Source organism: Crinia signifera, chromosome 1 (genome assembly GCF_055691185.1).
Source record: "Crinia signifera chromosome 1, ASM5569118v1, whole genome shotgun sequence".
Lineage (NCBI taxonomy): Eukaryota > Metazoa > Chordata > Amphibia > Anura > Myobatrachidae > Crinia > Crinia signifera.
Window position 1 is genome coordinate 415354259 of NC_139217.1, and position 144179 is coordinate 415498437.

General features: G+C 42.7%; 1 protein-coding gene and 1 long non-coding RNA gene across 3 annotated transcripts; one reads left to right on the forward strand and one right to left on the reverse strand.

Moving 5' to 3' along the window:
• The first annotated feature begins 46651 nt into the window (after positions 1–46651).
• On the forward strand, positions 46652–91460 carry TMEM161B (transmembrane protein 161B). Of its 2 annotated transcripts, none has more exons than XM_083151820.1 (13): positions 46652–47039; positions 52924–52997; positions 60501–60604; positions 64152–64238; positions 66451–66548; positions 66835–66991; positions 69756–69907; positions 71774–71834; positions 72523–72663; positions 73977–74090; positions 74553–74727; positions 84921–85017; positions 88445–91460. In XM_083151820.1, exons 1-13 carry the CDS (start codon positions 47033–47035, stop codon positions 88711–88713), a joined length of 1536 nt encoding a protein of 511 aa, XP_083007946.1. In that variant the 5' UTR covers positions 46652–47032; the 3' UTR covers positions 88714–91460. The 2 variants fall into 2 exon arrangements, with proteins under 2 accessions (XP_083007946.1, XP_083007947.1); XM_083151821.1 differs by having other exon boundaries at positions 46652–46957.
• Positions 91461–103048: 11588 nt separating this feature from the next.
• LOC146031622 (uncharacterized) lies at positions 103049–111241 on the reverse strand. The gene is made up of 3 exons (XR_014457090.1): positions 111176–111241; positions 105507–105871; positions 103049–105001 (listed from the first exon to the last, which is right to left on the reverse strand). It is a non-coding gene; the product is annotated as an uncharacterized LOC146031622 (long non-coding RNA).
• Positions 111242–144179: the final 32938 nt, after the last annotated feature.

Here is a 144179-nt window from a genome sequence, read left to right on the forward strand (position 1 = left end):
TCTGGACCCAGTGCATATTTTAATGGTAAAGATTTCTTACAATTTCTATCTGTATACTCAGTGCTGTGCACTGCCTACATCTGATTCTTCATCCTGCAATATAGACTTTCTTGCAGTTTATGTCCAGCTCAGACTTTCCTATCCCAAATATATCTAGAACCATTCACAACTAGGACACCTTATTAATTGCTACATGCCCGTGGAAGGCTTTGCTTCTCAATATCTGCTGAATAGAGCCAAGAAAAATAGCAAACAATAAAATGGAAAATTTGAACTGAAATAACTGCATGGCTACAACAGTAAACAATTCTGTCACATTTAAAAAGAAATTGTACTGCGAATCCCGAGTTAAATATTTTCCTACTAAATGTACTATATTTTTAAATTATGCCTGTTTTGAATGATGTCTGTGCAGAAGGATAACAACGCTGAAATTTCCTTTATTTTAAATAAAATCAGAATTTTATAGACATACTATACTGTACCTTAGGAAATGCACGACACAGACTGAAGGATAAAGAGAGGATTGGCTTAAAGTTGTATTGTGTCATATAAGGTCAGTCATGAGCAGTCGTGACCCTGGCCTGTTCTCAGCCCGATCGACTAATATTCGGCAGACGGGATTCAATGTCCCGTCTGCTGAGAACCGAAAAGGTGGTGTGTCCGCGACCAACGGCGTGGATAGTCGAGATACGGCCAAGAGCTCGACAATCCACAGCCGTTCTCGGCAAAATGGACCCGACTGCTTCTAAAGTCAGGTCTGTTCTGCCGAGATGCTTCTTCAATGCTGCTAAAAGACAGCTCTGACTAGGCACCCACTGCTATTTCCCCTGTTGGAAATAGCAGCGGGGATTGAATACCCCCCCTTAGACTTTTTTTCATGATATTGGACCCGACACAATGTTCTCTTCCCACTAGATATTGCCCCCTTGTCATCTTTTTCTGGCTTTGCTTCTTTACAATCCAGATTTTCCCTCCCTCATCATGTTTTTTACCAATAACTGCAGCTCTGTCATTTCTATAACTCTCTCCTACGGCCAACCCCCTGCCTCTCCCGCTCACCGAATCCCTTTTGCTGACACTTTCATATAACAAAAACTCAAAAACTAGTTAATTACATTCTAAGTGCGGCTAAATGCCATATTGCTGCCCAATGGAAATGCCCCCTACCTCCTTCTATAACTGCCACAATCAATGCTATCTGGTCTACTTATAGGGTTGAAAAAAATCAACTCTATTCTTCATGATACTCCCTCCAAATGTTATAATATTGGTCACCATGGATGGACCATTTCCAATCTAAGGCTCTTGTTGACTACCCCATAATATCTCTGGCAGCCATTGACCACTCCACTACCTATCCTCTCTTCCCTTTTTACCCTAACCTAACGTCTCCTTCACCCCTTTCTCTCTCTCTCTAATTTCCCTGTTCTTTCACCATGATTGTAAACTTACCTCCCACCCATCATTAATAATAACCCCCCCCCCCACCAGTGTCATCAATTATATTAACATTACCCCTCACCCCCATAGTAGTAAAAGAGACTCTTTTTTTTATATAACTCAACCACAGGGTACAGCGCCTGTTTTTGCAATACCCCTCCTCCACCCTCTATAACCTATGTCAATTTATTTAATTATTATTTTACTTCCTCCTGAACATCAAATAATTTGAATGGGGCATTACTACCCTACCCCCAGTGAGAGGAGAGTCTTGTCCCTCCATAGGGCAGTACCCCTTCCCTCTCCAAACATGCAGAGCCCAGTAGACTGTGTGTCGGGTGAGACTGATGAACTGCCATACAGTGCTCAGAGAGCAGAAGACAACATTCTCCTCATCCTTTTGTCCCTAGCACATGCATTAAGCTTGGCAGTTACAGCAGTGATGTTGGCAGGCAGCGACTACAATGCTACCTGAGAGGCCGAGGACTCAGAGGATATGTTTCTCACATGTGAAAAATAGATCTATTTAAAAAGAAATGGGATGCAGCCTGGCAGTGTGGTCGCATTGGACAATGACATCAGCTTAACCCCAGCTGGCTGCAGTCGCATTAAATGCGACCATTCTAAGTAAGTGCTTAATCTATGCCGTTCTATAATAAAATTTAAAAATATTAATAAATGATTGATTTGAAATTCGACAATGGGTCTCAAGTTAATTCAGAGAATACCCTTTTACAAGCTGTGAGACTGACGCAAAATTGAATTGGTCCACTTTTAAACTGCAATTTACAGATGGAGCGCCTCTCAGCCAGCACTGGGGCTTGCCAGAATGCCCTCGCTGGCGAGCCGGCACTCCATCTGACTGGAACGTGCGAAGCATCTCTCAAGCACACGCATCCCACTTTCCGGGCGGCGGGGGACGTGATCCCTGCCCTTGTCCACTTCAGGGAGATGGGTAGGCTTAGGGGGATGCGGGGAGGTGGGGGTGATCGTCAGGGACCTACAGGGAGGCGGCGGGGACCTCTGTTGGAAGGGGACGCGTGAGCTTCTTATGCGCACACATCGCCTTCCAGTGGCTGGCGGTTGGCATTCGATAAGAGCGGCTCCATCTTTAAGTGCTCATAGCATTTCATTAGCATTGATCTTAGAAAGTAGAACTGATACAGAACCTGTGGGCCAGGACCCCAAGTGGTGTATTTGAATCTATATTTGGGTTTCCATAACTGTCACATATGCAGATCAGGAATATATTTGGGGGATTAACAGAACAAATGCACATTGACACTTCAGAAAGTAGGAGACAAAGAAAAGAATATATTTGATCTTTATTCTTCGCACATTTCCCACAATATTTATGGAGATGGAGCATGACCAGTTCCTTTGTTAATCAGCCCTGGTCGGACAGAATGGCTGCAGGAAATGGAAATGCTGGTGCCATGTTTTTTGTGTACAGGGCCACAATTGTAGGCTTATACATATCATGAAAATGGTCGCAACACTCAATTTTTGCACCTTCTCAGTGTTACCTCCCTTAATTGGTCGCTGACAGTTGATCAATTTGCAGATAAATCCTCACTGCGAGCGACTTTACATTGGTACCTTGATGTGCGCGCAGTGCAACCACCACCACACAAGCACCAATAATCTCTCAATTTGCTGAATATCGACATTGCGTTCATATCTGAATCAGGCCCTTTATCTGTTTCCTGGGTCCTGTCATTGTCACATATGCAATATACTCTATTCCAGAACATTGGTTCATAGATATACGAAACGTAACTGAACAGAGAAATTGAGCATCACTGAAGTAAACAACAGGGTAATGCAAAAATCAATAAAATGACAACATTTATGACTAATAAAGGTCATTATGCAATTATTTTTTCGCAGCAAACGTTGCCATCTGGATTCTTTATACTGGCCTTGTTGTTTAACATATCCCAACTAACCAATAATGTAGCCAAGGTTTGAAGTTACATATTAGTAGCTTAGGTTTCCTCTTGAGGTAATGGTCTGAAATAAAGGTCATTCAAATGCAAATTACAATAGTTCTCAAGATGAGATGCCGAGCATCAAAGAGCGAGATCAAAGGCTGGGTCCACGGAAAAGGCCTAAGAGATATTTGCAAAACATTTCGTCTACATATGGTATTTGATCAAAACAACGTCAAATAAATAAATAAATTATGGCATGCAGATCAAACAGCTGCATTCTATATGTAAATAATGATTTTGATCGTCCCTCATATACATCACAGGGCACTTCAAACCTAGAAGGATAGCCCTTGTTTATGGAAAATAAAGTCACTCCCCTCTTAATCATTCATGAAGCAACACTAACTGGATTAGTGTGTACAGTACAGCTTCACAATGTATATTACAATCAATCTGCTGTACTTGATCTTCCATACAGAAATGAAAGCTACAGCATAATAATGTAAACATTGCTTCTGATGCCGGTTAATATGTAAATATATTATAATGCATCAGTGTGGTGAATGTACGAGCAATCAGGTTTACAGGCATACATTGGAGTCATGGGAGGATAGCAATGTGACCAATTTAAGAATCCCACCAGGTTTATATGGAGAAAGGCAACTTGGCAAATTTAAATTCTTAATAGGAGTGTTTTTAATCAATATGCCTAATCAACCCAGATGAACATTATGTGGCTGAATTAAAAATACATTTGAATCTATTTAATTAAAAGAGAGAGAGGGAGAAAGGGAAATAGGAAGAGAGGAGAGAACACAACAGTATGAATGCCTGTCATTTCCTGTTTAATAGACAACCATTCTGGGCCTGATTTGCACACAGTGTTCCCGGAGGTTGCTTCTGCACATGGATAACAATCCCTATAAACTTGTACGTTGCAATTGAGTAACACGGATTTAGATATGTAGTGGAAATGTGCCTGCATTCCTGGTCAGTAAATGAGATATGGTCACTCAGCCACATGGAAATGGTCCATCCAGGGATGTATTAAGAGAGAAGGGGGACCATAGACCTGATTCTGGTTGGCTTGGGAAGCTACAACGATTGCAGCTTACCGGGCACCAGAGACACCGCCTGCCACCAGTCTGCCCCCGCCACTGCCAAATCTCCTCGTTTACATGCGAGGGGGATGTATAACAAAGACACATCTCCTTGCATGCTCCTGGCTTAGCAAATAGTAGCCAGTCGGAATTGACGCAAGCACCAGAATGAAGATAGGGCGGGCGGCTCATGTGCTGTGCCGCCCCCAGCATCGCCCCGCTTGCGTACCCATGGAAACATCCAATGTTTTTATGGAGACGCCCATAAAATGCTGGGTGTTTCCATGGGTGACCCCCGTCCTCACTGCCGTACGCCACCTGGTCCGCCATGATCCTTGCAAACGTCTCATGCACATAATATACCATGTGCAGAGCCCCAAACATTGTAATGGGGCCGAATTTGGCCCCATCCAAATTCATTAGAATCACCCCCCATGTGCAGTCTCCCTTAAAAGATACACTAATGGGTACATTTCAAGAGTGTGATGTGAAAGCTTCATTGGTGTGTTGTTGAAGTGGAGGGCCATGGTTTGGGCATGTCCAAAGTATAGCCCTCCAGCTGTTGTGAAGCTACACATCCCAGCATGCCTTGCCATAGTTTTAGCTTTCCCTAATAGCAAACTTATGGCAAGGCATGATGGGAATTGAAGATTCACAACAGCTGGAGGGCCATAGTGTGGACATGCCTGACGTACACATATGATTAATTGCTCACAATAAAGTCCATACTCACAAGGGTGATCTGCAGCTACCAACAGGCCAAGATAGCGTGGCAGATGGTATTGTAGCCATGCTATCCAAGTAGCCATCTCAGTCTTACACATGCAGACACACAATTGTATACCACGAAAGGACATATAGTATAAGGACCTTTCCAGGTGCAGAAATAACATCAAAATACACACATACAGAGGCTGCGGCACTGATTTTAAATTCTGTGTCTATCAAGGATTTCTAACCGTTCTCTGTTCTATAAAAGAGTTTATCAGTATTTCACACACTGGTGTTTTGTGCTTACCATAAAGGCATGTCTTGACTGGCTCAAACAGTCCCTGATAACTATCACTAGGCCCACAAATGCAGCCAATTATTGTCATCCATATGTGCAATATATATAGCAGTTCCACATACTCAGACACTTCTTACTGGTGATCATATATTTTATACAGTATGTATAAATAGTATGATGATAAGTGACTGCAGAATATTTTAGAAAAAAATAGAATTCCTATAATCTGATCTAACCCTGGATGTATTAGTAGATCAGTTATGACCTGTGTTTACAATGACCTGTGTTTACTTTGGGGCATGAAGAAACCACAGAATTGCTTTTCAACCAAATGTACTTAGGGGGTGATTCAATTTTATTCATTCCCCGGCGTATTCGCATCGGGAATCAATGTTTTGCCATTGCGTGTGCATATATTAGCATACGCATGTGCAGGGTTGGTGTGCGGACCCCTTCAGCAACTTGCACAAACGCCGAGGTGTTCGTACAGGGGGATGGGGGGCAGGATGGAGGCGGTCAGAGGGCTGGTGCATGGGGAAGCCTAGCGTTTCCTGGGCATACCCACAAGAATGGTGGGTGCGCTCAGGAAAACACATGACGTCAGTGCCCGCTCCGTTCGTGGAGGCGGACACAGCAAATATTGATCAGTCAATACTCTAACTCTATATTTGCTAACAGGTGAAAAATCATGCGATGGTCGGCGGACGGACGGACGGACTGGCATTCGCTCACCTGGAGGACGGTGTTAGATGAACGAGCTTGTAATCCCAATGGCTCGCTAAACAGCGAACGAGCATGTAATCCCCCATGGCAACGAGCATGTAATCCAACATGGCAACGAGTATGTAATCCCACATGGCATTGAGCATGTAATCCCACATGGCAACGATCATGGAACCCCTGCCAACGAGCATGGAACCCCTGACAACGACCATGTAGATAAGCAGCACTTATGTAGCATAATTTGTGATAGGCATTACGGTGTTTGTGGCATTATGTGATATTTGGCTCAATCGGTGTATCATTATGTGAATGTTGGCTCGATCCACGTGGCATTATGTGAATTTTGGCTCAATCTGTGTGGCATTATGTGAATTTTGGCTCAATTCGTGCGGCATTATGTGAATTTTGGCTCAATCAGTGAGTATCAAGTATAATGAGGTCTAGTATTTTGTTGAATAATGTGTAGAAGTGGTATATGGTGTGGTACACTACACTTAAGGACACACCCCCTATTGAGTGGCCACACCTTATTTTCTAGAGCACACACAACTACATCCTTCACTTTTGACACCACGGTGGGCCGGTGTAGTTTAAATGCCAGGGCCTACTTTTAATCCCATTCCTGCCCTCTCTCTCTGCTCTCCTCCTCTGTCTCTTTGCTCTCTGAGCATGCACACTGACCCCCTCCCCTCCCATATCATGGTGACCCCCCTGTAATTTTCTCCTGGATCCGCCCCTGCTTGGGAAGGTGACAACAATAATAATGTGGGAAGAAATACAGACATCTTATAAGGACCAAGGCTTAATGAGAAGCATAAACCTGAGGCACACTCAGTATAGAAATAAACTAAGAGAGGACACTATACAATAGTGTCACAATTGGGGCGCTTATACACAAATATGAAAAAAAGGGGAAACAAAAAAATGCAATGCAATTAAGAAGTTAGTATTTGTATATTGATATAATAAATAAATTTCAGCTGCAGCTTTCCGAGTGTACAAGTGTATGTACACAACAACTAACCTTCTTCTGGGCACATACAGAATTTGCCCAGCTAGGTAGCTGAAGTATTGCAAAACCCAAAAAAAGATGGGGAAGACTGCGCTATTTTTCTGTTTCTGGCACCATGTAAGAACACACTTTCACACAGAGTTTATTTTTAAATGATGATTTATATATCATCAAATTTTATTAGATGAATTAAATGTTAAAATTTATTTAGGTGGCCACCTATATGCAGAACAATAATATACACAATAAAAAATTATATATACAATGTATCGTGATTTATTCCACTTTAAAATAGAAAGTGTACACCTTAGATGGCAATTTTTCTTTGTGAGTACCAGTAGCGCACGCAGGGGGGTTTCTGAGTACCCAGAAACCTCCCCAGGAGTCTAAGGGCCCTAGGCTGAAAGCTAAGGGTCCCCTCTTTCCATGGGTACAAGAATTTAAAAAATCGGCCCTTGGGAACCAGAGATATCTGACTTCAAAGCAGTAGTCCCCATCCAAGCCTGTTAATTGCTCTTCCCAGTCAGATATTTCAGGTTCAGTCTGACTTGTAGTTTTTCTGAGGGTATATTCCAAAAGCTGGGACTCTCCCCCTTTAATGGACACTAGAAGCTTATCTCTTCTGTTCCCAGAACCAGAGATATCAGCCTTCCAGCAGCTGGTTACTGCTCCAGCTCCACACACCTGGTTTGTAGTTTTATATGCTCGTTGGCAGATTGCTCTGCCTCCTGAACTCTGATCCCCTAGTCCCCAATACCATTTGGTAGGTGTGATTCTCTAGTTTTTAATTCCATTAAAATCTAAGAAATCTATTTCTGGGAACTGGAGATATCTGCAGTCAAGCAAGCTGTCCTCCCACCAGAAAATTATGAATAATAAGCCCACTCCACTATACACCCCTCCTCTGTGTATTAAACATCCACTACTACCCTGGAAGTTATGTATCAGGTCCCCTTCATTCAGCCCAATGCCTCTTCTCCCACCATCTGTGCAGTAAAGGGGTAATTAGTGGAAATTACTGATCCAGGCCCTACATACTGAGCAGTTGACATAATATACCCTACCACCCGTGGGACATCAAAGCTTCCCCCACCTGAAGGATCGGTAGGGGCCACAAGACATCGCTATGCCCAGGGGTCTACACTGCTGTTGACAGCCCTGTATGTATGTATGTACTGTATGTGTATACCCGGTACGGGTGGGCAGGGGGGAGCAGACCTGGAGATGTAATGTACCCGGTCTCTGCTCTTACCCTCCTGAGCTCTTACCTTTAGATGGTTTGTGGCAGCGCCTCTCTCACAGGCGCTGGACTGCTCCGTGAGGATGCACGGGGGGGAGCAGAACTGGTGTAGTAAGTGTCCGGTCTTTGCTCCTGCTCTCCCAGCAGTGCGAGCCGGGAGACCAGGAGCAAAGACTAAATTAACTGATATTAATAAATAGTGGAGATTTAGTTCATGAATTGATCAATGCATTTATATATATATATATATATATATATATATATATATATATATATATATATATATATATATAAAAGGTTAGTAGGTCAGGCACTCCCAATAATAATAGATGCTGCGTCCGGTGCCCTCACAAATAGCATGATACAGGCGGGGAAGGTGCGGCACTCGGCGATGGTACAGGAATAAATCACGGAGCCATATAGGTGGACAACGTTTCAGTTGTATTAAACAACTTTTTTCAAGTCATACATACATACAAAGCAGTGAATAACATACCTTTATAGAAGACATGCATAACCAAAGTGAGCAGTGCAGGACGGCGCCGGGCAGGACACATCGTCAGACCGGGGGCCGCCACTAGTGATGACGTCATTGCGCAACCGCGTCATTCACGTCAGATCAGTGTACCCTGTCACCATGGGAACTGGTCAGGAAACAGAACAAGAGAACGTAAACATTAGCAATGAAGCTATAATGTAACAAGCTGTATATCATCACATAATAAGTAAACAGAGGCAATGGTATAACATGGGGCAAATGCGCATAAAAGATAAGCATAAAGATAATAATAATAACAGCGAGCAGAACGCATTTAATTTAGCGGAAACATGCATATGACAGCATCTCATTAAGCCCTCTCGGAGCAATGACATCTAATTTATGTATCCACTTAGCCTCACATTGGATCAATTTAAGGGCACGATTGCCACCCCTGATAGACAGGGGAATGGTATCAATGATGCGGTATCTTAATGCAGATAAGGGGTGCTTGGCAGTGGCGAAATGACGCGCCACAGGCTGTTCGCTGGTGCCAGTGGTGAGGGCTTTGCGAATGGCAGAACGGTGGGCTGCCATACGATCCTTAAATTTACATTCGGTTTTCCCTACATAGGATAAACCGCAGGGACATAAAATTTGATAAACCACAAAGGTGGTATCACAATTCACATGGTGTTTAATTGAGATACTTTTTCCCGTGTGGGGATGAGGAAAAGATTTGCCTGCCAACATGAATTGGCAGGTTACGCATCCACAACGGGTACAACCCATGGGTGCCGAACTCAGGAAAGATTCTGACTCCTGTGCATGTTTGACTTTGGACAAATCAGTTTTAACCAGCCAATCTTTTAGATTCCTCCCACGGGAGTAACATGGCATGAGCGAGGTGTTAGAAAATGGCAGTTGGGGGTCAGACTGGATAACCGGCCAATGTTTTTTAGAGATGGAATTGATTATGGGAGAGGCGACATTGTATTTGTTAACCCATGGCAGTTTGGATGTTTTAGGTAGTGGATTATCCTTTTTCTTAAGTAAAGTATCTTGATTAAACAACAGAGCTTTCTCTTTAGCCTTAACAAGATCAGGATATCTGTAGCCTCGTGCAGTGAACTTGGTAATAAGGTCATCTATCTGTGTGATAGCAGTTTCGCGGTTGTTATTGATGCGCAAGATGCGAATCATCTGCGAATACGGCAACCCGCGTTTTAAACCAGACGGGTGACAACTGGAGGATAAAAGGGGAAGATTCCTGTCAGTATCCTTCTTGAAAAGAGTGGTGTTAATAGTACTGTTGGTGAACGAAACAGTGACATCGAGAAAGTTCATGATGTCTTGGCTGGCTGAAAAGGTAAATTTAATGGGACAAGAGGAGGTGTTGTGTGCAGCTATCAAAGAGGCAAATGCTTCATGGGATGAGGACCAAATAATAAACACGTCGTCTATATAGCGACCAAGAAATACAATGTTCTCCATGATATTGCTATGATTATAAAAAACATCATCTTCGATAGCATACATAACAATATTGGCATAGCTCGGAGCTGCGCTAGAACCCATCGCACAGCCCCGAGCCTGCCTGTAAAACTGTCCATCATACAAGAAAAAGTTGTTAGTGAGGACCAATTCAAGTAAGTCAATAATCACGTTAATTTGATCAAGAGAAAAGGAACTCCTACGTAACAAAAAACGTTTGGTGGCTTGTAAACCAAAAGCATGGGGAATGGAAGTGTATAAACTTACTACATCAAGTCCAATGAGCCAACAGTTGACAGGAATGTGGTGCAGTTCTTTGAGCTTGGAAAGGAAAGACCCAGTGTCCAGCAAGAAGCTTTTTTCACGTTGGACCAACGGTTGAAGTAGGGAATCCAAAAAAATTGCAGTGGGTTGGAAAAGGGAATCACGGGCGGCGATGATGGGGCGCCCGGGGGGATTGTCCAAACGTTTATGGATCTTTGGGAGGGTGTAAAACAAAGGGACCAAAGGAAAAGGAGGGATGAGAATGTCGCTGGTGGCTTGAGTCATGAGTCCAGACTGTACCGCTTGCTTCAGCGTGATGGCTAAGGACCGTCTGAAAAGAGGAGTTGGGTCTTTTGATAACAAGGTGTAGATCTCTCTATCAGCCAATTGCGATTCAGCTTCTCTGCGGTAGTCGGTGATGTCCTGGAGGACAATGCCTCCTCCTTTGTCCGCACATCGTATAATTAGATTGTGGTTTTCTGACAAAGCTTTAAGAGCATAACGTTCTGCTGGAGTCAGATTGGGATGAATGGGGGGAGGTTTAAGAGTATGTGTAGCAACCTCTTGTTCAACCATTCTTACATAGGTCTTGATGCTTGGATTGTACGACACCGGGTCGAAAGTGGAAGGGGCTTTGAATTGCTGGAGTTGGGAAGGAAGAGGTATATGTGAGGGAGCTTGAGGCTGATCTTGAAGTGCAAAAAATTCTTTGAGTTTCAGATTACGGTGCAGGTTAGTGCGTTCCAAGTTCCACTGGAATTGATCAAAAGCGACTGTAGGCACAAATGAAAGTCCTTTGTTTAGTAAACTGGTCTCACTGGCAGATAATGTGTGTGATGATAGATTGAAAATTAGCGACTTGTCCCCAGAGGGGGTTTCGGAACACGTTGACTGCCTCTTGTTCTGTCGACCGCGACGTGTGCGCCGCCTCTTGCGCGGTTTCTGCGAGAGGTCCCTAAAGGGATGTGAGTTGCAGAGGCTTGTTCTTGATCTGTGTTCGAGCTTGCAGACTCCTGGGAGGATGCAGTGTCGAACTGGTCTTGTTGTCGACGGTTGCGGCGAAAGAAGGGGCGTCTGTCTTTGGGGTTCTGTTGATTAGTAACCCACCTATAGACGGTGTGACGTTCATAGTCGGTCTCGACTTTAAGAAGTTTTTCCCTTTTGAAGGCAATGAGTTGACGTTTATATTGCGTAATCTGCGTTTGCAGTTTTTCAACCCACTTTTCTTCTGTGTCGGCAATTAATGACGGCATATGAGCAGCTTCAAATATAGTGATTTTCTCTTGGAGGGAGGCCAATTCCTTGGCAGAGTGATCAATAACCAACAAGATCAAATCGAACGAACATTTGTTTAGTATGGCCACCCAGCGGCGACAAAACTGGGGGTCATACCTGCCAATAGTCGGGCAGTTGCGTATACGGAATCCCCGAGGGATTTTCCTAGCTTTATAATAGTCGCTGAGCGACAATCGATGTAAGTGAAAGTCCGTCTCTTTTTTCTTAAGTCGGATGAGGTCTCGGAACAACGCCTCCGGGGCACAGGCTTCATTCTCATCATTGATGCCAGAATTACAGACGATAGTGCCGGCCTCTGCTTCTGAATATGTGAAAGTCTCACTAGCTGGAAAGCTAGACATAGCAAATATATCCTCGGGTTCCGCAGCCATGACAAGGTTCCCGTTAAAGTGCTTGAAGTGCTTAAAAGTGCTGAAGTGCTCCCAAGTGCTGATGCAATAATAAAGTGACGGTGCAGGGAACAGAGAATAAATGCACTGTTACCGCAGAAATGCAGGCTTGGTTGAATAAAAAGATGGGTGCCGTGGACAGGATTCCTCACCCGAAGGTGTCTGGTCCAATACAAAAGGTTAGTAGGTCAGGCACTCCCAATAATAATAGATGCTGCGTCCGGTGCCCTCACAAATAGCATGATACAGGCGGGGAAGGTGCGGCACTCGGCGATGGTACAGGAATAAATCACGGAGCCATATAGGTGGACAACGTTTCAGTTGTATTAAACAACTTTTTTCAAGTCATACATACATACAAAGCAGTGAATAACATACCTTTATAGAAGACATGCATAACCAAAGTGAGCAGTGCAGGACGGCGCCGGGCAGGACACATCGTCAGACCGGGGGCCGCCACTAGTGATGACGTCATTGCGCAACCGCGTCATTCACGTCAGATCAGTGTACCCTGTCACCATGGGAACTGGTCAGGAAACAGAACAAGAGAACGTAAACATTAGCAATGAAGCTATAATGTAACAAGCTGTATATCATCACATAATAAGTAAACAGAGGCAATGGTATAACATGGGGCAAATGCGCATAAAAGATAAGCATAAAGATAATAATAATAACAGCGAGCAGAACGCATTTAATTTAGCGGAAACATGCATATGACAGCATCTCATTAAGCCCTCTCGGAGCAATGACATCTAATTTATGTATCCACTTAGCCTCACATTGGATCAATTTAAGGGCACGATTGCCACCCCTGATAGACAGGGGAATGGTATCAATGATGCGGTATCTTAATGCAGATAAGGGGTGCTTGGCAGTGGCGAAATGACGCGCCACAGGCTGTTCGCTGGTGCCAGTGGTGAGGGCTTTGCGAATGGCAGAACGGTGGGCTGCCATACGATCCTTAAATTTACATTCGGTTTTCCCTACATAGGATAAACCGCAGGGACATAAAATTTGATAAACCACAAAGGTGGTATCACAATTCACATGGTGTTTAATTGAGATACTTTTTCCCGTGTGGGGATGAGGAAAAGATTTGCCTGCCAACATGAATTGGCAGGTTACGCATCCACAACGGGTACAACCCATGGGTGCCGAACTCAGGAAAGATTCTGACTCCTGTGCATGTTTGACTTTGGACAAATCAGTTTTAACCAGCCAATCTTTTAGATTCCTCCCACGGGAGTAACATGGCATGAGCGAGGTGTTAGAAAATGGCAGTTGGGGGTCAGACTGGATAACCGGCCAATGTTTTTTAGAGATGGAATTGATTATGGGAGAGGCGACATTGTATTTGTTAACCCATGGCAGTTTGGATGTTTTAGGTAGTGGATTATCCTTTTTCTTAAGTAAAGTATCTTGATTAAACAACAGAGCTTTCTCTTTAGCCTTAACAAGATCAGGATATCTGTAGCCTCGTGCAGTGAACTTGGTAATAAGGTCATCTATCTGTGTGATAGCAGTTTCGCGGTTGTTATTGATGCGCAAGATGCGAATCATCTGCGAATACGGCAACCCGCGTTTTAAACCAGACGGGTGACAACTGGAGGATAAAAGGGGAAGATTCCTGTCAGTATCCTTCTTGAAAAGAGTGGTGTTAATAGTACTGTTGGTGAACGAAACAGTGACATCGAGAAAGTTCATGATGTCTTGGCTGGCTGAAAAGGTAAATTTAATGGGACAAGAGGAGGTGTTGTGTGCAGCTATCAAAGAGGCAAATGCTTCATGGGATGAGGACCAAATAATAAACACGTCGTCTATATAGCGACCAAGAAATACAATGTTCTCCATGATATTGCTATGATTATAAAAAACATCATCTTCGATAGCATACATAACAATATTGGCATAGCTCGGAGCTGCGCTAGAACCCATCACGCTGAAGCAAGCGGTACAGTCTGGACTCATGACTCAAGCCACCAGCGACATTCTCATCCCTCCTTTTCCTTTGGTCCCTTTGTTTTACACCCTCCCAAAGATCCATAAACGTTTGGACAATCCCCCCGGGCGCCCCATCATCGCCGCCCGTGATTCCCTTTTCCAACCCACTGCAATTTTTTTGGATTCCCTACTTCAACCGTTGGTCCAACGTGAAAAAAGCTTCTTGCTGGACACTGGGTCTTTCCTTTCCAAGCTCAAAGAACTGCACCACATTCCTGTCAACTGTTGGCTCATTGGACTTGATGTAGTAAGTTTATACACTTCCATTCCCCATGCTTTTGGTTTACAAGCCACCAAACGTTTTTTGTTACGTAGGAGTTCCTTTTCTCTTGATCAAATTAACGTGATTATTGACTTACTTGAATTGGTCCTCACTAACAACTTTTTCTTGTATGATGGACAGTTTTACAGGCAGGCTCGGGGCTGTGCGATGGGTTCTAGCGCAGCTCCGAGCTATGCCAATATTGTTATGTATGCTATCGAAGATGATGTTTTTTATAATCATAGCAATATCATGGAGAACATTGTATTTCTTGGTCGCTATATAGACGACGTGTTTATTATTTGGTCCTCATCCCATGAAGCATTTGCCTCTTTGATAGCTGCACACAACACCTCCTCTTGTCCCATTAAATTTACCTTTTCAGCCAGCCAAGACATCATGAACTTTCTCGATGTCACTGTTTCGTTCACCAACAGTACTATTAACACCACTCTTTTCAAGAAGGATACTGACAGGAATCTTCCCCTTTTATCCTCCAGTTGTCACCCGTCTGGTTTAAAACGCGGGTTGCCGTATTCGCAGATGATTCGCATCTTGCGCATCAATAACAACCGCGAAACTGCTATCACACAGATAGATGACCTTATTACCAAGTTCACTGCACGAGGCTACAGATATCCTGATCTTGTTAAGGCTAAAGAGAAAGCTCTGTTGTTTAATCAAGATACTTTACTTAAGAAAAAGGATAATCCACTACCTAAAACATCCAAACTGCCATGGGTTAACAAATACAATGTCGCCTCTCCCATAATCAATTCCATCTCTAAAAAACATTGGCCGGTTATCCAGTCTGACCCCCAACTGCCATTTTCTAACACCTCGCTCATACCATGTTACTCCCGTGGGAGGAATCTAAAAGATTGGCTGGTTAAAACTGATTTGTCCAAAGTCAAACATGCACAGGAGTCAGAATCTTTCCTGAGTTCGGCACCCATGGGTTGTACCCGTTGTGGATGCGTAACCTGCCAATTCATGTTGGCAGGCAAATCTTTTCCTCATCCCCACACGGGAAAAAGTATCTCAATTAAACACCATGTGAATTGTGATACCACCTTTGTGGTTTATCAAATTTTATGTCCCTGCGGTTTATCCTATGTAGGGAAAACCGAATGTAAATTTAAGGATCGTATGGCAGCCCACCGTTCTGCCATTCGCAAAGCCCTCACCACTGGCACCAGCGAACAGCCTGTGGCGCGTCATTTCGCCACTGCCAAGCACCCCTTATCTGCATTAAGATACCGCATCATTGATACCATTCCCCTGTCTATCAGGGGTGGCAATCGTGCCCTTAAATTGATCCAATGTGAGGCTAAGTGGATACATAAATTAGATGTCATTGCTCCGAGAGGGCTTAATGAGATGCTGTCATATGCATGTTTCCGCTAAATTAAATGCGTTCTGCTCGCTGTTATTATTATTATCTTTATGCTTATCTTTTATGCGCATTTGCCCCATGTTATACCATTGCCTCTGTTTACTTATTATGTGATGATATACAGCTTGTTACATTATAGCTTCATTGCTAATGTTTACGTTCTCTTGTTCTGTTTCCTGACCAGTTCCCATGGTGACAGGGTACACTGATCTGACGTGAATGACGCGGTTGCGCAATGACGTCATCACTAGTGGCGGCCCCCGGTCTGACGATGTGTCCTGCCCGGCGCCGTCCTGCACTGCTCACTTTGGTTATGCATGTCTTCTATAAAGGTATGTTATTCACTGCTTTGTATGTATGTATGACTTGAAAAAAGTTGTTTAATACAACTGAAACGTTGTCCACCTATATGGCTCCGTGATTTATTCCTGTACCATCGCCGAGTGCCGCACCTTCCCCGCCTGTATATATATATATATATATATAGAGTTTGGAGGGGACGGTGGCACTCAGCAACAAAGAAATACACCAGGCAGGATTAGTGAGCCAACGTTTCGAGGCACAGCGGCCTCTTTATCAAGGTGAAAACAACAACCAAAACAGTGCAAAACGAGTGAAATAAATACCTGTGCAGCCTCTTTCCGTCCTCCCTCGCCTGAACTCCCGGTGGCGCCTTCTGATGACGTCACGCTGGGGGCGCGGCAGTGCAGGACGGACTTGCCGCACCTCACGTGATATAAACATTACAGCATTAAATCTGTGGATACAAAAAATATTCTGTAGTGAACATATAAAGCATAAACCATGCATAAGATATCCTGATAAGGATAATGGTGCGATCCTGTGAAAGTATAAGCATAAAAACGAGTGGAATAAGATGCAATCAATAAAAGACATATAAATGTACAAACATTTAAAAAGATCCCTGCACTGTCTGTGATGTGTCAAGACTGACACTTATGCAAAGTGAACTTACTTTGCCTAATACTCAAAAATGCATTTGCGGTGCAAAAGCGGGACATACAAATGTCAGGTCGACATACTAGAAGTTGACACAGGTGCAGCATGTCTAAGCTTATATAAAAGCAGTATAGTGGGCTAAACGCCCCAGGGGGGTTAGTGCCCCATATAAAAGAATGCAGGGGTCATGTATTAAGCATACAATCTATATGACCTCCAATGATGCCTGAGTGTAAGGGTCAACATGCGCGTGTCGACCTGACAGTCATGTCAACCCACAGCTGCGTGCTGCAAAAAGAGGTAACAAAAGACAAAAAAAATAGAAAAGGGTAGGGTGAGAGAATAGAGAGAGCTAGGAGAGCCTAGAAAAAAAGAAGAAGAAAAGAAAAAAGAAAAGAAAAAAAAAAAGGAAAAAAAAAAAAGAGAGAGAGAAAAGAAAAGAAAAAATTTGTTAAGCAGAATTGAGGGATGTGAGAAAGCATGAGAAGAAAACCAGAGGAGGAGGAGACCAAAATACAATGCTGTTATAACATCTAACAAGGGCTTATCTGCGCAACAAACACTTCATTACAAGAAGCATGATAACCCTAGATTTTCATTTAACCCTTTAGGGGCTAGTGTGTCCAAGCGAAAGATCCATCGACATTCTAGCTGTCGTAATTTGAGTGATCTGTCACCGCCGCGTTTGAGGGGAGGGACATGATCAATGATGCGGTGTCTCAGGGAAGCCAGATTGTGGCCTGCTTCGGCAAAGTGTCTGGCCACTGGTTGCTCGCTAGAGCCTGACACTAATGCCGCTTTGATCGCTGAGCGATGGGCTGCTGCTCGCTCTTTAAATGTGCGGTCGGTTTTGCCCACATAGTGGCGACCGCACGGGCAGCTGATTAGATATATCACATAGCGTGTTACACAGCCTAAGCGATGGAAAATTTTAAATTTCTTCCCTGAGTATGGGTGGTAGAATGAGTCTCCAGGGGTCATGTAGCTGCAGGTTGTACACCCACAGCATCTGTAGCACCCAGGTTTGGGTTTACCCAAAAACGTGGTCGTCTTGGGAATTGGAGAAGTTACGTCATTCTTAACTAATAGATCTCTAAGATTCCTACCCCTAGTGTATGAACACATGATGTTTTTGTTTTTTAATGAGGGCAGGGATGGATCTGTGGACACCATGGGCCAGTATGTGTTTGTGATCTTTTTAATCTCTGAACTGATGGGGTGAAAGGAGTTAACCCAGATCAACTTATCCTGAATTTTGAGCTTTTGGTCCTTGGCTATGAAGGCTTGATCTCTGGGCATGGCCAGGATTTTTTGTTTGGAATGTTCCAATTCTGTCCGGTCGTAACCCCTAGAACTGTATTTGGAGATCATGATGGTCAGCGCCTGGTCAAGGCCCTCTGGCTCACTACAGATGCGGCGGGCCCGCAGCATCTGAGAATGGGGGAGGCCTTTTTTAAGAGGGATAGGGTGGAAGCTGGTGGCTAACAGGGTATTATTCCTGTCAGTCGGTTTAGAATAAAGAGCTGTAACTAGATGATGGTCAACAATTTTAATGTCTACATCTAGATATTGAACCGATGTAGTGCTCATGTGGAACGTAAATTTAACCGGCGAGGGGCTTGCATTGTGTGCTTGTATGTGTGCACTTAGTGACCTTTGGTCAGATGACCAGATGATGAAAAGGTCATCGATGTACCTGGTGTACATGATCAGGTGGTCCCGTATGGCCAGATTTTTGGTGAACACACTTTGTTCAATGCCAAACATGTAAGAGTTGGCTAGGGAGGGGGCCACGGAGGACCCCATCGCACAACCCCTAAGTTGAACATAAAATTTGTTATTGAACATGAAGTAATTTCTGGTAAGGGTAAGTTTGAGCAACTGGATAAAAAAATCAATCTGGGGACCCTTATACAACACATTATCAGAAATCAAAAGGCGGACAGCGTCCAGTCCGTCTTGGTGCGGAATGCACGTGTACAGGCTGGACACGTCTACTGTACACAGTACACTGTCTAAAGGTAAGTCAGGCAGTGCCCCAAGTTTAAGCAACAAGTCATTGGTGTCTTTAAGAAAAAAAGGCTCACCCTGGACACATGGTTGGAGGAAGAAGTCCAAATACATTGCAACAGGTTGATATAGGGACCCCCTTGCAGAAATTATAGGTCTGCCCGGGGGTTCCTGTGCGTTCTTATGTAATTTGGGGATGGAATATAGGATGGGGATGATTGGATGGTGAACTGTCAACGACTCCCTGGTATCCGCATCGATGAGACCATTGCGGACAGCATCGCCTAGAATGGCATCTAGCTCGTTCTTATAAAGTGATGTGGGGTCTTGAAACAGGTGTCGATAGGTATCTCCATCTCTGAGTTGACTGTCCAATTCATTGATGTAATAGGATGTGTCCATGATGGCTATGCCTCCGCCTTTGTCGGCGGGGCGAATGACTATGTTGGGATCCTCACTCAGTCCTTTGAGTGCTTTCCACTCTGGCGGGGACATATTCGACCTTTTGGGCCTTGTGGATAATAGAGCTTTAGACGTGTCTTGTTCGACCATCCTGCTAAACGTCCTGATGGCTGAATTGAAGGATTGCGGGTCAAACTTGGACTTCTTTTTGATGGTTGCAGGAAACTTGGGACACTCTTGTGTGGGTAAAGAGGATTGGGACTTGTCTTGAAAGAACTCTCTCAATTTGAGTTGTCGGTTTAATTTGAACTGTTCAACTTTGATATTAAATGGGTCCACCTTGGTCGTGGGGACAAAGTTGAGACCTCTGGAAAGAACTTGACGTTCCAAGTGAGAGAGATGGCGCGCTGAAAGATTGAATACTATTTCCGTTGAAGACGTTGGGGCTGGAAGCGGGTTTTTGTACCCCTTTCTCTTACATTGCCCCCCCCTGCGCGTGAACTTCCTGGATCTCGGGTGCCCGATGGTTTGTTGCGTACCCCTAAAGGGGGAAGACCAGGGTTAGAAGTGGCCACATCAACTTCACTGGTAGATGAATTATCATCTCTGGATGAATCAGACTCCAAACCTCTGCGATTGCGTCGGGCTTGGGGGCGTCTCTTAGGGAACCTTGGAATAGATTCACCTCCCGTAAGCCACGGGTACACTAGATGTTTGTCATAATCCTGTTGGACTCTTTCCTTCTTGTTTTTTTTGAAGGCAATAAGCTCTTTCTTATATTTGTCCACTTGAGTGGATAATCTTTCCATCCAATCAACCGACGTGTCACTTACAAGTGTAGGGCGATTTTGACTCTCAAAGGTTGTCAATTTATTGCGGATGATCTGAAGTTCTCTAGTGACCTCCTCTATCACCGCGACCATGAGGTCAAATGAACACTTGTTCAGGATTGATGTCCATGTTTTGCAAAATGCAATATTGTAACGCCCTAGAGTGGGGATGTTTTTAACACGAAATCCACGAGGGATCTTCTTCTCGCGGACATAGTCCGAGAGGGTGACCCCATGATAATAGAAGTCAGCTTCCTTTCTTTTGAGGTTTAACCATTCGTGATATAACTGAATGGATTCAGGGGTTCCGCTGGTGGATTGTAGGTCTTCTTTAAAAAGGACTCGGTCGTAATCAGAGTCCGAATAGCTGAACATGGCTCCTAGAGTCAGCTCGACTCTGGTTTGAGAAGTAGCAGGCATTTCTGTGGGTGTCGACATAGTGTCCGTGTCGACTAGATTCGTTCAATAAATATTCAGTGCAGGTGAATCGTGATGCATCCACCATGAAAGTGGTGATGAATCGTGGGTGTGGGTCCTGAGGCAAACTTCAGGTCCAATAAACGACCGCTGGGTGCCCTCCAGTGATGACTGCCAAAGCAGTGATACACAATATATAAATCTGTAGGGGCGGCACTCCACTGTAGTTGTCGCAGATGCACAGTAATTGCAGATAAAGGTTAAATTTACGTTCCACATGAGCACTACATCGGTTCAATATCTAGATGTAGACATTCAAATTGTTGACCATCATCTAGTTACAGCTCTTTATTCTAAACCGACTGACAGGAATAATACCCTGTTAGCCACCAGCTTCCACCCTATCCCTCTTAAAAAAGGCCTCCCCCATTCTCAGATGCTGCGGGCCCGCCGCATCTGTAGTGAGCCAGAGGGCCTTGACCAGGCGCTGACCATCATGATCTCCAAATACAGTTCTAGGGGTTACGACCGGACAGAATTGGAACATTCCAAACAAAAAATCCTGGCCATGCCCAGAGATCAAGCCTTCATAGCCAAGGACCAAAAGCTCAAAATTCAGGATAAGTTGATCTGGGTTAACTCCTTTCACCCCATCAGTTCAGAGATTAAAAAGATCACAAACACATACTGGCCCATGGTGTCCACAGATCCATCCCTGCCCTCATTAAAAAAACAAAAACATCATGTGTTCATACACTAGGGGTAGGAATCTTAGAGATCTATTAGTTAAGAATGACGTAACTTCTCCAATTCCCAAGACGACCACGTTTTTGGGTAAACCCAAACCTGGGTGCTACAGATGCTGTGGGTGTACAACCTGCAGCTACATGACCCCTGGAGACTCATTCTACCACCCATACTCAGGGAAGAAATTTAAAATTTTCCATCGCTTAGGCTGTGTAACACGCTATGTGATATATCTAATCAGCTGCCCGTGCGGTCGCCACTATGTGGGCAAAACCGACCGCACATTTAAAGAGCGAGCAGCAGCCCATCGCTCAGCGATCAAAGCGGCATTAGTGTCAGGCTCTAGCGAGCAACCAGTGGCCAGACACTTTGCCGAAGCAGGCCACAATCTGGCTTCCCTGAGACACCGCATCATTGATCATGTCCCTCCCCTCAAACGCGGCGGTGACAGATCACTCAAATTACGACAGCTAGAATGTCGATGGATCTTTCGCATGGACACACTAGCCCCTAAAGGGTTAAATGAAAATCTAGGGTTATCATGCTTCTTGTAATGAAGTGTTTGTTGCGCAGATAAGCCCTTGTTAGATGTTATAACAGCATTGTATTTTGGTCTCCTCCTCCTCTGGTTTTCTTCTCATGCTTTCTCACATCCCTCAATTCTGCTTAACAAATTTTTTCTTTTCTTTTCTCTCTCTCTTTTTTTTTTTTTCCTTTTTTTTCTTTTCTTCTTCTTTTTTTCTAGGCTCTCCTAGCTCTCTCTATTCTCTCACCCTACCCTTTTCTATTTTTTTGTCTTTTGTTACCTCTTTTTGCAGCACGCAGCTGTGGGTTGACATGACTGTCAGGTCGACACGCGCATGTTGACCCTTACACTCAGGCATCATTGGAGGTCATATAGATTGTATGCTTAATACATGACCCCTGCATTCTTTTATATGGGGCACTAACCCCCCTGGGGCGTTTAGCCCACTATACTGCTTTTATATAAGCTTAGACATGCTGCACCTGTGTCAACTTCTAGTATGTCGACCTGACATTTGTATGTCCCGCTTTTGCACCGCAAATGCATTTTTGAGTATTAGGCAAAGTAAGTTCACTTTGCATAAGTGTCAGTCTTGACACATCACAGACAGTGCAGGGATCTTTTTAAATGTTTGTACATTTATATGTCTTTTATTGATTGCATCTTATTCCACTCGTTTTTATGCTTATACTTTCACAGGATCGCACCATTATCCTTATCAGGATATCTTATGCATGGTTTATGCTTTATATGTTCACTACAGAATATTTTTTGTATCCACAGATTTAATGCTGTAATGTTTATATCACGTGAGGTGCGGCAAGTCCGTCCTGCACTGCCGCGCCCCCAGCGTGACGTCATCAGAAGGCGCCACCGGGAGTTCAGGCGAGGGAGGACGGAAAGAGGCTGCACAGGTATTTATTTCACTCGTTTTGCACTGTTTTGGTTGTTGTTTTCACCTTGATAAAGAGGCCGCTGTGCCTCGAAACGTTGGCTCACTAATCCTGCCTGGTGTATTTCTTTGTTGCTGAGTGCCACCGTCCCCTCCAAACTCTGCATATGGTCAGTACCCCTGACAACGGAGGGCACCAGATTATCTGCAATTACTGTGCATCTGCGACAACTACAGTGGAGTGCCGCCCCTACAGATTTATATATATATATATATATATATATATATATATATAGCGTGGCTGTAGTTAAATACAGTCAAACAGCGGCACACTCAATGGGTTTTCAAAAAACGTGTATTGTAACTCTCCAACGTTTCGGGGACTAGCCCCTTTGTCAAGGTGCAGGAACAACAACTTATGTGACAACACATCAAACTTATAAAGGATGAATTTACCCTGACGACGGTGAATACACCGAAACGGCCGTCGGGCATCAGTGGCTTGTAAGTGGACCGCCATGCTCGTGCCATTTGGCTGTGGTAACTTTTTTACATGGACTGTAACATTGCATTTGACTATTATCCATGGTGTGTCCAATCCTTTTGCTTGAATCACACTTTTTTGCAAGATATAAAAATCTTTTTTTCTTTGAACTGGATGTGCTGGCTTCTTCCTTTGCTCTCTCTCTCTCTCTCTCTCTCTCTCTCTCTCTCTCTATATATATATATAAGTCGATGGGTGGTTGGCAGCACTCCCAAAATATAAATGACAAGGCTGGACGCACAAGTTACCAACGTTTCAAATGTATTTTTTCACATTTTTCGTCAGGGTGTTCACTGCCATGTCTATTTACAGACATAGAAGAATATGGCTACCACTCAGGTTATAAGATCAACAAGTCAAAAGCAGGAGTCTTGGATTTTTATATTCCTGGAGAATTAGAACGTCATTATCCCTTCCGCTGACAGCGAAGACAAATTTAATATTTAGGAGTGAACCTGACTAAGAATTATCACCAACTATTTCAGGCCAATTACCCTAAGCTCTTAGCACAATTTAAAAAAGATGTTGGCAACTGGAGTGGCTGCTATATTTCATGGATAGATTGGATAAATGTTGTCATAATGAATTTACTGCTGCGTTTGATTCATTTATTTCAAACTTTACCAATAAGAGTCCCTTTCTATGTTTATAAATTCTTAAATGACCTTACTTTCCATTTGATATAATCCAAAAAACATCCAAGCGTTCAACTGAATCTCTTACAGAAAAACACATCTAGCGGTGGTCTAGGTCTTCCGAACTTTAAGCTTTGCTACATGGCAGCTATACTTGCTCAATGTATCTTGTGGAATCAAACAAAAGCAGATAGAATATGGGGGGGAATTTATGCAACAGTCATATTTGAACTAGCATCACTGTGATTAGTATCTTGCTTTGTCTTAGGTAAAATTCCATTCATGCAACAGTCATATTTGAACTAGCATCACTGTGATTAGTATCTTGCTTTGTCTTAGGTAAAATTCCATTCATGCAACAGTCATATTTGAACTAGCATCACTGTGATTAGTATCTTGCTTTGTCTTAGGTAAATGTACAAATTTCTTTTTAAAAATAGATAGTGACTTAAAATTGACTAGTGACTTGGACATGGTCTGTAACATCTCACCATTTGCTTATCTCAGTTTTATTGCTCACTTTCTCTAGTGGGAGAGGGGCATTGGGTGCGGTCTTAATTACTGAAGTTAGAAACAGCTTTTACAGACCTACTTATTAGAGTATTGGAGGCTGACTAATGCTGGCCACACATCAGAAAGATATCGTTCCAACCAGCCAACTTTTGGCTGGTTGGAATGATAATCTTTCTAGTGTGTGGGAGCAAACGATTATCAGCCGTTTGCTCCCACACGGGCTAAAACGCAGATAAACGTCCCAAAACGGTCGTTCCAACTTGCTGGGAAAAATCAAACCTGTTTGATTTTCCCCAGCTAATCGTTCTGGTGTAGGGGGAAAGTTCCCCCAACCGAACGATATGTAGGCGGACAGTGACAAGCAGTGTCCGCCTACATCTGATGTCTGTCACTGCTGCCGCCGCAGCATCCGTGTCCCCCCCCCCCACCCGCAGCATCTTGTGTCCCAGGGCAAGCAGTTGGGAGCAGGGACCCTGGCAGCAGGGGGCAGGGATCCGGGCAGCGGGGGGCAGGGACCCGGGCAGCGGGGGGCAGGGATCCGGGCAACGGGTAGTGAGTGCTGCACCGTACCTGCGCCCAGAAGCCCGCAGCACAGCATCAGCGGGAGCCACATCCTCCGTCCGGCATCAGAGAGTCATCGCCGCCCTGGGATCCCGTCTCCGGGGGTCTGAGACTGTGTGCCGCTGCCAGCTGCTCTCGGACTCCCGGCCCAGGTCTCCGGTGTGAGCAGCATCATTCTCCAGCCCCAGATGCAGCCGCGCTGCAAGTCAGATCCTCTCCCGGGGACACGTCACAGCCCTGGAGTTCCGGGGTCTGCTGCTTGTGGCTGCTCTTCAGTGTGTGCCTCACACCTCCTCCTGCATGCCGGAGAGGCACCGATACCTCCTGCGGTCAGCACTGGAGGCGGGGACCTGCTCCTCCTGCTTACTATGCCAAACATACCTGTCCTGCCCCTACACTTTTACCCCTCCTGCTTATTATACCACACATAACCCTCCTGCCCCTACACTGATACCCCTCCTCCTTATACCACACATACCAATCCTGCCTCTACACTGATACCCCTCCTCCTTATTATACCACACATACCCCTCCTGCCCCTACACTGATACCCCTCCTCCTTATACCACACATACCAATCCTGCCCCTACACTGATACCCCTCCTCCTTATTATACCACACATACCCCTCCTGCCCCTACACTGATACCCCTTCTTATTATACCACACATGCCCCTACACTGATACCCCTCCTCCATATTATACCACACATACCCCTCCTGCCCCTACACTGATACCCCTCCTCCTTATTATACCACACATACCCCTCCTGCCCCTACACTGATACCCCTCCTCCTTATTATACCACACATACCCCTCCTGCCCCTACACTGATACCCCTCCTCCTTATTATACCACACATACCCCTCCTGCCCCTACACTGATACCCCTCCTCCTTATACCACACATACCAATCCTGCCCCTACACTGATACCCCTCCTCCTTATTATACCACACATACCCCTCCTGCCCCTACACTGATACCCCTTCTTATTATACCACACATGCCCCTACACTGATACCCCTCCTCCATATTATACCACACATACCCCTCCTGCCCCTACACTGATACCCCTCCTCCTTATTATACCACACATACCCCTCCTGCCCCTACACTGATACCCCTCCTCCTTATTATACCACACATACCCCTCCTGCCCCTACACTGATACCCCTCCTCCTTATTATACCACACATACCCCTCCTGCCCCTACACTGATACCCCTCCTCATTATTATACCCCTCCTGCCCCTACACTGATACCCCTCCTCCTTATTATACCACACATTCCCCTCCTGCCGTCACCTTACCCCCTTTTGCCCACCGTCACCTCACCCCCTCTCGTCTGCTGTCACATCACCCCCCATCACCACACCCACTCTTGCCTCCTGTCACCAAACCAGCTCTCTCTCTCTCTCGTCAACACCACCACTCACCCACTTCACCCCATGTCACCTCACTCCCTCTCAACTCTGGACTAGTCACCTCACCACCCCCGCCCCCCCATCACCGCACTCCCCCCTTCACCACACTCACACTCTACCGTCAATTCACCATCCTTATCCTCACCATGTCAACTCACTCCTTCTCCCCCTTTCCTCCTTTCCTCTGTCTACCCATCCCCTTTTCTCTCTCACCATGCTCTTTCTTTCCTCCACCACCTGTCTGTCACCCTCTCTCTCCCCTGCTGTCCTTCATCTTTTTTCTCTCTCCCTTTGTCCCCCCTTCTCCTCTTTCTCTCTCCCTTGCTCTCTTCCTTCTCCTATGCAGGAGGGCCTGCACCGCCACTGCTGTCCTGCTCCAGGCAGGTCCTAGACACTGCCAGGGTGCTTCTCCAGCTGCTGCGTCCAGGAGGGTCCTTGATGCTACTGCCGACTTGCTCCAGCCGGGTCCAAGAAGGTCTAGAGTGACGCTACACCGGCCGCTCAGTAAGATGCACACCAGCACTCGGACATCCCCCCACATCACTGCTCTGACCTGACAGCTGCACCACCCCAACACTGACTTGACAGCTGTACCCCCCCACCACCAATCACTGACCTGACAGCTGTATACCCCTCCCCCTCACACCCATCACTGACCGCTTCAGGCCCTGCTCCCGGACCTGCCCCCCCCATCACAGCATGACCTGACAGATGAACCCTCATCCACCAGCCATGAAAGTAGAACCCCTAATTGCCTCCAGCACTACCAGCAGCACCACCGTCCCCATCCTCCCCCCAGAACTGTCAGTAGAACCCCCCACCCCAAGCAACACTGACAACAGCTCTCCTATTACCCCCTCTTAAATCCAGAACAGGTTAACAACAGCGGAAACCATACACAAAAAATGTCAAATAAAGAAAATGACAAAATTATATATATTTTCATTTTCTTTAATTGACATTTTAGTTGTACCTTTTGTGTACTAAAAATAGAAATATAATTTGCATCTGTGCCCTCATCATGGTCAACCCATGCAACCGTAAAATAGAAATACACCAAATGTGGTTCTTTTTTTATCTTGTTAGATGTTTCAATCCTCTAGGATTTTAATATTTTATTAGCAGGGCAAACCCCGTGAGTGCTGCTAGTTGGTGTGTGTATGTATATATATATATCCACACACATACCCCAATTAGCGGCACTCACAGGTTTGGTTCATAAAAATCTTCATGGATTAATCACAAACATGTGCCCAACGTTTCGATGCTGGACTCCTCTTTTTCATGGTGTGATACGTCCTCAAAACATCGTGCACATGTTTGTGATTAAGACATGAAAATTTTTATGCACCAAATCCGTGCGTGCTTCTGATTATTTCTATCGATGTCCACACTACACAGGGGGCACCACGATATATTGTAGCTACATCCAGGAGACTGCCGGCCACCCAGCTCACATCATATATAATATATTTTAATATGATATATCTATAATAGATTTATATCTATCTATTATACATCTATATACTGGTTATACACTGGTTTGGCATTCCCAATAACTAAAAAAATTTGCTGTGTCAGCCTGGCACTCCGTTTGTGGGTTGCAGCTGACATGGGTGCCTTCCAGAGAGAAGGATGTATAGCCCGATGGCCAGCAAGTAGAGGCACTCCTCCGGTCTTTGTACTAAAAGAGTTTTATTGTGCAAATAGCTCCAACGTTTCGGGGTTACAAACACCCCATTTTCAAGGTTTTTGCACATGCTCCTGAAACGTTGGAGCTATTTGCACAATAAAAGTCTTTTAGTACAAAGACCGGAGGAGTGCCTCTACTTGCTGGGCATCGGGATATATATATATACACATACATATCCCGTTAATTGAGCATACACACTGAACAATTTTCTTAAAATATATCGCTGGGCCTAGTGTGATAGTGTGTATCTAGTCATCTAGTGTCTATGTTGCAACACTGTATTGTTACAAATTATTTGCATTTAACAATTTGAACAGATACATGTAACTTTGAGGAGATTGCCTGGTGTGTAAAGCAGTTTCATATACTTTCACTTTTCACTTGCTGTCAACTACATGAAAGTGGAATTAAACCATTTTATTAGAATAAATGTAAGAAAAAAAAACAGAAGTAGGCAGAACCTGCCCACCCACTTCTGTGACATCAGAAGTTGGACAGAAGTTGGCTGGACTAAAAAAAAATAAAAAAAGTTTGCTGGTCGGAAGAAAAGTTGGTTAGATGTGTGGGGAACTGTTTTAGTTGGACTGTCAAGTTGGATGGTTGGAGGTTTGAAGGGTTTTAAAAAAGTTGGTCAGAAGTTGGTCTGATGTGTGGCCAGCATTAGCCTTGGCTGGCTATAGAAATCTGGCTTTAGAAATTTAGTCAGAATTCAAAGTAGGAAGATTCTAAGTAGGAATATACAACAGCACACTGTCGCCTAGACTTAGCCTGGACTTAAACTGTACAGAAACTGAAGGAAACTACAATCAACATAAGTGCAACTCTTAACTGCTAAAACTTTGAATATTACTCTTTCTGCTTGCATATGCACTGTCTGTTTTAAAAATGCACAGCTGTACCTCTAATGACCTCACCTCTCCTGCTCTTCCATTGATAATAGGTGTCCCCCAACATTTTATTCTTGGCCCTTTTCTTCTCTATCTCTACATGTCCTCTCTGGGTGAGCTTATTTGCTCACTTAACTTCCACTACCACCTCTATGCTGATAATACTAAAATCTACCGATCCTTTTCTGATCTCTCTCCCTCTATCCTCACTCATATCTCCAACTGTCTCTCTGCTGTCTACTCTTGGATGACCCAGCACTTTTTTAGACTTAAAATATTAAAGACTAAGCTGACCTCTTCCCACCCTCCTGCATAAAACCTGACAATCTCTCAACATAACCTGTCTAAGCTCACTTCTTCGCCTTCAGTGTCACCCCAGTCTGTCTAACCCTCCCCTTTAGAATGTAAGCTCTCACGAGCAGGGCCCTCTCTCCCTATGTGCCTTTCTTAGAATATATAAACATTTGCCACCCTGATAATTGCTTCAGTGTCCTGTCCCCTGGTGCACCTATCCATATTAACCATGTACTTGTCCTAAACTGTCTTGTATTGTAATTTGTTATGTGTTTTTGATTATAACTATGCTCTGTAAAGCGCTGCGGAATCTGTGTGCGCTATATAAGAAACTGTTAATAAATAAATAAATAAATAAATAAAGGAAATTTGTAAAAAATAGGTGTATTTGTATCCAGAAATACACTTATTTTTGACATTTACTATCCCGAAAATACGGCAATTCGTATTCGTATTGATAGCACATCAATACGACTACGAATTGCCGCATTTTTGGGATAGTAAATGTCAAAAATAAGTGTATTTCTGGATACAAATACACCTATTTTTTACAAATTTCCTTTAGTAAATTTCCCCCTGGGTCACGATTGAAGCAAATGTTCTATGCCTTTTTTCACCATCCACTTTACTCTGGCTATCTCGATTGTCCAGACCTAGAATAGTGTCCACCTTCACAGTCATAACACTCTCCTTAGAAATATGGGATCTTGCAAATCGACTATTTTATTTAGCTCCATATCCAAGCCCCAAAATACCTCTATTTGATAACCTTGACTTTTGACCAGGTTATAGCTCCACTTCTTTTAAACTCTGGCAATCTGCAGGGAGTCCCTAAATGACATAACTAATGAGCCTCTCTTTACTAAATTTGCAGACATTCAAACTAAACTTAATATTCCACATAAATAATTTTATCAATACCTCCAAACTAGACACTTACATTGTACCAGTAAGAGATATCACAGATCTCTTACTGTTTTTGAATCACTATCCCTCCGCAATACTAATACCAAGGGCTTTATCTCAACATTGTATTCACAGTTACTAACTTGTGAGAATCACATGAATTGGCTTGGGAGACTGATATTACAGAAACTCTAGACGACAAAGATTGGACAGAAATCTTTTCTAACATAGCCTCTAGCTCTATTTGTGTGCGTATGAAGGAAAATGCATATATACTTCTGTATAGATGGTACTATGTTCCTTCATGACTTCACTAAATGTTCCCTGATGTATCAAGTTTGTGCTGGAGATGTGACAATGATACTGAAACGTTCTTACACATTTGGTGGACATGTCCAAAACGTGTCTCTTTTTGGACAGAACTTGGATCATTACTCCACACTTTGACAAATTTAAACATTCCTTGCCACCTGAAGTACTATCTTTTGCCATTGTGTGTCCCAGATGCCAATCATCACCAACTTAAACTTATTAGGCATTTTATTTCTGCAGCTACATGTGCAATTGCTGCTGCTTGGAAGACCTCTAAGAAACCCTACAATGATTGAGATTATCTCTAAAGTTTGGCATGTGTACGACCAGTATCTTGCGCAACTCTTCCAAAAAGTTTTCTAAAAACTTGGGATCGATGGACATCATACTTTCAGATACCTACATCATTTCATTGAGGCATGGTTTTGGATGACGTAGATAGAGCTTTGGGAAGATCCAGCTGGGCACTATCACTGTTTACCCCCCACCTATCTCCCCTTCTATCCTTTCTCCTAGCTGGTTTGCCACACCACACTTCTCTCTTTCTACACTACAGATATCTGTCCTCCTTTTTTTTCTCTGTCTTCTCTGTTTACACAACTTAAAAGAAAAAAACTACTTCTTTTTATGATAAATACGATAAATACCTTACACAGTGTATATTTTTTGTATGTCAAGCAAATGTATGTCTTCTGTTGATATCTGATTAGCAATGCTCCATCTATTGTTTTATCGCACTAATGTATATTTAATTATCTTTTTTAGGTATGATATCGCTATATACAAATTCCGTTTTTAATCATGTTTATTTATTACTGTATATGTAATTATCGGGACATACTCTTTATACATGTCAAAGGATTGTATTGATCTATGTGGAGACATCACTTCAGAACATAATCGAAACGCAAATTACAGCACTTCCGCTATGGTGGAACGGACAACTATACTGCTACTGGTTCAATGGACATTAGATGGGAAATGCAGGTAAGCTGGGAATTACATCCTGGTGTATAACAATTACTCATTTCTGAGTGCCCTAACCACGCTTCTGAAGATGGATTGAGGCATCCGAAATACGTTAATGGTGGCTCTGAGTTTAGACAGTTTCCCTCCTGCTGGCTCCATGGTGGATAATCGCTGGGAACAGCTGCTGTATATCGAGCCAGGGGCGGATCTAGACTTTTATTCTTGGGGGGGGGGGGTTATTGACCCTCCTCTTTCTAATCCTGACCCTACCCTTCCCAATCCTTACTCCTCCAGAAGCACCAGGTGAGCAGTTCCCCTATTAAGGTGACATATTACAGTGTCAGTATGTGTATGCGATGCACAGTGCCCCACACCCCCAGTGCCCCACACCCCCGCCCGCTGTGCACACAACATATAGCCCAGGCACCGACACCCGCACCAGGCAACACGCACACCCCTGCTGCCGCCCGGCCTCACCTGGAGCTCACACCTCCGCACACTCCTATAGTAAATGGCTCACAGCGGCATCTCCTGTCTCCCGTCGCCGCCAGCAGCTATAATAATATCTCCTCTCTCTCACTTTGCGGCCGCTGCTGCTAGTGCCCACTGCACACACAGCCACTTCCTGGTTCCTAGTGCAGCATGTTGTGGGGCTGCCATACACCTTGCTGCTGCTGCCGGGACAGCGTCCACCATCCAGCATGAGGTGCGAGGACTCTAGGAGGGCAATCACCCCATTCGGCCCCCTTTGTATCTGCGCCTGTACAGAGCTGTGACTTGATTACACATTAGACATCCATAGCAATTCCTACCTGTAGCAGTTTACCTTGCGATTCTGATTCATGCTATTTTATTTATATTTTGTACAGTATAATAAATCTTTTAGTTTTTATTTGCCGAGTAAAAGAGATCTGACTGGATTTCATCTTTTGGAATTATATTAACCCTTTGAGTGCCAAGTGAATTTGTTGAAATGTGTGTGAAAATTGCCAAGCAAACATTTTTATTCATCATAATGGCCTGTAATGTTTACCTTATATAGGAAATATAAATCTTTTGTACACAACATTTTTACTTGAATTTATATAACAAATGTGAGTGACACTGGCATTTTTAGCAGATATTTTGTACATCACAGAGATGTTGGAACTCAAAAAGTTAAAGTATACACCATTCCTCTATTAGCAGTTACCAAAGGACTGCTACATACCTTATTTTTTATGTGTGCCCAAACACATGGTGTTCTTCATGAGTGCTTTATAGATATATTTATTGTATCTCTAAAAGGTGAGAGCTAGCCAGGATCAAGGCTAGAATATTAGTCTGACAGTGGTTATAGCAAGCTATCTTCAACAGCTAATACAGACAGGAACACAAACTGAAAATGAAGTTATGAATAAGCTGATCTGCAACCAGAAAGCAGGAGCAATACAATCATAGGCATCTGAATAAAGGGCTAAGGACTACGGTCCAATAAAACAGTTGCAACTTTCCTTAGTTTGCAGAAAACGTTTATTCATTTTCTATGGTCAGGTAAAAGTCCTAGGGTACGCCTTAAGACCCTATACAATAGAACCAAGGAAGGGGGTTTAGGTGTCCCAAACATTAAATTATATTTCTATACAGCTCATTTATCCCAAGCAGTCCTATGGCACTCAAATACATCCTCGCATAGGTGGGTTCATTTGGAAACTGAACTAGCTCACATGCTATCTATTTCCTCCGTAACCAGAGGCCTCCGGATGGTCTGCATACCTGCCTATTGTATTCACTGTTTCATTGTGGGACAGATTATCAAAGACTTATAAATTAAACCACCCCCCCCCCTCTCTCTCTTTCCCCTTTGGGACAACCCGGCACTTCCTGGGGGTTAAGACTTTAAACATTGGTTTTCTATGGACTTAGTCTTTATCAATTATATTGCCCCCCTGCGCACATTTCCGACTTTCGCGGAATTGCAGATAAGATACAGACTACCCTCTCAGTGCTTTTTCCAATATTTACAACTTCACAGTTTTCACACAAAAACACTTCTCTCACATAACTGCTTTGTGAAATCCACCATGGAATCACTGTGCTCCCTTCGCTCCTCCTCTAAGGGTCTTATTTCTACAAATTATCGCCTCCTGCTTACACATGATTTACCCCCACTAGCCTCACACAAGATCTCCTGGGAAACTGACTTACAAGAACATCTCGGTCCTGAGATCTGGGTTCTGATAAGACAAAACCTAGTGTCCTCAACCAACTCTATTAGTCACAGAGAAAACTCATTTAAAGTCTTTGTATGCTGGTACTTAGTTCTGACACATCTAAATAGGGCTTTCCCGACCACATCAGATTTGTGCTGGAGAGGATGTGGGTTAAAGGGTACCCTGCTCCATATTTTCTGGGATTGTCCCAAAATAGTTCCAATCTGGAAATCCATTCTGAGATTGATATTGCAAGTTAGAGGTAAAATTACCCTTATCTCCTTCTTTCTTTTTATTCTTCCGGAACATTCCAAAAGTAGCCAAACCCTCTATGAAGCTTATTTGGCACATCATTAATGCCATGAAATGCGAATTAGTCCGTCATTGGAAATCTCAAACAGTTTCCTCTATTGCATTTATTTCCACGGCTATATGGGACATATATCACATGGAATTCCTGTCTAACATAGTAGAGAGTAAGGCATTATCCTTCACTGAAACATGGACCCCCTGGCTAGCTTATCATAAAACCCCTCCTCCCCTGACATTTGGCTTCTGAAGTGGCTCCCTTTTTCACAAGATATTAGGCTTATATGGATATCACTCTCTACAATGTGATAACCTAACTTTAATGTAGCTCGATTGCTCTAGCATCTTTCTTGATGTATAATGCTGTACCACCATCCGTTAACCTTCTCCCCTTTATCCTTCTCTCTTCCCTCCCCCCCACTGTTTGTACATTTTATTTTTTCAAAAATCTTGGTAACACTCCATCTGCTTGTAACAATTCTCTAGAAAAGACGTTGATTTCTCGACCTGCTCAGGGACTTAAATGGTGCTATTTATATGGAAACTAACATTTTTATGCACAATTGAACCATACACAAGTAATGACACAAACAAGACTTCTGTATGCGAATCCTTTAGTTAAACACAGAAACATGGCAGTTATCGAGTCCTGGAAGTGGTTGCATACTTTGAAATGCACCTGGCAGGAAAATAGGTTAATTTTCATAAATAAAATAAAAACAAGCGTGGGCCTGTCTTATTGCAGAGCGCAAATAACACTTACACAAGGTGGGGCCTCTTCTGTTGTGGCATGTCAAAAAAAGGATCGGCCTTTGAGAGGACTATGGCATTTCACTAGTGCTGCATTTAATATTTAAAGATCCAGCATTATCTATTTTTCATTTGTTAATCACACAAAAGAGATCATATTTAAAAAAGTACACGAGAACACAATTATAATGTGCTCTTCAAGCTTTCAGTGGCACCAACTAAAAGAAAAGGCTGGGATAGCACTTTGAAAACATACAAGAAAAGCATCCAAAGTGCACATTTAATTTCTGTAAAATTTCAATAGCATATACTTAAACATAGATGAAATGTTCCCTAGAGTATTCAAAATGCAGATAGTTGTTGGACCATTGAGTGTGGTGGAGGAAGAATGCATTAGCGTGATTTGCATGTATTTACATTTTAGTCTCCAGGTGTTGCACTAAAAATCAATGTACTGTTATATGAGAAAATAAGAGATTAGGAATGTATGTTTCTTGCATTATGAGAGCACTATGTTGAAATGCGGCTGTATAAGCAATATTCAAATATTTGAATATAATACAATTATTGGAAATGAACAAACTACTGAGCTCCAAATCAGTGAGGCTCAAATAGATAATAAAAAGCAGCAAACAAGGAGGTACAAAAAGCGCACAAATAATATGTAGATCTTTTTTTCTAAAACACATCATGAAATGTATGAACTACATAAACTGTATAAAGTTGATAATGTATTTACAGGGGAGACAACAGGCCCACTAGGCAGATACAGAGGTCTCCACAATTCTAGGGGCCTTTGAGAAGGGGTCGAATGGACCAGGTGGCATCTGCCTCCTGGGCTGGTGCCTGTCTAGACAATGGGGTGTCGGATGGCTCCCCGACAGTCGGGATTCCGACAGTCATTACTCCGACGTCGGAATCCTGACTGCTCCCTCGTGGGGGTCCACGACCCCCATAGAGGGAGAATAAAATAGGTGGCGAGCGCAAGCCCCATCATGCCTTGCCACAGTTTTGCTATTAGGGAATGGTAAAACTATGGCAATGCATGCTGGGATGTGTAGTTTCACAACAGCTGGAGGGCCATAGTTTGGACATGCCTGCAACAGATGATAAAGATGGCGCTAATGTCACTGATGAGCTACTGTATTATGTATTTATTAAAATTTTCAGTCCTATATATCACATTGCATGCCGCTAATTAAGGCATGCAATACGATGGCACCCGATTTCAGGGGTTTTAAAACCCGTCTGTACAATTTTAATATCGCGTCACATCGCATGCCATTATAATGGCATGCGATGCGACGCGATCATGCCCGATTTGGGCTTATTCCCATGTTAAATGCCCCCCCTCCCCCCCCAGACCCGATTTTTAATTGTATACTTACCCTGATGGGTAATGAGTATGTTAAATGCCCCCCCATTGTTAACGCCACCCCACTATCAACACCAACCCGAAGCGTGGGGCGAGCGGTACGCGTCCTCCGACCTTTTCATACCCCCACTATCCATGCCGGGGGGGAGTTGATATTATATAGTGTGGCGAGCGCAGCGAGCCACCGAGCCCGAAGCGTGGCGAGGGGACGCGGAATATATGTGAAGTAATCCGCGTCTGCTCACCACACTTTGGGCTTGGTGGCTCGCCACACTATATAAAATCAACTCCACGCCGACGTGGATAGTGGGGGTATGAAAAGGTCGGAGGACGCTTCGGGTTGGCATTGATAGTGGGGTGGCGTTAACAATGGGGGGGCCATTTCACATAGTCATTAACCATCAGGGTGGGTGTACAATAAAAAATCGGGGGGGGGGGGGGCGCACACATATTCTGCAGCCCTTTACAGAGTATATTCACATCAGCCCCTGCCCCAGTGGAGCTTACAATCTATATTCCCTACCACATGTACACACACACTCAGACATTCTAGGGTTAATTTTGTTGGAAGCCAATTAACCTACCAGTATATCACTGTACAGCCACTTCCCCAACTGTGGCCCTCAACTCCTGCACGGGAGCTGCTGGAGGGACATCAAGAGACTGGGATGGTGCTGGAGAGATACAGGGCAGTGAGCTGCTGAAGGGACAGAAGCAGAGATTTATATAAGGGGCTATTCTGGTTGATTCGGCCTCCCCCTTGCAGCGTGTATTCGCATGCAGGGCCTGCGAATGGATGTTTAACACAAACATCCATTTGCAGCCTGTGGGTGAACACCCACATCATTCGATGATCGCAGACCATCGAATGATGTGGAACATGCACGCATATCTAAGTGACTCTCAGGTCACTTAGATTTGCGTGCACCCTCGGGAGGAAGTGGGTGGGCAGCTGACATCCGGTGGTGTCAGCTGACCGGCACCGACGTCACTGTCTGATTACCATGGGAACGCTCATGAAATGCTGGGCCTTCCCATGGGTGCGACTATACACACCGCCGCCCCATGCCCCCAGCCACAGCCTTGGATGCATGCACCCGGCGAACAGTCTGTTCGCTCTGGCCACATGCAACCAGCGTTTGCATATGCGCAGAAATGCTCCTGCGCATGCGCCCATAATAATAACCTGTGCTAATGGTCTGGTCCGTGCAAACGGATCAGTGACTGCTGGCCATAATAACCTCACTCGGCATACTGTACTGGGACTGCTGGCCATAATAACCCTACTAGGCATACTGTACTGGGACTGCTGGCCATAATAACCTCACTCGGCATACTGTACTGGGACTGCTGGCCATAATAACCCTACTAGGCATACTGTACTGGGACTGCTGGCCATAATAACCCCATTAGGCATACTTTACTGGGACTGCTGCCCATAATAACCCCACTAGGCATACTGTACTGGGACTGCTGCCCATAATAACCCCACTAGGCATACTGTACTGGGACTGCTGCCCATAATAACCCCACTAGGCATACTGTACAGGGACTGCTGCCCATAATAACCCCACTAGGCATACTGTACTGGGACTGCTGGCCATAATAACCCCACTAGGCATACTGTACAGGGACTGCTGGCCATAATAACCCCACTAGGCATACTGTACTGGGACTGCTGCCCATAATAACCCCACTAGGCATACTGTACAGGGACTGCTGCCCATAATAACCCCACTAGGCATACTGTACAGGGACTGCTGCCCATAATAACCCCACTGTGCGTACTGTACTGGGACTGCTCCCCATAATAACCCCACTGGGCATACTGTACAGGGACTGCTGCCCATAATAACCCCACTAGGCATACTGTACTGGGACTGCTGGCCATAATAACCCCACTAGGCATACTGTACAGGGACTGCTGGCCATAATAACCCCACTAGGCATACTGTACTGGGACTGCTGCCCATAATAACCCCACTAGGCATACTGTACAGGGACTGCTGGCCATAATAACCCCACTAGGCATACTGTACAGGCATAGGCGAATCTAGAATTATGGTAATGGGTGGTCCCAGATCTAGACAGAATAGCAGGGGGACCTTTGCGCGGCGCAGCCGCGCGTCAAAAAGGGGGCATGGCCTCATGGGAAGGAAGCGTGGCATCACAAAAAGGGGTGTGGTATTACACTTTAGACCATACACAGTAATGCCCATTACACATTTTAGCAAACTCCGTAATACCCATTACACATAAAGCCACATGCCGTAATGCCAATTACACATTGTGCCACACATCATGATGCCCATTACATACTATATAACAAACCGTAATGCCCATTACATATTTGCCACATAAGTGCTGCTTACCTACGTGCTCATTGCTAGGGGGTTCTTGCTTGATGGCACCATAGTACCCATTTCACATGATGCCGCACACCATAGTACCCATTACACATGATGCCGCACACCATAGTACCCATTACACATGATGCCGCACACCATAGTACCCATTACACATGATGCCGTACACCATAGTACCCATTACACATGATGCCACGCACCATAGTACCCATTACACATGATGCTGCACACATAATGTCCCTTACACATGATGCTGCACACATAATGCCGCTTACACATTAAGCCACACATTATGCATAATGCCCCCACATACGGCCACTTGTAGCGTCCCTTAAGAAATGCCCCAAAAAATGCCACTTACTGTAAATTTTTATATGAGCCTTCGCTGCTGCTGCAGGGAGAGATAGAGAGCGGTGCAGCTGCTTCTATGGGGAGAGGAGCAGAGCGCAGCGCAGAGCACGCTCCCACCCCCCTCCTGGTGTCCCCTCTAGCGGAGTGGACATTTGAAATATTGTGCGCACTGTTGTTGTGCGTGACATCGGGGGAGCATGCCGGGCGTCGGCACCACATGTTCAAAGGGGGGGCGGGCTGAGGGGAAAGCGGGGAGAAGAATTGGAGCAGAAGCTGCAGGGGTGACAGTCATTGACAGCTGGGCAGAGAGCAGGGGGCTGCCCGGCTGTATTCAGAGCACTGCAGGTCACGGCTGTTTGAAATAATACCCCTTTCACAACAGAAAATGCAGGGATTTACCCGGGAATATGGTCCCAGGATCATGCAGGGACATTCCCAGGCTGACCCCTTATACACCAGCCTAGTCCCTGCATTTTCTGGTGTGAGGGGGTGAGACAACAACTCCCCTCTCCCTACCCCCCGTTAACCAGCCAGCTATATCTTCGGAACCAACTGACCCATTTACATGAGACCAGTATCATATTGAAGAACTTTTGAGTTGGCTTCGAATGATTTTGAGCTTCAGTGATGCCGAAGGGGGAACTGGCAGCCGTTGAACTGGGTGGGGGTCGGAATTAGCGGGTCCCATGTTATCCTTTAGGGAAAACGTTCTAGCTTTGCCTGGCAGTATCTCCGGTTCCCAGGGGGCTAGAGACACGGGGCTGGGCTCGTTGTAAAGCCTTATCCCTCAGCTACAAAATGGGCTAATGGGTGGTCCTGTGCACCCCCAGACCACCCCCTAGATTCGCCTATGTGTACAGGGACTGCTGGCCATAATAACCCCACTAGGCATACTGTACTGGGACTGCTGCCCATAATAACCCCACTAGGCATACTGTACTGGGACTGCTGCCCATAATAACCCCACTAGGCATACTGTACAGGGACTGCTGGCCATAATAACCCCACTAGGCATACTGTACTGGGACTGCTGCCCATAATAACCCCACTGTGTGTACTGTACTGTGACTGGTGGCCATAATCCCACTGTTATGAAGAGAAGAAAATGATAACTACAGTAAATTACCTATACGGCGCCTGGTAATGAACTGCCGGCCAAGCTGCAACCAAGAAAACAGGGGGACGTTACTCCCCTACAATTCATGAAGAACAAGAGAAGTTAGGTTGTGCTAAAATACATTTCTTTCAGGTGTACATGGAATAAAAAATTATTTAGCTAATAATAAAATGAACAATAATTAAAAAATACATATAAATATGCAATGATATTAATGAATTGCTGTATGTTTCCAATGATTTTGGTATAGTCACCTTTGATGCCTTAGGGCTTGTGGATCTTTCAGTGTCCCTTCCTACAGAGCCCAATTGGAGATGTACAGCTGATGAAGCTTGTGCTCCTTAGGTTATTTGTAGCCAAACGCAGAGGTATTCCTCCCCAAAGGTGGCAATGATGTAAGTTGCCCGTATGAATCTGGCTTCTTTATATAGGTGGCGTTCCTCCACAATGATGTACTGCCAGTATAGGTGGGGGAATCCCAGTGGATGCAGGTGGCAAATGGTGGAGTCCAGTGAAGGAACAGAATGGGCTGGTCAGGTCACTTGCAGAAAGTGCAGGTAGTTTTTAGAGATGTCACAGCAATGCTAAGGTCCAAGCACCAGTGGCCAAGCTTTTCACTGCTACAGCAGCTTTTCCAACCTGTGGATCTAAAGTAGGAATAATTGCAGCATGTTTGAAAATGTGACAGTTAGTAATGACTGCATCTGTGCACCAGCTAGGTAATCTGGAAACATGAACCGTTAGCGGATCTCGAGGAACGGTTTGGCCAGCCCTGCTGTACTGGGACTGCTGGCCATAACAGCCCCACTTTGTGTACTGTACTGTGACTGCTGGCCATTATATCAATGTGAATACTGTACTCGGACTGCTGGCCATAATTAATAACTATATTATAAGTTACTATGACTGCCGGCCTTGCCCTACTGTGTATACGGTACTGTGACTGCTGTCTGTATTCCACCATTAATAATTCAAGATTTAAAAGACCCTGCTGTACACAGCTGGACAGAGAGGGAATAAGTGTTATGCACATGTGTGCTATAGCGAAACAGTATGATGGGAGAGCCTGAGGACAGTCCAGCTGCTTGGGGAGTAATAGAAACAGGGACAAGACATTCTAAAAGTTAAAAAATTATTTTATTTTTATTACTGCACCCCACTGTGTATACGTGAGTGTGACTGCAGGTAGTACTTCACTGTGTATATGGTACTGTGACTGCTGTCTGTACCCCACCATTTGTTACCTCGTAAATTAATGATAATAATAATAGCATAACATTTTTTTTAAAAGCAACCCACTGTGTATATGGTACTGTGACTACTGTTTATACCCACACTGTGTATACGGTAATGTGACTGCTGTCCATACCCCCACTGTGTATAAAGTACTGTGACTATACTGTCCGTATGCCACCATTTGTTAATAGTCATGTTAATAGTACTGTGACTGCTGACCATACTTCACTGTTTGTTAATGGTACTGTGACTCCTGTCTGTACCCCCACTGTGTATACAGCACTGTGACTGCTGCCTGTACCCCACCATTTGATAAAGGTACTGGGATTGCTGTCCATACCCCCACTGTGTATATGGTACTGTGACTGCTGTCTGTACCCCCGTTTGTTAACAGTACTGGGACTGCTGACAGTACTCCACTGCATGTTAATGGTGCTGTGACTGCTGTCTGTTAACCTCGTAAATAAATAAAAATTGAAATACAACATTTTTATAAAAGTATCAGCACAAATTTCAACGCAGCCGGGAACCTTATCAGTGATCTCTGTAGGAGGTTACTTTCCCAAAATGTGGAAAAGATGATGTTCATAACAATGAATTACAAATACCACCAGGAAGAATTTTGTAACATAGTAGTTTACATTGAAAATAGACTTACATCCATCAGGTTCAACCTTTTACAGGACCCATTAGAACAGGCATGTCTAAACTGTGTCCCTCCAGCTGTTGTGAAACTACACATCCCAACATGTCTTGTCCAAGTTTTAGCATTCCCTAATAGCAAAACGGTGGCAAGGCATGCTGGGACTTGTAGTTTCACAACTACAGGTGGAAGGCCATAATTTGGACATGCCTGCCTTAGAGGGTGTTGCCTAGATCAGGGGTTCCCAAACTGTGCACCAATGCTCCCTGGGGTGCCTCGGAACACTTGCAGGGGTGCATCAGTTTGGTTGGTCCAGTACAGATTCAAATTATTTATGGTCAATGTAACAGGCAAAATCAGTGCTTGTGGCTTCCAGTTTTTAAATATGTGGATAAACAGAAGTGAATTATGTCCCTCACCACATAACTTGACCTAAGGATGACATATAAGCACAACTTATTTAATTTAATATTGTTTTCTGAAATTCCCGGTACCAAACTTTGCACCTAGGGGTGCCTTGACAAATATTCTGATAATCTAGTGTGCCGTGATGCAAAAAAGTTTGGGAACCACTGGCCTAGATGTTAAATCCCATTTTTTATTTTTTTATTTGATTCCACTTGGCTAAATAATGTTTATAGTTTGAACCCCTGGATGTTTTTATCCAATAGATGCTTGTCTAACCTTAATTTAAATGATTTATTGTGTGTGGGAGCACCACTTCTTTTTTACTGCCCTGACGGAATCTCCAGCCTGAGCGTATGCCCTACGTGTCTTAGTCGGGGATGGGTCATAGGGTTGACTCAACTTAGGTCAACATACCATGGGTCAACCAATGAAGGTCCACATGGGCTTAGGTCAACACCTCAGAAGGTTGAGATGGGGTTAGGTCGACGGGATCATTGGGTCGACACAAGCATTAGGTCGACAGCCAAAAGTTTGACATGGGTTTTCAAAGTAAAAAAAAAATACCTTTTGACTCTCGACCTTGCCCATGTCACCCTAATGCTTGTGTTGACCTAACCCATGTCGACCTTCAGTGGTTGACCCACTGCATGTCGACTGTTTACTGTCCTAGTCTCCATTCTTAAAGTAAATAGGGTGTCTGACAGTTCGGTATTGTCCCCTGATATATTGGTAAATGTTAAGCATGTCTCCCTGTAACTGTCTCTTTTCTAGCGTAAACATTCCTAAATGGTTCATCTATCTTCATAGCTTAAATTCTCCAATCCCTTAATTAGCTTTGTTGCTCTTCTTTGGACTTTTTCCAGTTCTATGATGTCCTTTTTATAGGGGCCCAGAACTGTACTCCATATTCTACATGTGGTCTAACCAATGCTTTGTACAGTGGCATAATTACTTTTGAGTCCCTAGTTTCCATACCCCTTTTTATACATGCTAGTATTCTGTTGGCCTTATTTGTTAATATATGACATTGAGCACTACACCCCAGTTTGTTGTCAATTTGGACTTATAGGTCCTTTTCCAAATTTGACACCTAATTCTAACCCCCATTAGATTGTTGGTGTAGATCAGTGGTTCCCAACCTGGGGTACTAGTACCCCTAGGGGTACTCTGCAGACCAGTTGGGGGTACTTGGAAATAATATTGGTAATGGCGGAAGAAGAAAAAGTCTCCCAATGGCAAAAGAAGTCTACCATTGACATGGAAACAAGCCACGTTGTGTCATTTCCAGTTCCATCTGCAGTGTCATCAGCATCTACTTGAGCTTTTGCCCAAAAAGCAATTCACTGAGAGCTTCCTGTGAACATCTGCCCCGCACTGACATGGGTGGAAGAAGCATTAATTCTACAGGCGTCAGTGGGAACTCTGGAGACAATACACAGCCAGCGGCCAGACAAAGAGGGACCTGATTCCTGACCATATACTAGTCCACGGCTACTCCTTAATATTAGGACACGCATACTGCTCACTTCCACTCATAAGTACTGTGGAAATTTCTAATTGAGAGGAGGGGAACTTATAGATGAAAAAACTAATCAAAGGGTACGGGAGAGAAAAAAGGTTGGGAACCACTGGTGTAGATGGTTATTTCTCCCATGATGCATAATCTTACAACTAATTTTCCATTTATCTGCCCACTTACCATATATACTTGAGTATAAGTCGACCCGAATATAAGCCACCTAATTTTACCACAAAAAACTGGGAAAACGTATTGATTTGAGTATAAGCCTAGGGTGGGAAATGCAGCAGCTAGTTGTAAATTTACCAGTATAATAATACCAGGATGCCACAGGCTGCTCCCCCTGCATAATACCAGGACACCAGAGGCTGCTCCCCCTGCATAATAACAGGACACCAGAGGCTGCTCCTCCTGCATAACAGGACCCCACAGACTGCTCCGCCTGCATAACAGGACACCACAGGCTGCTCCGCCTGCATAACAAAACACCACAGGCTGCTCCCCCTGCATAAAAGGACACCACAAGCTTCTCTTCCTGCATAACAGGACAATACAGGCTGCTGTTGTGAACCTACACATACCAGAACCCCTTGCCATAGTTTTAGCAATAGTGGAAGGCATGACTGTGGCAAGGCATGATGGGACTTGTAGTTTCAACAGCTGAAGGGCCATAGTTTGGACATGCCTGGACTAAAAGTTCTAAAAGTGAAAATAAGTGATGTTGCTCATAACAGCCAATCAGGTATCTATGTAAAAACTGGCCCTGGACAAGACGCCGAACCGGACATCAAAATCTGCAGTCTGGAACTTGTAGTGTTCGGTCCAGGGGTTGTCCCGTCCTAGGGGTGTCTTGTTTGGGGGGATGCCTGTGATAGCTTTCACCAGGGACATGGGGAGGGGGGAGATTACAGTTTCCCCGTGTGGTCTGGACCGTTCCAATTTTTGCTACATGCCCGGACTATACAGGGAGCCTTTGTTCCATACCCTCCAACATTTCATGGACAGAAATCGGTACACAATTGGAAAGGGGGCGTGGCTGTGGGCAAATGGGCATGGTCAATGATAAAGAGGGCGTGGTTACGCTCCCTTTCCAAATGTGTATTGGCCATTTTTTTCATTATATAATATGTATGTACTATATCAGCCGGGCACTCCGTGGGTTCCTGAAGCAGCTGCCGAGGGGGCCCTCCAGGCACAAAAGACTGTGATACGGGAACAAACAGAGGCACTCCAGCGGTCCCCTCACCACCCCGCTGAATATGCTGCTGAGCGGTCCCCCTGACCTCCCGGCTGAATAAGGTGCTCAGCGCTACCCCTCACCTACCACGTGAATAAGGTGATCAGCGCTCCCCCTCACCTCCCGGCTGAATATGCCGCTGCTGGGGGCTCCCGCTCACCTCCCACCTCAGAGACGCTGCTGCTCCGCCGCGTCCGCCAAGAATTTCAAAACCTATGTGTGGCAGCATTCGGGAGCAGGGCCGTGGGCTGCGTGATGTCATTGCGCGACGCACGCTGTCCCAGGCCGCAATGCACCTCCGGGAACGGGTGCACTTGGCTAGATCTTAACCTGCGCAGTGCCTGATCCGACCAGTGCCTGATCACTGGAGTGAGAGGAGCTGCTGGGAAATGTGAAAAAAACGGTACATTCGGTACATTTGTATTTAGCCGGTACAGACCATAAAAAAACGGTACTGTACCGGCTAAATCGGTACAGTTGGAGGGTATGTTGTTCTCCACCCTCCTCCCATACCTCCCAACTTTTTCTTCCACAGGATCGGGACAGACGTGCGCTGCAGAAAGGGGGCGTGGTCTATGAAAAGGGGGTGTGACCTCACAGGATGACCCGTCCTAAGGCCGCACCCCCGTTTTTCGCCACTCTGCAACACTGAATAGACACTGTCTAGACACTAGTCTATTGTCTTCAGACTGGGGGTGGGGGGGACTCCCAACTGCCCCCCACCGCGGGACAATGGCGGCCCGGGTGGGACATGGGAACATCCCCAAAAAACGGGATTAGCGAGACAGTTGGGAGGTATGTCCTCCTCTCCCTGGTGTCAGCTGTCACGTGAAGCCCCCCGGACAGGACACCTCACGGACCAGACACTACAAGCTCCAGACTGCAGATTTTGATGTCCAGCGGTCCGGGTTCTTGTCGTGGACCGGTTTTTACCCATACCTGCCAATCAGATTCTGTCCATCATTTTGTAGGAAGAAAAAAATATGATAGACAGAATTTGATTGGCTGCTATGGGCAACATCAGCTCTACAGTTTTAGAACCTTTAATAAATGTACCCCTTAGATGCTAACTGGTTGCTATGGGCAGGGGGTCCCTCAAAGGTTCGATATATAAGGACTGATGCAGCAAGCAGTGAAACTGTGGAGAAGCTGTCCAATGATTTACATTTTCCTCTGATTTCTCTTCTGAGATTTATTAAAATGACCAATTTCTACTTAAAGTTTCCTACAGCCATGGATGTCTTGGTATTTCCGTTCATGCTATTTAAAGCGCATTATGACATGACATGACATGAAGGCAAACTGCTTCTCATGACAAATAGTGCTAAATATCCATGCTTGCCCACACATATCATGGCCGCGCATATGACTTTCAGCAGCAGCAGCAGCAGCAGCAGCCTAAACCGGCACAAATGCGCGTAATGTAACACGTGATGTCACCGCATCAGACGTCTACCTTGTCCTCTTCTGGTAACGTGACGGTGAAGTACCCGTAACACACATGCGCAGACAGCTATAGGGTCCTTTCTCAGTATTTGGTCTGACCTTCAGGTGCCTGTTTAGAATAAGCAATAATATTAGTGCTGACAATTAGCTGTCTCGGCTTTCATGCTAATGCTGTCGGCTGTTTATTTCCAGGTTATGCCTGATAGTTCCATCCTGGCTTAAAATGCGCTGTGTGATCTCACTGAGCCCGGGTACCTAGATGGGCGCCGCAATGTTGCTGTATGGTGGGGTCCTAGCGTGACCTCCAGCACAAGAAGTGTAGTGGTGCCGGTGACTGAGCTGTGTGTAAAGGAGACAGGTGTGAGCTGGGCTGCTGCACGTTTCTGTACAGGTACCAGCGCAGCCGTCTCCAGCTGTATGTTCCCAGGTGCATTGACTGCGAGGTACATTCCTATTACTGTCTGCTACACATCCATATTACTGGTCTGTGGTGTGCTACATATCCCTTCCTGCACTGTATGAAAGGTATATATACCTGCACACTCATGTTACTGACAAATGGTCTGCTACACATCCCTCCCTGCACATATATACCTGAACATTCATATTACTGGTCTGTGGTGTGCTGTACATCTCTTCCTGCACCGTATACGAGGTGTATATTCTTGCACATTCATATTACTAATCAATGCTCTGCTACACATCCATCCCTGCACATACATATCAGGTATATATACCTGCACACTGCAAATTTATATTACTGACCTATGGTATGCCACACACACCTTCCTGCACTGTATGATAGGGGGGGTAGAGATATATGCATTTTCCTTACATTACTGGTCTATGCCCTACTACGCATCCATCCCTGCACTTTATGTGATGTACAGTATTTATACCTGCTCTTTCATATACCTGTCCTATGATCTGATACACATCCTTTCGCACACTGTATGAGCGGTAAAGGCACATTCATATTACTGGCCTGTGATATCCTACACATCCCTTCCTGCACTCTATGAGAGGGACCTGCACGTACATACTATGGGATGATATGTATTCATTCCTGCACTGTATTACATGGTATCTGCACATTACTGTCCTATGGGATATTATGTATACATTCCTGTACTGTATTACATGGTATCTGCACATTCATATTCCTGTCCTATGGGATAATATGTATACATTCCTGCACTGTATGAGAGGGACCTGCACGTACATCCTATGGGATGATATGTATACATTCCTGCACTGTATTACATGGTATCTGCACATTACTGTCCTATGGGATATTATGTATACATTCCTGTACTGTATAACATGGTATCTGCACATTCACATTACTGTCCAATGGGATAATATGTATCCATTCCTGCACTGTATGAGAGGGACCTGCACGTACATCCTATGGGATGATATGTATACATTCCTGCACTGTACTACAAGGTATCTGCACATTCATATTCCTGTCCTATGGGATAATATGTATACATTCCTGCACTGTATTACATGGTATCTGCACATTCATATTACTGTCCTATGGGATAATATGTATACATTCCTGCACTGTATTACAAGGTATACACAGTGCACATTCACATTACTGTCCTATGGGATAATATGTATACATTCCTGCACTGTATTACACGGTATCTGCACATTCACATTACTGTCCTATGGGATAATATGTATACATTCCTGCACTGTATTACATGGTATCTGCACATTCACATTACTGTCCTATGGGATGATATGTATACATTCCTGCACTGTATTACATGGTATCTGCACATTCATATTACTGTCCTATGGGATGATATGTATACATTCCTGCACTGTATTACAGGTATCTGCACATTCATATTCCTGTCCTATGGGATAATATGTATACATTCCTGCACTGTATTACATGGTATATGCACATTCACATTACTGTCCTATGGGATGATATGTATACATTCCTGCACTGTATTACAGGTATCTGCACATTCATATTACTGTCCTATGGGATATTATGTATACATTCCTGCACTGTATTACAAGGCATCTGCACATTCACATTACTGTCCTATGGGATATTATGTATACATTCCTGCACTGTATTACAGGTATCTGCACATTCATATTACTGTCCTATGGGATAATATGTATACATTCCTGCACTGTTTTACATGGTATCTGCACATTCACATTACTGTCCTATGGGATGATATGTATACATTCCTGCACTGTATTACAGGTATCTGCACATTCACATTACTGTCCTATGGGATGATATGTATAAATTCCTGCACTGTATTACACGGTATCTGCACATTCACATTACTGTCCTATGGGATGATATGTATACATTCCTGCACTGTATTACAAGGCATCTGCACATTCACATTACTGTCATATGGGATAATATGTATACATTCCTGCACTGTATGAGAGGGACCTGCACGTACATCCTATGGGATGATATGTATACATTCCTGCACTGTATTACCCGGTATCTGCACATTCACATTACTGTCCTATGGGATGATATGTATACATTCCTGCACTGTATTACACGGTATCTGCACATTCACATTACTGTCCTATGGGATGATATGTATACATTCCTGCACTGTATTACAAGGTATCTGCACATTCACATTACTGTCCTATGGGATGATATGTATACATTCCTGCACTGTACTACAAGGTATCCGCACATTCACATTACTGTCCTATGGGATGATATGTATACATTCCTGCACTGTATTACATGGTATCTGCACATTCACATTACTGTCCTATGGGATGATATGTATACATTCCTGCACTGTATTACATGGTATCTGCACATTCACATTACTGTCCTATGGGATGATATGTATAAATTCCTGCACTGTATTACACGGTATCTGCACATTCACATTAATGTCCTATGGGATAATATGTATACATTCCTGCACTGTATTACATGGTATCTGCACATTACTGTCCTATGGGATATTATGTATACATTCCTGCACTGTATTACAGGTATCTGCACATTCACATTTCTGTCCTATGGGATAATATGTATACATTCCTGCACTGTATTACATGGTATCTGCACATTCACATTAATGTCCTATGGGATAATATGTATACATTCCTGCACTGTATTACATGGTATCTGCACATTACTGTCCTATGGGATATTATGTATACATTCCTGCACTGTATTACAGGTATCTGCACATTCACATTACTGTCCTATGGGATGATATGTATACATTCCTGCACTGTATTACATGGTATCTGCACATTCACATTACTGTCCTATGGGATGATATGTATACATTCCTGCACTGTATTACATGGTATCTGCACATTCACATTACTGTCCTATGGGATGATATGTATACATTCCTGCACTGTATTACAAGGTATCTGCACATTCACATTACTGTCCTATGGGATATTATGTATACATTCCTGCACTGTATTACATGGTTCATGCACATTCACATTACTGTCCTATGGGATGATATGTATACATTCCTGCACTGTATTACATGGTATCTGCACATTCACATTACTGTCCTATGGGATGATATGTATACATTCCTGCACTGTATTACACGGTATCTGCACATTCATATTACTGTCCTATGGGATATTATGTATACATTCCTGCACTGTATTACAGGTATCTGCACATTCACATTACTGTCCTATGGGATGATATGTATACATTCCTGCACTGTATTACATGGTATCTGCACATTCACATTACTGTCCTATGGGATAATATGTATACATTCCTGCACTGTATTACAAGGTATCTGCACATTCACATTACTGTCCTATGGGATATTATGTATACATTCCTGCACTGTATTACATGGTATATGCACATTCACATTACTGTCCTATGGGATGATATGTATACATTCCTGCACTGTATTACATGGTATCTGCACATTCACATTACTGTCCTATGGGATGATATGTATACATTCCTGCACTGTATTACACGGTATCTGCACATTCATATTACTGTCCTATGGACTGATATGTATACATTCCTGTACTGTATTACAAGGCATCTGCACATTCACATTACTGTCATATGGACTGATATGTATACATTCCTGTACTTTTTTTTAGAAGGTAAATAGAAAAACAAGGTGGAGCGCTGAAAAAGTTGGATTGGATCAATTGGGTGTAGTGATAACAATATATTTATTACTCATGTAATTAATATTTCCACAGATATCACATTAAAATATAGAAAATAATAATAAATGACATAATAAAATTTGCACTTTAAAGGTTAATAGAAATAGGACATTTATAGAATGAGATGTTTACTTAGTTGTTGGAGTCCTGCTTGTTCCTATATTGCTCAGACATTAGATGGAATATTCCCTAAGGTGGTCTATAGTGTTATTTATAAAAAACAACGTGGGAGTCCATATACCTTGCTTGGTTGTAATACTGCTGGGGGATTTTAGGCTCCAAGGCTTGGAAAGCAACCTCACAATGGTGCGGATGGGTAGATCCAAGAATTGGTAGATGGTGGTGTTCCAGTGGTGCTGTAGTATTCAATGTTGGTTGATTGACCAAATTTAAAGGGGGTGTAGGGAGCTGTTTCAAGACAGGTGTCTGCCCAAAACCTCTGGTGTCCAATCACATAAAGTAACGCTATGCTGCCTGACGTGTTTTGTTATCCAACAACTTTCTCAAAGGTGTAGCACTCATTGCAGGGTTATTGTTTATATACCATCATAACAGGAAGTGCACTTACCATCATTACTTAATTACCCAATTGATCCCAAATAATCTGTGTCATTTTACAATGGACAGTATTCAATGATTTTTTTTATCCATGGGCAGCGAATCTTGTTTATTCGCAGGGTTCCGGAGGGCTGCAGGTTTCGCTGCCCCTGCTGGTGAATTTTAACCCCTGCGGGGGGACGGAGGCAGGCAGGGAGCTGTAAGCCTCCCTGCCTGCCCCAGAATTTGTCGGGGAGGTCTCTCGGGGCACAGGCAGCAGAGGCTGCCCCCCGGGAATGCTGGCACGGGACAGGGGTAGGGAGCCGCTCCTGTGGTCCCACACGTAACAAGCCAGGACCAGAGTGAAGTGAATATATGAATATCTAATGGGCGGCTCCCGGCCCCCTGCTGGTGAAAGTGTAAAAAAAAATAAAAAATGTTTAAAAAAATAAAAAATAAATTAAATATATATTAATGTGCTTCAAGCACATGAATAAAAATAGCATGCCCCTTCACAGAAAAAAAAAAAACAGATTTGTTGACACCAAAAAAAAAAAAAATAAAGATTTTATTTTAAAAGATCACATTCCAGTTCACCTAAAAAAGATGACGATTGTAAAACGGAGAATCATGGCGAAAATCAATGGAGAAAGCAATTCGCCATCCTAGCATTGAATACACTCTTGGCGAATCCCAGTGAAAACCCCATTGAAATACACCAGCGAATTGCAGCGAGCTTGAAACGGAGAACTGGCCGGCATTCACTGTTCGCTTTCGGCGAACCGTGAACATTGAATAGGGTGAATCATATTTTCAGTGAAAAAAATTCACCGCAAGGAGTGAAAACAGCACGATTCGCCGAAAAATCGGTGAATCGGGAGCATTGAATACTGGCCAATCAGTTAAACTTTTTAGCGCTTCACCTTGTTTTTCTATTTATGTTTGGTACCCCCTTTTGGGAATTGACCCTTTTCTTGTGTGAGCAGCTTGACAAAGCATCCCTGCGGGCGCCTGATTTACCTCCGGTAAATCCTCTCTACTGTTTTAGAAGGTACCTGCAAATTAATATTACTGTCCTATGGGCTGATAAGAATACGTTCCTACACTGCACTAGCAGTATCTGCACATTCACATAGCTATCTTGTGAAGTGACGCAAACTTACACATTACATCATGTGACCCTTTTGTTGTTGTGGAGTTGCACATCCCAACATGCCCTACAACATTTTTAGCATGCCCTAATTGCAAAACTGGCACTGCATGCTGGGAAATATAGTTCCACCGCAGTTAGAGGGCCGTATTATTATTAGACGTTCCTGTGCATTTTGACTGCTGACCCAAAAAGTAATTATGCCCTTTAGTTTTAAATGTACTGTACCCTTTTTCCTTATGGTTGGTGTTTGTTCTATGATAACACATGCACCATGTGATCTACTCGCCTGGAATTCATAGTGTTTTAGTGGGAATTCGAGATGCTTCACCTTCAGTATTCTACATCCAGGGCACAAGCAAGGTCTTTGCATACTTCCAGGGCTAACAAGGTCTACGTGAACCGTCTTCTTAGTAACTTACCATTGTATACTCTGCTAATATTTGAATGTAATTTATTCTTATTATGGAATTTTTGTCGTCTCTCAAGCTTCCGTTTTTTTTACGTTTACTGTTTTAGTATTCATTTATGATATCCGAAGAAAAGTTCGTGTTTCTAAGAGTCGTGGAGAACGAGCCTTCAGCGGAAAGATGGTATGGCCATATTGATTTCGATCATTGTATATATGTGTTATTCTTAGAGTAAAGTTTTTCTCATTGTGATTAAAAGGAAAGCCTTAACCTCAGGTTATCAACTCCAATCCTCCACTACCCTCAGCAGATCATGTTTTCAGGATTTCTGTCTGTGGAAACAGGAGGGGATAATTACTTACTCTTACTTCTTTATCTGTATGGCACAACAAAGTGCCCGCCACGCTACATATAGCCGAGCGATCTAATCAAATGCAGGGTAGAGGGAATGGGGAAGTAGGGGAGGTGGTACACAAACTGTGATTGGTGAAATCAAGTAGCTTGTAAACTTTTTTTCTATTTCATTAATGGATGTTTATAGCCGGATCTTCTTACCAGAATGTTTTGCTAAAATATATTTTTACATCTGTTTTAATCTGAATACTGATATATATTTGCCTGTGCTTATTGCTTCAGTATTAATGTCGATCATTAAGCTTCTCTTTAGTACTGGTCATGCAGTGTTTGGTGTACAGCAGCATATTTCCATTGTGTAATTCACCTGCAGCACACTCTGCTGTGTGGAAATGTAATGTCTGGATGTATTATTTGGTACAGAGCAAAGTGTATGCAGTGGAATCTGCTGGCAGCAGATGCACATTCACCACACATGACTGTCGTTCTCAATTCAACTCATATCTGAAACATTGCATTTCATCTGATAGGGTTCTATTGGTTTTTGCACATTGCAGACAATTCAGATTTGCCTGTTGAGCAGCAAATTCAGTCCCAATGTCAATGTGCATATAATATAGGCACTAATGCACATGTCAAGTGAGCAAAATTTGCAATTGCCGGGGTGCTCGCTGCCTGATTGACAAGCCGGGGGTGTTTTGGGATGGACACCCGGCGTTTCATAGGCATGCCAACAAAAAATGGTGGGCATGCCCATAGAAATGCTGGGCAGGCCCCAGAGAATGCAGGCGTTCCCCTGCCTGCTCAGGACAGGGGGCTGACGTCACATGATGTCAGCATTTATTTATTTATTTATTTATTTACAGTTTCTTATATAGCGCAGCATATTCCGTTGCGCTTTACATTTGGAAACAACAGTGTTTAAACAAACTGGGTAGATACAAACCGACATGGAGGTAGGAGGGCCCTGCTCGCAAGCTTACAATCTATAGGATTCACCCCCAGTTCACAGAAGACCACATAGAAGTGCTGATAGCTCGCAGTCGGGATATTCAACGAATCTGGTTCACTCGCCGTTTTCCTCCTTGCCTGTTCCCTGAAGCAAGAGAGAGTGTGGCCATTAAAATGGTGAGGCTAGCCACAAAATACGGCGGACCCACTGCATTTGCGGCAAACCGTGTTGTTTAAAGGGATCCTCATCAGCTCCTAACAGTGAGGATTAGGCCCTTAAGCTGTTTACACATGGTGTGATTTGGTCGCTGAGCGATTTTGGCTTAAAATCGCCGGCAATATATATAGGCCCTTATTCAGATCTGATTGCAGTACAAATTTGTTCTCAGAATGGGCAAAACCATGTGCACTGCAGGTGGGGCAGATGTAACATGTGCAGAGTGTTAAATTTGGGTGGGGTGCATTGAAAATGAAATCTAAATTGCAGTGTAAAAATAATGCAGCCAGTATTTACCCTGCACAGAAACAAAATGACTCGCACAAATCTAACTCTCTCTACACGTTATATCTGCCCCACCTGCAGTGCACATGGTTTTGCCCATTTTGAGAACAAATTTGTACTGCGATCCTATCTGAATAAGGGCCATAATCTGGGTGGACAGCCATTTGTTCCAATGGTGGCGGAACTACTCTGCTCACAATGCTGGTGCCAGTATCCCGACTGTTAGCACCCGGAACTTAAGTATGCTGCGGCGGGCTAGGGTTTGGCTATGAGGGGTGGAGCTTGAGGGTTAGATATAGGCAGTAAAGGGGAGACTAGGTATAGTTTGGGGGAGAGGAGGTTACATAGAAGGGACCAAGGCAGTATATTTAGGCTGCTGGAAAGGAAGGGTAGGGGGAGGGTTAGAATACTTTACCTCCCAGGTGTTGGGGTGCTGCTGTCGGTCTTATGACCTCTGGTATCCCAAGTGCTGGCATTGTGATACCGTTCCAGTGCAGGTGGGATAAGATTAACATGTCCGCAGAGATTTAAGCTGTCCACACCAAAAGATTCTTTCCAACAACTATTTAGCTGGTTGGAATGAAAATATGGTTCAGTATAGAAGTAAATGACAATCAGCTATTTGCTCCCAAACAGCAGAAAATGGTCTTTAACAAGTTTATAACTTTTTTAAAAGTTGTCTGAATGACTGTGGCTTTTCCAGCATTTGGAAGCAAGTGTCCAATTATTATTTGCTTCTATACTTTACCAATCCAGCAGGCATGTTGGAAAGATTATGTTCAGATGTGTGGCCAGCTTTAGAGTTGGGAGCGTGTATCCTGGCTTAACTCTTAACTGCTCTTAAATTAAATCTGTCCAGCATTTGTGGGTTACATGCAAAAGCAGCTAGCCAGTATTTACTATGAACTAAAAAAGAATAAACATGAATACATACAGTATGTTCCCCTTGCATTGCATTAAACACCAGTGTGTCCAGAGTGCTTTTTTTCTTGCTCCACTCCTGAATGTGTGATAGACAAAGGGGGGTATTCAATCCCTACAGATATTTCAGACAGGCAGAAATATCATCTGTTTTCAACAAAACAGGTCTGACAAGCGGAAAGCCCATGGATCGGCTAACACGGTCGCAGATTGTCAAATGGCTGCTAATTCGACAATAAAACAGCCATTTTTGACAATGCAGACTCAAAAGTGGAATCTGTATAGGCGAATTTCTTCCGTGGTTTAATACGGATGGCCGATATTTCCAACTGTCGCAAATATCGTCCAAGATTAAATGTCTTCCCTAGTTGTGATGTTTTCATGTTGCTTGGACGAGTGGCAGTGTTCTATCTCCTCATTGTGAGTTACATGGCTTTGCAAAGAAATATTTTTCCTGACCTTGTACTAACCAGACCTACATTCATTATAACATTCACCGTCCTTGCTGATAACATTTTTTTGCTTCGCTACCCTATGGCAGGCATCTCATATTTCTGTTGATATAAGCAATCATGTCCTTCATCAGTTTCGTATTTACCTTTTGTACATTATTGTAACATGCACAAAACAATGTTTGTTAGAACTTAAAAGTCCTTCCATTTACTTTATTACCTGGAAATCCTTATAACCTTGGCAAAGCATGTATTGGGCATGCTGTAACAATGCTATTGTCCATTTTATGGAGTGTAGCTTATTGTGGAAGCTCTTTAATTAGAGTAGTCCTCCTTCTGTATCTCAGCCAGACAGGATGCTATTTCGTCATATAAAGATTTCTGAATGACAAGATGGTGCAATTCAATTGTTGCCCTGTTAGGATGCGAGTGCCGTGGTAACATTTTTCTTCTCACATCCTCCTGAGGTGGCAATAAAGAAAAGTGTAAAACTGTGTGGTTTGAGCGCCCTAACCAAAACTAAAGGAGCATACACACGAGGCGATTTCAGCCCCATTTCTAAGCGATCTGACTAAATGGAGCACTGATTGCTCCATGTGTATGTCCTGCAGCGATGCTTGCACTGGATGACAGGATAGATCACGGGACTTTGCCTATAAACAATAGGTTGGCACACAGCATCGCCGCGTGTAGTGCGATTGTGCTTGCGCTCGTTGCTTATCACAAAGGACGGGTTGCCCTGTGTGTACAGGGCTATAAAGGTGCCCACACACTAGAAAGATCTGTGATCTTTATCTTAAAGGGCCCCTTACACTTCTGAGATTTTGTCAGATTTGACCCAATTCAGTTGGATTGGGTCAATTTAGCTGACAAAATCTGATGTGCCTGATGTGTAGGACCCATTGCACAATCCTATGCCTTTGGGTATAACCAAGAGTTTGATCCTCCTGCACATAGGATAAATCTCGAGTCGAACAGGTTCAACTTGTTGGACAAGTGTAAGGGGGCCTTGAACTGGACAAAAGACTTTGTGCAAAAAAGTACAGTTTGACAAAGATTTCTCTTAAGATTTTAGAAAATTTTAACCCCTTCGGTGGAATGCCCAAAAGATTTCCGTTTGTGTCACTGAAATGTAGATGTGTGCCATCGTCTCTCCCCCACACACACTTCGCTAACCCCTTTATACCTAAGCACCCAAACAGAGGAGTGTTCCCCAAAAACCCAAGCGATGGAATACCCAAACACCCGATCCATAGCACCCAAGCGCATGAACGTGCCCAAATCGCTGAGTTCCTGAGCACACCAACTTCCAAATACCCAACCGCTTGGAAGTGCACAAGTGCTCGAATATCCAAGCATCTAAATGTTCCTGTACACCCAAGTGTGCAGACACTTCTGAGCACCCAAATTCTAAAATACCAAACACGCCCAATCGCATGCATATCAGGAGCATCCTAATGCGCCTGAGCGCACGAAGACCAGAATACCCGTGTCCCACAGATCTTTAGCTGCGCATTCTGATCTTCCCTGCAGCCGGTAAGATCCAGCTAAAGATCCGCGGGAGTGTGCATCGGATCGATGTCGTTCACAATTGTGAACAATTGCAGTAAATTGGCTGATAATTCACTCTAGTGCGTGGGCACCTTTAGACAAATTTAGCTGCTATACCCTGTCCATTTGGGCACAAGATCTAAATAATATGCGCCCAGAAAATGAAATTGCTCCATCAGGCACACATTAATTATCAGGGGGCCCAAAGCAATTCAAAGACACTTTTAAGTGTCTGCTGATATTAGCTAGAACCATAATAAAACCATAAACCTCAATACATTGTCCCTTAAGAAAAGTGGGTTTACCACATAGCTAAATTGCCCACTCTTTTTGTAATATGTGCACACTTTGACCTCTCCATGTTTTCTGTCCATCACCTCTTTAATGGAGGGATCTAATTTAGCCGCAGGACTAACAACGCCCTAATAGCTCCCATGTTAAGAGGGACGAGCTATTCAATTACTCAAAAAGTAGGGAAGGAAAGAAGACTCTTTGTGGGGCACTCTTTGAAATTACAAAGAGTGCCCCACAAAGAGAGTCTTCTTTCCTTCCCTACTTTTTCAATACTATTTTGGACTCGGGAGCACCACCAACCCGCCAATAGACCCTGGAACAGGGCCCAAATATTTGTCCTTGTTTGTTTATTCTACTCAAGCCACACACCTCACACCACGGTTCAGTTCATCCTGCTACTAAACCCAATGTTGAGTTGACTACCTTGTGCGTAATTCCAAACTTGTATGGCTATTCAGTTACTGCATGTGGTCAGCCCTGAGAGTGCATTTAATGCAGAGTTTTTGCACCTTGGTTTTTCATTTGGACATAATGAGTACAGAATGCTGCCGCTCTATTGTCATAAATAAGTCTGAAGTCACGGGCAGCATAAATTTGAAGGCTTATAAGAACTGGTATTGGCTTTCTTTTTGTCGAACCTGCACAAGAAAAGGACTTTTCTTTTATAAAAGTTATGTTCTGATGTTATTGTTCCACGTTTAACCCTTTAAATGCCAAAATATCCGCTCAAAATGCCAACATCTCTGTGAGAAATATGCAGAATATTAGATTTTTATTTTTGTATTATGTATGTATGTATGTATGTATAGTTATTTTGAAATTCTGGAATATTGTAAGTTGTATACCAACAGTTTCATTGAATAAAATATTGATTGATAACAGAATATCGGTTAAAAGTGCCGGCGTCACTCACATTCGATATCATTTAAAAAAAATATATATATGTTAAAGATTATACTTCATATGTAAGGTAAACATTACAGGTAATTATGATTAATAAAAACGTTTGCTTGGCAATTTTCACACCAATTTTGACAAATTCACTTGACACTCAAATGGTTAAAGGAAATGACTGATACGTTTATGCCACCAAACCTTGTTAAATCCCTTTTATATATCCTGAAAGGCATATTATTATTATTTTAACTGTAAAACCCGTTCTGAATTGTTAATGTTTGTCACATAATGTAATATGGACCTACTGAAATTTAGACTTAAGCAAATTATTAAATATTGATACCAAACATATTGTTTTTGGGTAATGATGGAAATATATTACTGAGTAGAATAGTATTAATGCCTGACTATGACTGAAGGAGAGTCACTGGGGTGTGGTATAGGGTTCTGACAGTCGGGATCCCGACAGTCATTAGCCCAACGTCGGGATCCCGACTGGCCGGACTCAGACAGCATGGCAAGCGCTACAAAGCCCCTTGCGGGCTCGCCACGGATACGGTGGCTCGCTACGCTTGCCACCTATTCTATTCTCCCTCTATGGGGGTCATGGACCCCCACGAAGGAGAATAGCCGGTGGCCACCGGGAACCCGTCTGTCGGTGTTTTAACAGTCGGGATCCCGACGTCGGGTAAATGACTGTCGGGACCCCGTCCGGCACCCAAGTCACTGCATGGTTCTGTCGTAAGTTTAAAAAAAACCCATTTCTATTGATCAGAACGTATTTTCTGTGAGGATCTTCGTGTTCATTTTGTGTATGTAGCTGTTCATTATGAATGACCTCACATGCGCTTTTTCAGTGCCCCTGGGGCCGTCCCACCTGCACTCTTCAGTGGCCATCTGGCCACACCACCTGCTGTTTTTTTTTATATTGGAGCAGAAAACCTCTTGCCTTTTTAAGACAACTGTACCTGTGTCCTGTGACCAACAGCATTGCGCCAAATGCATTATTATTATTACGAGTCTCTAAGTTCATGCTCCTGCCAGTTACCATTGGGGGTCCTATTCTCTAGTGAGGGACTAGTGGAAATTAGACAACACCAATCCGGTAGTGTGGCAACAGTGTGTCCACAGCAGTAAGTTGTTTCAGGTGCTGATCTTAGGGGCCAGTAACTGGTGGTGGAGTCAGTGGCTGGTGGTTACTGATAGTAATAGGCCGAAATCCAGTAAGATCAAACAAATCTGTGGTCGCCGAGCACAGCGAGGTGCATCCAATCCCATATTTCCCCTGTTTTCTCCTGTGAACTAACAGTGAAAAGGTTGGGTTGTTGGTCATGGTGGTGCACACACTGCCTGATGCTAATGACCAATTGTAGGATTTACTGGACCTGCTGGATGATTTTGTATATCTGACAAAACGGATAACTACTGATGGTTCTTGGCAATACACTGTTCAATTATGAACATATCTTGAAAAATAAAGCATAGGTTGACTATTGATTTTTCCGTAAGGCTTAAATTCGACAAATATTACTATTATGTGTACTTGTATTATTGTTGTCATTTCATTGCATTAATATTTTTTTTTGTTTGTTTCATATATAGTGGTACCTAAACATTTTATCTACAGCCATTAAATCAATTACAAATGGGTACCATTGGCAAAGCAAATGGCCTGCCAGGGGTAACCATGGAAAATGCTTGAGAACCATATTATATAGTAAATGTTGTAGACCTAATTTGCATTGTACCCTTTTTGTTCTGCAGGGTGTGATTGGTGTGCAGCTGGTCGTCACCATGGTGATGGCCAGCGTTCTGCAGAAGATCATACCGCATTATTCCCTGGCTCGCTGGCTTCTCTGCAATGGCAGGTATTGTACTTACTAGTGTTAATGTTTTCTTCTGCTGCTCAAAACGTTCCTTTTACCAGATAAAATGCAAAGATGTAACAACATGACACAACAGGAAAATGTAATTTTCAGTTTAAAAGCGTTGTCCAGCCAACAAATGGTTTACTATGAAGTTACTTCCCTAAAAAGCACCCTGTAGCCCATCTAGTGGCTCGCTACTTTGCACTGAGAGCCCCCGACCCAAGCAGAGAGGCAGGACAAGTACAGTTCATGATCTGCATATATTGAGGAGGGAGTATAAGCATGGTTGCTAAATGTTTTACTACTAATTATTAGAGACTGTATTTTTGTAAATTAACTTCAAGGTTAGTGATGTAATATTATTTGCTTGTAAAATCAATAGTACATTATAATTGGCATACAGATGTTATTAGTCCTCCTCAAAAGAACAATTTATATAAATCTCTTGAGTCCAGCTGAACCATACTAATAAACTTTAAAGGTTCAGTGTTTTTAGCCTTTTTGTAAAATAGTTAGTTGTAAGAAACTTTAATATAATGCGCGATACATCAATAATACATTTCATTTCCTGAGATGTAGGTACAGCTTTTTAAAGTTCCCCTCTGGCACCATTATATTTAGGTAATTTGTTTTGACCAAATACAAATTATTGTTCTTTTCATTTTGGCGTTGAAGTAAACTCAATATATTTTATAAACTTATTTGGAATAATCCTGTGTTCTCTAGTACAAATATTATGCCCCGTACACACGGAGCGATTCAGGGGCACTGGGTTTTAGCCGCTTCCGTTTCAATGCCGATGCATGCTCCCGTTCAGTCTATGTCGAATAGAAAAATAGACTGTGCAGGCAAAATATATAAAGACTATATAGTACAGATCTGTACTATATATTCAAAGTCGAATGGTTAAACCGTGCCGTGCATTTCGATCCGATTGAATAGAAAATGAATTGCACCGTGTGTACACCCCTTTAATCGTAATGTAACCATAAGTGCCCCAAAACCTTGTATGTATTTTGTGTACTGCATTTTTTTTTTTTTTTTTTTTAGGAATAACCAAAACCCTGTAGATTTTCTTTAAAAGCAGTATTCATGCAGCTAGCCTGAAATTGGCATGTAGCCTACAAGCCATGGAGGCATCTGTTTTGTAAGCTACTTGTCAGTGTTTTAGGAAGTGGAGACATTGCTGAGGCACTGCCTGGTTACTTTTTGATGCAGTCAGACTGCTAACCCTGAAGTATTGTTTCCTAGTAGACTTTTACATTCTCATTAATTTCTTTCTGCCCACAAAATGAAGGCCTCCACGTGGTTTTGGTGACAGGTCCACTAACAGCCTAGGTTCTCAGTTCGTAGATATTTCCGTAACCCTGGGTCTATATTTCTTTTTTAAATCTATATCTGGCCTTATAGGACAATACAATAACTCCTACAGATACTTAAATTCATAGAGCGATGCAGGTTCCTGTGTATGAACTTATGCATTTACAGTGGTATTGGCCATTTAAGAACTGTGAATAGAACAATTGGTTCACTGGTCAGGTTAAGTATAATTTTCTCAAGTACAGTATTAGCAAAAAGTACTATATCCTAACCATTCATTTCTCATTGGCTACAACTATGTAACATTAATGTAATAAATCTCCTTACAAAATTCTTACTACTGTATCATTGTCCTGTCAGCAACAACAATTACAACTCTCATTGACTGTTCAATGCTCTAGGCAAACAGCCAAAAGCAAATTAAATATTTTTTTTCCAGGTTGCATTATGCAGCCCACACACGCGCCGATGCCGGTGGTGCGATGCTGTACGATGGGGTGCGCGCTCCCGCGGCACCTCATCGTACAGTACAAAAAGTATGTGCTGCACATACTTTTTGTACTAGCTTTTTCTAGCACAGCATCGCATGCACATCGTATGCACAAGGCATACGATGCGATGCTGTGTGTGCTAGTTAAGCCCACAACGCACGCTGGAATCGGTGCGTGTGTGGGCTGCATTAGTTTCCAAAAAGTCCACTGCTAGTAGGGATCTCTATCTCACCGTTCAGTGCTTAGATGAACACGGTGAGAAGTTTTGGTGGTCTTTTTTTAATGCTAACGTCTACATTTTTAAGTATTTGTTTACCTAATATATATTTTTAATATTTAAGTTCTGAATTAAAAAAAATGCCTACATAAAAAAAATGGTGTCAATACCCGAAATGTTGACCTGGTGCATTTAAAAGTTATGGAGGTACTTCAGTTGGTCAATATAGTGCACTAAAACATTACATGGGCTATATGAAGTTGTTTCAGTGCTAGGAGCTCATATCTCTTTTGCTGTTTAAAATAGGAATAGAAATTAAATAAAATGAAATTAATAAATATGAATAAAATATATGGTAAACCAATGTTCACAGCTCTTTATGAGTGATTGATTGGGGTCCGCAGGTCGGGGTGGCAGTATGGTAGCCGGCACTATATTGAAGGAACCTAGGTTCCGGTAGCGTAACTTCTGGATTTTTGCTGCATCGAGTGTAGGCTTCTCCCTGTGGCTCCAACGTGTTTCGAGAGTAATCTCTTTGTCAAGGATACCTGATGAGTTGTTCCTCTTGGTATTTGAGGTCTTTTTATTTATATATATATATATATATATATATATATATATATATATATATATATATATATATATATATATATATATATATATATATATATATATATATATAGAGGGATACGGGGTCCGGCACTCCACTGGTTAAAATACTGGTTACTTGCTCCGGTGCCCTCCTCGAACAGCAAAGTCCAAATATACACGAAAGCAAGGCGTCACTCGGAGACAGGTGAATACAGCGTTTCGAGCCGCAGGCTCGTCCTCAGGGTACCCTGAGGACGAGCCTGCGGCTCGAAACGCTGGTGTTGGTTATCACCTTGTGCTTAATAAAGCAGTGAAATTTTGTATTCACCTGTCTCCGAGTGACGCCTTGCTTTCGTGTGTATATATATATATATATATATATATATATATATATATATATATATATATATATATATATATAACACTTACCCCCCCGTAGAAGGATGAAGACCAGCACTCGGACGCAGGTAAAGGTGAAGAAAAAAACGTGTTTATTCCATAAGTACAGGTAATAGCAACACGGGCTGTCCCGACAGCCGTTTCAACTGGGCATCAACCAGTTGTCATCAGGGGAGATATATATATATATATATATATATATATATATATATATATATATATATATACGGAAGTGATGCAAAAAATAAGCGGCAAGCACATGTTCTAAGTGTATGGGAAATAACTTATGTGGTGTTAATTTACTTTTAAAATACCATAATACAAGTTACGTTTTATCCATAACTTACATTCTGAATAACCCAATAGTGTCCTTATTGTAATAAGTAGTTTCTTTTTCTGTACTCCTTCGAACAAGTGTCTATAGGTGCCTGTTTCCTGGTTCTGTAAGCCAGGCTAAAGTATTTTTTCCCAATATGTATGCTATGTGTCTGTTACGGAACATAAATGGAGTGGTTTCTGTCACCTTCAGCTTATATTGGTACCAGCATCCAACAGAAGACGAGTTACGAACACTTGCTGGGAAGCAACAACTAAAAGGAAAAAGCAAAAAAGACAGGTAGTGTCCTATTGTGATTATATGTATGCACTCAGTATCTGGGCCATCTTCAAGAAATAAACTGCTGTTCTAGTCCTAGAGTTTGAGTCGGGAGGATCATGGGAACTGGGGTGCCAGCAGAACGGGATGTACTACCAAGCACTTGATGGATTGAAGTGATTGCTGCATTTTATTTTATCTGTTCGTAGCACTTGCTGTCACTGAATTATGTTGCATTTATCCAAAACTGAGATTGCTGAGCTATATGTCCGATCCGATGGAGGTGCTTTTTCCTTGTGATGAAGGAATTCCCAACATCAACTGCTTCTCCTAGGTGACAGCGGTCTGATGGCCATGACTGCATATCACTACAGACTGGCATTTGTGGGCGGTCTACAAGGGAGGGTTAAAAAAACACTAGAGTGAAGGTTGGCCTTAGTGCTTAAAAGTTGCTATTCCGTGTCAATATCAACTTTAATTTCAATCCTCTGAGTTATCTTATTATTATCTTCTTATCTTCTGTTTCAGCAAGCATGTCAAAAATTCAAATTTTTGTAAAAATTATGTTTTTGAAGTTTGTTCAGTGAAATCCCAAAGTTGGACATGGAGGTCTTAAGTGATCTTTGCGTCTCCCAATGTACGAATAAAAATTGCCAGGACCCGGAAATCATTTGTAATTGGTGTGGATAGATCATTGAAAAGTGAAAGTAGTGAAAATCTAAGGATTTTTGACGAAATTAAGTTGTCTTCTACTAGCCCACTCTATACTTACTGAGTGACATGGAACTTACCATGTGAAGGTATCTGCACTTGGAGTTCCATCCCAAACCCAACCACCCTACCTTGTGGACAAAATTGGTTGAAGTCATGGTTGGCTTAAGACCAAACACCACTTTTGTGTTTTTCAAACCACCCTACTGTCTACAGAACATATGGCTGGTAGCCTCAGGTTATCTGTGCCATATATTATAAGTAAATTATATTTCCCTCCATCATATCATATAATTTACATTGTGGGGGCATTTATTTGGAAAATACCACTGGCAATCAGTTTTTGTTCCTTGGGTATCTGCAGTATATACAATTAAATGGGGATATATTTGTAGTGTGTGTGTGTGTGTGTGTGTGTGTGTGTGTGTGTGTGGCAAGCAGTTGTGGGAGTGATCTCTGCAACATAAGGGTGTGAATGGCGAGGATGTGACAGCCTGTAAACTGTGACAGTCTGCAGTCATTTGGGGAAGAAGACCGCAAAAGAAAGCATTTCGCAAAATGGGGATTTGTTAAGGCCCATGCACACTGGATGACTTTGAGCTGAAAGCTGCTCACTTTTACTTGTTTGAGCTGCTTTCAGCTCGAAAGCCACCCAGTGTGTACGTAGCCCGGCGGCGCAGATGAGCAGCAGAGTGGATGGCTTTACACATCGACCTGCTATGGAAAGTCGTCCACCCTAGGGAAAATCACTAAAATGGGCAAAAACCACTTAGTGTGTAAGCACTGAGCGATTTTTATTTTTTAGCCCAGCCATTTTCCCAATCATCATGTTCCATACACGCTGGGCAAAATTGCCCAGTGTTTATGGAAATTTTGCTTAGTTTTGTGCAAGGGCTGAGGCCAGGCCAGGGCCTGCATATTCCAACATGGCTTCATTAGCCACAGCAGCAAGAAAATCCACCGTTCATGCAGATGGTCCAAAGCAGTGTACTCCGATTAAGCATCTGATCACAAAAGCCGCTGAGTAAAGAAGCTGTGGCTGTGCAAGATCATCCATCTCTAAATCCGGACCATTGACCTGTACATAGATATGTCCTTAAAAATGCTATAGATAGCAATAAAATTTGTAAACACCCCCATATACTGTAACTATAGCAGGCTATTAACAACTTCCCCCAGCTGTATTGCTACCAAATGTTTACTCCCTAAACAAAATAGAAGTATTGGACAGGCGATCCAAGCATGGAAGCCCTCCGGTTCTTCTACACCAGGCATGTCCAACCTGCGGCCCTCCAGATGTTTTGAAACTACACATTCCAGCATGCCTTGCAATAGTTTTAGCATTCCCTAATAGCAATACTATGGCAAGGCATGCTGGGATGTGTAGTTTCACAACATCTGGAGGGCCGCAGGTTGGACATGCCTGTTCTACACAGTGATTGTCTTGTTCCGGAGACATGGAACCCTCTTCTAGCATGTAAGTTTGGTATTTTAAAGTCACAAAATATATACTCTCTTACAGAAAACATAATGGCCATATAGAGAATAAACCTCTAACCGTTCCCAAAGATATTGACCTACATTTGGAAACCAAGACTGTTACTGAAGTTGACACTTTAGGTGAGTTTTTTTTTTTTTTTTTTACTTTTTTCACCTTAAAGAAATATTTTTTATTTTACAAATTCTGCAAAGTTAAGAAGTACAATTAGTGTACAATATACAGTATACCACAAAAATATTTTTTATACAATACTTTAAACATAAAAGGGAAGGGTGTATGAGGATGGGAAAAGACAAGACTTTAAAATCCTTTCTGAGTTTTCTGTGCACGTTTTATATTGTCTACAAAGCGCTGGAATATTTACATGATTCTAGTAAGTCTCATTCCTTTCTTGATCTTTTCCAGCACTGCATTATTTCCCTGAGTACCAGTGGTTGATAGACTTCACCGTTGCCGCTACTGTGGTATATTTGATAACAGAAGTGTACTACAGTCTCATGGTGCCCTCACAGGAGATGAATATCAGTATAGTCTGGTGTATGCTTGTCCTGGCATTTGCAATGTATCCTTTTATAATGAATGTTGACTAATAATGTTTACAAAAAAAGACATTGTTTTTTATAATGTATACCATTCAAAATCTTCAGGACAGTTCAAAAACTGTGTAAAATGTATTATTTTATGTACTCTGATTATTTAAGATGTGATGCCCTTAATGTGGCCATACACTACTACTACTACTTCTAGTAGTGTATGGCTATCCGTGCCCCCGCGAGCCGCCAGCAACCTTTAGGGGTGGCAGGATTACATGCAGTCCTTTTACATGTGATTTATCACATGCGACTCCTGTTCCCCGTCACCAGGAGGGGTGTGTTTGGGGTGCTCCCAAACACAGGAAAACAGATAATGGGGGTTATTCTGGTTGACACGCAGTGCTTTGACTAATTTTCAGCCCGCCGTTCATATATGCCACCATCACCCATTTAAAACCCAAATTCCGGCGCGCAGCTGTTAATGGGTGTTTTGCATAAACATCCATTCGCAGCCTACGGGGCCAAACACACACTATTCGTAAGTCGCCTCTCAAGTGTCTTAGTGTTGCATGTGTACTCGAGGAGAACATGGCGGACAGCAGACATCCGTTGATGTCAGCTGCCCGCCTCTGGCACCAACGTCACTGGGTGATTGCCATGGAAACGCCCATAAAACGCTGGGCGTTCTTATGGCCGCATCCCCTAGGTAGTAGACTGTATTACATCTGCCCAAGCTATAGTCTAAAAGCTACAGAGATATCCTCACTATTTTATGTCTTCATTTTGTATGTTGGAAAGTGAAACCATTAAAAATCGATTTGACCTTTCATTGCGTGGTCTCAAAGAAACCTTTATAGGAGTACCAAGCTGCGTTTATTAGTGAGTTGGGGTCCGCACTATACCCTCCTTGCTGGTGGTTTAAAAAGATAACTTTATGGGAAAGATCGACACCTGTGCACTGTGAGTTGGGGTACAATCCCATTAAAACAGTGGTGTCAAACTTATGGCCCTCCAGCTGTTGTGGAACTACATGTCCCAGCATGCTGTGCCACAGATTTTCTATAATGGATTGCTAAAACTGTGGCAGGGCATGCTGGGATGTGAAGTTCCACAACAGCTGTAGGGCCATGAGTTTGACACCACTGCATTAAAAGATACCTTGATACACTTTAATACATCAGTAGTGGTGAGAGTTGGGTATGCAATTTGTTTCTCTATGCTCATCTGGTGAAAGAAAAATCTGCTCATCAGTAATACATCTGCACTGATGTAGAAAATAAGTTTTTGTGGACATATTACAGAAATAAAGTGTCAAATGACTGCCCGGCTATTGATTGGCTGAGAGTGCTCTATCTCAGCCAATCAAGAGCCGGAGAGTCATTTTACACTTTTTTTTTTTTTTAAGTTGTAATTGCCGCTGCTGCCCGCCAGCTGCGGTGCTGGACACACTGATCACCGCCGCCTGCCCGCCGCACACAGTGACAACACGCTGATGATCTCCTCCGCAGCTGCACTGCTTCCTCACGGGTACTTGGGGTACCCCCTTCAATCATTCAAGAGCCACCGCCGCCCGCTGCGGTGCTGTGGACACTAATCACCGATGCACACTGACCGCCCGCCCCACTGTTTTACCACCGGCACTGCTACTTCACCGGCACCCCCCGCCGGCCACTCATTTAAGAGCTGCCGCCGCCTGCCCCCACTGCTCCGCACCGCCCTGCAGCTCCCCGTTTTTTTTTTTTACATGTGATAAATCGCATGCGATTTATTACATGTAAAAAATGGCACATCAAGTCCTCAATTGTATGTGAGCCTCCCGTGGAGCTGCCGGGCGGCTCGGAGGAGAATTGGGTCCGAATTGTCCTTAGGACAAGTCGGCCTAATGTATGGGGGCCTGAAGCCTGTAACTTCACAGTTAGGAGCTGATTGGCCGGTGATAAAAACCAGACACTTTATCACTTCACCGAGCTTAATAAATCTGCCCCTATATTCCCTACCATATGTACACGCGTACATTCATTCTAGGATTAATGTTCGTTGGGAGCCAATTAACCTACTAGTATATTTTTTTTTATTGTGGGAGGAAACCGGAGTACCCAGAGGAAACCCATGCAAGCACAGGGAGAATATACAAACTCTGCACAGTTAGGACCATCGTGGGAATTGAACCCATGACCTCAGCACTGTGAGGCAGCAATGCTAACCATTACAACGTGCATAATATTTGGACACAAAACAATTGATTAACTCCCATCGGTTTCCCATTACTTATGGGCACCAATAACTGAATTCCTTCTTAAAGTGAAAAGAAACCAACTTTTTTTATTTTAAAGAATTGCCACTTTTAATGTGGAGACTAAATTGCCAAACTCTTGCGATTCCTTGCAGCCTATTTTGCAACAGGGATGTACATTTATTTACTGCAGTAACATTTTGTAGCATTTAATAATATAGCGCCAGCATATTCCGTTGCGCTTTATAAGTGAGAGATGATTTGTAGTGTAGTTGTGATTAATACATAGTAGAATTATGACAATAGTGTAATTATACTATACAGACTAGAATTTGTTGCATGGTTGATGTATGGCAACACAGTCAAACGAAATGATGTAACTGCTTGCACCACAATGATTATACTACTTGTAATAAGGATGTGATGGTTTTATTTGTAGATTTGGCAGGAGTTCTGTAAAGACTGGGTGAACTCCTCAGCACATCCATCCTTAAATGGTGACAGCTAAGCTTAATCCAGTAATATAAAGATCTTTGTTTTCCTTCACTGTACATGTCCAGAAAAGTGCTATTCTCTCTGACAACTCATTACTTTAAAGTTGAAGATGGCGGGGAGAGATCTGTCTGTGTTACATTCGGATTCTTTTTCTTTGTCAAAGCCATGGCAATTCTCATTGTGACAGAGAACTATTTGGAGTTCGGACTAGAGACTGGTGAGCAAGCTTCAGAATTGTCGTATCTGCAGAAATGTAACAGTGCTGCATTTATTGGTGACTGTGCATTCCATTACTGCCTGCCATTGGAAAGCTTAAGCAAACATAACGCATTATACATACGTTTACTATGCCTGTGCATGTATGTGTGAAATATAGGTAGATAGATATATATATACACACACTTACACATATATAAACATGCAGACATATATTCTACTCCTGCTTCAATTGTAATTCTTCTATAGCTTCTGTACATCTTCTATAGCTCCCTGTCTGCATTTGTAGTTTGACCAGCATGTCTGTCAATTCCGCTCTGTATTAGGCAGTCAGTGTGGAAATTACGTGAATGCTCTAAATAGTGGCTATTACACTGTGCAACATCAAATGTGTTCAAATCTGTTGTTTTAAGACCATTAAGCATAAATACAGTATTTCTGCCATATTGTTTTCAAGTTAAGGGCCCCTTACACTTGTGAGACTTGGACAGATTTGACCCAATTCAGATGGATTGGGCCAATTTATCTGCCAAAATCTGATGTGCCTGTCTGCCAAAATCTTTTGTGCATGATGTGTAGGACCCAATGCACAATCCAGTGCGCATTGGGTCTAACCAAGAGATTGATCCTCTTGCATATAGGATAAATCTCAAGTCAATCAGGTCCAACTTGTTGGACAAGTGTAAGGGGGCCTTTAGTTACATTGTAGTTAATGCTGCATAAAGAAGTGCGTCCATCAAGCTCAACCTTTGGTTCGAGTGCATGATCTATTTGCTACATCCCTTCTATAAACTGTGAAATCTGATTTAATTATAGACCGATTATGGTGATGGTTTATACCTCTGGATGTTTTTATTCAACAGATGATTGTCCAACTATAACTATCTATATATATCTATATATCTATAGAGAGATAGAGAGAGATAATTTTTTTAATTATTTTTATTGAAGCAGTGCATCTTAACAACATTCAATATACATTCTTAAAGCTTTGCTCAGGAATCAAAGTGAATAGTATAGGAAACAAAATTAATTACATTTACGTTTTATATATATATATATATATATATATATATATATATATTTTTTTTTTTTTTTTTCAAACAAAACAGGCGGCACTCGCGGATTTGATAATAAACAAGTGTATTAAAAATACATTGTGGTGTCACATCAAATAGCCCGACATTTCGAGGTATATATACAGTTCTGTGGGGGGTGGCACTCCAAGCAATGAGACCTCAATGGGTAATGAAATTAAATGATGCGGTGCCCTTCCAAAGACAGCTGCTGGGCTGTCGGCATGCAGAGGGGGGGGAGAGACGGCGGCACTCGCAAAAAACTCAGACCACACCATGTGGATAACCGGGTGGTTATCCACGTGGTGTGGTCTGAGTTTTTTGCGAGTGCCTGGGTGCCCCTCCAAGGTAAATGGTATATACAAATGAGCTCATGAACAGACAAGACATATATTTGAAAGTTGTTAACAACAACACAATCATTGAGCTCATCTCCCCCAACATGCAAAATTTGGGTTAACTTACAATTTATAATTTGAATAACAGGGTCATTACCTAAAGTTCTAGGCATATACCATATGAAAATGCTGAAAGACTCATGTATTTGTCGTTCCACAATTAGACGTGTCCTAGGATCCTTCTTTAAAGCAAAAAAAGGGTGTCTGACCATTCCTTATATATGCCTCTGATACAGGTTACGGGTTAAGCATATCTCCCCTTAAACGTCTTTCTTTTTTTTTTCTTTGGACTTTTTCCAGTTCTATGAAGGTCCTTCACTTGTTAAATATCTGAATTTCCATTCCAAAAATAATTTGTATCTGACTGTTTTTTTATTCATTTATTTTTCTTAGGTTTCTCCAATTTTTCGGAAAGTGCAGTAAAATTTTTGAAAAAGCAAGGCTTAGACTCCCAGTAAGTAGTCCTGGAAACGTGTCTTTGCTAGCCTGTTCACATACTGCTATTTATTACAATAGCAATGCATATACAGTATGTTGTGGTTTTCATTTAGATAATTATATACCTACATCTTGAATACAAATCTCATTTACCAGTTTGTCACTTTTTTGTGATTGCTATCTTTGACTTTTTGTTTTGTTAAGAATGTATTTAGAGCCGTAACCAGTATAGGGCAGATAGGGCATAACACATAGTGCATTTGCCCTGTGGGTGTACTGGCCACATCCACCCAAATTGGCCACCTCTCCTCCCCCCCCCCCCCCCCATATGTGCTACTCTGACTGCCCCTCCTCCCACTCTTCTATTGCGCTTTGCGACTTCCAGCACCCACAGCCCAGAGCTCCCACTCTTGGTGTGGAAGTGGTAACATGCTGTGCACAAATCAGAGCGCAGCTTCAAGGAGAGTGATTGACTGCACCAATCCCAAGTTATGCCTTTGCACTATGAACAGTAATGCTACTGCTGCCGGCCATGATACTTTTATCTGATGATACCCCCTTGTGCTTCGCCCTGCCACTCCACGTCTACCACACTGTATAAAGGGGGGACTGGAGAGCAGGAGCTGTTCCGTGGCTCACTGAGAAAAGCGGCTATGGTTTTGCTGTTTGCCATTGAGTAAGAGTGCTATTTATTTCTCATCCAGAGGCCCAGTGTCCAAGCTGACTTTTAAGTTCTTACTGGCTGTGCTGTGTTCTCTGATTGGAGCTTTCCTGACATTCCCTGGCCTGCGTTTAGCTCAGATGCACCTGGATGCCCTAAACCAAACAAGAGAAACATTTACACAGTAAGTGCCATAGTCTCTTTATTGTATTACTGGATTCATTTAAGCTGAGTGTTTGTAGTATAAGGCAGGGGTTCCCAATCTTTTTTGAATCACGGCACCCTAGAGTACAAGAGTTTATTTCACGGCACCCCATGGCTAAAAAAATTTAGAAAAAAAATATAAATTAAAGTGAATTGTGTTTATATGAGATCCTTAGGTTCAGTTATATGGTAAAGGGTTCTGTTTGTACACAAATTTTATGATTGGTAGTCACCAGAACTGGTTTTCTCCATAAATAATTGACCATAAATAATGTGACTTGGTCTTGAACCACCAACCCGTGGCACCCCTGCAAGTGTCCCGAGGCACCCCAGGGAGCCACGGCACACAGTTTGGGAACCACTGGTATAAGGGAAAAAAGAAAATGGCTATGCACTGTCAGACCACAGTGTATCACAATTACCAAGTATTCTATTCAAGCAGCAGTCAGATGTGGGTACTCAAACCACATATAAAGAAAGCACAAAAAGAGAAAAACAAACTGCGCTAAAATGGAAAACAAATTTTAATTCAGAAATATTCATGAATTATGAAAGCAATTAAAATACAAAATAAAATATAACAAGATAAAACCAATCTCATTCAGAGGTCGCTACAGCATTATTAATACTGTTAGGAAATCAGTCACATATGGCAAAATGATAAATTAACCCCTTAGAGCGCTATTTAGTTCATTAGTTTGTGCATGCAATAGACAACGTTAGGTAAAATAGATAGATGGGTTAGTAGTTAGTTGTCCAAAAGCAATCCTGATTAGTGATGTTATAATAGAAATACGTTAGTAATATCCTGTGTTACATTTACCACTGCTCCAGCAGTAAGTAGGAATGCTAGCCACGGCCAGATTGGCAAAAGAAAGCACAAGAAGCCACTCCAGGGACACTTTTTAGTTGTGCATGTGGCTCCCAGCATGGTTAGCACTCCACAGCCTTGTCAGGGTCACTCACATGCTGGTCATCACTGGAGGGATAACTGGTACCAAGAAACATATCACTTACGCGTTTCTCCGCCTCTTAGAGATCAGCGGCTTCCTCAGAGTGTTTGTAGTATAAGAATGATTATTTCTGCATTGGATGGAAAGAAAATTTGACATCCGTTTTACCGGATTGTAGAGCATGTATGTTGTAAGCTTTGTCATTGTTGTTCCTCCTTTATCTAATTCAGCTCTTTTTTTTTTCTTTACTATAAAATTTTATGCACTCAACTTGTTTTATGTTGAGCAGTTCTATTGTGGGTTGAGTAACTCGTGTTTCTTTGTTTTTTTTTTAATACAGATTTTTGCTTCACATAAACTTTTTATCCCCTCTGTTAATGGTGTTGCTGTGGGTGAAACCTATTACAAAGGACTACATCCTAAATCCACCATTGGGCAAGGACAGTGGACCTCTGTGAGTGAATTTGAAATCTTTGTACTGTATATGTTATTTAATGATTGATGTACATTGTTCATTATTTGGCATGTCTAAAACTTTCTATTAGGGCCGGCCTGGGCTCTTGGGTATATTTTAGGCGGGGAGAATTTGCCACTGGTTAGCCTTGTAATTCCTACTCTCCCAAATAAGGGTTGAGAACTTCTATTGGAACCATAGACTTAGATAATAGTGCTCACCTGTACTGTATCAAACACAGTGAAGGCATCATGTAGCATACAGTTAAAGAAACTCATTTCTGGTTTGAGTTTTTTTTTATATTCAGTATACTCAGAAGTGGGTTCTAAAATGCCATAACATAACATTGGTAGCGCTTTATTCATAGTTTCTATTACAAGTAATTCCAGAGTCATCTCATAGGTTTCTCCTCTTTCCATTGACCCAATCCCTAATCATTAATGCTGTTTTTGTTAATGGCAGAATGACCGAAGATGCCTTTGACTCAGTTCGACTTTGGATCATCATTGTCCTGTGTGGCTTAAGGTTAATTATGATGAGGTATCATCTGCAAGCCTACTTAAATTTGGCCCAAAAATGTGTGGATCAAATGAAGAAAGAAGCTGGCAGAATTAGTACCGTGGAACTACAGAAAATGGTAAGCATCACCTCCTGCAACCCATGTAGTCACAATGCTTGGGATTAGAAGATCTCGGTAATTTGGGGTATTACAATACATTGAGTAAAAAAAAAAAGTGTCATTCTAAGTTTCGAAAAGTTTCCACTTATGTACAATTTAGACAGTTTGACTTTATACGGTGGTGTTTTGCTATGAAATAACCGTGGAATCTCTGGTTGTCTGGATAGACAGTCAATAGGCCTACCCTAAAAGGTCAACGGTGTCAAAATGTCGACATACATTTTTCATAATTTTTGTTTTTAAACCGGGTCGTTCTTCACATCCATGTTGGAATAGATAATGGTGTGCTGAGCCCAAAGCATATCACATGTTGCACTAATTGGGGGTCCACTTTGGCAGTTGTCGATATTGACACCCCAAAAAATCATGTCTACCCTTTTCATGTCAACCTTTTGACTCTGTCGACCTATTCACTGTCTATCAATCCACATTCATGGTGATCATACGGTTGCATCTATATCCTCTACAGTAAAGGTTTCCTTCTGACTGGAGATACCGTATCACCCGGCAGGGCAGGGGGAGCATGAAATTAGACAACTGGACACACAAAGTGTAACTTTGCAGGCTCGCTTTGCTTGCCACACTTTGGTCCCTGTTGCTAACTCTGCTTTGAATGCCACCAATTACTTGAAGGAATAGATGAGGCGTGGATAAAGAAATTGTTCCACCATCTTTGCTTCTGCCACTGCCACATGGTATGTTCCATTAGTCATGTGGTCCAAACTACAATCAGTTAAGAGGAACTAGCCGCAACCGCGATTATACTGCCAATTACTCATTACATTATTTAGTAAACCTGCCACCGTACAAGGTATTATATTATAGATATTGGCGAAGCTCCCGGGCAAATGTTAGTGTATACACTGTGAACGATATCTTTCAGGAATGTCACCCGGCCCACCACAGAACATGCAGTCTTTGAAGATATAGTCAATATTTGACTTCATGCTCAGATGGCGGATGATATCATCAAGGATATAGTGCATACACACTAGACCAGGGATGGGGAACCTTCGGCTCCTCTAGCTGTTGTTGAACTACACATCCCAGCATGCTCTGCAACAGTTGTAGCATGGCCACACAGCAAATAATCACTCATGTTTAAAATAAATAAATAGAGAGAAACCCAGAGGGCGGCATTCCAACAGACTCTGCGCAAATAGGAGACTATAAAATGAATAAGGGACTAATAAAATTAATTTAGTTTACTATTTGTGTGCTGCTTATATTAACATTAGTTTTTTTTTGTTTAGGTTCTCAAATGTTTCATTTATAATATGTTTCTTTGGAATTTTAATTTCCGTTTTTTGAAGAGCATACTGTAATTAAATATATAGGATAAAAAGTGCACCAATGTAGTTAGTCTTATTTCATATGAGGGTACTTGATTCCTAGCACGGCATCCATCACATCGCAGAACATAAGGCATTCGATGGTATGCGATGCGATGTTACGCGATGGCAGCCAATGTTATACAATTTTAAATTGTATACCATCGCATTGTATGGCATATACAATGGTATACGATTTAAAATTGTATAAGCACCCTAATGGGTGTTTTCAATGTTAAATGTGCCCCCATGAATATAATTAACCGTAATGGGTGCTTAGTATGTTAAAAGCACCCCCACTATCAACGCCAACCCGAAGCACAGCGAGCTCGCGAGGGGCGCCGGTATGCGTCCTCTGACCTTTTCACACCCCCACTATCCATGTCGGCGTGGAGTCGATTTTATATAGTGTAGCGAGCCACCGCGCCCGAAGCGTGGCGAGGGGACGCGGAATACATGTAAAGTAATACGCGTCCCCTCGCAGGGCTCGCTGCGCTCGCCACGCTTCAGGCTCGCACTATATAAAATCAACTCCACACCAGCGTGGATAGTAGGGGTATGAAAAGGTCGTCAGACACGTACCACCGCCCCTCGCGGGCTCGCTGCGCTCGCCACGTTTCGGGTTGGCGTTGATAGTGGGGGTGCATTTAACATTGTAAGCCCCAATTAGGGTGCTTATACAATTAAAAATCGTATAGGAGCTTATACAATTTTAAATCGCATCGGGTGTATGGCATGCGATGCGATTATATGTCATACGACTTAATATCGTGGGCACTGTGCTAGGAAACAAGTACCGATATGAGTCTTCTAATGTAGCTAGAATTAACCAGACCCTCAAATTGACCTCCAATCAATATCCATTCACTTGCGCAGAAACCGTGCAAAAAGAAAAACAACAAAAACGTAGTTCTTTCAAAATGATACATTATATTGACTAGATAAAATACCCACCTTATTTCAAGGTGATGCGTGCCTTCAGTAAATACAGCACCAGTATCATGGCTTGTGACTCTTTTATAAATGAAGATCTTTTTTTGCGACTTTCTTTTTTTCAATGGTATCCTTCAGATTCCTTCGCAAATATGCTCAGACAAAAAAAAAATGAATAAAACATAACACACTCTGTGCTTTTATGTAATAGGATATCGGAGATGCTAAATTTAAACTCCACTAACAAAGGTGAGAAATGTGCTCCAAACAGTAAGGTTCCCAATAATCTTGAGTGGACAAGCTGTATCCATATAAATGTGAATGTGTGCTAAAAAAATGAAAAAAGAAATGTAAAATATTGGTGTATTGCCATATAAATGACAAATATGCAATTTGTGTGCAAGATGTACAACACTCCCTTCTGAAGTGGTAAGAGGTAAAAGCAGAGAAGAAGCTGTTGGTCTGCCAGGTGTATCGTAAGGAGAAAATTATGTGAGACATCTGGTTATGTGACATCCATGTGAGTGCAGTGACTCTTCATAGGAAGGGGTATTTTGAAGCCAAATTGTGCTGCGGTTATATTTTAATATTTTAAAATAAGGACATTGTTATTCATCGGGCGCTACGCACTTGACCTTTTTATTCAGGGCTTATAATTCTTGCCCATAAATCACACCTTTGTCATTTATGCGGTATTCACTGTGAGATCATTTATGTTTTTGAGTACAGGATCACATCTGTATGGATACCTCTTGCTCACTAAAGTTTATTCGGACTTGTTTTATGTATTTATCACCTTTGTTATGTGAGTTAGCTTCATGCTTTGATATCTTATATAATAAAATAAAGTACTGAAAAAAATTATATTGATGCACTGCTGAACTGTAGCAGACTGCGGGAACCTTGCAGAGAGTTAAGATGCGTACACAGGGGCAATATGATCGCTGGCAATATATTGCTCAGCAATCATATTGCTCAGTGTTCCGTTTTCATCTGCGACCAGAGATGGTCGCTGATGAAAATGACACACTGCCGGGAGAAGAGGCAGGGGAAGTCGCTGGTCGGAAGAGCATGCTCCAAGGTGCTTGTGTTCGCCGCACTTAATGCATCTAAAAAAAACTACTGCTGTGCCTCCTGTTGTCCCACGGGCTGCCGCCACAGGACCCCTGGCTCTTCTTCTCTGCTGACTGCCGCACCTGCTGCTCCACTGCCGGCCTCCTAATCCCCCCTCTCCCTCCCTGTGTACTGGCACCAGCAGCTGTTGTAAATTTCCAGTGGTTACAAGCTCCCAGCCGCTGACGTTGTTGGAGAGGATAGTTACAAAAAAACAGATAAACTTCATGAGAGTGCAGGGGATTGCTGTGGGGCACCCCAAGCCACCAGGCCCCATAGCAGTTACATGCCCTGCACCCTCTATAGTTACGCCACTGGCCCACACTGCACACCCTGCACACATTTTATTCAATACCTCTCCAGAGTCCTGTATTGTCACCGGGAAAAAGATCACCATGCCATCTTCGGCCTATGTGGAGACTGCATGTATTCTCCTTCCTCTCATAATACATCCCTGCAAAGATCAGTACAATCAGTCATTTCTCTTACCTAAGCAAGTTCGTAAAGAAATTTCTCTACCTTCCAATGGGATACTGGGTTGTATACTATGGGGATAGAGATCCTCCGCAGGAGAGACAGGCACATTAAAGCTTTCAGTGTGGGTGCACTGGCTCCTCCCCTCTATCTCCCTCCACTAGTCAGTGTAGAAAAATGTGCCTCAGGAGAGGCAGTGCTTTCTGGATGCTCCAGACTTTTTCTTCAAATTTTATTTAGTTTATTATTTTGGGGCGTTGCTTTGACCAGGCAGCTGTCCTACTTCGAGGGTGTCAGAGGTAGGGTCAGTCACCTACCTCTTAAGGTGCAGAGCTGACCCTGCTGCATGATAATCTGTCCTGAGTGGGGCCTGTCACCGCACAGCATTGCGCTGTAGCGAGCAGGCCCACCAGCTGCCGCACACCCCCTGACTGGTCCGAAGACATCTGTGGTGAGTACAGGTTGGGGGTCCCACAAGGGGATACCCCAAACCGTTCCGTGCGGCAAGATGGCGGCGGCCCTCTCGCAGGGACCGCGCGACCCCCCCTCATCACACTGGCATAGGGTGATGCCGCTGTACCACCAGGGATGCCCAGGGCGTTTTTTAATCATTTTATGTGAAAAGCGCTTCTTATGCCAGTTTAAATATACTGGAAGCGCCAGCTCCGTGTAAAGGGGGCGGGGCTTCGCTCAGAGCGGGACCAGGCTCTGCTGGGCACGCCCTGTCTCTGCTTCCTGCTTCTTCACACATCCAGAGGTCGCCATTACAGCTCCTCAGCTGTGGATTTGATCCTTTGCAGCAGCGGCAGAGACAGCAAGTTATAAAAGCGCAGCAGCGTTGCTTAGCTGTGTTATTTACACTGTGTATGACATATCACTGTGTGGTTTGTGCGTTACCAGCTCACTCAAATCCGTGAGTTAAGGTTTAGGGCAGAGCTGGGCAACACCGGCCCTCCAGATGTTGATGAACTACACATCCCAGCATGCCTTGCATCAGTTTCAGCATGGCCACATAGCAAAACTAATGCAAAGCATCCTGGGATGTGTAGTTCATTAACATCTGGAGGGCCAGTGTTGCCCAGCCCTGGTTTAGGGTGTACTGGTCTCCTCATATTACTCTGAGTCTACCCCACTGGCTAGTTAACCACTTGTACACACACCATAGTCTCTAATACAGAGGTGTATTACACTTAAGGCCCCCATACACTATGCGATTTTGGGACGATTTCATCCGATTTCGGCACTTTGTGCCGATAATCGGATGAAATCGGCCCAAAATCGTAGGTATGTGACATTTGATCCGATCCGATGCGCGGTCCCGTGCGCATCGGACCGGATCAGGGAGGTCGGACGGTCTGTACATACGATCACGTCCGACCTCCCTGTATGCATATGCCTGCCACCCCACTACTGGGGGCGGGCAGCGGCAGTAGTGGGGACGGGCAGCGGTGGTGGGGGCGGCCAGCGGCGGTAGTGGGGGCGGGCAGCGGGGGGGCGGGCGGCGTTTGCGGTGAGCGCAGTGTACTTACACATAGCAGCGGGGACGGGACGCGCAGTGGCGGCTATTATATTTTTAAAATACTTGTCAAATGACCGGCCGCTCTCTGATTGGCTGAGAGCTCTCCGGCCAATCAGAGAGCGGCCGGTCATTTGACAAGTATTTTAAAAATATAATAGCCGCCACTGCGCGTCCCGTTCCTGCCGCTGCTGCTATGTGTAAGTACACTGCGCTCACCGCACACGCCGCCCGTCCCCACCGCCGCTGCCCGCCCCCACCACCGCTGTCGCTGGCCGCCCCCACCACCGCTGCCGCTGGCCGCCCCCACTACTCCCCCGGTGTCTGTATGCATATGCCAAATACATATAAATAAAAAGGGAAATGGAGCCACTTGGCATAATACCGTTAATGGTGGAGAACTAGGATGGTATCAAAGTTCTCAAAACAGGCTTGAAACTGAGCGGGATTAATCCCGGGATGGCCAAAAGTCCACGCTCAGTCCAGGTGCCGGTCTGCAATGCCAAAGGGTCCACAGTCCTTTTAAAGAAGGTCCTAAAGAAACACACTCCAAACGCGTTTTCGATTGCTGCCTGCAATCTTTATCAAGGAGATGTAGTGTTTGGTCCACACACTACCTGTTTTGAGAACTTTGATACCATCCTAGTTCTCCACCATTAACGGTATTATGCCAAGTGGCTCCATTTCCCTTTTTATTTATATGTATTTGTATGTGCAATAAAAGGTTTTACACCATATACCCCCTACTATTTCTCATTTTGGGTCACCACGACTAATTACTGAGGCCTTAAGGGAAGCAAGTATTCTCATTCAACATCAGTGTGACAGTCATCCTGGGGACCCGTGTTTGAGTTTTCCAGACTCGGAGAAGAGGAACCCTTTCACCCCAAGAGAAGCGTACGGTATTTCACTAATAGCCTTCCCTAGTTTTTGGAGAAGAGGACCGCCCCTTTATCTATAGGAACGTATCTTTCGGCGCCAGTGGAGGAGTCTCTGATAATCTTCCTGACTGGATTTCTAAGGCTACTGCAGGGAAATCCACTTTCCTCCCATCAGCACCCACTCCGGCAAAATGCCCTTTCACTGGTCCCTCCCAGCAGTCCTTTCATGGGTCCAAGTTCCGCCCTAAGGCCAGAGGCGCCTCTAATGCTAGCAGAGGCACTAGAGGGAAATTCAGGAAGCCAAACCCTCTCAGGTCATCAGGACCGTTCCACCGCCCCTGCCGCTTCGAAGCCATCCAGTATGCCAGGTTCCACTCCAGGACTTTTCAGCTGGATATCCTCACGAAATGGTCAGGATCCCCCCGGGAAATGCACAGGAGGATTTGCCTGTCTGCGCAGACCAAACTCTCCCTGCAGTGGTGGCTAGATTCGCCAAATCTATTGGCGTGTCGCTGCTTCCATATACAGGACTGGCTTCTGATTACCACGGATGCCAGTCTCAGAGGCTGGGGAGCCGTGATACAGGGAGTCCGTCTGCAAGGCCGTTGGTCTCCGATGGAATCCATGCTGCATATAAACAACCTCGAACTGAGGGCTGTTCACTATGCCCTATTACAGGCAGAGCCTATGCTGCAGGGCAGGGCGGTACAAGTCCAGTCGGACAATGCAACTACGGTTGCCTACATCAACCGCCAAGGAGGGACAAGGAGCATGCCCTGTATGAGTGAAACCACCAGGATATTCTCCAGGGCGGAACGCCATGTAAAAGCCCTGTCGGCCATCTTTATACCAGGAGTCGACAACTGGGAGGCGGACTTCCTCAGTCGTCACGATCTCCACCCCGGGGAGTGGGGACTTCACCCTCAGGTGTTCCAGGACCTGGTAGATCTTTGGGGGCTCCCTCAGATCGACCTTATGGCCTCACGGTTGAACCACAAGCTGGACAGGTACTGTGCCCGGACCAGGGATCCAGGGGCGACCGCAGTAGTTGCCCTGACTTGGACGTGGGATTTTCAGCTGGTGTACCTGCTCCCACCGCTCCCGTTGCTGGCACGGGTGCTAAAGAGGATTCGACACCAGAGAGTAGAAGCCATTCTAGTGGCTCCAGACTGGCCTCGAAGGGCCTGGTACGGGGACATTCAGGCCATGCAGGTAGAATACCCGTGGCGTCTTCCTCTAAGAAAAGATCTTCTCCTCCAGGGACCGTTTGTCTTTCAGGACTTACCGCGGCTGCGTTTAACGGCCTGGAGGTTGAGCGGCAGATATTAGGCCTCAAGGGACTACATCCCTCTGTAATTACAACCATGACGCGTGCCAGGAAGCCAGTCATGGCTTCTCACTACCATGTGATATGGAAGAAGTACATAGCCTGGTGTGAGAGAAATGCTTTGCCACCAGCGGTATTTCGTCTTAACAATCTGTTAAGATTCCTTCAAGCTGGTTTGGACTTGGGCCTCCGGTTGGGGTCCTTGAAGGTACAGATCTCGGCTCTGTCAGTGCTGTTGCCGGAGGTCCACACCTTCCTGCATGGGGTGCTGAGGATTCAGCCTCCCTTTGTACCACCCACCGCGCCTTGGGACTTGGATGTGGTCCTCACCTTCCTCAAGTCCTCTTGGTTCGTTCCAGTCAGACAATCGGAGTTAAAACATCTTACTTGGAAGACTGTTGTCCTGCTGGCCTTAGCCTCAGCCAGGCAGGTGTCTGAGCTTGGGGCATTGTCTTGTAAAAGCCCTTACCTGGTATTCCACGAGGATAGGGCAGAGCTCAGGACCAGGACGCAGTTTCTGCCAAAGGTTGTGTCCGCATTCCACCTGAACCAACCTATTGTGGTTCCTTCCAGCACGGTACATCCTGATATACCTCTCTCTTTGGATGTGGTACATACCCTCAAGGCGTATGTTAAACGTACGGCTAGAATCCGGAAGTCGGATGGTTTGTTTGTATTGTATGATGCGCAAAAGAAGGGCTCTCCTGCATCTACAAGGACCATAGCCCGGTGGATTCGATGCACGATACAACAGTCCTATGCATCGGCTGGGTTGGACAACCCAGCCGAACGCTTCCTCAAGCGTTGAAGGCCCATGCCACCAGATCTGAGGGGTCTCGGCTCTGCAGCTGTGCAGGGCCGCAACTTGGTCAGGGAGTACCTCATAGTCCATATGGGATACTGGGAGCCCGCCTCTGTGCGGCTTTCTGCTGTAACGACACGGTTACTAACACGGTTAGGGCTTGTTGCCTTGTTGTCATATATTGACCTTCTTCAATGATTATTGGTGAACTCAAAAGTTGTTATGATTCACCTCTTTTGTTATTTTATGTTTATTATTTTGGTTTGGGTGTGCTGTGAGAATCTCACCATGTTATTGTTCACATACCTCCTTACATAGCTCTCCTTCGGCATAGTTTTTCATTAACTGACTAGTGGAGGGAGATAGAGGGGAGGAGCCAGTGCACCCACACTGAAAGCTTTAATGTGCCTGTCTCTCCTGCGGAGGATCTCTATCCCCATAGTATACAACCCAGTATCCCATATGGACTACGAGAAAAGGATTTACCGGTAGGTACCCAAAATCCTATTTTCAAAGCTTCATAATCCCACCAAAAAAGAGGAATGAGTTCACAATGTAATTGAAAAAATATTGAATGCCTCTCACTTGAAGTTATTTATTCACAATTTAATTGAAAAAAAGATCTACACTATATTGTTGTCTTTTGTATACTTTTCTTTTCGGTTGCCATCAGTGCTGCTACAGGTAGTGGGGGCTCGCTGGAAATGGTGTTCTAAGTGAGGGTAGAGATAACTTGTCCTTCTACCAACCTGCTTTACCTGAGCCGGGTGAAGTGGCAGCAGTAGTGGGATTAACAGCAGACAGTAAGGAAAGCAGTGCAGCAAGAGGCTGCGCTAATCACAATAACGTCATGATACACAGCTTCCCACAGCAAGTAGCTATAGCAGGGGTGGCCAACCAATCAGAGGCAATGAGCCAAAAAGTGTTATGGTAAGACAGTACCTGGTAAGAGCCAATACCATGCAAAATTGGCGTGGACAAACCATTTTGTGACACCTCCGCTTTAAACTAGCAGCACATGCTTTTTATTATCTTTATTTTAAACCAGCAGCACATGTAATATATTTATAACACCTTGTGACACATTGTAATACAAAACTCCAATTGAGACATTACTACAGTATATTATTCTTTCAGCACTAGTGACTAAAATGACTTACAAGCCTAGGAAAGAAGCTGGTCCAATAGTGTGAAGCACGGGAGAGAGCAGAATAAACACACCACTGAGGAGCTGAAATAAAGATGGCCCATAAAAGCATCCTCACGGGCATCTTCTTTTTCAACTTTCATACAAGCAAGAGGCCTGGGTTTGCCAAGGCGGCAAAGGCAAACCCAACCCTCCTGTCTCACCAGTGAACTCAGTGGTGTGGCGGGGGCAGCTGGAGGAGCTGACAGCCGCTGTTAACTGAGTACACAGTCCACTACTCCACTTTGTGCCAGCACCCGCAGAACTGCTGCTTGCCTCCTCTGCCTGTGCTACATGTATTCTGTAATAAGCAAATTAGTCATGGTAATAATAGGCACTGTGGACAGGGTTCTGGTTTCGATATTATTCAAATATTTATTGGAAACTAGGATCCCTCCTTCAATTTCAGCTTTTAATACCTGTCTGGCATATAGCATGCGTGCAGATGATCACATCCCACTTGTTGAGGGGATGTAGGCTCCCTGGTACTTCTTGCAGCTTTGTTCTCTACTAATGTCCTTCTGGGGCCAATAGCAGATGTTAGTATTCATACACTGAAAATCGAATGTTTTATTTTTATTTTTCCAGGTGGCCCGAGTGTTTTATTACCTTTGTGTTATTGCACTGCAGTATGTGGCACCTATGGTGATGCTCCTTCACACGACACTGCTTTTGAAGACACTAGGTAGGCATAACCTAATTACAAATGATATATTACCAGGTGTATTCCTTATGCTGTTAAACTTCTATTTGAATTCGAATTGAAATAGTATAGATAGTTTGATCACTGAGGTGGGGAGTATGTAGGCAGGTCCGCTGCTCGTATTGGGGGATGTCTGCCTCCGAGTATACATCACTAAATAAAGGGCATACACAGCGCTTATCATCTAGTTCAAGTTTCGCTTAACACTTTGGATACAGTGGGCTTTTTTGTTTTATTACACTGTTTCAGATGGCAATATACAAAAATGACAGTTTGTGTATCTTTACTAGAAGCTAAAAATAGAGTGATAAATGACACATACGAACAATAAGTAACTCCCCGTTTCACTAATAGAATATAATGAGAAGTAAAAACACCAGAGGCTGATTGCCTGGACTGTATTGCATCGGTAAACTCAGTTTATTCATAAGCACAAGTTCTGAGGTAAAGATTAGTCCTGTATTTGGTAGTAAACGGATTATAATATTTATTTTACCATTGATGACAAAGAAGAGGAAACCATCATGAATTAAAAAGACTACAGACTATCATTAGAACAAGGCTGGCTGGACATTGAACTGAATCTAGCAAAACTTATCATTCAGATATCCGAACAACATACCAACACCCAGTTTGATACTGGAGTTAAAAAAGACACATTACCAATACCAACAGCAGTACCGCGCAAACCCCTGAGGTTAGCCCTAACAAGCAACCCACCCGAACAGGCCTTCTAAGAGAACTAGATGAAGGAGAGTTTGGACAGGGGGACAAAAGTCCCAACTGCTGTATCCAATGCAGCAGTCACCTTAGGGCAATCTAAGCAACATTAACTCTAAGTAAGTATGTTTTTTTTTTTTTTTTCTTTTTAACATCCCACTACCGCAACGCACACTTGCCAACAACTACCTTTATCAACATACGGATCTTATACCTACATAACTACATTTACAAACCTGGTTGAGAATCAATGTTAATGAGGCTCCATAACTAGCCCAACGAAATTAACAGATGCAACCTCCCTAGAGCAGTACAGGAAGACACGACTGAATTCCTTGATTTGAATATTTTATCTGTAAAAAAAATTCCACTACACACTAGCATATGACACAAGATGGTGGATATCAAAAGTTTCATCTTGGCATCCAGTGGCCAACACCCCAACTGGTTGAATAATAGTTTAGTTGGACAGTTCAAGAGACTAAGGGGAAATTGTTCTCGGATCAGTGATTATAAAACACAAGGCAAGAGACTACAATCACAACTCATTTAAAAAACAATATTATAAGGATCAGGTACAGAAAATATTTACCACAGTTAAGGAACTTAACCGGGAACAACATGCAGGCAAAAACCAGAAGATAATAGAAATACAGAGGAAGGTTACTAGTAAACCAGCCACACCATTCAAGTGAAGAATATAATTAACAAGTATTTTAATGCAAGCTGAGATACCTCCAATTTCTTATCCCAAAACAAAAAGTAGTATTAGAACCTGAGATTAAGAAAAAGAAAAAAAAGTGAATAATCGCATCCCATCACTAATACAAACAAGTATGGATGGGACGCGCAAGGAGGGGGTTCTACAGTTGTGGGTCATATGCAGCGTGTTTTTCGCCACAAGAAGTATGAGCGCCAAACGTAAAGATAAAGTGACCTCCATCACCAACAACACCCAGTTTGTAATCGAAGACAGACTAACCTCACACATTTTGGAATTCCCTTTCTGCTACAATACACAGGACATACTGTACCATACGAACGCTTAAAGCAAAAATGAATGCGCTAATGCAATATATATAAGGGCCTGGAGGAACGGCCTCTGTCCTTACATTTTAAACCTCATCGTTGTCTTGATTTGTAAATTTTGCACATTGCCATCTGGAAACAGTGTAATAAAACCCACCCGCATTTTATCCAGTGTTAAGGGACAGTTGCATTTACACCTAGGGCAGTGGTTCTCAAATTTGTTTGAATCATGGCAACATATTGTATCAGAATTTTAACCACTGCTCCCCTAGGCCCAAACTTTCTTAATGAGAAATTGAAGAAAACAAACTAATTAAATGGTGATTATATGTCATCAATTATGTCGTTCGGGACAAGATTTGCTTCTGTTTGTCCACATGTTTTATGATTGGCAGCCACAAGCACTGGTTTTGCTTACACAGATCATAATTAATTTAAATTGGTCCTGAATCACCAACCCAAGGCACCCCTGCAAGAGTCCCAAAGTGCCACGGTGCACCGTTTGGAAACCACTGACATAGGGTTTGAGCGCTATGTATGCCCTTTTCTGAAGTACATGTGAATGTCACTCAATTTACACTAAAAAATTTCTGTTTAAAGCGGTAATAATTTATTCCAACCTATTTTATTTTTTTCAATTATTGTCCCTTTAAAACGTAAGCCAAACTCTGAATGACGCTGATGGGTGCAACTCGGAGGCTGTTACAGTTCCTCTATAGTGGCGTATATTTACTTTTTGCCACTAAAAGCCACGCAGAATACAATGCATAATATAATGATAATTTTTAAAACCATTTGCTTTTCTCTATTGGCGATTTCTTAGTAGGCAAGACGGTACTTGTTTCCTAGCACGGCGCCCACAATATTCAGTCGTATGGCATTGTATTCAATTTAAAATTATATACCATTGTATATGGCATACAATGTGATGCGATTTTAATTTGTATAAGCACGCTATTGGGTTTTTTCAATGTTAAATGGTCCCCCTATACGATTTTTTATTGTATAAGCACCTTAATAGGTGCTTACAATGTTAAATGCACCCCCACGCCACCGCCACTATCAACCCCAACCCGAAGCGTGGAGAGCGGCGGCGGTACGCGTCCTCCGCCATTTTCATACCCCCACTATCTACGTCGGCGTGGAGTTTAATTTATATAGTGTGGCGAGCCACCGAGCCTGAGCGAGAGCAGCGCATTACTTCACATGTATTCCGCGTCCCCTCGCGGGGCACGCTGCGCTCCCCACACTATATAAAATCAACTCCACACTGACGTGGATAGTGGGGGTATGAAAAGGTCGGAGGACGCCTACCGCCGCCCCTCACGGGCTCACTGCGCTCGTAACGCTTCGGGTTGGCGTTGATAGTAGATGGCGTGGGGGTGCTTTTAACATTGTAAGCACCTATTACGGTGCTTATACAATTATTTATCTTATAGGGGGCACATTTAACATTGAAAACACCCATTAGGGTGCTTATACAATTTAAAATCGTATACCATTGTATATGCCATACAATTCGATGGTATACAATTTAAAATTGTATAACATTGCATACCATCGTATGCCTTATGGTATGCAATGCAATGGGCGCCGTGCTAGGAAACAAGAACCAGCAAGACATACTTATGCTTCAATCCATTTTTATTATTATCCCTAGGTAACCATTCTTGGGGCATCTACGACTCCATTTCTCCATTGGAGGCAACACCGGAATCTAGCTCCGCATTCTCTGAACTGCCATGTCCCGAGGAGAAGATGGAGGCAACGGTTACCCAAATTACAATCGCACTGGGGGGTTTAAAAAACATTTTCACTCCTCTACTCTTCCGGGGGCTCTTATCCTTTCTTACATGGTGGATAGCAGCTTGCCTGTTCTCTACAAGTCTGTTTGGTTTGTTTTATCATCAGTATTTAATAGTGGCATGAGCAATGTAACAAACCTATATACTAAAAGGACCAAGAAGGAGACGAGAAGCTGCAACAAGAGCACATGTTTCGGCAGCATTACGTCTTATTTCAATGTTTCACTCTGTGTTCTCAGGGTAAATATTGTATCATATCACTGTCGTGAGCTTAATCTTCATTACCTCAGAAGAAGATGACTTAACTGCTGACTCAGTCGTAGATAGTTTTTTTTGTTTTGTTTGTTTTTGATTTTTTTTTTTAATTGACTGGTGTGTAAAACGGTCTTCTAACAAAGACATTACCTTCATTTATCTGTTCCTTAACTCCTGTTATTTTTTTCTTACCATGTATGCTCTAGTGGAGTATCAACATTATTTTATTATTTTTTTGTTTGTTTGTTTTGGGGGATTTTTCTTTTTTTTTTTTATCTTTCAGTAGAGATCTGAGCCATATGAAGAAAGTTGAGGCTTGAAGATGACCAATAAATTTATTTCTGCTGGACCTGTCCATTTTTAGTGACACAAGGTTCAGTAGGAAAGAATGTATTGCTACTGTACATTACAGTAAATGTATGTGAACAACTGTGTGGTATCTGGTGACCTTTTATTGTGCTTGATGGGCGCGTGTGTTTGAGGGAGTATATCAACATTTAATATATAGTTCTGTTCTATACAATATTTTTTAAATCATTGACCACATAAACACTTAACAAGTGTTGGTGCTATTTATGATACACATTTATCTGTGTGTATATATGGTGGAAGGGAGGGAGGGGAGTTGGGAGCTATGCTTGCTAAAATTAAAATGTATCATATTTACTAAGGCTTAATCTAAACATTCACTCCAAAAAGTAATATATTATAGTGGAGGGTGGTTATCTGCACACCGAGTATATTGTGCGGAGCTAGCAGCTGCGCTTATCGGGAGACCGGAACGATGGTATTGGTTAAAATGAGCAAATATATATCTCTGGAGTAATGAGATCTGTTACATGCAAATATCAAGTATATAAAACCTTGTCAGCCAACATTTTTATTTATTTTTGTTTCCTTCTTCTTGGGGGTTTAAGCCCTTCAGTGGCACTCTGGAGAATTTTCCGGGGTTTGCGCCAGTGCGCAGATTGGAAAACCCGGTAAATTCTCGGGAGTACCACTGCCTGCGCTCCCTCTTGCCGGGCAGCGATGAGATGAGCGCCACACTCAGCTTTGGCGGCTGCCTGGCCTCCCTCCTCTGGCTGTGTGCCGCGTAACCTTGTAAAGTCACGCCGCACACAGCCAGGTTGCCGGGGGCAGGGCCAGACAGCGGCCGATGGTCAGTTCAGTGGTGCTGCCTGGACCTGGAGGGTGTAGTGATAGGGTTTTTTTTAGGGAGCGCTCCCCAGAAAAAACTCGCCCAGTGGGGAGCGCTCCCCCAAAAAAACCCACCACTGAAGGGGTTAATGTACTTGCCGCTGCAAGTAGGATGTGGAACAAATTCTGTTATTCCACATACCGATGCTCTGTGACCTGGGGTGGTGGTGCACTGCAACTCCCATCATGTTCTGTGTATGTAAGTACAGGAGTAATGGAAATTTAATCATGATATAGAGAGACATACATTGCCCTAAAATGGTTAAGCCCTGGAGCACTTGTGCCCCCAGACAGGTCAGCTGTTCCAGATTTTGTTAATCTTGGTACCTATGGCTGATCGATATGTCAGTCCGGTCATCCAACTGTTGACCTTATTCAGGTCCATTTGCTCCCCTGCGTGTTCACACAGGGGAGCAATGGTGTGCGACTGTGCATGCGCATAAACCATTATGTGGTTGTGCAGCCGCTTGTTTTCGAGCGGCCATGGCCAATTGATTATTTACCGGCACGGGACCATGGGAACATCTAGTGTTTCATTAAGCGTTCCCATGAAAATTCGACGACAGTGTGGGCAGCTGACTTCAGCTGATGTCAGTTGCCCACATTTCGCACAGGGCGCCCACAGACCTAAGACACCACAGAGGTGTCTTAGGTCTGCAAGCGCTGTAGAAATCATTTGATGGTCGGTGAGCATCAAATGATTTCCACCCCGCATGCAAGCTGCGATTTAATGTTTATTCTAAACATCCAATCGCATGCCTGTGGGGAATCGCGGTGTGCTAGGGGGTTGGTGGCGTCTGGTGGACTCGCCAGAATAAGGTCCTGTGTGGGTATTTGAATCCATCTATCCAGCTGTGGCATCAATTCCTGCAGCAATATTTCTGTAGATGATGTTGATCACAGACATATCATTTGCATTTAACTGCTAGCGATTATATCGTCTGTTTACTCAAATGTACAATATATTGCCCAGTGCGTACCCAGCATTAAATTGAAACCATACTGAAGATTATATGGTATTCACAGACCTTTGTAAGATTGGGCTCAGGCAGAGGAGTGCCTCTGTGTTTGCACTAGTAGAAGTCTTAATTTACACATTAAAGATTAAAGGCAACCTGACCATTTGGTGTACTTGAAGACTGTAGCTAAAACACTGATTTTATATAATCATTTACAGGTAAAGGGGGAATGTGATTTATTTATTGCTATCAGTTTATTTTGTTTTATGTGAGATTAGAAGTAACTTGATTAGATTTATTTAGCAGCACCAAAGGGAAATCTCTTTAAATGTTTTTAAGCCAGAAAAGGGGGTTTAGTTTCAATGAATTGCATTACTAAAGAAAACTTGTCTAATGTACCTTGTATGCATGTTGCCGACAATTCTAATATAATTCTATGCATTAAAGAGGCGTATGTTAATTTTTTATTTTATTTATTTTCTTATAGAAAAACAAAGGAATATGTTTATGATCCAAACGGCTACTTCTTGGCGTGTCTGACCCCCAAATTATTGAACAAAATGATCGTTATTAGTATTTTTGTTTTCGGAGAGCTCCAGTATTTATAAATAATTCCATACAGACTTTGTAAAATAATAGTACTGTGTGCTATTACTTGCAGCCAGAGCATCTTCCACTAAATAGATTGTTGATTGGTAGCCGTGACCAAAGCTGTGTTTAGCTATTCTGATGCCAGGGACGGTCACAGAAATATAACCCTTTAATTAATGAGAAATAGCTAAATGTCCGCAAAGCTGATTCACAGTTGATTCAAGTATGAGTAAAATGTATTATGAAAATAAAGAAGTTTATTGAATCCGCCTTAATAGAGTGACAGCTCAGACTTACCCAAGATTGAGGTTTCAACTAAAGAAACTTGAGAATACTGTATCACACTCTTTATTTATTCACTTTAAACTATCCGGGCTCTTGGATCCTATCAGACAAAATTATTACAGGACCCCCAGCAAATAAAGGCAGTATGGTTAGCAGTCCATGGCAGGGTGGCAGTGGTTAATGGATTATGGGTTGGTTAACAGGGGTGGAAGTGAAAGGCAGTGGTTGTGTGATGAGTTTTCCCCTCCATATCTTACACTCCCAAGTCCCCGTCCCCCCAGCCACCCATGCCATCCATAGAGACATCCCATAAAGGCTCTACTCAGTGCCCTCTCCATGCTAACTGACTGACTTTTTCAAAATCACTCTAACTGCAGTTAGGAGCTGATTGGTTGGAATGTTAAATCTGGCCACTATGTAACTTCACCATGCTTAATAAATCTGCCCCTCAGAGTCCAATGCTGGTGGCTGACTGTTTCACTTAAAGACGGTCATCTATTTTGTTTTGGGGTTCCCTTGCCTTATATATAATATTTTTTTAATAGAAGGGGTGATTCTGCCAGTCTCAATCGTGACTTTTATCGAAAAAATAATAAAAGTGATGTGATCTTAGGTGCACTTGCAGTCATGCGAAGAGTCTGAAGCAACATACAATTCAACTGATTTTTCAGTCTCCTTGGATCTCTGAGTGAGAAATTAGTGAAGTCAACAGTGCGTCAAGATCTCGTGCTGGGATTGTCATGACCCACTTTGGAGTCAGGACCCACAGTTTGAGAACCACTGATCTATTTTAATATATTGTTGTAAATTATTCCTAGCACTTCACTTAATTCCAAGAAAAATCTACAGAATTCAGATTTTAAAGGAGAATAGCTTAATTAGGATTGTTTATAAAAACTTATTATGTAAAGCAGCCTCTCTGTGCTTAATCTTTGGCTTTCACCTTTCTTGGATGTCATTTTTAGCTCATCCTCTATTAAGTTCTCTCCTTAGTGCCTTCTTTAGTTGTTCTCTGCCAAGGAAATTCTCAACCAATTCTAGCACTCTGTTTATTGTAAAATCCTTGCAGTTCCTCCTTCCTGCCTGGGGTGTCACTCTCTGCTGTGGTATTTGTACAACACGCTGGTTTGTATCTCAACATTGAGATACAAACCAGACTGTTCTTGAAGTACCACAGCAGACAGCGACACCCAAGGCAGGAAGGAGTAACTACAAGGATTTTACAAGGAGCAGGGGGCTAGAATGAACACTTCTATTTTATAGTATATTGTCTTTAATGTCTAGAGTTATAATTATTAAACATGCGTATGTCGAAACACCTTCATATATTTCCTCTTTAACATCTCTTATCCATTATATAAACATCCGTGTGACCATGACATACACTATAAACAACAACAAAAAAGTTGTGCTCCTTTATTTTTTATTTTTAAGATGTTACAAGTAGCAGTGTACCTAGAGAAACAACATACAAATCTATGTGGGTGTTCAGTTAACAATACAGACAAACTAATTGGAATACAGTAGATGAATAATTACAAAGCAACAGATGCATGAAGGCACTGCTTGCAAATGGCGTAGGATGAGCAGAGCGATCTAGTAAAGTATTTGGAGATAGGTGGTGAGATTTTGGGGGGGAGGGTTATTCTATTGGCTGCCATCATTTTTACTCCTAAAAAAAAAAAATTGGTCTGATAACATATTTTTTGACCAATGGTTTTTATTGGATTATCCATATGAAAACCTCTGTTTGGGGGGGGGGGGGATCCTATTTTTGTGCGATAACACACAGGATCCGGGATAATTATATGGACCCATGTGTTATCAAGGGTCTGAGGGTTACTTACTGACAATTACATAATACTAATTGTGTAGGAGTCCTATTTTCCATTGAGATCAATAGTCTTTTAATATCTGGATTTCAAGCTGCAGCATTTTGAAAACCCTTTGTGCCTTCTGTGCATATATCCTATTTACAGCACAATAAACATCTTCTGATAAAACAATTTTGAGGATATTGCTTGCTTCAAAATGAAGGGATGTCTTATTTGTTCATACCTTGTTCCAGTATATACACAGTCTCCCCCACACATCTGCACTTTGTAGAGACCTTTGTTAGGTAACACCAATGATGTACCAACAAGCACATGTGTGCATTAACATACATGGGGAAAAAAAAGAAAATAGCATATATTTAAATAGAAAAATATTGTATATTTACTACATTTAACCAATTTCTAAATAATACTAACAGAACAAATCACTGGCAATATGGTCGCTCAGCAACCATATTGCCAGCGATATTGCACCGTGTATACACAGCTGTAGATCAATGCTTATGGAAATCTATTCATAACACTTTGTAATAACAAATAGATCTAGATTGAGTTGGATCACGAAGTAAATAATCAATTATTGGAATGATTTTGCTTTGACTCATCAAATGGTTTAAAACCATTTTTTTTGTCTGTATAAATCCATGAAGGAAATAGAAGAATACATGTCTGTAATCTGTAATATTCTGTAATATTCTGGCATCATTTTAAGAAATGAAAGAAACCCAAGCAAAAGTGTATCCATTTTAGGTGGGAATTCAATTAAAGGAGACTAAATGTTGGAAGCAAATTTGATGAAAACGATGTTGCCAGATGTTTATCCTGGGGGGGGGGGTTAATATAATAAGGCTGGGTACACATTAACATGGCATGTCAGTAGACCCGCCGTTGCACCAACAATTGGCCAGCTTGTTGTATATAACCCAGTGTGTACCCAGCTTAAAGGTGGCCATACACTTCTGTGACTTCTCGTAGCAATGGTTGGCCATCCAATCCTTGAGCTGCCTGGGACCTGCAATGTATCACATGCATTCCTTTGACATGTGATGTATAGCAAGTGACCCCCTTCCTAGCCCCCGAGAGTGGTTCCAAGTCGGAGGTCGGACATGCATCGAATTGGATGGGATTTCATACACATGATTTTTACCGATTTCTCGGCCTGATCCGTCATAATCAGATGAAATCGGCCCAGATTGCATAAATGTATGGGGGCCTTGAGTCTTTCCTACATTATTATTATTAATTATTTATTTTTATTAAGTATTTATATAGCGCACACATTCCGCAGCTCTGTACAGATACTGTAATATTTGAACATTCACATTAGTACCTGTGCCAGTAGAGCAATCTATATTCCCTACCACATGGTCAGGCATACACTGATAGTCTAGGGGTAATTTTGTTGGAAGTCAATTACTCGTATATTTTTGGAGTTGTTATATGCAGAATTACTCGTCGATAAGGGATTCTGTGTAGTAATGATTACATTTACACAATCCATCCATTCATCATGTTTTCTTGATGACATATTTTTGATAATGGAATGTGTTAACATTTGGGGGTATATTCAATGCCCTTTGGCGAGCTGTGACAGTGAGCAGTGCTGATAGCTCGCCGTCACAACTCACGGGTCACCATTCAAATGACCCCCCTGCACTCACCATTTCCACCCCGCTGGATTTTTCCAGCGAGGTGGAAACGCTGAATGAAGCTGTCAAAATGGCAAGGGTCGCCGGTATATGCAGCCTCACCGTTCTCTGACCGTGATGATTCCCCTGGAACATAGAATAGGGTTATTGGCCGGCAAGCCACCCTCGCTGGCAGCATCCCCCTCGCTGGCAGCATTGAATACCGCCCTTGAAGTTTTTCCATAAATAGTTTTGCTGAACACTCCATGAAACCTGTGTGGGCTGTATCATGAACATCCGTTACACTGCCCAAATCGTTCATGTTATTGCCGGGTCAATGCAGGTGTCTAGTGACCCGTGTGTACAGTGTGAAAGAAGTGTTCGAGCATAGCGAAGAAAACACTGTGAAATCTCTTCTGTAAATAGGGAGAAGAGAAAAATGTCTCCTCTCCATGTGAATTGCTGGTGCAAAGAGGTTTTTCTGTTGACTAAATAGAATCTTTCAGTCTGAATATATGAGTGATATTAAGAGAAGTGAAACTATGCCAAAGAAGTTAAGTTCCATTCATTTGACTTATTTGGTTATCCACATAGTTATTATCAGTAGATGCCAATCACTTACTTGTAGACAGTAAGAAATATAGCCATTTTTTATGTTGCCGAATGGGCTTTACTCTGATGAATTTCTCACGTAAACATTTTCTACCATATCCTTATGTTTAATTATCACCTAATACACATTTATGTTTCTTTTTACATTCAAATAATTTTTAACTGTCTTGTGATATTTAATGCTGAATATTACTAATGTACAAAGTATCTTGGTTTGTGGAATACTTTTTTTGCACCTCATTGTGGTTTGAGACAGAAATAAAATGTATACTTTGTGTTATTTGTCACCATTCATTATTCAGCTAGTGTTCGATCCATATACATTTGTGTGTCCGTTTTATAACTTGTTTTGTATGTTCTATACTGTATAAGTGCTTGTATTTTCCTAATTTTAGAAAGCTAGCATTTAGAGTATTGTTGTCTTCAATACATTATAAAAAAAAACTGGGTAGCCCAAAGTGTATAGCTCCAAGATGTCACAACACCTTAACATAGAAAACAATATATAGAGGGTCGGGGGATACTCTTCAAAGGCGCATATAAAGAAAAGGAAAAGTATTTTCGTTAGCTTCTTGTGTGACACCTGTTTCAGCCCACGTTGATGTTTTTAGAGATGTTGATTTCGCGAAATAAAATATGAAAAAACTAGCATTAATATTCTGGCTTATTCGACTGGGTTATTATCAAGCAAATATAGAATGATGGGTGTATAGCAACTCACGGTAAGAAAGGAGATTTTCAAGCCCATCAAGGTTTCTTTATAATATGTACTGACGTCCACTCCTCAAGATTGGAGTCCCTTTACACTGCACAACGATGTCCACTTGTAGGGTTGAATTTCGTCAATGGGGAAAGTGCTCCAGGTGTGGGGACATGACGTTAGAAAATAATGGATAAATATAGGATCCAAAATGAAAATCAAGACAAAGGCAGTGATTAGAGGTAAGTCAGTGAATAAGGCAATTCACAGCATACCTCACTCACCGCTTAGACATAAGTGTATCACACATCAAGGTTTCTTTTAAGTAAGTGAAGCAATGGTGGGCTTACCCCGACTCACAGGCTATAGTGTTGATCTATTCATATAGCAGTTTCTTTTTGGTAGAGGTTTAAGGTGTTAATACAATGATCCACAGAGTACCTCACCACTTGAGCTGACCTAAAACACACATCAAGGTATCTTTTTAAACAGGGAAAGCTGATGATGAGCGTACCACAACTCACAGGCTACATAGTTGGTATACTCCTATAACAGTTTATTTAAGTTCTTCGCATTCCCTCAAAGATGGTTCTGGGTTTCGTCTCTCATCATGATGCGTGGTGGTACAGTGATAAGTGTTCAAAAAATTAAAAAAATCAATGTGTAGATTCGTTTGGTTTAGGGGTATGGGTTTCTAAATAGACAATGATCCCTTACATACATGCCTTGTGAAAAGTGACATTAAAAGTATTTCTTATTTTAAGTGAAGGAAGGGGAGGTGGCGTACCCAACTCACCCCTGTGGAATTGTGAGACGTGCCCGTAGAGGTTCCTTTTATGAAGAATTAGAAAAGATTCCCACCACTATGAAGTGTAGGGTTTCCACACTTGTAAAGGTATATTTTCGCAATCTGGGGTTTTCTTGCCAGAAAAAACTCTTAAGATGGAGCCGTGGGTAAAAACAGCATGAATTTCTTTTAATAGTAAGTAATGCAGAAAAAACTTTTTCCAATAAAGGTTCACAAGGAGTTCATGAGTAATTTTACACATGGGTACACATCCAGAAGAATATCATAAAAAAAGTAGAAAATGTAAAAAAATTGGAAAAAAGATTTTCCTTGCAAAAAGTACATACGTGAAAATATCCCATGAGGGTCCTGGAAAGTTTTGGCTATTCACTCTATCACTCTCCTATAGCACCATCAACGCGTTTCGGCCCAGGGACCTTTTTCAAGATGTGCCCATCTTGAAAAAGGTCTCTGGACCGAAACGTGTCAATGGTGCTATTTAAAAAGCGTGACAGGGCCGCGCTTTTTAAATGCTGTGTGGTCTACATACACATTCTACCATTTCCTGAACAATTTATTGAAATAATGTGATCTAGACGGCCAAGCACAATAAATTTCAACCGCTGATGGGCCCTTTAGATGCAGAGATCTGATCACACTACGCACCACAGTGTTGTGCCCTGTGTCCACAGCCTTGCCATTATACAGCTGATGCTGAGACAGTATGACTGATTTGAGGCACAGTGGTCTACCTGCAGGGGCCTGGTGGGAAATTAGAAGTATATAAAGAACACTACACATATGAGAGGTCTTCCTACTATTTTTTATTGAATCACCCTTGTATATTTTTTCTGTCTACAGATTTATGTAGCTTGGTGCTATTATTTAGTAGTGTTGCCAGTACTACAGAAAGTAGTTGAGAGGAGCATCATGCAGCAGGTTTTATGTGTTATGGGCACTATTACTTTAATTACATACAGTCTAAGGAACACTAATGTTTAGCATAATGTGAATAAGGGGAACTACTAAGTATATATACTATGTGGAAGAAAGTCATTGGACACCCTGGTTTAACTCTGAAATAATGGAATCTTCCTGACAGTGAATATGGACTCTTCCTACATGTATAAATATGGAACCAAGCGTAATAGCAGATTATTTGCTGATAAAATGACGGACAGGAAACACACTCGGTTATCATGGTCGAGCTGCGGCTCACAAGCCTCTGATCACAAAAACCAATACACGATAGAGACTTTGTTGGTGTAAGGAGCGGAAAAACTGGACGGTGGAGCAATGGAAACAAGTCCTATGGAGCGATGAATCACGCTTCGATCAGATGGGACAGTGTGGGTATGGCGATTGCCTGGAGAATGCCTGTTACCCGAATGTATAGTGCCAACAGTAAAATTTGGAGGTGGAGGCATCATGTTCTGGGGTTGTTTCTGCTGGCATGGCGTGGGCCCACTTGTACAGCTGCATGGGTACATGACATCGGCGACCTAACGAGATATTCTGGATAACTCCATGTTACCTATGTTGTGGCATTTCTATGGAAATGACGATTGACGAGTAGCTGCTGTTATTTCTGCAAAAGGTGGACCTACCCCCTATTGATTGTAAATAAACGCATGGTTTCCGTTGACATATGGTGTCCAATGACTTTCTTCCATATAGTGTAGTATTGGAGGTAAGGCACAAATTTAAAGTTAGACAAAAACCCTGCTGTTTCTGCCTAATGAGGTGGGGGTTGGGGAATTTAGGTGTCCAGTGAAATTAGTTCCACCACCTCTCCAGGACCACTTTAAGCTCTGCTTAGCTCCCACCTCAGCCTCTACCCCAGTAGCTTTATACTATTCACATCTAGCTAAACTGTACTTTAAACACTGTTATATTTAAACACTGCATATAACTACTTCGTTATATGCAGGACAAATCTATTAAAATATCTGCCTTGCAGTCCTGCTGCATTGCAATGCACACAGAGCAAAGTTTAGTCAAAGTTCATTAAAAGGTCTCACAACAAGGTCCCATAAATCTAGAGAAACTCTAAATGACCCGCAGACTCACCCAGACAGTATATATGTCTCTTTGTGTAAGAGAAGCATGCAACAATTAATTGGACTTAAATAGGAAATTAAGCAGTCATCTAAAGTGTTATATGTGAGGTCACAGAGAGAAGCTTGAAGTGAGGCATTTGAGTAATTCCAGTGTAATGACATGCGGCACTGTATTATATCCCAGTCCTTGCCAAGAAAAGAACAGTGGAGATCATTGCTATAGTACAGAGTTCTAAAATATTCAACTACTTAAAAATGCTTAATACAACAAGTCATCCAAAGCTGTTTTTCCCTGCTACATCTATTATATAAAAATGGGCAAAAGTAGACTCTCCAAATTAGTAGACAAAACCCCGCTTCTGGTAACTGAGAATGCTCAGCATAAAAAAATACAGAATTCTAAACAAAACTTAAAAAAAGTGTTTTGGTTAGTCAAATTATTTATTATACTTTTTTTCTTGAGTGTCAAAAATTTCCCATGAACGCACACATGGGGTGAAATGTCCCTGTGATGTCATAGGGTCTCTGTCTCCGCTACAGTGCGGGCTGCTCACACGGCAGACAGTGCCGGGTGAGCAGCAGCAGAGACTGCTGGAAGCAGGTAATTATGTGTGAGTGAGATGATGTAAAAGGGGTGATATTGAAGTTTAACATCTCGTGGTGTGTGTGTCTCTATTTTCCACATTCTTTTTACAGGTGACCTAAAAGACCCATCTTAATGCACCGCATGCTGGGTCTTGTAGTTCTCCTGTATAAAGCAATGTATTTTAATCTTTTCTTAACATACATAAGCCCAGCGTCCACCACCCTGGGATGGCACGGACAGCCCCAGGCTGAAGTCGGGTGAAGTCTGCGGGGACCCCTTTATTGGGTACCCCATCCATGGGTAACTAGCCAAGGTGCTCATCTGACGTCCGGGGGATCTTGCATAAACATGGGGGGACCCCTATGTTTTTTGTCCCCCATATTCTTTGGGACCAGGACCGGTCCAAGAGCCTGGTGCTGGTTTCTTAAATATGGGGGATCCCTACACATTTTTTCCTCCTTATTTGTGGAAACCTGAAATTTTTTTTTTTAGACGGGTCAAAACGTGTGTTTTATACATGCTAGCGAGGGGATGCGGGGGGCGAGGGCAGCACTCCCCGCATTCACCTGGAACAATGCCCGGGTGCCTTCCCAGGTGGGGACACCACCAAATACAAACAAAAAATTTAGAGGCGTGCCAGTGTAGTTCAGTTCTCCCTAAATCTGAATCCACCAGAAATTTCGATACTATCCATGTATCTTTGTCAAGGCGTAGACAAAGATATGTGGTTAGTATTGAAACCATTGGTGAAAAAGGGACTTGTGGAAGAACTGACTGGGCCAGCACCCTAAAGATTGGACGGCTAACTGATTGTGCACCTATCTAATGGTTGAGAGTCCAGTTTTACCTCTTCTGTTTTTTAACTTGCTTTCTGTTTGAATAAATATGTTACACTATTTGGAGCTTCTATTTCTCTCATACATGGACAAACCTGTTCACGAGGGAGTCAGATCCCATTAAAAGGCTTGGTTCTTCCCCTTATATGTGATTCAGTCTACCGTGTTTGTAGACCAAGTGATCTGGTACACAGTGTGGAATACTCAATTTCTGTTGAACATCATAAATTGTTTAAAACAATATTACCCTATTGTATCACTTGAGATTTGTCACTTGATGTGCCTTTTTTACATGCAATTTGGTCCAATAAATTGAAGAGATTTATCTGGCCAAATAGCATGTGTACAGATGGGAGGTCCTAGGGGATGTCCACAGTGCTAGGAGGGAGTGGGCAAAACTGGTAAATAAGTCAGGAGCCATTTTAAAATCTCTGCTCTGTGATCAGTGAGGCTGGTTTATACCACCAGAGCATTCCACATAGGTACTCTGCTTTGCTTTGTTTGGTTCTTATGAACAAAGGGGGTTATTCTGATCACTCGGAAAGGCACAATCACTCTCTAATGGACAAAACCATATGCACTGCAGGTGGGGCTGATGTAACATGTGCAGAGAGAGTTAGATTTAGGTATTTTATTGTTTCTGTGCAGGGTAAATACTGGCTGCTTTATTTTTACACTGCAATATAGATATCAGTTTGAAGTAAAACCCCACCCAAATCTAACTCTCTCTGCACATGTTACATCAGCCCCACCTGCAGTGCATATGGTTTTATCCATTAGAGAGTGATTGTGCCTTTCCGAGTGAATCAGAATACCCCCCAAAGTGCTTTATCCACTTTTGTGATGGCTTATTATCACTATTACCATCTGCAAGCCTATGGCTATTTTAAATTGAGTCATGAGAGATCAGCAACGGAAGAGGGTGAGGTCCTGCTGGACCAAGGAGTGGTTGCTGAAGAGAGACTCGATGCCTCACATGTCGCTACTGACCCAGATAAGGGAGAACAACCCAGAGGATTATCACAATTACCTGGGCATGGACGAAGCTACCTTCCGGGAATTGCTGGTCGTGGTGACTCCCTACATTGAGAGGCAGGATACAAAGCTGCGGAGGGCCTTCCCTGCTGAGGAGAGGCTGGTGACGACCCTGAGGTTCCTGGCTACAGGGCGGTTGCTGGATGATCTGAAGTTCAGGGCCTTAATCTCTGCACCGGCGCTGGGGCGTATCATCCCGGAGACGTGCAAAGACGTGCTGTAGAACCAGTTCTTGAATGTAAACCAATACAAAGTACACCTGTTTGTTAACTATTACAACTGTTTTATAGGCAGAGGGAAACGCGGTTGTTCATCCGGATGGCGCACCATAGCTTTCCATCTTGCCTGTGATGCATGACTGTGTAAGAAGCTCGCATGTCTCCATTTTGGTGAATGGTGGGCCATGAGGGAAAGCTGTAGCACACAGGTCTTGGTGAACAACTGCATCTCCAGCTGTAACTTACTTTAACAGGGTTGGTGCGGTGCCCTGGCAGGAGGAAGCCATTAGATATACTGGTGTGGTAGAGTGAAGTTAGGACTGTTGTCCTTGGCTGTGATGTTAACCAATGTTGGAATTGATCCTAATAAATACTTAGTAGTTGCCTACATCAGCCTGCACATTTTTGGATTTACCTCAAAATCTTTACTTAAGGATAATTTTTTTTTATGGTTCTGTACTTCTTAAGACATCATTTTTTTTAATTTTTAGGGAAAAAAAAGTTCATTGTGCAAACAGACCAACTTGGGGAAGTATGTCGGAAGGAAATATGGCCTTTAATTAAGTAAATAAAACCTGGGAGCAGTTCATTTAAGAGCAGGTGGAGATGGGAGGCTGGATATAGGCAAGATGAGATGGGCAGGCTGCCCAAATCGTGTCAGTCTGATGTCCCTCAGGTTGGAATATGCAGCGCTATATAAGAAACTGTAAATTAAATTATCTATATTTTATACACACACACACATAAATACAGTATATATTATACACCAATACACACCACACCTGTTTAGTGCAACTTGGTGGAACTTTTTTTTTTTCTTAATTTTTTTATTGACAAGAAAAATCTATTAAATACATTACAGTACATTGCAAGTGTGACAATAATAAACTGGTTGATCGAGAACAAACAATAATAATTGATGGTACATTGTATGTGATCAGCATAACAAATTAGAGCACCACAATACATCCATATAACAATCTTCAACAAATATTTCAGAATGGAGGGTCGTTGCTTAAAGTTTCTGTGAGGTACCAAGTGGTATTGGAGAAAGAATTCCTGAGGGCAACTTTCAGAGGGAGGGATAGGGTGTGGATGTATGGCAGCCAAGTATCAAAGATCTGTCAGTTTTTCTTTTTGGATAGAGGTTTCTGTCCAGTCCATCATGAACAGGTGAGTTATTCTAGGGAAAGCCAAAGACATTGAGGAGTGGGTTGGGGAGATCCATTCTAACAATATGTTTTTTTTAATAGTCGCTGCCAGCTTGACAAGCAGTAGATGGGTACCTGGGGAAAAACATTTACAATCTGAGGAGGAATATCGTCCCCAAAACACCCAAGATTTGGAAATGGTGAAGTCTATATTAAGGTTCGATTTAACAAATTCCTGAAATTCAGACCAAATAGATTGTACGATGGTACAGGACCACATGAAGTGTATTAGGTCCGCACTGTCAGCATGGTCTTCATGGTCAGTTCAGGAAAATCATTCTGCCACTCCAAAAAATCCTTTGGAGGTTGGTCTAATGCTATGCACTTATGGCAGAGGTCATATATATGAGAAGTTGAAAGGGGAATATCTAACAGTGCGTGTAAGAGTCTGTCAAGAGCACAAAGCGTAACATTTGGCCCGTCGAAGTTAATACAGATTGGGCATAGCTCTTTACCTGTACATATACAAATTGTGGTATCTGAAGTTGAGGATATTTATCTTTTAAACTTGTATAAGTCAGGATGGTCAGGGAATCTACCTTTAGAAAATTTGCAACATATTTGAGGCCTCCGACATTCCAGGATCTAAAAACATTTGTAAGCTGGCTGGGTATGAAACTGAGGTTGGCCCATAGGGGAAGAAAAATAGATGTATATTTGGAAGTGTGGACAGCAGACCTAACCAATCGCCATGCCATGCAAGTAGTATTGAGGAGGACATTACTCTTTACTGCTTCTGGGAGAGCCCGGGGGGTCTTATGTATTAAGTGTCAGTTCCCGATATCCAGTCCATTGCAATGCGATAATTAGCCGCCATAGCATAGGTTCTGAGGCATGGCAAGTTGAGGCCCCCCAGTTCCCTTTTCTGCTGATATTTGCAGGCGCTTTCCATACCACAGGAATATAGAAAGTTCCTTGTTATGTTTTGCAATATCTCCTTTAGGAGGGATGATAGGCAACATTTGCGGTGTGTACAAGACTTGGTGGAACTTTTATATAATGATGTAAGATTAATTTTGAAATTGAGAAAACTAGCGACAACATGTCAATATAAAATTAAATACCCCAAAAAACAGATAAAGCCAAAAACTGGCATGCCATAATAAAATGCATCACAAACTACAGTAAACAGACGTCTCCTCATCTGCCAACAGGGCACTATAGATTGCTGAAGGGGGGGGGTAGGGGGGTTGGCTGGGGTTGGGCACAAAGGGGTTACGCGCTACGGGCTTTGATGGGAGGATCGTTGATTGTGGTGTGCAAAGATAAAATACCGAATCGAGCCCTGTACATTAAATCATTACTCAGTCTTTCAAACTGAAGAGCCTGGTCAGGGGCCAGTACCCTCATGCAGTTTCCCATATATACAGAATATTGGTCGCAATGGTCAGGCGGTTTGGACAGTTTTCTCTTCAATTGATCGAAGATTGCATCATCTTCATCTGTATAATTTTGCTTTCTGGTGCGCTTCCTCGAACTTCCCAAAAGTGGTTGCATAGAAGGAGCTGTAGCTGTTGTTTGCTTTTGTGATGTGGCAACAGGGGTGTTGGTTAAATCCTCCGTTCCATTAGAAGTGTGGTCTGGGGTGGGTGCGAAATCCACATCAGAGCAATCCATCTTAATATAAAAATATATATTTTAATTAGGGTTATTTTTTAGAAAACCATGCGGACCAGTGAGTGGGAAGACATTGCAGTTGAGAACAGGTGGCATTTCATTAACAGCATTTCAAAAACTGAAGGGAGAACTTTCATATCCTGTCAACAGTGGATCTACGTAGTTTAGCAATTGTTGGTTCAGTATCGTACTGATGGCACAAGGAGGTTATTGTATAAGATAGCATGGAGTGTTGTGTTCATTCTAGCACCCGCTATCATTAAAAATCCATGCAGTTCCTCTTAAATGTCTGGGGTGTCGCTGTCTGCTGTAGTGATTCTAGAACAGTGTGGTCTGTATAACAGCACTGATATGCAAACCAGACCTGTGCTAGAAACACCACAGCAGACAGTGACACCCCATGCAAGGAAGATGAACTGCATGAGTTTTCAAATATGGCGGGTGCTAGAATGAACACTAGAGTGGGTAGGACTTCACTGGTAGGATGAAAAGTAAATATACTTACAGATGGTGGCAGAGATTGTTCTCCCTGTTCCAGCACAGCAGGACGTGGGTGAGAGGAGAAGCCTGATCAAACTGGCTCTTGTTCCAAAACAAATAGTAGCTGTGGGTAGTACCACAATGTTGGACACTTCCCGCACCCGAAATCTTTGATTTTTCAATCTTCAATATTTGTGAATTTTTTACGTACCCACTCCTTATCAGCTGACGGGAAAAACTGTCAGGAAAATACTGCTAATTCTTCTAAGGCCACATTTCGTCTGACCTTGTCAGAGTATCCCTTGCTTTTTAGACGCCACAGGCATTCATGGCTCCAGTAAATATTGAGTAGTCCGGTAACAAAGTCAATGTCTTTGTCTAATGACATTTCTATTTTAAAAAGAAAAGAATGAGAGAAGATATTAGAATATATGAATAAATTATATTTTATAAATGCTTCATTAATTTCATATACGTTATTGTTTTTAACAATTTTTAAATAAAAAATAATGCATGAAGGGCAACATGGTAGAGGAGAAGCAAAATATGGGGGGCAAAAAGTGGAGTATTCCCTGTATTCCTGAAACCAGCCCTGGGCTCTGGCATCGCCGTCACATGGCATTTAAGAATTTGTATTCCAGAGGAACATTTACTAATCAGTTGTATTTGACTTATTTGTATTTTCCAATGGCGTATGCATTCGTATTTATCCTGAGACGAATTTGTATTTTCAAAGTTTGAATTTTCAAATACAAATTCGTAATGGAAGCTGGCACGGATCAGTCAGATCCGTGCAATGTCCAATGTCCATGGCCGTAACCAGCCCCAGGCTCAAAGAACCGGTCCTGGTTTTAAAAAAACAGGGCAAAAAAACGTATTTGTGATCCCCCTTTTTTTTTTAAACCAGCACCAGGCCCGTCAATGTTCCCAAAATATGTGGGTCAATTTGAGTAGGGGCCCCCATATTTAAGAACCAGCACCAGGCCCAACCAGCCATCAGGGTAATGCCACAGCCGGGGCAAAATTTGTTATACAAGTCCCCCCCAGCCACAGCATTCACCCACTGACCGGTCAGCCTGTGAAGGGGTCCTGGGGGAGTGTGGACCCCCCAAAGAAGGGGTCCCCCCCTCCAGAAATGACCTACTCAGGTTTAAGCCTGGGGCTGTCCCCGATGCCCCTGTGCGGTGGGCATCAGGCTGATTGTGGAGTCCAAAAATGTAATAAACCATTGTATATTGCTGTGGGACTATGAGTCCCAGCAAGCCTCCCCCGCATGCAGGGACTTGGAGAACCATAAGTCCCAATATGATGGGCATTTTATGGTTGTATTGCTGAAGTTCCTCAGCAATACAAATAGAAGAATAAACATACTGACACACCAGAAAAATAAAACTTTATTCCATACATAGCCCTTTCATAAAGATATTGATATTTCATAAAGGCTTTCCTAAGTTGAGCCCGTAGGTAGGTCAACGTCCGTCCACACATCCTGAAGAAATCCTTTGGGGACCTGTGGGCGGAAACCATACTCACCATGTCCATTGGCATGGATCAAGTCCTCTTCACTCCAAAGTAGCATCATGGGACTAAAGAACTAAACCCAAAACCAAACCAGACTGAGGAGAAGCCGCACAATGACTTTTACATTCTGCGTCTTCTCCTCCCCGCTATTGGCCGCCTAGCGGCACCTAGTTGCCAATTAGGCGGCCAATAGCGGCATTCAGGTGGAGATGCCGTAGGATGTAAACACATCCCCAGCTTCTCCTCATTCCTGTTTGGTGTCATGTGCCTTTTTTTTCATGTGATAAATTGCATCTGAGTTAGCACATGTAAAACCGGGGATCTGAAGGGTATTGAGGAGCAGTGGGGCGGGCGGCAGCTGCAGCAGTGGTGAGGAGCAGGGCAGGGGTGCAGGCGAAGCGGCGGTGAACAATGTGTTTGAATGTCCAGTCCTGGCTGTCCTCTTGCACAGCGTACAGCAGCAGGCATCTGGCTGCAGGTATATTGAGTGACAGGCCTGGGCCAGCAGCTAAAACACCACACAGCACAGTGTCCCAACTAAGGGTAACTGGCTGCCCACTCAGTAGGAGTTGGGACTACCCCCTCTGTATCCTTCCTTGCCTCCACCAGGCCGCAGCTGCATGGATCCCCTCTGTATCTGTCCCTGCCTCCACCGAGCCAAAGGCTGCACGACCTCGGCACATCCATCAGAACCTGCTCTGATCTGTACCGTGGTCTCTCCCTCGCACCTATTCTGGCAGGTGAGTTTTATACAGGGGCCATTCTGGACAGTAAACTCAATATTTAGTCACTGTTGGCGCTGCCAACACTGACACAAACTGGCTGGCCGCCCACCCGCCCATACACCTGCCAGCCCGGCCATACACCTGCCGCTCCCTGCGCGTCCCTACACCAGCCAGCCAGTCCCACACATTGGCAATGGCAGCTGCCTTTCCAGCCCATACACCGGCCAGCCAGTGCTGCCTGTCTGTCCCCCACGCTGCCTGTGTGTAGAGGACTGCTGGGGTGATTTCTAAAAAGACTGGTAGCTCACAAATGAGCCGGATCTTTGAGGTGGCTCTGCCAATTGAGCTTTGTGAGTCATGTGATGCTTGAGGTGAGCGATGGCTCTTCTGCAGAGATGGCTCTTTCTTTACTCAACCAGCGGTCATGTTAGCGCAATAGCAACCCGTGGCTGTTCTCTCATAGGGGCAGATGTATGAACAGTCGTTATGGGGGAGAAGTGGTATCACTAATACCGCTTCTCTCCCATGTATGAAGGAGCCAGCGTGCAGTAAATGACAGGGGCGCATGTGTCCCTGTCCATATTGGCTCTGCTATCTAAATGATAGCAGGCCGAATGTATGAACGGTCAGCATCGCTGACCGTTCCGCCCGATGCTGGTTTTGGCTTCGCCAGCAGCGCTGTCCCTGCTGCTGGCTCTGGGCTGCGCTTGGGATTTCGCGTGAGTAGCAAGATCCTGCACATACCCAGTAAAGCCGGCCGGGGGGAAGGAGACGGCGCATCAGTGTTAACTGAAGCGCGGTCAGCTGGAGGAGGCATCGGCGGAGCGAAGAGTGAGCGCTCCCCCGCTTTGGCAGGCAAGATGTTAGTACATCTGGTCTGCCTCCCCTTAAGCTTTAGAAAAAAAGGGGAAACAGATAACACCATGCACTGCTGAGTGGATAGTGCAATTGTAATGATACAATTTAATAAAAACAAAACAAATATATAGGTTGCAATTGTAGCAGATTAGTAACAATTAAAATTTATAGCATGTTGCTCTGCTCTAGACACCCGGAAGGGCCATTCAGTCAAATACAATGGATGACCATCAATAGCTAAAACTATCAATGGTTATTCATCAAATAGTTTGCCACTATCGATGGCTGGGTGCAAAATCACCATCGATGACAACCATCGATGGTGTCTGCACCAATAGCCATCCCTAGAGCACAGCATTCACCCCAGTACTTAATGCATTTAATTAGCAAGTGAGCTGTTCAAAAAACAGTTAAATAGCTGTTTAAAAGACACTTTCCTTTTCTGTGCACTGCTGAACTGAGGTATTTTGCCGGGGAGGGGGGTGCTGTCAGGTGCTCGGGGACATCATCTCCCGAACAGAAGGGATTCCCCGAGATAGCCGCCCAACCTGATGACGGAGAGAACCCGCACTGTACAGAGTCTACAGGGAAGGAGACGGCCGTGGGCTCGGGAGAAGCAGAGGACGGAGGCTACGGAGGGTAATAAGGGGGGATGGGGGAGGCACCCTAAGGCACATAATACGGGGGGCGCAAAACTACGGAGGGGGGGCGGCAGCAGAGGGTGTAAAAAAAAACACATGCGGGACACTTTATGTACCGAACACTTCTGCAATGTGCTGCCGCTTGATGCGTGTAATGGCGGCAGGCTCAGAGTGCTGTGTGGGGGAGCGGATCATGCACAGGTCACCAAGTCACTCCCCGGGGGGGTGGGCGATAAATTGAAAGCTGGGAAATGTCCCCTGAAGTGTGCCTGATGGACCCGATGAGATAGATCCTATGTGCAGAAGGATCAATCTCATGGGTCAGACCCGATGCGCACGGGAAAGCGCATCGGGTCGCAGTGCAGGACAATCATGTAAGATTTGGTTTGATTTATTGACCCAATCTGTTTAAATTGGGTGAAATCGGATCAAATCTTACAATTGTAAGGGGGCCTTAAGTGTTCTGCGTGAACAGTGAACAGTATAAGGCAGACAACAGACTGATTTTTGTGAAAGTTTAAGACTTAGTGGCTGTGCATGGAGCTACTTTATAGGAGTAGAATAATCTTTGGGATCCAATGCTTTTTTTTTTTTTTTTAAACTGCCATTTAGTAGACAAACCTCCCTTGCTCACAGTGTTATATTTCAAGCCTAACATAAATAAAACATAAACATAAATAAAATACTTTTTTTATGAAAAGTTAAAATGTCACCGTATTTCACACGTATTTCCCCAAGATTAAACACGTATGAAATCGATCAGACACTGGTGCTTTTTCTACACTATAACACAGGAATTTACTATGTGAACCTTGTTTTCAGATGGTATATAACAGGTCATCTTCAGTCCAAATAGGTATACTAGGGTTTAAAAAATAACAAAGTGCAAGACAGACATCACGAGTTGTATGTATTATCACACTTCCTGTATGCAAATGACTGGGACCCACATGAGTCCTGCCATTAGTAGAGCCACCAGTTAATCCGATGGTGCCTCTATAGGAGCTGCCTGGTGATTGGCTGTGAGTGGCAATGCTATAACTGAAACAACCCACCTCATAGACTTCAATGGTGGTAGAGCAATTTGAAGCCTATGGTGAGCACTGCTACTTTTTATGTGAACCATAAGATTAACCTCTATTACTCTTGTTGTTTCCTTCACTAACATGTATTTGAAAAGTGCATTTAGATCCGAGAGTGCACAATTGTGTTTGCAGAAACGTTTCTAGGTGTTTTAATGTTGTGTATGGAATTTACATCCGAGTTTGGATAATATGGAATTGAGCATATGATCCTGTCCACCTGTGATTTGTACTTCTATCTGAAAAAAAGTTTCTTTAGTAAATTTCTTTTGCTTGCCAATTCAACCAAAAAGAGAGCTTAGTACATTTACACCCATTTGTATATTACGTAAATACTACAGGGTGGGTATGCTGGCAAATGTCCAGGGTCCCACAACGTGAAGTGGGCCCACTAAGCAGTTGCGGCCAGGATGTCACGACCTACTGGGCCTGTCTGACCCACTGCTGTCTGAAGGGGCTGCCCTGAGTAGGCTACCCTATTGTTGGGGTCTGCCTGTGGAGGTTGGTTTCCCCACAGATACCCCCACAGCTGCCATTGGTATGTTTGTCCCCTGGCAGTGTCTCTGCCAGCATTCTGTATCGATTTGAAAATAAATCCACCCTGTGACCGATCCCACAAGACAAAAATGGCAGATGCACATTAAGGCTTGCATGCACAGTGGCAATATATTGTTCCGATGCTTACAAAATTTGCATTGTGTCCAATGATGAGGAGAACACGAGGATGAACAGTGCTGCAGTCTTGTAGGACAAGGATATACAGATAGATAGATATATAGATAATATAAGACCTACATTGGGAGTGCTGAACAAAAGGAGCATACTCTTTATGCCCAGGATGTATGACAGAGAAGAAAAGCAGCGTACCTCAGTGTCCTTGGTTGCCTAGCATCCAAAACATCTTTCAGCTTCCCTGCAGCTGCTGAATAATGTTTAAATCCTTTGCCAGTTATTTTCTGAATTCTTTAGAGAGTTTATCACAACCACCTCTGTTCCCAAAAAATGAGGAAACAGTTGAGCATTAATCCTGAACTTGAAATCTATCTGGCTTTGAGGATGTACCATGAGGCAGCTTCACAAATTATATGTGCACAATAACATTACATTAATTTGCATAGTGTCACAATATCAAATTACATTTTAGAGACTATCGAATCATTCACAGTCCCCTTCTCCTTGGGATTTTGTATAAATGCATTACCACACAGTGGCCCTTATTCTGATCTGATTGCAGTATGAAAAATATTTGTTTGGAAAATGGGCAAAACCATGTGCACTGCAGGTGGGGCAGATGTAACATGTGCAAAGAGAGTTAAATTTGGGTGGGGTGTGTTGAAACTGAAATCTAAATTGCAGTGTAAAAATAATGCAGCCAGTATTTACCCTGCACAGAAACAAAATAACTCACACAAATCTAACTCTCTCTGCACATGTTACATCTGCCCCACCTGCAATGCACATGGTTTTGTCCATTTTGAGAACAAATTTGCACTGCGATCAGATCTGAATAAAGGCCAGTGTGTGAACACCACGTACAATGCCCAATTGATGAAATGTCTGTAATGAACATGAATGTTGACATGCTCACCATTTCAACGTTCTGTACAGGTGGTCAGTGGAGAGTTAAGGGCTAAGCTGTATCAGAAGAGATTGGGGTTAGTCACTAGGGGATGGGTGATAGTGTGTCATACATAGCGCCAGAAGCACTGGAGGATCATCTGGAAGACATTGTGATGGTGGCGGAGGACACAACTGGAGCCACTGGACCAGGTAAGTCACTGCTAGACCACCAGGAAGTTTTGCCAACATTCTAATCAAATCAACCTTTCATTAGTGTTAACAAGATGAATGTTGATGTAGTTAATGTTGACATACCAAGCATGTTGAAGTTGATATACTGTAATGTGAATCTTGACAAAATATACCACACTCCATCAAATAACCAAATACCTGTGTCATGCCTATTATCATTATTATTATTTAATTTATAAGGTGCCACAAGTGTTTCGCAGCGCCGTACAAAGGAACTGTACAGGGAGACAAAACTTAACATTACAATTAATAAATACCAGAAATAGATTACAGGTAAAATGAATGCCACAGTTCAATACACATTACAGCTTAAATGTATGTAGTGAGGACTTGATCAATGCGCTACTAGGGGCTGGTGGCCAAAGATGGAGATGAGTATGGATGAAGATTTTCGCTGAGTGTTTGAGTATAGGAGAGCTGTGAGTGAAAGGTGAAGAGAAGAGGGCTCTAACAACAGGAGGGAAGACACCTGCTCTGAGGAGCTTACAATCTAGTAGGAAGGGGAAACAGACAGATTACATGAGGTGCAAACAAGTGGGAGGTGGCTTGATAGCAGGATGTAAGCAGGCAGAGATGGTCAAGGCATGAGGCAGGGGGTCGGAGGACCAGCCTCAGGACTAGGTTACTACTTTAACCCCTGCATATAGGTGTCATATACAGTGATATGGTTGAGTTCATTATGTGCAGTAAGAATGGAAGCCCTGTCAATCTTTCAATGTCTGCTCTTATTGTATAAACAAGGGCGTCAATGAGATCAATTGCCTTTGTGAACCACCACTGAGTATATTTGGTGTTGTGTAATCAAATTAGTTCCAGAAGGAAATTGCTCCTTTATTTATAAACACAATTGTTCCATTCAGCCTGAGCTGCATTCAGTAACAGAGAGAACACAGCACCCATGTAATTAAAACAAGGGATCATTGATCCTTATGGGGAACGTGTCCATAGTGTACTCATTGTTCATAGTGGAAATTGGGACTTTCTGTGCATGATGGTTGTTGTATTTTCATGTACTCTTGTTGTATTCTTTGTCCAATTATTTTCTGTTGTCCTCCTTTCTTCTCTGATCTCGCATAGTATACAAGGTACACTGGAAGTATAACAGTACTACATTATGTACAAATGTGCCCAGCCTGAGCTTACAAGTGAGTTGCCATAGACGTCTATGCCCACTGCGACTATATGCAAGGCAAGTGATCATGTGTAAGGTCAGGCTAGGCACATACCTTTAATACAATCAGGACTAGATGGGTGTGTGGGTGTGGGTGTCAAAATCCTCATTTATGTAATCAGATTCAGTTCAGTTTATGAATATATCAGAGAATGGATTAATGTTGTCTGTTCTCAAAAATCATATCATCCAGAAAATAGAGTGCACAGTTAATGATCTCAATATTGATTCGTTTTCATGAACCCAAAGTTCTTGGATCCCTCTGTGGTGTGGGAATATCTGTAGTGAAAATCCAGATGACAGGTCCAGGCACCTTTGTATGATTCATTTGTAAAATTTGAGAGCTGATGAAGTTGTTGGAGGCAGGACTGGCCAACCACCAACGCATTTTAATGTTCCAAACAGCTTTGTCAAAGGTAACTTATATTGGATCCTAACAAGGTTCATATCGCTGTACTAATATGGCTGTTAATTAGTAGCTGTTAACCATCCATCTGTGTCCACATAAATATATTAATATTATCAACCTACTTTAAAGACTATTTCAATTTCATTGGGAATTCCATAAATATACCGTATATAAAAGAATTTCATCAGTTATACATTTCTGGTTTTCAGACAGTGTCTCATGTCACATGATGTAAGATATGCAGCATGTAAGATCCTTCCAATAGATTTCTAGGAATACTCTAACAGCATTTATCTTTTATCAGTATAAGGGGTGAATTTATGAAGCTTGGAGAAGTGTTATCTATCCCCATAAAGAACGTTATGAGCAAGGTGATAATGGTTCTGCCAATCAGCTACAATATGTAAATTGACAGGTAAGAGCTGATTGGCTGAACCATTATCACCTTGCTCATAACGTTCTTTATGGGGATAGATAACACTTCTCCAAGCTTCATAAATTCACCCCTAAGTCTCTACTTTCTTGAACATTGAGACCCAATCATGTGTTAATCGTCACATGATCGCCAACCACTTAGGTCAGAGGCTTCTCTTGCTTAGCAACTGTGTGACAGACAGGTAGACTCCCTACAAAAGACATATTTTCATCACAACAACTTTTTTGAAAAGGCTGACCGGACGCTGATTGGCTGCGAGCATCCAGCCAGTCTTTTCAAATCCAGAAACGCTTCCCACCCCGCTGCCCAGCAAATAGTGCTACAAGAGCCAGAGCAAGATCCCCACAGTCTGGACCATGGACCCCACTGCCTGGATCCCAGGACCCCGGACCCCGCTGCCCAAATGGAAGCAAGCCGGGATGCCGGGTAAGTACCTTTCACACTGGCCTGTTTCCCGGGCTTGTCCCCAGAGCAACCCTGCTATATAGCAGGGTTGAATTCCTGGTAAATTTTTCTGGGAATTCGGCCCGGGAACCTTGCATAACAAGAACCCTCCCATTTCTGCTTCCCTGATAATAATTTAGGAATCTTTCATGAGGTTTTTAATTGCTTTTCTTTACCATGTGTTTACATTTATAGGTCTTTTGGGTTTAGCCGAATTGCACAAGTATTTAAAATCCTCAATCATGGTTTTGTAAAAACATTCTATACTGTAAGTAATTTTTTTTTTTCATTTAAAAGGGAAGAAATTGCAGCTTATACTGTATGTTCTCTATTTTTTCAGGCATGTTGGAATGACTTTCCTCTTATAATTCTTTCAAGGATTTCATTGCAGGGCCATCCCCTGTATCCAACCTGATTGGAGCATCATCCTCATTGCTTTTATTTGGAGATGTTTGCAAGAAATCTTTTTCTGTATAACGTTTTAAAAACCCTATTTATATCTACAAAAAAATCTATTTTTTTGTGAATACGTGGGAGAAAATATTAATCCTTTACTCAGTAATGATCAGTGGCATATTTATAAAGGGTGCAATGTGCGCAATACACAGGCACCCATGAGTCCCAGGTGGCCCACACTGAGCACACTGCACTCTATTTTTAATACCTCCAGCGTCCATCGATGCGGGATGCAGCACTGCCGCAATTGCTGTAAAAGGCTGCCACAACATTTTTTCAGAGGTTTGTGCTCTAGTGCTCAGACTGTTGCGCTGTGCAGTGCGGTGTTGCTCCTGGCAGATAAGAGGAGGCCCGAACTGAGGAGGCTGTACACAGGCCTCCTCCTCTATTAGAGAGCTAATATTTTGGCAAAGTTTTTCAACTATAGATTGTAATCAGTGGCATTTTTATAATTGGTTAGGTGCACATGGACCCCTCAGCCTAGGGGGGCTAACGTCGCAAACGCTGCAAAAAGTTTTTTAAATACTTACCCCCTGGAATCCAGTAACGGACATTTTTCCAGAGATTTGCACATGCACAGATCTGCGCTATACTGGTCAGACTACACAATGCTGCTGGTGCAAAAATTGCCAGAGAAATGGCTGTTGCACCATTTTCCCAAAAATCTGCGCATGCGCAGCAGCGTCTGTTCGCTCTAGTGCATGCCAGCCTACTCCTTTCATAAAATGTCCCCCATTCCAATACTGTTGGAATGCAGTTTCTTTCTCTTTAGTTTGAATTTCTTAGATTTTTCCTTTTTCCCTCCTATTCTACCCATATTTGCCTACGTTTGAAAACTAGTTTCAGGGAGATTATAGTTAGTAATAGAATTTTGCACTGCGCCCCATTGAGGGGGGGGGGGTGTCATGTTCCGCAGAAAGGGCGTGGCTAGTTCCATATATGGAGAGATTGTGAAAAGAGTTTGTGAACGTGGCACCTAGAAGTGTTGGTGTGCACTGCTACATCTGAGAGGACTCTTTTAAAATGACTTATATCCAAATGTAGATGAGCCCCAAAGCAGTTAGTAAGAGATACTATACTTGCTAAAGTGCTGGGAAATAGTGCTGATGATTCAATATAAATGTATTTATCTCTCATTCCTTTTTTCCCAAGAATGTAACAGTGTAATGTGGGCTACAGTAGGTGAAATGAGGGAGATTGCTAGACTAATAAGGGAGAGAGGGAGATTGCTGATATTTTAGGGAGTCTACTGCAGAATGCAACTATGCTTCTACCTTTGTCATTGAGTTTCTTCTCCTACTTGGGGTCCCTGCTAGTATATAACCTCAGAAGTGGTACTCGTATGATCTAGCACAAGTCAACTAAGAAAGCTCTTTGATACAGTGAAATATGTTAGTCTTGGCCATTCCTGCCTCCAATAACTTCATCAGCTCACAGAGATTACAAAGGAAACATACAAAGTTGCCTGGAGCAGTTAACCGGATTTTCCACCCGCTATTCTCCCACACCACATTCACATTCTCAAAACAGAATGATGGAACAGATTTTTGTTGGGGGGGGGGGGGTGATTTTTAGTGGGAAACATCGCATTTTTTGCCGCAAATTCGCACATTTTGGCCTGGTGATTATTCAAACACTTCAATTCTCATCCAGATGTTTTTCCATTATAAAGTATACAATTCGCAAATTTAATGGGATTCGATTTTTGGTAGGTTCTGACAGGCGAATTTGACAGAACCATGCACAGATCATTGAGATCTGTGCATGGTTCTGTCTTAAAAAATGTGTAAAAGTTCCAATTTAAAAAAAAAATGGTCCCCCTGAGCATAACCAGCCCCAGGCTCATTGAGCCGGACCTGGTTCCAAAAATACAGGGGACAAACAGCGTAGGGTTCCCCTGTATTTCTGAAACCAGCCCCGGACTCTTGGACCAGTCTATCTATATCTATATAGAAAGATAGATAGAGAGAGAGAGATATTAATCCAAACCCCCTGCAGTTACCCATTGACCAGGTTTATACTGCCTTTACTCTGTGTTTTGACAGTGTAATATTCTCCAGTGCAGTTAGCAGTCAGTAATAACAAGCGGGAGGGGGCCACCCTGTCTAAAATGAAGGCTTGAAATGGCCCTACTGTATATCACATTCAACCCAGTCATTCAGCCCCCTCCACATGCAGTGCCCTTGGGAGTGATATTACAATGCCCAGAACCTCTGGCCCCAAACACAAATTTACAAGAGGAACAGCCTATACTGTATTCTCCAGTTATCCTAACTTTCAAGGAAACCTAACAATCTCTGTGATGTTGGACTGGGTCTGTACAACAAAGTGATGACATCGTTACTCTCAGGCTCCACCCATCATTATAGAGGAAACATTCCTAAAAACTGTAAAAACTTTGTCTGTAGTCGAAGAACCATTTTGGTGAGGATCTATTTATTATAAGTGAACATTATACCATTACTGCTACATATGGTATAACTCTAATGTATGGTTCCTCTTTGTTTAGTGCATAATACTTACTTGTTACGTTGTTTTTAGTGTGACACTCTCTGTAACACTGGGTAAAAAATGAATTGATGTAAGAATTTCAGCGGTAGCCAAGCAATTCCTCCAGAGCTATTAACAATTTATGTTTTCCAGACCACCCAGCTAGTGCACAGGTGAAGCCATTGCTAACTGTCACATTTTCAAATATGTGCTGCATTCATTCCTACCCAACACATTCTACAGATCCACAGGTAGCCTAGAAATCATGAACTGTTGGTAGCTCTCAATTACCTGGGTTGTCTACCCCTGTTCTATTTCTACTATTTTTCAAATGTCAAACACTGGGTGTTTTCGTTCAATTTGCCAAAGAATGCCCTTTTCACACGTTTGGCTACATTTCTCATATGTACTAATCTCCAGAATGAGCTTGCAATCAGTAGACAATGCCATATGTAGATGGCATTGCCCAATAGTAGCCTATGGACTTCTCTTTGCAATGTGCACTGAGAGGGATCCAAATGGATCCCTCCCAGTGTCTTCTGCACTACTCGTGTCATCATGGATCACAGACCTAGAAGTCCCTATGCATGTGATCCGTGGTGAGATGCATTACATTCTAAATGTGATGCTCGGTGCATCCAATCATCACATTTTCAATGTGATGCATCCCACCATGGATTGCATGTATAGAATAAATAGTATTTGTATCAATGGGCCTAATTCATCTTGAATTGCTAATCTGCAATGTTGCAGATGACTGTGTGTAGATTATTATTATTATTATTATTATTATTATTGTTTAATTATATGGCGCCACAAGGGTTCCCTAGCGCCTGACAATACATACTGTAGATGAACAAATAACAATACAAGAAAATAGTGATTCACAGTACAAATGCAAATAATTACAAGTACATGGTAAATAAAAAAGACTGTTGCAAAAGTGGACACTGATGCAATTATAACAGTGGCAGAGATATATTCTAAGAAAAGCACATGAGGAGAGAGGGCCGTGCTCATTAGAGCTTACATTCTAAGGGTAAGGGGCAGACAAACTGGGGTGACACAGCTGATAGCCACCATCAAGACAGAAAGAAAACCACCCCATGTAAATTTTCAAGTGAATTGCAAATGGATCAATAATCGCTATCCACTTGCAAACCATACGCAATTCCCAACCTAACAAAGGACTTTGCAGTCTGTGCAAATGTGTTAAGCTCTGAGGCTTCCGCTAAACTGTGACAGGCTGATTGATGTCAGCGCTGACGTGAAAGACTAACCTTTAAATGCCACGCCCTGTCTATCTGACACTCCCACAAAATGGCCTAACCTACTCTATGGCCCTTATTCAGATCTGATCGCAGTACAAATTTCTCTCTGCACATGTTACATCTGCCCCACCTGCAGTGCACATGTTTTTTCCCATTTTGAGAACAAATTTGTACTGCGATCAGATCTGAATAAGGGCCTATGTGTAATACCATTTATGCGCATGTGCAGTCATTTTATAATTGCTAGATTTGCATATTCACTAATTAGTGAATTAGGTCCAATAAATGAATTTTTGCTTTATTTAATTGGATGCTACTGTAGCTTCACTTTGTAAAGCTGCATTGATGGACAAGGTGTTTTATACTGTAGTCATTCAAAAGATTGTCTAGATTTATTTAAAGAAGATGAATAAATATTGTTAAAATGTTACTTCATGCTTCGTCCTTCTTTATTATTTATTTAATATCTTATTACATTTATATACATTATACCAGTGGTTCCCAAACTGTGTGCCGTGGCTCCCTGGGGTGCCTCGGGACACATGCAGGGGTGCCCTGGGTTGGTAGTCCAGTACCAACTCAAATTATTAATGGTTAATTATTTATAAGCAAAAGCAATGCTGGTGGCTGCCATTAATAAAAAGTGTACAAACAGAAGCAAATCCTGTCCTTTACCACATACCTGACCCAAAGAATCACATATAAACCCAATCTAATAAATTTATTTTTGGCCTAGGGGTGCCGTGAAAAAATTTTGATACTCTAGGGTGCCGTGATTCAAAAAAGATTGGGAACCCCTGCATTATACTACTCTAATTGTATTATTATTTCAACAAATGTTTCTTTTATGCTGCTTTGTACATGTTTGCAATATGTAGTAGCAAAAAATGTCAGCAAAATACATATTTTTTTATTCAACGTTTATGTTTATAATTTTATTTATTCAACGTTTACGTTTATCATTTTTTTTTATTCAACGTTTATGTTTTTCCAGTGTCAGAAAATTATATATCAATCCCATTATTCATTTCCTGCGCACATTCTTGTGTGTCTTAGTTATAACATTACCCATACACTTCTTTTTATATGTCATGCTTGTTCAGACTTCTGTATGATTCAAGACATTGCGTCAAAAAGCTGTAATTGAAGTATTCCTGGTGCCAGACGTGTGCCGTGGGATTAGATGTGACCCTCCAAGCATAATGATTGATTAACCACTTTACCAGAAGTCCTGTAATGAGACCTCACCTGGGATTTCCGTGCCACTCTATCCTCCAATTAATGGATTATTCCTAAGCATATCTCTTTTATACTCTGCCCAGAAAGAGTTAAATGTGGGCCCCAAATCGCATGAAAAGAAGCAAGCTCAATCTGTCAGATATGGCTATGACATCATCAGATAGTCTACACTTGTTTGTAGCTATTCACAGCACTCTGCCTGGTAGTCTTTGCTGTGAGTGCCAGTACTCTTTACAGGGTCAGTGGGCTGGAAAATTACCACACGCTGTCAAAGTTAGCTCAACCAGCCCTTGTTATCATTGTTTCCAAGGAGCCCATTCATTCTGTTATTTTACATATTGGGCAGACGTCCTGCGACTCAAGCTTGGGCTGCTCTAACTTGGAGGGCCAAACGTTAATGAGCCTCTATTGTTGGCAGAATAGCAGAGCAAATCGTGGGAACAAAATACCCAGACAGCTCCCTGACACTGGAGTAGGACCTCTAGACTTAGGGGGTAGACTGTGAATATCTTTTATGTAAATATTAATTCAAAAAAACAAAGATTATGTCTCAAATCAATATTCATAACTCAGAAATGAAAAATTGACCATTCAAAAGGCCTAGGATTCTTTATCCGCTGCAGAGAAAGCTCCCATACGGTTCTTTTGCATCAAAGATGACTCTTTATAAGAAGGGAGAACTGACAGAAGAACAAGTAACAATTGCACCGCGGCCACACAAATATTTCCTGCACAGTTTGCACAATAATGATGCAATCCAAGGACAACTCTATGACTGCAGATTAGAAGATAAGCAGATAAGTCTCTTCTTTTTAGATTTAAATGTTAAGCTGTTTGTTTATGGAGAAAGTTAGATGTTAGTTTTCTGAATTAGATCTGTCTTAAGCCAGACACAAGTACAGATTCAGGGCCAGATGCACTAAGCTTCACAAGTGATAAAACGGAGAGTGATAAACAGCCAGCCAATCAGCTCCTACCTGCCATGTCACAGACTGTGTTTGAAAAATGTCAGACAGGAGCTGATTGGTTGATTGTTTATCACTCTCCATTTTATCACTTTTGAAGCTCAGTGCACCAATATTTATCTTGCCTCCAAAATACGCTCACATACAGTTACAGTACATAAAAGTTCATATATTAAGACGACAGAGATTCCAAAACTCGGTCATTACAGTCCAGTTTATAAGGTAATCTATGTTTGAGTCCAGATGGTAAAATCAAAATGACTGATCCTATTTAAGTCACCTGTGCTCAAGTATATATCCTTAAAACCTGGACTATAATGGCGGATTTTGAGAAACTGTACATTAAGGTGTAAGTATAAATGATTCTACAGGGTAATACAGGCGTTACATTAAATCAAATAGGCTTTATGATGGAAATATTACTAGAGGCATGAAGGGCCTAATTCATGTTTGTAATCAAATGTAATTGCAATTGTGATTTTCTAGGCTACAGCATACCTCCCAACATGACTCATTCCAGGAGGGACACAATGCTCTGTTCCTGATGTAATATATGATGGTGATCATATATTAAGAGGAAAGTCCAGGAGCAGAGCAATGTGTCCCTCCTGGAGCAGGACATGTTGGGAGGTATACTAATGTTACAAAGTTAAGCTGCCACCCTTAAATGATAAGATACAAACACTGGAGCCATTGCAAACTCATTTCCAATTTTGTACACATTAGCGACTTAGGGGGTTATTCTAGTTCATTCTTTCTGACAAAATCCTTCTTAGATGGACAAAACCATGTGCACTGCGGGTGGGGCAGATGTAACTTGTGCAGAGAGAATTAGATTTGGGTGGGGTTTTTCTTCAAAGTGAGATCTATATTGAAGTGTAAAATCATGCAATCAGTATTTTCCCTGCACAGAAACAAAATAACTCACCCAAATCTAATTCTCTCTGCACATGTTACATCTGCCTCCCTGCAGTGCACATGGTTTTGTCCATCTAAGAAGGATTTTGTCAGAAAGAATGAACTAGAATAAACCCCTTAATCCGAGCTAAGAGTTGGTCTATGGTTACACAGCTGGGTGGGTCAAAAACATTTTCTTTTCAAGGATCAAATTGTAACAGATCGGTTAAATTGCCTCTTTGGGCCACCAAAACTTGTAAAAAAAATTGGAATAACAACATCACATGGAGGTGGCTACACGTTGAGTTCCATTTATTCTTTAAATTTCTTTTTATATCTTTTTATATTTATTAATACACATTTTCTATTAGAAAAAAATGAACCATAGCAGCTCTACTTATCGCCATATCATCAAGCATCTTATTTATTTATTACTAGCTGCCCCGCCCGGCGTTGCCCGGGAAATCTTTGAGTTTTTTTCATTTCTAAAATTGCTGTAAAATTTTGACTTATGCTGTTCCAAAGACCTAAGATTGTAATTTGTTAAAACATCCACCATAATGTTAGAAAGTGTTTGCATTGATACTCAATGACAGCAATGAAATCAGGGGTGGTGTTGCTGTTTGAAACACACCGTCCCTGTCTTGATAGCATATGTGTTTCGATGAATTATACATTCAGGTCTGAGATTTAGCACCTATGATGCATTTATTTTCTGTGTTTTTGTGTGTTGTACTGTTTTTGTGTGTGTGTTGCAGTGTGTGAGTGGTGTGTTGTGCTGTGTGTATCTGTCCAATGTGTAAGTGTATGCGGTGTGTTACGTATATATTTTGAAGTGGTGATATGGGAAATTGAAGGCTGAAGTTATGTGCGCGCCCACACTACAGAAATAGGGGGTGTGGCCACTCAAAAGGAGGCGTGTCATTGAGTGTAGTGTACCGCGCCATATGCCCCTTATACACATTATGCAACACAATAGTAGACCCCTTTATACTTGCCCCTAAAACATTATGCAACATGGAAATAACCAAAATAAACCTTGCACGACACAGAATGAGCAATAAAATTCACATGGAATGTCCCAAAATTTACATTATGTCACCTGGATTGAGCCAAAATTCATGTTATGCCAAACTGAAAGAGCCAAGATTCACATCATATCACCCGCATTAAGCCAAAATTCACACCATGGTACCTGGATTGAGCAAAGATTCACATCATTTCACCCGGACTGAACCCAAATTTACATCATGCCACCTGGAATGAGCCCAAATTCACATCATGCCACCCGAATTGAGCCAATACTCTCATCATGATACCCAGATTGAGCCAAAATTCACGTTATGCCACACTGATTAAGCAAAAATTCACATCATGGTACCCGGATTGTGCCACAATTCACGTTATGACACACTAAAAGAGCCAAAATTCACGTTATGCCAATGGATTGAGCAAAAATTAACATTATGCCACCCGGATTGAGGCCAAATTCACACCATACCACCTGGATTTAGGCCAAATTTACATTATTCCACTCGGATTGAGCACAAATTCTCATCATGTCCCCCAAATTGAGCCAAAATTCACATCATGCCACCCGGATTGAGCCAAAATTCACATCATATCACCCACATTGAGCCAAAATTCACATCATGGTACTTGGATTGAGCAAACATTCACATTATGCCACCTAGATTGAGCCAAAATTCACATTATGCCACATGTCGGGGTGAAGCAGGGACAGAGACGGTGGGATGACACAGGGACAGAGATGAGGAGATGATGCAGGGACAGAGATGGCGGGGTGATGCAGGGACCTTCATGTCACACCATGTTACCCAACCTTAGTGCACTACACATTCCGGGCAGATGTGGAGAACTTGGATGCACGAACAGTATATATTATAATGAGCACATGTGAGAGGGTATCATTGCAGGAGACAGCTGGGGGGGGGGGGATTGGATGGAAGCTGCACTGCGAAAGAGCCCAGCAGAAGTGGCTGCAAAAGATATAGCAGAGTATAGTGACTGCAAACACTGTGCACGGGGGCAGCAGAGGAGAAGCCCCGGCACCGACGCCGGCATTTCTCCTGGCTGCTGTCTTTTTTGTATGTTATACAACTGCTGCTCTCCTGCTGTACAAGTCCTGTGTCCCAAAGACTCCTCCTCCCTCTATTGGCAGAGGGAAATCCACCAATGACAGCACATCACAGCCTCATACCCGGCACTGTCTCACACACAGGCTGAGCTGCACCAGCAGAAGAGGGTACGGGGCACAGCACACAGTAACCTGGAGAGCACAGCCTGACCCAGTTGCAGGTGGATCTCTATTCTATCCAGACACCAGCATTTAAAAAAAAAAAAAGTTCAGTGCTTGAAGTGCCAGTATGCCACACACACTTCGAGCACTGTGTGTGTGTGTGTGTGTGTGTGTGTGTGTGTGTGGTGTGCTGTGTCTATCTGTGCAATGTTTAAGTGTGTGTTGTGTGTATGTGTATCTGTGCAATGTTAAAGTTTGTTTGTGTTCTGCGTGTTTTGTACTGTTTTGGGGTGTGTGTTGTACTGCATGTGGTGTATTATGTATGTGTGTGTGTTGTGTTGTGCGTACCTGTCCAATGTGTAAGTGTGTGAGGTGCACTAAATATATATGTGTGTGTAGTGTTCTGTGTGTGCACATGTGGTGTACTGTGTGCGTGTGTACAATGTGTACGTATGTGTGATATATAGCAGTGGTTCTCAACCTCGGTCTTCAGGATCCCCCAACAGTTCACTTTTTCCAGGTCTCCACACAGAATCACAAGTTAAGTAATTAGCTCCACCTGTGATCTTTTAGAATGCGTCAGTGAATAATAAGTGAACCTGTGCACCTGCAGGGTGTCCTTGAAAACGTGAACTGTTGGGGGTCCTGAGGACCGAGGTTGAGAACCACTGGTATACAGTATATAAATCCCCAATTATTCCCAATTGCTGAAAGCCTCCACCATAATGTTAGAATGTGTTTACATTCATACTCAATGGGGTGTATTCAATGCCGCGGCCAATGGCCAGCGAGGGGGTTAAACAGCGAGGATTGCAGAAAACCAGCGATCCTCACTGTTTAATCCCCGCATCGGCCGCTCACTCTATTCAATGTTCTGGGGAAATCCTCGCCATCACAGGACGGTGAGAATTCCCCAAAACAGCAAGACCTGCGGCTAATGCAGGAAACTCGCTGTATTTAGCCGCGAGTCTCGCTGGTTCAGGAGCCACATTCGCCAATTTCCCCTCGCTCAAAAAATGGAGCGAGGGGGAATTGGCGTATGAGGGGGCTGCGTTAAATACTGTCAGGGTGAGTGGTGACAGCGAGCAGGAAGCTCTGCTCGCTGTCACCACTCGCCCACAGCATTGAATACCTGCCAATGACAGCAATGAAAGCAGGTGTGGTGTTGTTCCTTTGTCATCTGTTTCCCAGATCATTCAACTTTTTTCCAGATCATCAATCAAGGCAAATTGAACCTTGGTGTTTTTTAAATTTTTAAATTAAATGTCCCAAAAACGGCTTCGAAGTGCACACCATCGGGTCCAGAGGTACCTTGTTGCTGAATTTGGTGGCTCTGAGTGCCACGGTGTGTCCGCAATGCGACACAAACACACACTCTTCAACTTTTTATATAGGCAAGCGTCTAAATTTTAGCGTGTGCCGGGGTGCAGGGAGTCTGGATTTAGACGCTAAAGCGTCTAAATTTTAGCCTGTGCCGGGGTGTCTAATTTAGAACCCCCGTACGTTAGCAGTGTGCCGGGGTGTCCAGTTTACATGCCCCCGTTGTCAGCGTTGTGCATGACTGTCTATTTCACTGTGGAACTACAAGTACCACAATGACCTGTCAGCGCTGGGCAGCACAACAGCTATGATCAGGTAGACAGACAGTTTTCTAGCAAGTATTTCTGAACCTTAGATGAAATATCAGGTAAGCTACAATTCATTGCTTCTTATGTAGGGTACACCCCAGAACAATTTGGCCTCAAAACACCCAATTTAGACACAATCTCCCGATTGTATCTAAATTGGGAATGTTTTGGGCCATTTCTGATCCGATTCCGATCCGATTCACGGCCCCGCAGGTCGTTTGGGCATTTCACAGATCCTACCTGCAGCAGGTAGCATCTGAAAATGACCATTCAGCTGGGTACAGGTCAAGATCAGATCAGATTCAGATCGTGTGCAGGTCATGAGCAGATTGTGTACTCCAACAGATCATGAGATATTGTACGATCATCTTACGATCTGCTCACGACCTGCATTGTTCTGGTGGGTACCAGGCATTAAAGGACTACTGGGAAAGATTTACCGTACATCCATTCAGTTTTTAACCAACAGGCCCAGTAAATGACTCATCCCTGAGTTAAAGGAGACCTTGAAACAGAAGTTTGTTGAAGCAGTAGCATATTAAGTGGTTGACCAAGCTAGTCTTCCAGGCACCAAGTGACACCCACCTTCCCTCCTGAGTTGACAAGCATGCCACCACAACCTATGACTAAAAGTTCTCTTGTACTTCATTCCCTAAAACTTCATTAATGCTGTTGCAAATAGCACGTGCATTCTCTGATTTATTTTCTACACAACTTATGTATTTGGATTCAGGTTTAGATAAAATGGAAATATGCTCCTCTGATAGTATTTTGCTTCGTTTCACTTGAGCAAAGTTGTCATCCTTTTGTCAAAGTAGAAGAAGAAGGCTTTGAATGGAATAGTATTTTGTTTTGCCTACATATTCTCATACCTTTTTTTCTCTTGTCTAATTTTATTTTTATCTGTTACGAGGTTGGGAGAATCTATGGATATTAGACCAACATCTTTAAAAGCACGGAAGTAGCTATCATTGATGTTGTTCTGTCAATCACACCAAATCTATGGTAGGTTAGTGGTGTCTCCTTCAACTTAACTCACATTTGCGTCATGGAAGTCTACCCTTTTAACATTTAATGATGGTGAGTATGAATGGTCAATATTGAGTACTTCACTTTATAAATGTTATTTTCCTGTCAAGCCCATTGATAAAGATTTGGAGAATGAAGCTTCATGCTTTCACCTCACAACCTTGGCCACTCTGTGGAGTATCTCATCACAATGAACTGATCTTTTAAGAAATTTCCAATTTTTAAAAAAACATCCACACCTCCTAGGCGACCAACCCAGTCGCCAATCTGGTGCAAGAGGTAAGCTTGTTCCTTCTAAGCAACTTTACAATCTTCAGACAAGAGCAAAGCTCTTAGGTCCTTTGCTTTTCTCAATCTATATCTTATCTCTTGGAAAACTAATCAGCTCTTTTGGATTTCAGTATCATTTGTATGTGGATGATACTCAAATCTATTTATCCACCTCAGAGTTGTCACCAGTGGTCTTGGGCCAAGTCTCTGAATGCCACTCTGCCATCTCATCCTGGATGTCTTCTCATCACCTCAAACTCAATATTTCCGAAACGGAATTACTTATATTTCAACTGGCCAAGAACAGTTACCATCCTTATATCTCCATAACTGTTGACAACTTGACAGTCTACCCTAAAAGAACAATAATGCATAACTTTCTTATCGTGCATTATCGTTCTTTTCTGTATTACCAATAAGGGACCTGGCTAGTCCCTCTTGCAGCAGCTCTTATTGAGTAACTAGCCCTGGCAATCGCTCTTATCAGTTCTCTGTATTTTTTTCCATGACAATCTACCCTACCCCACAACCTTGGCCACTCTGTGGAGTATCTCATCACAATGAACTGATCTTTTAAGAAATTTCCAATTTTTAAAAAAACATCCACACCTCCTAGGCGACCAACCCAGTCGCCAATCTGGTGCAAGAGGTAAGCTTGTTCCTTCTAAGCAACTTTACAATCTTCAGACAAGAGCAAAGCTCTTAGGTCCTTTGCTTTTCTCAATCTATATCTTATCTCTTGGAAAACTAATCAGCTCTTTTGGATTTCAGTATCATTTGTATGTGGATGATACTCAAATCTATTTATCCACCTCAGAGTTGTCACCAGTGGTCTTGGGCCAAGTCTCTGAATGCCACTCTGCCATCTCATCCTGGATGTCTTCTCATCACCTCAAACTCAATATTTCCGAAACGGAATTACTTATATTTCAACTGGCCAAGAACAGTTACCATCCTTATATCTCCATAACTGTTGACAACTTGACAGTCTACCCTAAAAGAACAATAATGCATAACTTTCTTATCGTGCATTATCGTTCTTTTCTGTATTACCAATAAGGGACCTGGCTAGTCCCTCTTGCAGCAGCTCTTATTGAGTAACTAGCCCTGGCAATCGCTCTTATCAGTTCTCTGTATTTTTTTCCATGACAATCTACCCTACCCCACAAGCTCGTTGCTTAGGGGTCATCCTTGACTCTGAACTGTCCTTTGTTCCCCACATTCAATCGGTCTCCAAATCATGTTACATGCAGCTAAAAAACATATCCAAAATACAACCCTATCTCATACAAGGCACTACTAAATCTCTTATCCATGCACTCATTATATCCCGCATTGATTATTGCAATAGTTTTCTAACTGGTCTTCCGAAGAACAGACTCTCGCCACTGCAATCCATTTTAAATGCTGCTTCTAGGCTGATCTTCCTAGCAAGACGCTCATCGTCTGCTGAAACGCTCTGCCAATCCCTCCATTGGTTGCCTGTAGTTTCCTGTATTCAATATAAAATACTTCTCGCATATAAAGCTATTAACCATACTGCACCAGCATATATCTCTCTACTTATCACAAAATATCTCCCATCTCGGCCCCTCAGCTCTGCACAAGATCTCCGCCTCTCTTCTGCACGGATCACCAGCTCCCATTCACTATTACAGGACATTCATCGGGCTGCTCCCACCCTATGGAATGCCCTTCCATGCACAATAAGACTCTCTCCACTAGCCTCCAAACTTTCAAGCATTCCCTGAAAACGCACCTCTTCAGGCAAGCCTATCATATTTAAGTACCACACGCATAGCCCTCTGAGGCAATTATGTATTATACTGGTTTCCTTCTGGACTTGTAACTTGGTGGGACTGCTATGCTATTACTGGTGCCTGTCCTTGTATTTCCCTCCTATGTACCTATAGATTATAAGCTTGAAGCAGGGCCCTCCAACCTCCAAGTCTGTCTGTTGTTACCCTGTTTGCTTTATCTCTGTCTACATTTGTAAAGCGCAACGGAATCTGCTGAGCTATATAAGAAACTGTAAATAAATAAAAATAAAGCTGAAAATCTTTTCACTTGCAGGTTACAATGCCAAACAGTTTGTGTGCATTTACCTTAAAGTTGTCAGCATGTTTTTGAAGAGCTTGGCTTCTGTGTGGGCTGTACAATCCCCTTTTTACTATCCTTTATTTATTGTGGTACTCAGCACAACATGTGTGATAGAGACAGAAGGAATATTTTTTTTTTATAATATTAATCACTTTTTTTTTGCTACTGTAAGCAATCACTAAAAACTGTGATTCCTTGTTGCTACCACTCTCAATACCCAGACTTGATCTTACATCTAAAGTAAGGATGTCCTCTTACCAGAAGTGGAATGCTGAGAGGACACTAAGGGGGTAATTCTGGTTGTTTTGTAAAAGAAAACTCCTTCTTTAATGGAAAGAACCATGTGCACTGCAGGTGGGGCAGATGTAACATGTGCAGAGAGAGTTACATTTGGGTGGGGTGTGTTTAAACTGATATCTAAATTGCAGTGTAAAAATAAAGCAGCCAGTATTTACCCTGCAAAGAAACAAAATATTTCACCCAAATCTAATTCTCTTTGCACATGTTACATCAGCCTCACCTGCAGTGCACATGGTTTTGTCCATTAAAGGAGTTTGCTTTTACAAACCAACAAGAATCACCCCAACAAGAAGGAGGTCACAAAGTGAGAGTGAAGCTTCATAGACACTACACAATTTTTAAAAAGAGATTGCTCAGAAGGACCCTCTGGGGGATATCTTTGAAAAAAAATGTGTAGTCTGTACACTCAATACAATTATCAATGACAATATCATCCAATGTGTATGCACAATATTGTTCTCCCGTGGCCGATATGATTAACGATATTGGCCACGGGGCGGGTCATCTAGTGTGTAAGGGTCTTAAGATAGAGGAAGGCACAGGGTTCTTGAGTTAAACAGAGTTGCAATGTGAGGCTCCTGTCAAATAGATGTAAGTCTAATGCTTGGTACACACTAGGTGATATGTTGTTTGATCACACACATCATGCACATCAAGTAGTGTATGCTCACTACCGCTCCAGTTGACATTGGTTTGTTGATAGGCTGTGCTGCGCGTCCGGTAGGACTACACAGAAGCCAGCGTTATGCTGCTGAATAAAGCCATGAACTATATTGTACTGTCAGTCATGCCGACAGCCCGATTCTAATTTCATACATTAAACTTGTGCTCTATACACCAATACAAATATGGCGGAAAAGTACTGTATGGCACATTGCCAGTCTTTCTTCCATAGCTACCTCTCTTCTGCCACTTTAGGTCATTGTTCTCTGACATGAATGTTTGGTGGAGGAGTTGGGCGAAGTGAAGAAATTAGGGTGGAGCTTTTAGTCTGAATTCTCTAACACGCACACGTCAGGACTAGATAAAAAAATATCAATTTGTTTTTCAACTGTGGGATGAACCTTATGAAACTATAGAAACATGAGCTAAATCTCATATCATGAAAATGTTGTACAGCATGCATATGTGCCTCCTAATTTCGGAGGTCTTCACAACATGACGGACCGGTCGCAGTAAAATGATTGGACCACAGCTCTGGTGGGAGTTTTTATATTTTTGTTCTGTTATAAATTACCATTCATTTTATGCTGCACGATGATTGCCAGTATGTCCCAACAAACGTGTGAAGTTTGGGAGGTATGTATAAAATGTATTCCAGTAATAGAATTTTTTGTTACAAACTGGAATCCGGTTCATATACGATATGTCTTTCATACATAGGAGTTTACACTTGTATATTCTCAGAATTCCAGACTTACCCTTATAACTGACAATACAAGTGAGCTGGACGTTAATTATTCCAGATTTAGATATCACCGTTATATAAGCAGGGCTCAGAAACAGAAATGAATGCAGTGATTGTAATCAAAACTCAAAGTTCAATACTAAACACAGTGGTATTGTCATCGCAGTAAAATATGATGAGTTTATTCTTCCTCTGGCCTTTTCTCCTATTAAATTATGCTTCAGGAAGTACAGATTATTAATTAGATTTCTAGGCTCACTATACCTTTCCATAATTAAGAGAAAGTACTGTTTTGTAGTCAAAGGGTGAAGTAGGGCATGATGAACATATGGATGAGGAGGACTTCAAGGAGGGATGGGGTCTTCAAAAGAAATGTCTAATTAGTATGCATTTGATGTTCACTCTACCAATTTTAAGACTATGGCTTGAATAAATTGCTATGTTGGGTCTTACAAGGGGGGGGTGAGATTAGCATTTACAATAGGTGGCAATTTTCTGTCTTCTTGACTCTGTTAAATGGAGGAAATAACTTTCAAGACTGGAGCAGTGTTTAAAACATCAATCACTGGCACAGCTGGAATCTGGGGGTCCCAAATGCTGGGATCAGTTAATCTTTCAGCTAATAAGTTCATAGTGGCACCATATGGCGCGGGGCCACTACACAGGAGAAGGGACAGTGCCGTGTACACAGGCGTGCTGCTTTCTCAGGTAACACCCTGCTGACTTGCTGCTTTGTTTCATAGAATCAATTTACTTTGCAGAGTAAATTGACTGAATTGATCAGCTCGGAGCATATAATGGTTTGCTAATCTTGTGGAATCATGTCCCAGTTGTATAGTGTGGACAAAGGTGCTAAATATGGGTTACTTAATTGCTCCATTCCTTATTGCAAAACTGCTAGTTAGGGTAGACCCGTAGAAGAGCAACAACTAGTTGTTAGTGACCAGTGACTGGAGAAACGGGGATCACAAACTTAATTTTTTAGGGTTATGTATTGACCTTGTAGTTGGGAGAATGTTTTTGGGAGAGAGAGATGGAGAGACAGAGAAAAAGATAACTAACAGCCAGGAAGTTCTGGACTATCTATCTATTTATCTATCTGGGTTCGGTATGATTTACCTACAATCAAAATCCCGACGGTCTAAATACTGACAGTAATTGACGACAGTCAAAATACAGACAAGGTCAAAATACTGACAAGGTCAAAATACTGACATGGTCAAAATACCTACATTTAAAATATAGACAGGTCAAAAATTAGACACATGTTTTTCATATTTTTCTGGGTCTGTATGTTGACATAGGTCGACATGAACCCCGTGCTTTGGGCACGGTGCCTCGCTGCGCTCGGCACACTATTATACTCCCCCTCCATTTCCACTGGTATTTTGACCGTCGGTCAATGGTTGTCGGTATTTTGACCGTCTGGATTTTGATTGTAGGTAAATTGACCGCATTCTATCTATCTATCTATCTATCTATCTACTATAGCAGTGACCTTCATATATGGATTTTTATATTAAGCTACTGTATACCATTCAGGTTGTTATCTCTTCACAGCAGGGAACATACATTTCTACTTGTTACCATGGAATGTATTCCCTTACATGATACACTTTTCCCCCTGTAACTTGTAATCTTGTACTGCATATATGGTATGTTATAAATAAAATAAATACTCAGTGGGGTTCTGGTAAATGTTGGACTTAAATGAGAAGAGAAGCAAAAATACATTTTCTGGGTTCTTTCTTGGCTGAGTTCACGTGGAGAACCAGAGCACATAACAGGGTTCCTTCTGGAGCCAAACTTGAAGATGTACCTTAACCTTATCCCTCTGTACTTGATGTGGAAGAACAAAGCAAAACTCATCCATTTGTAAAAGGGAAAGTGATGCCAATAAAAGAAATTGGATGCACTGTATATATTTAGTTTCAATCATTTACTACTCTGTGAGTAGTGAGAAATGTGATCCACAAAAACAGCAAATCCCTTTGCAAAATTGTCCTTGCATGGATGATATCTTTATTTATCCACTGGCAATAGCCAGGCAGCTGGAGAATTTTTGGTGTGGTTCAAGAAGAAGACGCAAGTAATTAAATAGTTAAATGTGTCAGGTAAGACTAAAAGGGCCCTATTTATCTTGATCCACGTTTTTAATGCAGATGTGGCATTATGAAACATAATTACAAGCTCTTGCCAGGAGATGGCCTTCAATAAGAGCCATCATGACAATCATCTGAATCTTAGGAGGCTTCATGACAGGCCGAGACATGATCCCATGTCGGACCTATCATTACTAGGGAGTGTGTTCAGGAGTAACCTAGTAGCAATGGTATTCATGAACAGAGCAGTAACATTGTTATTTTGTTTTGCAATGAACATTTATTTTATTTATAATCTATTTATTTATTAACCGTTTCTTATATAGCGCATACATATTTCACAGCACTTTCGCCAATTTACCTACCAGTATATTTTTGGATTGTGGGAGGAAACCGGAGTACCCGGAGTAAACCCACGCAAGCACGGGGAGAATATACAAACTCTGCACAGTTAGGGCCATGGTGGGTATCGAACCCATGACCTCAGTGCTGTGAGGCAGTAATGCTCACCATTACACCATCCGTGCTGGATGTGTTTCCATGTATTTACAAGTAAAAATTACTTTCTTGCGGTTTTGTGAAGGCTTTGAGTGTAGTAAATCTGCGGCATGCAATACCAGAGCTGTAGAGAGAAGTGCTGGGCCCAGGTACTGCCAGAGAGGGTGTGGCCTAAACAGGGGGCGTGCCCAAGTTCCCCACAAAAAATGATATAGTTTAAAAAAATGGTTGGGCTGCTTCAGAGTGCACCATTCAGAATCAGCTGTGGGCCACAGGGGAGGATTAAGTGTGCACTGCATCTTACCTTGCTTGCTCCTCGGCTGCCAGAGTATTTGCATTGAATGTGCGGCACCATCTTCCCAAAGATGTTACTTTTGAAACCTACAATCGGGGAGATTACAGCAGTAAGAAGCATGTCGTGCTGTTGAGGGGGTATGTCACAATCTACTTAAAAGCTGTGTCTGGCACACATATGGGTGTTTCTATTCTCAAATGCTTCGTTTGTTGCACAAGACAGAATTTCTAGAAAACATTAGTCACAATATATTTAGGGAAGTTTTGCAAGTATTGATACTAACATTGCTGCCTGAACTTTCTTGTTTGCAACTATTTATTTGCATACATGCCTACGTTTGAAAATGCATTTCAGGGAGATTGTGAAGATGACACCCAGTACTATTTTTCTGAAAAAATAGGTCCAGGAACTCCAGGTCTGGGGGTGGATCGATTAAATAAAAAGAGAGAGAGAGATGTATATATGGTATTTAGAAACAAAGGCACTCGCAGGGGACTTTAAAATAAAACTTATCTTATGGAAAGTTCCTGATGATGTCACATTTAATTAGAGGTTCAGGAACTGAGTTCCTGCTGGTTCCTGCTGAACTGAAAAATAGCACCGGTGACACCTATAAGGGTGTTCATGTTCTGCTACATCTGAGAGGCATGTCATAAAATAACTTACATGACTTAAGTGTAGATGAGCCAGTGTGACCTACTGTACTTGTTGAATAAATGCACTGACACATGTCAGAGTTTGTTTGTGTATTGTATTTTACAAGTGGTCCCATGTACTTTCAGCACCCATGAGAAACCTTATTTTTTAATGCATGTAGCCATATGGACATTGTGCTTTATAACCAATGCAGGGGAATACCACTGATAATAAGACTTGTATATACTGTATTTTTGGCTTCTTGTTTTCCCCAAAAATGTAAGAGGTTAGACGCAATCAGGAAGATTCCTAGGATCTTCAGGGAGATTGTTACTATTTCAGCGAGTCTCCTGTAGAATACAGGATGGTAGGCTACTATGGGATGAACCTGCTTCACGGATATATTGAAGTATACTCAAGAAAAAAAAAAGAGCAACAAAGCTTATTAGGGGAATGGAGAATTTAAGCTCCGAGGAGAGATTAAGCAATCTGGGACTATTTACATTAGAGAAGAGACGTTTAAGGGGCTCAACATGTACAAATATATCAGGGGCCAATATAAGGAACTATCAAACACCCTTTTTTCTACTAGGAAGGAATCTAGGACGCGAGGGCATGAGTTTAGATTAGAAGAAAAAAAGTTTTTGTTCAGTTAAATGGAAATATTTATTTACAGTCAGAGCAGTCAAACTTTGGAACTCTCTTCGTAGTGAAGTAGTGTCGGCAGAAACTATAAATACATTTGAAATAAGGCTGGACAAACATTTATTGGTTAAAATCATGCATGGGTACAGTTAAGAAACATAATCCTTCTCTAATATACCTGAGCATACTATACTAGAAGGGACAAGCTATTATAAAACCAGGCTGAACGTGATGAACGTCTTTATTCAGCCCTACCTACTATGTAACTATGTAAGAAGGGTAGGCAGCTGGCCCGGGCCCCTTCTAGTCCCCTTCAGCAAGTCTGGGTTATTACTAGCCACACCCTCTCCTCTCGGTGCAACTGTACAATACCACAGTAAAACACCACAAACCTGTTAGGAATCTAAAACTACTGCATATTAAACGTCTTAGTTTTATTAGTACGTACAGTATGAATGCTATTAGGGCAACATTATTTGCCAGTCTTATGTGTATTCAGACATAACTGTACTATGTCAGATGGGTTAAGTATGGATGACTGGTGGTTGGGATTCCAGCGGTCAGAATTCTGACGTTGGCATCTAGATGGTGGGAATCCCAACCAGGGAAGGTAACTATACTTACCCTCCTCCTTCCCCCCACTACACCTTATCCTTCTTTCCCCACAGCCTGACCATAATCCTTCCAGCACACAGCTGGATCCTAACTCTCACCGCTAGTGCCTAACCTCCGTACTCTGCCACTTAAACCTAATCCCCCCCCCCCCCATACACACACACACAGCCTAATCTAAACCACCCCATTTCTTGGTGCCTAAACCAAACTCCTGTATATTGACTCCCGGTGTATTGACCGCCGTCATCCTGACCACCAGGATGTTAACCACATCCCTGTTGGACAACTATTGCTAGACAAATAATTTCCTAATACTATATTCTTCTTTGTGAATAAAAAATATTTAACAGATATGTAGTCTACAATTGTTTTTATCAGTTAAGTCAGTGGTTCCCAAACTGTGTGCCGTGGCTCCCTGGGGTGCCTCGGGACACTTGCAGGGGTGCCACAGGTTGGTGCTCCAAGACCAATTCAAATTATTTATGATCAATTATATATGGACAAAATCAGTGCTGGTGGCTGCCAATCATAAATATGTGTACAATCAGAAGCAAATCCTGTCCTTTACCACATAACTGACCCTAAGAATCACATATAAACAAAATCTACTTCATTTTATATATTTTTTGGGGGGCCTAGGGGTGCCGCGGAAAGATTCTAATACTCTGGGGAGCCGCGATTCGAAAAAGATTGGGAACCCCTGAGTTAAGTATTTATTTTTACTAAATGAACAGTTTTATTTTCTTGCTACTCGTGTGCCGCAGATTTAACCTGATTTCCTTTTGATATATATTTTGCTGCATTCCTCGTATTTCCATAATTGATTTTCAGTCCCTTCTAGCTGTAACAATTTTGATGCTCTCTTTGTTTCTTATTACTGCCAATAGATGTATGTACTCACATCGGTTACCTTTTATTCCTGGAAATGTTATAGCCACACAGTGGGGGAAATTTACTAAGAATACAAATACGAAAATTATTTTTTGTATTCCTAATACGCCTGAATACGAATGCATATGGCTGTTATAGCCGTATGCAAATTTGTATTCCGATGGGTAATTTACAAAGCAGTCAAATACGGCTGCTTTGTATTTACCAATGGCGCATGGATTCGTATTAGCGCCCATATATACTTATACCTATATATTTATTTTTTCTATATTTTTTTTACACTGCAGCCTGCACGGATCTGACTGATCCATGCAAGCTTCTACCAAATACGCCTAGAAATTAAGTGTATTTTCCAGGCGTATTTTACCGGTAATTAGCAGATGCATCCCGCTAATTGCCGGTAATTGAAAATACAGCCACTTAGTAAATTAGGAATCACCATTCTTTTGAATGGTGATTCCTATTCGTATTCTATCGATGGCATATACATTTGTATTTGTAAATACAAATACCAATGTTCCATGAATACAAATACAAATTTACGTATTATTGCATATGGGAACGCCCAGCGTTTCCTACGTGAGACCATGATGGACATGCGGGGGTGGGCAGCTGACATCATTTTTTTGGGCTGGAGAAGCCAAATTTCTAGATACACAGTTGACTCTCCTTGATGAAGACTACACAGTGGTTTTGTTTCAAGAAAGTCAGCAAGATAGGGCACTTTCTATGAGAATTCAAACCATTAACATTTAAAGAAACATATTTCAGAGGCATGTGTGCGATAGAACATGTACCCCAGGAGGGTTAAGAGGTATCTAGCAATAAATACAAGAAACATAATAAAGAAGTAACCAGACAGAATGGGGCCTTTCAAGCAGTAAAGAGTTATAATTCACAAACACTCAGGTACCAGTCCAGTCAGCCAGGAAAACAGGAGAGACTACCAATGGAACGTGGGTCCCTCATTACAGCAGCCACAGATACAAGATGGAAGGTGCTACCTCTCTCCAGAAAGGATATCCAGCAGCTAAACAGAGCAGGATGCCAGGAGGATCTGGGTAGCTGTCAGGTGGCACCAGGAGACCAGATGGTCAGTAAGCACCAGGCACTGGTACATCTAAGTTTACCGCTGGGCTCGTTATGCATTGGGCATGGTGCCGCACTGCACTCGGCACACTATTTTATTCTCCCACCACGCTGATGAAATACCGCCTATCGGCACATGTCGGCTAAAAAAAAAAACACACACGAAAAACTCACGTTGACCTTTTGACTGTCGACCTAATGCGTGTGTCGACATTCTGACCATGTTGACTGTAGCCTTGTTGACCTATTTCAGGTGTCCACCTAAGGCCTGTCAACCTTCAGTGGTCAACCCAATGCATGGTTGACCTTATGACCGTATCCCGATCAGGTTAAAGTCTACGCAAACCTCAAGTGAAACTGCAGGTATATCTTATTTCTATCTTTATGTTTTCATATGACATTAATATTCCATGTGTAAAGTTTTTTTCCTTTTGAGCATAAATCTAAAAAACTAATTGAAAAAAAAAAAAACGGTTACATGAAAGAAATAAGAATTTGATTTGCCTAGGTAAATCCGTACGCTCAGGCTTTTTTGTATCCATTTGATGTTTTAGATGGATAATTTGGCAAAGAAAATACGATGTGTCTACCATACAAGGTAGAGCAGTTCAGTTAAAATCTAACTTCTATTTTTATTGTATGACCTATATTAGCTTTAAATCCCCAGATTCACTCTCCAGTTTGTAAAGAGAAACTTTGTGACCTGAGTGTAAACATTAGAAAGTCACCTGGGAGTAATGTCAGGAGATTCAAAGATAGGCAGCCACAATGATAAGAAACATAACATTATCCTTTGCACCTTTTGCTCACTTTCCAAATCTGGAATAAAGAGGAAAATAGTAGAAATGCAACAGGAAGATTAAAAGGAGCAAGAAAAGGTACTTACAGTAGATTACACTCATGAGTAAATAGTATAAATGCTACAATGATAATGAAATCATAGTTTTAATATCCAGGAACTAATGATAAACATACAAAAGATTATGGTCTTGATTATGGATTATTGATAGCCAGGGGCTGGAGGTGAAATAGAAGGTGGTTTTTCCCCTGTCTCCCTGTCTGCACAAAGTAGGAAGTAAATAGTCCGTAATCCTGCCAGTTGTGAATAATCACCAGCCAACCCCCTTTAGCAGTTCACTTCATCCTCAGCCCCCCCCCCCCCCCATGTTTAGTCAGCTTTAGTTTCTCATTGTCTCTATAGTTAGCCTCCTTCTGTCTCCCTAGTCTCCAAGTGCCTCCCCAGCCAGCCTCATCCTGTCTCTGTTCATTAAGCCTCTTTTAGTATCTCCAGCCATCCATCTTCTCCTTAGCAAGCCTCATTCTGTATCTACTGCCACCTAGTGTCTCGCCAGCAAGTTTCCTCATGTCTCTCCAACCAGCTTCCTTGTCTCTCCAGTAACCCAGTTTCTCTCCTGGCAGTCTCCTCCTGTATCTCCAATTACCCAATATCTCTCTAACCAGCCTCTTTCTGTCTCTAAAGCCATCCATTGTCTATACAGGCAGCCTCCTTCCTCTCCCCAGCAACTATGACTCTTCAATCACCTAAAGTCTACCCAGACCCCTCGTCACCCAGACACCCAATGTCTTCAAGCCCCTTTTCTCTATAGTCAGACAGTGTCTACCTAGCCAGGCCCCTTGTCTTTTCAACCACCCATTGTCTCCACAGCCAGCACCCTTGTTTCTCCAGCCACCCAGTGTCTCTCCAGCCTTTTTCCTTCTGTCTTTCCAGTCACCCCGTGTCTCCCTAGCCAGGCCCCTTGTCTTTCCATCCACCTAGTATCTCCCCAACCAGCACCCTTTGATCTCCAGTCTCCAGCCTCCTTCAGGTTTTTCAGCCCCCAGAATGTTTCTACAGCCACTCAGTATCTCCCCAGATAGCCCTCTTTTGTCTCACCAGTCCCTCAGTGTCTCTATAGCTCCAGCCACTACATCCAGCCACCTGCAGCACGGAGACACTTACCGTCTTCTGGTTCTAGCTGCTCCTCTTCAAGCTGTGGGCAGCTTATCTGTCAGCTTTGCGGTGCATACCATCATAACATTACACGCTCCCCAATGTTAGTGAAGACGGGACGTATCGATTTAGCCCTGGTAAGTAGGCGCAAGCCACGGCTTATCAGGGATTTTGTGTTGCTTGCAATCAGTGAAAACACACGGTTTTTAATGAACAAAATCAGATAGCTTGAAAACAAATATCAGAGATACATCACAAATTTTTTTTGAAAAATGTCAGTGTTTGCTCCCGATGTTTATTTGCACCTAATTGGATACGCTCTTAATTGTTATTTTGTTATTGGATTTGCGTAATATGGATAATATTTGTTGGTAAACAATAATATATAGCAATGCATTTCCTATATATTGCTAAAGAAAATCAAACTGTGTGCTACCTAATTATATACAAAAAGAATAGCTAGAAGTTACCGAACTTCGTAAACTATTGTCTGAGATCAAATAATACAATCTATTATTCTCTGTGAAGGACAACCAGTTGCTCTCAAGATGCTGGGAACCAAGATAAGCATTTTTCAAACTCTTCCTTGGCTGGTAGTATTTCGTATTTCTACACCCTAAAGATCGCAGAAAACATTTTCTACCTACAACTTTAGGTCTGTGGACACCAGTTGGTTAAAGACAACATTATTAATTCTCTAAATACAGTAGAAGAAGAGAATATTTGCAATTCATCCTGTATCTATAGCCTTCACCCTTACTTAGTCCCAGCTGTGTCATCATTCTAGTTTTTCATTAGCTAGAAAAACATCATTCTCTTCTACTCGGAACACTGCTTGTCTTCTCTAGAGAACCTTTGTAAAAGTCCTGGGGAATGGAAGTTTCAGCAATTGTGCACACAATAAAATAACCTTATCTCAGTGATAGCAGTGGCAGATTAAGCCTTCAGGGGGCCCGGGGCACTTCAGACAGGGGGCCCCCTTGCACTTGCCATTACTGGCCGCAAACTGCATGGGAGAATATTACACTGTCAAAACACAGAGTAAAGGCAGTATATACTTGGTCAATGGGTAACTGCAGGGGGGAGATATACATATACATACACACACACACACACACACACACACACACACACACATACACACATACATACACACACACACATACATACATACATACATACATACCACATGAAAAGCCTGTGTTTGTCCCTCTGCACATTACTCTGTAGGACTGTAGGAGAACTCACAGTCCCAGTGCTGCCTCTGATTAAAAACCCTCCCATGACTAGGCTGCTGCTACTGTCCTCCATGGGCCTGAGAAGCATGTAATGAGCTCCACCAATCAGAGCTCAGCACAAAACTCTCAGCCTCTGCCCTCTTGTGCAAAGTGTCATGGGACTTAGTCAACTCCCAGTAATGCACTGCACACTTGTGCAGTCAGTGTGCCTTGGCACCTGATGCTCAGCACCATTAATCATTGTCACATTGGCAGATAGGCGAAGCTGCAGCACTACCCCACTCCCATGCACAAACCTTAAGCTAAAAAAATATATATATATAAAAAAATACATGCCAACCACAGGGGGCCCCTAGCTAGAGGGGGGATCAGGGGTACTGACCCCTTTTGCCCCTGCTTTAATACACCCCTTCGTGATAGTATATTGTTATGTGAAGGGATATTGTTTCAAATAGACAGGACCTGCAGTGCTCTGAATACAGCCGGGCAGCCCCCTGCTCTGGGCTGTCAATGGCTGTCATTTCTGCCCGGTGGCGGCTGTCCATCAGTTACCGCAAGCATTCCCACATGGCAATGAGCATGGAACCCCTGGCAATGAGTATGTAGGTAAGCAGCAGTTATGTAGCATCATTTTTAATAGGCATTATAGTGTATGGCATAATATGTAATGGACATTATGGTGTGTGGCTTAACATGTAATGGGCATTATGGTGTAAATTTTTTATGTGCGCCTTTGGTGCGCAATGCCCCTGTTTATGAAATATATTGTGCATTATTGCTCAATCTGTTTGGTATAATGTATATTTTGGCTCAATCCATGTGATTTTGGCTTAATCTGTGTGGCATAACGTAAATGTTGAGTCAATCCATGTGCCATAGTGTGAATTTTGGCTCAGTCGGGCGAATTTTGGCTCGCTCCATGTGGCATAGTGTGTAAGAGGCAAGTACAGTATAAGGGGGTTACTATTGTGCTGCATAATTTGTATAAGGGGTATATGGTGTGGTAAACTTAGGTGACCACATAAAAGGTGCTGAAATGTTGTCTACCAAGTTTCGGCTTTCAGTATTTTTTTTATGACTGGAGTGCCGCCTCGCCCGCTGGTATCTTAGTACATCGGCATCCTGCGGGTACACCTTTGGAGGGCACCCACCAATATATCTCCCTGCATTTTTCCTATGCCAGCCTCCTGCCTTTTCCAGGCATATATAATTAGTTAAAGTATTTACAGAATAGAGACACACCCATGAGCAGACCACCCAAACAGAACACTGTTCACGCCTCCCACATTAATAGGTGCTGGCCGCAACCCCTATTAATGCACATATAGTAATAGGCCCTTGATAATTTTAAGCTCCAGGCCCATTTAGACCTTAATCTGGCACTGCATAAATATCCTTATAACCTGGACCATTAGGGTGCATTGAGGACTGAGTAGGGGACTTCTGGACAAACAGCAGCTATGAGAAGTTAGGGTGTTCGAGTAGTGGTGCTTAAATTCAGTGTTCACATTTTCCAGGTAACCAAACAGGTGCACAGGACCCCTAGATTTTTTGTCCCCCGTATTTTTGGAACCAGGACCAGTCCAAGAGTCCGGGGCTGGTTTCAGAAATACGGGGGACCCCTATGCTTTTTGTCCCCCGTATTTTTGGAACCAGGTCCGGCTCAAAGAGCCCAGGGCTGGTTATGCTCAGGAGGGGGAACCCCCACGCCATTTTTTTTTCTAAACACAAAATCGCACATTTACTCAAATTCGCACATTTTCATGCCTAAAAATCGCACATTATTGCACATAATCTCCACTTTTGTTCCGGAATACGCACCTCACTAAATATGCGAATTTGCGGCAAAAAATGTGCATTCTATTAAATGTCACCCATTGGGTGAAATGTAATAGGATGAGAGAATCAGAAAGTGAGAGATTTGGTAAGACATCTCCAGTTTTTTTTAAAGCAGCAGTTATTTACACTGCAAAATCAAACTGGTTTTGCAGTGTAAAAGATTTCTGCTTTAAAAAAACTGGAGATGTCTTACCAAATCTCTCACTTTCTGATTCTCTCATCCTATTACATTTCCCCCAAGTTCTCTAATGGCTGCCCAAGCCTCTCCGTAGACTGGTCTCACCCAGCAGTAACAGCCAACACTCCTTAAACGTAGGCCCCTTTGCCGATTCATTGCCCCATGGGGCCTTGCAGTATGACACCAAATGTATCTATTTGCCTCATCAGACAATAGGGGTTATTCAACTAGTGATGATTTTTCCGACAAATCGCACATTTTCGCGCACATTTACATTTGACCTATATACCTAAAGTGCAGATTTCTATTTAGATTTATTGAGCTATGTAATTAGGGGGCTTAGATAGGATGATGGAAGAACAAGGACAGATAGGATGGAGCCTTACTTCCAGACTGACAGATATTGTGAAAATATCGATATATTGTGTAATGTGCAAATCTAATTTTTACAACTGAAGACTTAAAAAATGTTCTGTGCATGCCAGGGTATTGCTTGTAAATCCATACATACAAGATCTGGCAGAATTTACGATGCAGATATAAATTCTAGCTGATGTATACGGCAATGCATCAGACAAATGGCAGAAATAACATCATAGAATAAAAGTATAATCCTTCTACTTGGCTACAATGATTTTTCTTACTTTGAACACTATGTATTTTGCAAGAAGGTTAAAGTGTACTCACAGAAAGGCTGCTCATGCTGTTCCGCTAGAATTCACCAGAGTAATATACTGTAGGACGCGTTTTATATCCTTACTTAGGAAAAAGCCCCGTACACACTGGGCAATATAATGAGAGATCATTCAAGGACATGGCTTATTTTATCGCCCAGTGTGTACCTCCACCAAGGGAGCGGATCACTAACAAGAGTCATGGTGCAGAATGCCATGCTGTAGCGGCTCTCCCACTGTCCCTGGCCGCTGCTGGCATTGGCAACTTGTGTGTTTGCATTTGGGTCCCAGCGGCCGCGTCAATACCGATGGTGGCCGCAATTGTATAGGGTTAAGGTTAGGCACTCCTGTATGATTGGCAATAGCAAGAAAAAAATAGACAGTGAAGGCAAGCCAATTTTTACTACTGTATATTGTATAGTGTTGTGTCCTATTATAGTCAAAATCTCATGCAAATATAGTCAAAATTGTATGTTTCTGGTCTCTGGGGAGTTCAAGGGAAATCGCATAGTCAAAATTGTCCATAGCCAACATCTCACCATGTGTATGCACCTTTACAGTAAAACTAAAACCTGTCTGTGGTTAGCATCTGTTCTTAGGTGGTTATTCTGGTTGGTGCGTAAGGCTGCAAATTT

What these genes read in the sequence shown, in the direction of transcription:
- TMEM161B (XM_083151820.1), top strand. An exon ending in TACTGAAGTTGACACTTTAG is followed by an intron (nt 66,549 to 66,834) that starts GTGAGTTTTTTT and finishes GATCTTTTCCAG; the next exon opens with CACTGCATTATTTCCCTGAG. An exon ending in CCGTGGAACTACAGAAAATG is followed by an intron (nt 74,728 to 84,920) that starts GTAAGCATCACC and finishes TTATTTTTCCAG; the next exon opens with GTGGCCCGAGTGTTTTATTA.